Source organism: Spea bombifrons, chromosome 7 (genome assembly GCF_027358695.1).
Source record: "Spea bombifrons isolate aSpeBom1 chromosome 7, aSpeBom1.2.pri, whole genome shotgun sequence".
NCBI classification, from domain to species: Eukaryota; Metazoa; Chordata; class Amphibia; order Anura; family Pelobatidae; genus Spea; species Spea bombifrons.
Genome location: NC_071093.1, coordinates 19,101,327 through 19,245,505, shown reverse-complemented (window position 1 = coordinate 19,245,505; position 144,179 = coordinate 19,101,327). Strand labels below are relative to the sequence as shown.

Sequence of the window (144,179 nt, the reverse complement as noted above, 5' to 3'; positions counted from 1 at the left end):
TACCCTATGATTGCTGGCTTTTGTCAGCAAAGGGTTAACTTGAAAAAACGAAGCGGAACGTTCATTTCCAGCACCGTGGGGGGAAGATCTATACACTTCCGGTCCGTCCATACCGGAAGTGCCGCTGACGCCATCATTGAAGCTGGCGTCAGCGCCATTTTGAGTAGGCTCAAGCCTACCCTCACTAGTTAGACCGGATGGATAGTTCTCTGACCTTAGAGTCTCCTGATGGGAGACTGCTTGGAGACGATCCGCAGCACTGGACGGCGCGGAAGGGGGTGGGCCACCGCAGTAGCGGTACTGGCATGGGTAGCGGGATGGGAGGGGGCTGGGGAAAATGGGAAGAAGAAGTAGGACGAGAGGGACGATGATGCCAGTGGATCTCCTCGGAGGTCTAATTTTTCTCTTTTTCTTTTCCAGGTGAGCTCCTGTTCCAGGTTGATCGAGCAGGTAGAAGGCCTCGGCTTCAATTCTTCTCCACAGCGGGTCCATCAGCAGGGTCTGAAAAAACAAAGCAGAAAGGTGAGTAATAATCAAATGGCAAAGAGGGCCAGTTTAAGAGTTAGCCCAGCCTGCAGCCCTTTGTTCCCTGAAGGGAACTATTGCATGATGGGCTAACCTGGACACCATTTTAGGTGTACCTAGGGACAAAGCACCTTAATGGTGGTCGTTCCCAGGCAGTCCCTCGCTAGTTTCTAGGCTCTAATTTCAGAATAAACTATTTTTGTCATCACCAAAATGAATTTAATCCGTATTTCTAAACCTCCTCTGAGATCATTCATCAGCTATAGCATGAGAAAACCTAAGCAAGTAACAATTAGGGAAAAAATCAATAACGTGAAAACTGATCCATATTAACCCTTTGTGATATGCTACAGGTCTGCCTGGCATTTTAAGAGTTACCTTCTCCCCTTAATAAAGACTTCACTTGTGTTTACAGTGGGTGAAACATACCAGATTCAAACCTTTAGGCAAAAGAAAGTGTTTCATATACAAAACCATAGGCGTATTTACAGATAATTGAGATTGTCAAATGTTTCAGTATAATGACAAAGTACAGAGATCCCCCTAAATTCAACAGCCTTGCTGGTTTTTGTTTTTTCAATGTTTTGCCCCAAGGGCTTTTGTTCCAGGGATAGGACAAATTAGGATCTAGCTTCTCTAACATGGGAGGAACTCTGTGATTTTTATATTTTCATCATAGTCACACATATGGATTTTATTTTAGACCTCAGCCACACACACACAAACAATAGTAAAGGGCAAAATCCCTCCATTCTAGCATATGCATGATTTTTTTAATGTTGCTATAAAATACAGTAGTTTTCAAACTGTGTTCAAAAACACCTACAGTCTGAAGTCACAAAATCAGCACAGTGTTCCCTGTCAATATTTGTATTTAACAAATTTTTTGCACATTTAAATAGCTTACTTTCTTTTTCCCCATTATAGAAAAAAACATTGCATATTATGCAATTAGATATGGATTAGCTAATAACAACTGCATAAGAAGAACCTTGGCATACAGATATTTCTAACAGTAATTAAAAAAAGAAAAAACACACAAATAAATCTTTCAAACATTGGTGGTGATATATATGTTTTGCTCTGTTACCGCTAAAGTAAGTTTCTGCTCATTTTCAGTTAAAAGTCAATGGTTGTTTTATTTTTAGAATATTTTGTCTATGTTTGAAATGTCTTTTTTTTAAGAAATACATTTTGTTAATTTGCTGAGATTGAGAGCAGAACTAAATTTCTACTATGTAAACATTTATGAGCTTTTCGAAAGTTACATGAAAAACAATTATTATTCGTTACAATATTTGTGAAATACAAGTGGATATGATGTAAATAACTTTATTCGGAAAAGTTATTTAAAGATTTTTTCATATTCATCATTGAAATAGTTTCTCACCTTGTTTCACGTTTACTATTTTTGTTAATTAATGCAGATGTTTTCTTTTAAAAAAAATCACATTTCAATAATATATCTTAATTATCAATTATAACTCATAAAACTGTAATTTGGCATCAATGTCCTGTAATTATTGTTGACTTGTAAATGTATGTGTATAATTTTATATTTATATCACATATTCCATGGTTTTAAAAACTTCAAATTTTTCTAGAAGTTGACTTGATTATTCATTGTGTGTGTAATACCTTTATCCTTTAATACAAAACATTATAGGTACACATTTGTTCTTATTGTTATAGTAATAGATTTTTATTGTTTAACACTTAGTTTTCTTTAATATAATTATTATAGATTATTGAGTCTCCTGTTTTTGTCCTTGCTATTTGAGAAATTAAACTACTGTAGCTGAAACATCAATACATCTTTTTCGAGTTTCCTTACTTTGCTGATTTTATTTCCATATATGTTTCATTTATGTAAATAAATAAGCAGGTGGCATGACATATTACAAATATTAGCAAAATAATATTAGCTGATTTGCTATGCGGGTATATTCTACCTTAATCTATTAAGCACCAGGGGTCTGGGCACTTTTTTTTCTCAATTTTCATAGTTTTACTATAGTTACATTTAGGTGACAATCAAATCAACAGTTTACATTTTACCTCAAGAAACAGGAATGTTTTCTTTTATTCAGGACAAGTAAAGTTATTCATAGATACCTAGTTGAAGGCAAACCATACATCCAATTACATGATTTATTGGTAAAAATAAAACCTCCTCCCTCAATAAAACATAGTATTTCACCTATTGTTTCCTTATACATCCAAAGACTATTGTAAAAAAAAAAAGATTTTTTTGTGCAACTCATGTAGTTTAAAGGTACCAAATATCAGTTTATATTTGAGACACAAATATCTGTATGTCTGTATCTATGCCAAACTTTTTACACCCATGGTGCACCCAGCAATACATTAACCTTCTTTAACCCCTTCAATCCCAGGGGTTGTTGATGCCTCAAGTCCCGGAGCAATTTTGCCATTTTTGTGGAATGTCAGTTCAGCGACTATTGTCCTTTCCTGTGAATAGTGTACCCATGTAAACTACATATTGTTTTTTCAAGGAGAGATAGAACTTTCTTTTGATACCATAGTTAGGTGATTAGCTGAACATTTAGGATGACAAATTTAGTAAAAACTAGTGAAAATTTGAAAAAAAAACACCTCATTTTTTATAAATTTTCCCTCGGAATCCTCACAAAATTAGGTAAAGTGATGGAAAATCCCCTCCAAGTCAATCAATTCAGGTGTCTTGATTTCAGAAATACCTAATTTATATAGATTCTCCATACTTTCCAGCAATTATAGGGAACATACTATAAGGCATACATTATACGTAGAATTTTTATGCTTATGGCTTAACGGGTTTGGGGGTTTTGAATGGGGGCAGGAGGGTTATATTGTTTGAATGTTGTGTTAGGGCAATGGGATGTAAGGTGTTTTTTTTCTTTTTTATTATTTTTATATATATTTTTTTTAATTTTTTAATTTTATTTTTTGTATTTTTTTTTTATTTTATTTTATTTGATTTGATTTTTATATTTGTATTGTTTTTTTAAATGGTTAGAGGTCCTCTTAGGGACCTCTTGAACATCTTATTAATGTCAGTGATGTCACAATGACATCACTTAGCTCACTTTATTGTTTTTATTATTATTATTTATTGTATTATTTAGTGATTTATTTATTATTAGTTTTTTAAATCACTAATCATTTTTTTGTTTTGTGTTTCAGTATTTGAGGAGGGTGATAAACATGGTTTCTCACTCTTCTCCCTGCGATCCCCCTGCACCGATCACACTGTGATCTCTATGCAAGTTCCCACAGACTTGCATAGAGATCGCAGTGTCTGTGCCTCATCGGAGCGATCGGATAATCCTGCAGGGGATATCCTGTCCTCCATTGACCTTCTGGGTGACGTCAGCAGTGACGCGACCTGGAAGGGAATGCCCGATTGACATTTAAAAATGTAACAGTTTTCCGGCGTTCATGCCGGAAGCTGTTACATGAGATCGGACAGCAGAAAGCCAGCGATGCTGGCTTCTGCTGTCAGGGGGGAAGGATTCCTGGGATGCGTTTTCGGACGTACCGGTACTTCCATAGGGGACTGAAGGGGTTAATCCCTAGCTGCCCACTCTTCTTTGGAGCCTGGACTGCTGGCCCCTGGACCTGCCACTCTAGGCATAATCAGCCTAGGCCAGAGTATGTCACCCAGTTTTACACTTGTCATAGTTCTGGCTGTAAGCGATGGGAGTTGTAGTCCACAGAAGCTCTTTTGTCCATTTGTCATTGTTTATTTTTTAGAATTGAGAGGCACTAGTGGTATCATAATTACTGATCCCTTCATGGTAGCTGGAATTGGGGTTTTCTTACCAGCAGGCCAGAGAGATTAGCTGGCACTGAAAGGGTAAAGGGATTGTATTGTTTTCTTTTTTTCAGTTTTTTTTTGTTTTTTTTATAGTAGTCATTTGTATTAGCCTAATTTACTAGACAAACCCTTTTAGTCAATATTCTGCCTTTAAACTTTACCTTAATCTACACATATTGGTATAGAACACACACATATTACTTATAAGTAGCTGTCTGAAACTTTGTATTATGCAAAAACTAGAATTGTTTTTTAATGTTTTAATGGTTTTGAAAATGTATTTATGTGATACAAAAGAAGAAAAATAGATAGGAGGTAAAAGCCTTTAACAAGCCACTCTAGTCCAAGGATACTATTTGTTCACAAATTGTCTTTTTATATGGTAATTTCTGACAAAAGGGGGTATAGATAGACAACACCTAATGTGCTTGATGCCATGAAGGACACTGAATCTTAGGCTTATGTGATACTAGCAATAAAAAACAGTTCTCCTTTGACCTCCTAGCCTTGACACATTGTACAAGCATAACTTCATTAATATCTGCATAATAAATCAGCTCAATGTGATGTATATTCAAGGAAAGTCAGTCAAAATATCACATCACTGACAACAGTAGCCTCCAGGTCCTGCAGAAATGTATTGGAGCAAAATTAGTTTGTCAGTCCTACTGTGCATATATGTATAAAGCATTTTTTGCATTATTCCTTTGAGAACTACAGCTTGAATTAATGAATAATTATATCTCACTAAGCTATAAAGGTAAAATCTGCACATGAATAGAGGAGTTATTGAGAAATGTAGTTATTTAAATGTGAATTCAGCGTATTTGCAAATAAGCAAATTAAAAATACCCCCTCGTCTTATAATCGGACCTCAAATAGAGGTCTGACTATAAGAGTAAGATCCAGATCCCACACAGCGCTGCAGGGGATCTAGATCCTCCTCTCTGGCAACCTCGGTTGCTGTCCGGCACTACTGCCAAGGCTTCTATGACGGAGCGCCGGCGTGACATGACCTTCCCAGCAGAAGTACAGAGCAGCAGCGGAGGTTGTCTGCACGCATCTGCAGGAGACCTGGATCCAGTGGTGTCAGCAGGGGGGCCATACAGCATGGCGTGCCCCCCCGTGTGCCCATAATTGACACGGAGGAGAGAGAGAGGTGCCGAACGGTCGGTGAGGAATAAGTTTTCAGAAACCGTTTGGCGCCTCTCACTCTTCTCCGCGATCCCACCCCTGGACTTCAACAAAGTAAGTGAACTTCAAAGGGGGGAGAGGGTAGAAAGTGACGAGGGGGTAGATAGGGAGTGAGGAGAGGTAGATATGGAGTGAGAAGATGTAGACAGGGCAGAAGGGAGTGAGAAGGGGTAGATAGGGTAGATAGGGAGGGAGAGGGGTAGAGAGGGAGGGAGAGGGGGTAGAAAGGAAGGGAGACGGGGTAGAGAGGGAGGGAGATGGGTAGAGAGGGAGGAAGTTGGGTAGATAAGGTAGATAGGGAGGGAGAAGGGAGTGAGACGGGGTAGATAGGGAGAAGGGAGAGGGGGTATATAGGAAGAAGGGAGGGAGAGGGGGTAGATAGAGAGAAGGGAGAGGGGGTAGATAGGGGAGAAGGGAGGGAGAGGGAGTAGATAGGGAGAGGGGATAGAAAGAATATTAAAATAAAGAGTCAGAATGAGAGAGACAATGAATGGATTCATGTGTGGATGCATTAATGGATATCTGTAAATAATTTGTGTGAAAGAATAAATGATTGTGTGAATGAAAGTGAATTAGTGAGTGACTGTAAAAGTGTTTGTGTGAATCATAGGTGTATTACTGATTTGTCAAAAAAGCAAAGATGGTATAAGCAGGATGTTTAAGCACTGGGGACAAAGATGGCACAGGTTGCGTGTTTATGGGACAAAGATGGCGTACGCTCATCTGTTTGGGGACAAAGTTGACTCATGCTGGGCTGTTTGGCAACAAAGATGGCACGTCCTATGTGTGTGTAATTTGGGTGCTGGTCAGGTTCTATGGGCAATGTGGACGCCAGGGTTGGCTTTGGGGTGTGTGACCTGTGATCTATGCCTATAATTTAGGGGGTTTTATCTATACCTTTAATGCAGAGTTTATATGTAATTTCCAATTCATATATACCTGCAAGGCTGGGTTTTGTGTTATTCTGTGGATCTGTATATTTGCAGGTAAACATAAATAATGTTTCCATATGTTGTTTATGTTAACCTCCAAATATAGGATTTGATGTCTTATTCAGTTGATTAATAGCTGGAGTGCTGTTTCCATGTGTTGTTTATTTGATGTATACCTTCAGTGCTGAGTTTACATGTGATTTCCAGTTGATCTATACCTGCAATGCTGGGTTTGTGTGTTCTGTTGGTTTATACCTACAATGCTATGTTTCCATACATTATTTATGTATACCTGCAAGTACAAGAGTTTTTTTGTGTTATTCAGTTGCATGTGCTGTTTCCATGTGTTGTTTATTTGATCTATACCTGAACTAAAGGGTGTACGTAAAAGAGCGGTATGGTTTAGTGAATGAGGGGAAATAGGGACTCTGGGGATGATTACAATGTCACGGTGCAGTCAGAAGGAGGGAAGACTGCACTGACTCTCACTGTCTTCCCCTGATCTGCAGTCAGTGTGGCAAATTTTTTTTGGTGTGGTGGCGGAGGGAGTGATTGCCTGCAAGGGAGCGTTGAGCGGGTCCCAAGGAAATGCTCGGGTAGGGTCCAATTTTTTCACTATAAAATATATTGGCAACAGGGTCTAATATTTATATATATATTGACAGCAGGTGTAAATATTTATATATATATATATTGGCAGCAGGGGCAAATATTTATATATGTTTTGGCAGCAGGGGCTAATATTTATTTATATATTGGCAGCAGGGTTTAATATTTATATATATTGGCAGCAGGGTCTAATATTAATATATATTGGCTGCAGGGGCTAATATTAATATATATCCGAAGCAGGGACTAATAATATATATCGGCAGCAGGGACAAATATTAATATATGTCAGCAGCAGAGGCTAATATTAATATATATTTGCAGTAAGGGCTAATATTAATATATATTGGCTGCAGGGTCAAATATTAATATATATCGGCAGCAGGGTATAATTTTTATGTATATCGGCAGCAGGGTATAATATAAGTATATATCCAAAGCAGGGGCTAATATTAATATATATATATCCGCAGCAGGGGCTAATATTAATATATATCCGAGGCAGGGTATAATATTTCTATATATCGGCAGCAGGGTCTAATATTTATATATATATTGGCATCAGGGGCTAATATTAAAGAATGAAAAATAACAGTCAGTTCAGCTGTTGTTTTGAAATCATATTTCAATCACAGTCTTTACTTCAAAGAGATAAGTACATATTATGTAGTAAAAAATGCACGTCTAACGCATATATATATATATAAATATATAGTGTATGTGTACCGTTTTATAATTGGCCCCCCTACTTTGGTCCCTGGCGCCCCCTAAATATGAAAGCTGGAGACGCCACTGCCTGGATCCTCCTCTCTGGCATCCGGTGAATGTCTGCGCGATGCACACAGATAACATCTGCTGCTACCCGACACTACCCAAAGCCGGGGCTTCTATGATGGAGCACCCGTGTCACATGACCTTCCAGTGCTCAGTCATAGAAGCCCTCAGAAGGGCCGGGCAGCAGCAAACGTCGTCTATGCTCATTGCGCAGAGGTCCACCAGCTGCCCCCACTAGTAAAACTTTTTTTCCAATAGGGTAGTCTTATATTCAGGTTTTTTTTTTAGGGGGTCGTTTTATAATCTAGCAAATATGGTATACATACACTTAATAGTATGCTAACATCCTGAGAAATACTAACTGATCCAGATAATGTTTGTAGTAATATGTAAGCTATCCTTACTAATTACGTTTAAGTCTGTACGTATTATTATTATTATTATTCCTATTATTATTATTTTCTTAGTAATAACAACAATACCATCATTTTAAGCATTATTATTTTTATTATTATTACGAATGTGCAAATGGCCCTGTTTTTGAGGTCTGTGTGTTGGAAGGCTGTATAATGGAAGATATATTAAAATTAGTGAATAACCTAATGGTGGCATATGTTTTCAATATATCTATTCAATAATATTTTTTGACTGTTGAGATTATCAACTGGGAGACTGCATGACTAACCTCATCTAATATATTCTCCCAACCTCCAACAATATCTGATTTTGACAAATTTCCCAGCAAAGCCTAAAAGGTCACAGTTTAAAATTAATAAAATATAGAATAACAAACTAATTTTGTCATATAAAGGACCAACATAAAGATGTAACTTGAAAAAAAAGACCTGTGCCATTGTTATCATGATTTGTTGTTCTGTACAACAATGTTACACATAAAATGTCACATATTTAAACAGAGACAGTACGTATGGATTGTCCTGCCTACAAAAGCTAACAACCTTCTAAGTACCTCTAATTAATTTCTATGTAGCATTGCATATTGCAACTTTAATGTTGGTGGTTAAACATTTTTTTATTCTGTGGACTCATCTGAAAGCAGCCCTTTTAGGGACGATCACAGGGTATTTGATTGGCAACACTTACAGATGACTCTGGAATCAGACACAGGTAGTATTCATATTTATGAAGAGTGATGAATGGTGTTAGGAAATTGTAACCCAATTGGAACATTATATTTCTTTCCATTTTGGTACACAAGCCATACATACATGTATATATTTGAATGTGTGATAGAAGCGTTGTTCTTATCTCTTTAATAACTGACAACTGAAAGCCGTGACCAAGTAAAAAAAATAAAAGTTAAATATACTTCTGACTCTTGTTGATATATATTGGGGTGAATATAAAAATACACGATTGTTAAATGTATCTCAATATTTTCCAAGGCCAAGCAGCTGCACACAAGCTGAAGATCACTACGCACTATACACAACACCAAACGTCGTCTAGAGTGTGTAAAGCACACCGCTACTGGACTGTGGAACAGTGGAAAAGTGTTCTGTGGAGTGTCAAATTTTGCTTCACTATCTGGAAGTCTGATGGTTGAATGCGGGTTTGTTGGGTGCAAAAATAACATTCCCTGTTCAAATGCATAATGGCTACTGTAAAGTTTGGTGGAGTAGGTTCAGGTTTTTGACAAGCATACTTCTCCATGTAGCTTATCGCATATCAGATTTATTACATTACCTAGTTAAGCCTAAATTGTCACTAAGTGCATTCACCCACATGCACATTGTTATATTTGCATTATGTTTTCTTTGCTTTATGGAGGGTCTTTGGATGATTGAATTGTATGTGGATTCATTAAAGGTTACATCTTTGCCCTTTGTTTGTTTTTTCTTCTCCTTTTGGTTTGAATTACTCAATAATTATTTTGTGATTCAGTTCCTCATAGATAGGAAACAGGTTATATGCCCCCATTGCTGTATCACACCAACCTGACAACCTGATAACCTTACACTACACCAATCTGGGTCAAGGCCCCATATTGTGTGACCCTTTTTTTGTTTGAGGAACTCCTGAGGTAGATGCCAATGATGATAGTTCTAGAAAGTATCTTTGCTGGATCCATACCTTTAAATAAACAAGTCTTGATACATGCAAAACGGTGTTTGAAAAGGTCTTTACATTTTTAACTAACCTTAACTTGACCTTGACTTAAATTGTAAAAATGCATTTTTAACTACATAATATGGACTTTGTCTTGAAGTAAAGACTATGATTGAAATATGATGTCAAAATAACAGCTGAACTGGCAGTTTCTTTAACCCCTTAACGTCCATTTCCGGGTCAGGCACATCATGCAAAACGGTCACTTAACGACCTATGACGTGCCTGACACGTCATGAGACTTAAACAAGCTTAGAAAGTGATCAACGATGATGATCGATGTCGAGGAATTCAGCAACACCGAGATCGGCATCATGGGCCATGTCTGGCACCTCCCAAGGGCGTCAACATCCGCCATACATTGTATGGCGGCGGATGCCCGCTTTAAAAGCGTTTAGGAGGCGATCAACGATCACCTCCTAAACTTAAATGGTGTCGCTGGAATGCCTCGATCAGGAGGCATTCAGCGACACCAAATACTTACCCCAGGATGGGCTGTGACTGCTCCGGAGAGCGGTCACAGTCGCCACTCTCCAGACCCTCTAGAGAACTCTGGCTCCACTTGCAGGTTGAATACAGGTAGTGCATTCAACCATACAAGTCAATGGAGCCCAGCTTTCTAATCACTATGTAATTAGTAAAATATTTTAAAAAAAATACAAAAAAAGGGAAAAAAAAGCTTAAAAAAAACATGGTAACATTTAAAAATTATTATGCATCAGAGGAACTATCCAGTTCCAGCAAAATGTAAAAAAAAATTCCAAAAAGAATTAAATAAATAAAATAAAAAAATAAAGTTTATTATTATGAGCAAGTGCTAAAATTAGCGCTGTATCTTCCCAAAAATCCTGACATGGAAAAATTTAAATAAAAGCATTTCAAATACCCAAGGGGTGTCTAATTTAAAAAAATGAATGGTTTGATGGGGTAAATTGGAGTGGCCGGGCTCAAAGATAGGGCATAGGCTGACCGCAATGGAGGGGGGGGTTGCGCATTTCCAAAATGTGGCATTTTAACCCCAAACACCAGACAAACCCATACATGTGGGGTATGACTGTACTTGGGAGATGTTCCTGAACACACATTGGGGTGTTGTTTTATAGTGACTTATACCTGGAACTATAAATTTATACCCAAAATATAATTTGTGTGAAAAAATACCAAAAAAATACCACCACAAAGTGTGGCAAAGGCTGGTGGTAGAATCTGATGCATGGAAAGGGTTCAATACTACCATTTTAAGTACCTTGGGGTGTCTAGTTTTCAAAAATATATGGTTTGATGGGGTAAATTGTAGTGGCCGTGCTCAAAGATAGGGCATAGGCACAGACTGACCAAAATAGGGGGGGAGAAGCGCACTTCCCAAATGTGGCCTTTTAACCCCAAACAGCAGTCAAACCCATGCATGGGGGGTATGACTGTACATGAGAGATGTTGTTGAACACATATTAGGGTGTTTGATAGTGACGTATACCTGGAGCTATAAATTTATACCCAAAGTACAATTTGTGTAAAAAAAGCACCAAAAAAAATACTACCACAAAGTGTGGCAAAGGCTGGTGGTAGAATCTCATGCATGGAAAGGGTTAAAATACTAGCATTTGAAATACCTTGGGGTGTCTAGTTTTCAAAAATATATGGTATGATGGGGTAAATTGAATTAGCCGGCTTCAAAGATGGTCCTATTAGGACATGGGGGCAGAATGACCAGATGTAAAAGTTCCACGTTAAAAAATGCGCAATTCCTAAATGTGGCGTTTTACCTCCCAAACAACCCGACAAACCCATGCATGGGGGGTATGACTGTACTCGGGAGATGTTGCTGAACACATATTGGGGTGTTGTTTGAAAGTGTTGTATACCAGGAGCTGTAAATCCATACCTGAAGAGAAATTTTAGCGATAATAAACACAAAATAAATTACTACCACAAAGTTTGACAAAGACTGGTGGTAGAATTAGTGCATGGAAAGAGTTAAAATTCTAGCATTTGAAATACCTTGGTGTGTCTAGTTTTCAAAAATATATGATTTGATGGGGTAAATTGTGTTGGCCGGCTTCAAAGATACCCGAAATAGCACATGGGGGAAGAATTACCAGATTTGGAAAAAATGGTTTTGAAATAGCAAAAGGCTACTTGTACTTAATGCTCCATGACATGCAGAAAAAAGCAAAAGAACATGAAAACATTGGGTATTTCTAAACTCAGGACAAATAGTAGAATATATTTAGTAGGTTTTTTCATTAGCTTTTTTGGATAAGTAAAAGATTTTTGGGGTAAAAGTCAGAAAATTTGTTTTTTTTACATTTTTCATCATATTTTATTATTTTTTGTATGGGAAATTAGATAATATGATCAAAACAATGGTCTCTGAAGAAAGCCCTTCTTGTCCTGAAAAAAACAACATATAATTTGTGTGGGTTTACTAAATGAGTGAGGAGAAAATTGCTTCTAAACATGAGCAATGCAAAAGTGTTAAAACAGCCTCGGTCCCAATGGTACAAAAGGTAAAACACAGCCTGCTCCTTAAGGGGTTAATATAAGACCCTGCTGGCAATATATATATATATAAATATTAGATCCAGCTACCGATATATATAGATATAGATTTTATATATATATATATATATATATATACCCTGCTGCCAATTAATTTAATATTGAAAAAATTGGACCCTACACACCAAAAAACTAAGTGTAGATCAAATAAACAACACATACAACAGCACTTGCATGTATAGATCAGATGAATAAGACATACAAACCCTATATTTGCAGGTATACATAAGTAACGTATGGAAACATAGTAACACAAAGCCAGCTTTGCATGTATAGATCAATTGAAATTCACATGTGAACTGAAAAGGTAAACCAAAAATACGTAAATTGTGGGATACAGATCAAACAAACAGAATCAGACATACAAATCCTATATTTGCAGGTATACAATTATAATGTATGGAAACATAGCACTGCAGATATAGATCAAATATAGATCACATGTAAACTCAGCACTGAAGGAATAGATCAAATAAATATATGGAAGCAGCATTGCAGGTATACAAACCCTGTATTTGCAGGTATACATAAATAATGTATAGAAACATAGCATAGAATAAATGGCTCTACAGAATAATACACAAACCCAGCTTTGCAGGTATAGATCAATTATAATTCACATAAAACACGGCATTAAAGGTATAGATAAAAACCCCTAAACTACAGGCATTGGTCACAGGTTGCACACCCCAAAGCCAGCCCTGGTGTCCACACTGCCCACAAAGAACCTGATCAGCGCCCGAATTATAAACATAGGATTTGCCATATTTGTCCCCAAACAGCACAGCACAAGTCAACTTTGTCCCCAAATAGCCCAGCCTGTGCCATCTTTGTCCCATAAACACCCTGCCTATGCCATCTTGGTCCCAAGGCTCAAACTCCCTGATAGTTTCCACAATTATACATCTGATAAACACAAACACTTTTACAGTTACACATTTTCATTCACATAATTCATTCACATAATTAATTCCCAGAGTGGCATATAGGGTGTATAAGGCATATCTGGGGGCAGAGTGGCATATAGGGGGTTAAAAGGAATATCAGGGAGGCAGAGTGGCATATAGGGGTGTATAAGGCGTATCTGGGACAGAGTGTCATATAGGGGGTTAAAAGGAATATCAGGGAGGTAGTTTGTTTTATTAATAATAAAGAAATAAAGAAAAAATAACATAAGCCAGTTATTACCAGACTTTAAATTGCCATTAATTAATTACTAATAATAATACATTTATAAATACTATAATGGTAGTTAGCACTGCATAATGCATTGCTAACTACCATTATAGTATTCATAAATATATATATCATTTAAATAAGAAAGAAAGAGCACATAAGTTATTACCAGACTGCTGCTGCTCCACAGGCTCACTCGGGAGGGCGCTGCTGCACACTGTCTCTGCTGAAACCAACTGTAACCGTGCAGTGTGGGGGAAGCTGCGCACAATGTCAAAAGCCCGCGGAATGGCTGAAATCCCGCGTAAGCTGCAAATTTGAATATTAATTAAGAAACAGCCGAACCGTTTCCTAATTAATATTCAAGTTTGCAGTTTGCACGGGCTTTCAGCCGTTCCGCGGCTTTTCAACATTGTGCAAAGCTTTTTTCCCCACCGCAAATTTGAATATTAATTAGCGGTTCGGCGACCTGCGGATCTTTTAGGAAACGGTTCACGCGAGCCAGCGCAAACCTGCTGAATTCCACCACTGGGTAAAACCCAATTTTGCTGCCACCTTGGCACCACCGACCAAAAAATATGGGGCGCAGATACATATAGGGAAAAAAACAAAACAATATTATATAGTGTAGAGTGTAAGATCAATATTATGTGAAAGTGAAGTGTTTGCACTCACAAGTGGAACAGATGATCCAAGCCCATCAAAGTAAAATGCAGTTTAATGATCTTCATGTTGAATCTAAAAACATAAGCTGAAATAGTGCAATATCTAGGGTAAAAAATCAAATTTCACCGTTACAAATGCACTCACATGTAGTCCATGCACTCAGAGTGCATAACAGCGTGTGTGTAGAAAATCCACCAATTGTGGAATAGAAAACAGGAAGACTTGGCTTCCTCAGTAGAAGTGTAATCGATCCGGTAACCCACCTTGGGGCAGAGTCATGTGAGCACAACATACACATGACCCTCTCCTGATTCACAGCACCTAATTCTCCAGTCCTCCTCTAATACAAAATGAAGGAACTGGAGCAAGTATATATAAAAAGCAGCCGTCCAGTACACTAGCCGAGAGCTGCGTCCCTTGTTCTGGGTGCTCACTCATTCAAGACACAGCAGGGCCAGCCTTAGGTTTTCATGCCTGAGAGGCCTCACATTTCAGTGATTCTCTCGCTATGCTGCCAGTAATAAATGCAGAGTGATGGGCTATGACATCATATTCCGGTGCTCAGCAGTGAAGTCGGGTGTACCGCAGGTTAAAGGGAGATCCATAATCTCCTCAACCTGCCCTTCTCCTCCAGTGGCAGGCACTCCAGGCCAGAGAAGGTGCCCCAACTGATGTGAGTTCTAGACCCTGCCCTGCCTTTATGACCTGTATAATAAATATCAACTATAGAAATTTAATTTACATATGTATAAAAGAAAGATCTGGAGCAAGATTAAGATACACAAGGGATTGCATTGTACCGTATACTCTCAGTAACTGATACTTTAAAATTTAAAAAAAAAATTCTAAAAAAGTCTGGCCCAATTCACATTTTTCTGTTACTAGTTGGTAACAAGATGTGTGGTTTGTGATGCTTTGTGATACCAACAAATTCAGAGAATAAGATGTAAAGGGTTGCATGACTTCAGAAGTCCCTTCTTCTACTTTTCAACCTGAAAAGCCCATGTGAACTGTACACCTTTATAGGATGCTTGTGACTATATGCGAAGCCCAATAAGCACATGTTAAAATTTTGCTTCCTGTCCTGGTCAGCGTAGACTTTTAATTTAGACGTTTCCATAAACAATTTCAGTGATCAGGTTTGGTGATTCTTTTTTATAGTTTGTGTGTAATTAAATCCTGTTGTTTGTGTGGTTCATGGATGGAACAGCTATTTTATTAAAATTAGGGGCAATTTATTTACATTTCTGTGAACAGATGGTAATCAAATTTCTATTTAATGCTGAGTTTTGGGAAAATGTATATCCCAAGCATGCTTTGCATTAACACCATTGCTACCTTGCCTGATGTACACACAGTGAAGATGTTGCGTTATATCAGGTCACTGACCTTAGTAACTAGTAACATACAGATCAGCAGGTGGAAAGCTTTTTGCTGGTTGATAGAAGCACAAGACCTGCCACATTGCTGATGGACCACAAGATAAATGATGGTAGACACTCCACTACAAGTTCTATATATATGTCTACAAAATGGCCATGGTGCTAATAAGTTATACTGCAGCACAGAGCAATGGAAATGTTCAGTATTGTACAGTGTATTTTATTGCTGCAGCACCTGTGGCACCTGTGGACCTGTTGTCCCAAAACTCAGAAGTTACATAGTTACATAGTAAATATTTGAAAAAAGACCAAAAAAAATCCCTAATAAAGCTACTCCGAATTCTGTCGTCAGGGGGAAAATTCCTTCTTGACTCAAAAAGGCAATTGGATTTCTCCTTGGATAAAGAAGCTCTAAAATATTAATGCTATTGTATTTATAGCCATTGAAGGCATCTAATATACAGTTTTTGATAACATCACCTCCCTTGGCAGTGAATCCCATACCTTTATTGTCAGGTGTTGATTAGTTAAAATTAAACCAATCAGTAGCTTTAGGGACCACCAAGGGTGATGCAAAGGGTTAGTATGAAGATAAGTAGAACTGTACACACCTGTAGCATATCTGAAGCTCATAAACTTCCTCTCCTACCATGAAATCTAATCAAGCTCACATCCAACTTTTACTTGAAACAGCCTCAGTTTCTGAACATGTTTTACATTGGTTCAGCATATTGTCTTTCAAGCTGATCTTCAAACACATAACTTTTAGGGAAAAGAAACATTGACGGGTTAGTTAACATGACTCAAGAGATTTATAAATTCAGTAGCTCCGTGTCAGGGCTGACAAGTGGATCAGGGGCAATTGGCCCCTGGGCTGCTCTGATTTCAAGTGTTTTTGTGTGTGTGTGTTTTACTACACCTATACTCTTAGTATTGGTTTTATATACATTCACTTTTCTGTGCTTGTTGGGTATGTTTTGGGCTGCTCCATTATTGGGTCACTTGGTTAGACTTGGCCCCTGTCCTGAATGTTACTAGTATTCCCCTGATGCTGTCTTTCAGCTAAGTGAAAAGGGTATCAATAAAAAAACATGGCTTATGAGTCCAAAAGGCATCTGCCTACATTATGCTTTAAGTGTATGTATTCTCCCATAGCATCCTGGTGGCTGTTAAATCCAGCTGCATCTTGTCCCTGTCATTTACATTCCAGCCTGCAAGATATGCTAATGTTTGAATGCTTGGAATCCAGTCCAATCAGCACAGTAGAGTAATTCTCATAAAAAATCCCAGCAGGAAACAGGGAGGCTAAGGGAACTATTTTTTTTAAGACAGCAGTAATGTAATTGTGCACAAAAAATGCATAGCTGTTCTTTTAAGAGTCACCTTCTAAACTCTGTCCGGTTTGTCAGATCCCTGTCTGTCACCATTTAGTTTGACAGATGTCAAATGGGAACATCTCAAATAAGTAAGTTTTATGCATTCCGATTCTTAGCTGGGCCTGTACAACATTACAACATATTATCAGGGTGATAATATTATTTACAGAATAGTATGGGGTTATTGTGTACCACCATCAGTGTCTGGCTCAGCATACAGTGAATATGAATATAGCTTTGATTAGCAGGATAGACTAAGCGAGTGGACCTGTGTTTTTTTTTGTTTGTTTTATTATGAAAGAAAGCAATATTTTCTGTTATTTTTAATTCTAACCCCTTTAGTCCCAGGGGTTTTTGGTACCTCAAGTCCCGGAGCAATTTTGCCATTTTTGTGGTATGTCGGTTCAGCCGACATACCACAATTCCTGCGAATAGTGTACCCATGTAAACTATATTTTTTTTTCAAGGAGAGAGAGGGCTTTCTTTTGATACCATAATTAGATAATTAGCTGAAAATTTAGGATGAGAAATTTAGTAAAAACTAGAGAAAATATATTTTTATATATTTTCCCCTGTGAATCCTCAGAAAATTAGGTAAAGTGATGGAAACACCCCTCCAAATGTATCAATTCAGGTGTCCTGATTTCAGAAATACCTCATTAATATAGAAGTTCCATACTTTTCCAGCACTTATAAGGAACATACTATAAGGTGTACATCATTCTTTACAAAGCCGTAGATTTTTTACATTTGGGCACTCTTAATGCAGCTATTTGGCCACCAATCACTGTCAAAGGTGGCCGCAGAAATCATTTCCTGGTCCTTCTGTGTAGCTTAGATTTTTTTGCACAGGGTATGTGTTACAGCAGAGAAGCCCAGCCAAAATTGTTTAGCTGGATCTCCTGATTACGGAAATGCCCCACATCCTTAGTATTTTTGTTCTAGGGGGCCATATCCATCCCTTACATATAGTATCCTATAGGGTGGTAATAAGGTGCATATGCCCTACTAGGTACCCCTAAGCATGGTTCGCAATTTTTACCTGTTTTTTCTGTAAGTGGACCAAAAATAAGACTGAAACATAAGATGTGGCAAATGAAGTATTCTTTATTATTTACAGCAAATACAAACTGGGATATGGAGTCTCCCAACTAATGCTGCATTCCATTAGTTGGGGATAGCTGGTGAGTCACCATGCACTCAGTGTACAGTCAACACCCCCAGATCATCCTGCATCTTGCGTGGGTCAGAGGGGCAGGCTAGGAGCTCAACTAGCCATCCACCCCTCCCCAAAACAACAGATATCAGGCAGGGCCACCCCACTCAGCTGCTATCACTGAGGATCAACGGGGCATTATCACCATGGCCCTCCCCATCAGCACCCTGACGTGCCTCTGGCAAAAGCCCCATTTGCCCTGAAGACAAGCCTGACCACAAAGTCAGTGCTTGCCATTGACCACCTGACCACAAAAAATGTCTAACATGCACGGCAGGTCTTTCTGGGTCATTCCTCTTTTCTTGAGCCAATGAATATTCTTGTGTTCTGGTAGAATTCCCAGCTACTGCCCTTAAGGACTGACAAATTTCTTTGTACGGTCTTACCAATACTTTAAATTTCTTAACTGGAGGATATCGCAGCTAAGGCTACTAACGGCCCTGGCTCTTGTCTGTTACCAACACCCAAAGGTTTTTGGGAATGTTAACGCCCTTGCGGCATGCCCCTGGGGCAGCTTTGAAAAATGTGTTCATGTCACCCCTGGACAGAGCATCAGCAATGGTATTGTTTACTCCTGGCACATGCTTAGCCTGAAAACTAATATTGTACTTTATGCATAATAGTACCAGGTGCCTAATGAGCCTGATGACTGGAAGAGATGCAGATGACAGGCTATTAATAGCATGCACGACACTCAAATTATCTGTCCAGAACACCACAGACTTGTTGGCCAAGCTAGCCCACCAAATTTCGAGTGCTACAATAATGGGGAACCGCTCGATGAGTGTCACATTTTTTTGTGAGCCCCACCTGGTGCCATTTGGCTGGCCATATCTCGGCACACCATTCCTCGGATAGGAAAGCACCAAAATCCACTGGGCCCGCTGCATCGGTAAACAATTGCAATTCTGTTCTAGACACTTCCTTATCGACCCACAGTCTGACTCCATTAAAGTTAGGCAGGAACCCGTCCCAGACTGCCAGGTCTTGCTTTAGCTGCTTGGTTAGCCTTATCTTAAAAATGCTCTTTACCATTTATCGACTGGGAGTCCCATACGGCAGGTATTGCCTCCTGGAAAACTGGTTTTCCAAATCTGTGTCCAAAACAAGTTCTCCAGGCGTACTCCCGCAATTCTAAACTCTTGGTGTCTAGGGATTATGGTGAAATGTTCCTTAAAATCCTACATAAAGCGTATGTCACCCCCAAACTCCGGTTCTTAATGGGTTTATCAGATCATTCCCGATGTTTAAAATGCCGCTCACCTGAGGCAGATCTTCTTCACGGCTTATGGTCATGTAGCTCTATTGTCCCGTTCTGGAATGCCCTACAATTGTACATCACGGATACTCTGGGCATTCGTTTTGTAATTTCTGTTGAATGGGCGATTTTTGGTATATTCCCTGACCATGTTCCTCCCTCTGTAGCGAGAGCTAAATCTCTCTTGCTCACTATCTCGGCAGTGGCCAAACGGACAATATTGTCCCAATGGATTGCTCCTCAGCCACCTTTGTTGCCTCTGGTCCTGTCGCGATTACGCTTTTTGTTTCAGATGGACTGCCTTGAAGCCGTTCTCCATAACGAAAGCAAAGTTAAATTTCTGTTTAACCGTTGGTCCCCATTTATCGCGACGCTGGATAGTGATACCAGGTTGTCGTTATACCAAACATTTAATACCACAGAATGTTATTGCCTTCAGGTCCTGAGGGGTACTCGCCCCGTCCCAGGCTTTTGATCTTAATGATGGGCGGGATGGATGCATGTTGTGGCCTGAGGTTTTGCGTCTGCGGAGGTAATGACATCTTTGTGAAGGGAAAATTTTGTACCTTATGATTGATTCCATGATTGTCCTCCACTTAACCTTACTTTTGGTCTCCCAGATCATTGTTTGTACTGTATGTTATACTGGAACTGTACATCACTTGTCTCTGTATATGTCAAGTTTTGTCAACATGTCAACATGTCTGGATGCAAACTTATTCTTATGTTTTATGCTTTGTCTTCTCCGTGTAATAAAGAAGTTTTTTTTTTTTTTTTTTAAAATGCTCTTTGTCACCCTTGCCATGGATCTCTCCAATCTTCGGTTGAATATCCTTGCATGCAAAATTCAAAACGCCAAGCAACAACTGAAATTCGCAAAGTGAAATTTTGTTTTTACACAGCGCTTGGGTAACAAGCTGCCTGACCTTCTCTACCTTGTCTGCTGGTAACCTGCATTCTCTTTGCTCTGTGTCTATTTCAATTCCCAAGAAAGACAGTCTACTAGATGGAAACACCGTTTTCTCTGCTGCCACAGGCACACCTAACTCAGCAAATAAATCTAGTAGGGTAGATAACAGGAAGGCACAATCCTGCCCACCTGAAGGACCTATAACTAGGAAATCATCAAGGTAATGGGCTATTGATACTAAGCCTGACCTGTGTTGCAGTTCCCAATGCAAGAATGTGCTAAATGACTCAAAGAATGCACACAAAATGGCACAACTCATCAGCAGACATTTGTCGACATAAAACTTTCCTTGAAAATAACAACCCGTGTATTTAAAACTGTCTGGGTGAGTAACCTGAAAGCTGGCCATTAAGGCCCCCGAGCCTACGTTCCTGATGATCTCCAGGAAATTGTCAAATGACTGGTAATGCACTCTTTATCCAGAGCATCGTTCACTGAACTAAGTTCAGGGTAGGACAGGTGCTGAATGAGTCTGAACTGCCTCCTTCTTGGGTACTACCCCTAGCGGTGAAACACATAAATCTGGAATAGGAGGGTTATCAAAAGGACCTGCTATCCTGCCCAATACCAACTCTTTAGCCAGCTTGTCTTTGACTGTGCCCGGGTATTCATCAGATGACCTCATCCCTGACAGGAATTTTTAAACCAAACTTAAAACCATGCAACAAAAACTACCCCTCTAATAACTCACTGAGTCTGCCTATTATTATTGGTGTTGGCGTTTTTAACAGGTTGGGCCCAAAAGGAGTCATTAGCCTGGGTTTGTTTTTTAAAGCACTCAGCTGCTGGGTGACCCCCACCACACTCTCTGCACTTGTGTCTAAATTTACAATTACAACCCTTGCTATATTTTTTCTCATTAAAAACCCAACATGTTGGTTTTAAAGAACTATTCCCAGGGTTCTGCGTATTAACTGTCATGTTCTGGCTTTTCAGAAGGGACACTACCCTTGTCCAAACATCAATATCTTTTTGTCCAAAACTTAAGGTTTTTGATCTTTCTTTTTTTCCTCCTGAATTCTCTATTGTATTCGTGTCATATGGACCCCCGTAAGACATGTACAGCTCGACTATTATGTCGGCGTACTTTATGAGTTCCCGTACTCCTGCGGCTTGTGTTCAACATATACACTTGAATAAACATTAAAACCACCAATCCACTGAAAGATGTTATTAAGGTTTCTTTTTTCTTTGTCACCTTCGTTATCCTCCTCGGCCATTACTGCCTCCTTAGTCAGTTCAAACACATTAATATATTTGCCCGCCCTGATCTTTCTTCTCATGCTCTCCTTTATATGCATGTGCGTAGGCGTTATTGCACATGCATAAGTGTCAACTGCCCCTGTTATCTCAACTTTATCCGAGCTGCCTTTGCGCTTGCTTTTACCCTTCTTCCTACTAACTTGTTTAGCATGCTTTTTCAAAAATGTAAGCATTGTGTCATCTCTAGAGTCGCTGATTCTGATGTGCCAGAATTGTCAGAAGTCGAGTCGGAGCAGGGTAATTGTGTGATGTAATCAGACTTATCCAGGCTGCCTCTGAAGCCACGACATTGCTGTCTTTTTCCATGCAGTGCTGCAAAGTTTGATTTTGCGCCACGGTAGGGGTGTTTTGGCTTGTGCTGGGTGAGACGTCTGTGTTGATCCCACTTGGCTCTGCTGAGAGAGAGGGATAACATTTAGTGTGGTCTGGTTAGGCACCCCGGTGCTTTGGGAAGGGGCATGCACGACTATAAGGGGGTAATTGGCCGGGAAGGTATGGGATTTGGTGGCCTATGTTACCCTCCTTTTCTTGGGGTATTGGAAAGTCCACCCCATAGCGGGGTAGCTTGTAAAATTAAATGGCTGGGGAAGAAAAGGGTTAAAGTACATTGACTGAGGGATAAAAGATCCTGTGTAGCCTTGCAGGCTCACTGGTTTATCAGTGGGGTTAGGTAGGAGAGCGCTCCCGCCTAACCCGAGGTAATGGGGTTGGGCACCTTGGAAGGTTGTATGTATAGCAGGGGCAGTGGCGTAATTTATTGAGTCGATGGGGAGGTTATTGTTAGGCGTGGGGATGGTGGGGTTTATAAAGAAATTAGGGGAAACTGGTAAAAAGGGAGTTAAATTAGGATAGGGGGAACAAACATTACCCTGTGATTGCTGGCTATTGTCAGCAATCAAAGGGTTAACTTGAAAAAAAACCAGGGCCGTCTCACCTGCCGCCAGGGGACCCTGGGGGTATCTCCTCGGCAGGGCCGGCCTTAGGGCAACAGGGCAACAGGGGCGCCTGCCCAGGACTTAAATTAAAACATTGGGGGGGTAACTTTATTTAACATCCTCCATGTTAAATAAAGTTTTTTTAACTTTATTTAACATGGATGATGTTAAATAAAGTTAAAACAACAAAAAAAAAACAATGTTTTAATTTAAGTCCCAGGCAGGAGCGCCGAGCAGTCGCTCGTGAAGTTTTCAGCAACCGCTCGGTGCCCCTCGTCATATTACGGCGTTCAGCTGTGAAGCGTGCACCACGGCAGAGTGGGAAGACGGACGCCTCCCGCACCCACTGCAGGACTCAACAAGGTAAGTAAGGATAATGAGAAGTAGGGAGGGGGGGGAGGCAGTGAGTACGGGGCAGAGGGGGGGAAGGCAGTGAGAAGGGGCAGGGTGGTAGATAGTGAGAAGGGGCAGAGGTGGGAAAGGCAGTGAGAAGGGGCAGAGGTGGTAGATAGTGAGAAGGGGCAGATGGGGGAAGGCAGTGAGAAGGGGCAGAGGGGGGAAGCAGTGAGAAGAGGCAGAGGTGGTAGATAGTGATAAAGGGGGAGACGGGATAAAAGTGCGAAAGGGGAGTTTTGTGACAAGATTTTTTTTCCTTTCTTTTTTTGGGATGGAGGGGCGCCAGAACACAGGGCACCAGAACACCTAAGGCCGGCTCTGCTCCTCGGAGGTCTAACTTTTCTCTTTTACTTTTCCCGGTGAGCTCCTGTTCCAGCTTGATCGAGCAGGTAGAAGGCCTCGGCTTCCATTCTTCCCCATAGCGGGTCCAGCAGCAGGATCTGAAAAGAAAGCAGAAAAGTGAGTAATAATCAAATGGCCCAGAGGCCCAGTTTAAGTAGCAACTTAATTTGCCTAATCCCCTTTTCCCTTCCCTAAATTTTCCCGCCTTTGGAATTAGTTTAGCCTGCAGTTCCCTGAAGGAAACTATTGCATGATGGGCTAACCTGGACACCATTGTAGGTGCTTGTTCCTTAATGGTGCTCGTTCCCAGGTAGAGCCTCGCTAGTTTATTTTCATACTTATTGCTTAACGGGTTTGTGGGTTGTAACGGGGGTTATACCTTTTAGATGTTGTGTTAGGGAAATGGGATATAAAAGTTTATTCCTTTTTTTAATTATTCTTTTTTTGTAATTTTTTTATTTTATTTTTTGTATTTTTAAAAAAAAAAAACAGTGCAGTATGGTTAGAGGTCCTCTTAGGGACCTCTTGAACATGTTATTAATGCCAGTGATGTCACAATGACATCACTTAGCTTACTTTATTGTTTATTTTTTTTATTATTTATTGTTTTATTTTAGTGATTTTTTTTATTGTTAAAAAAAAATCACTAGCACTTTTTTGTCTTTTATTTTTTTGTTTCATTTTTCAGCATGTGATCCCCTGCTTCAATCACACTGTGTCTCCATAGACTTGCATAGAGATCACAGTGTCTGTGATCAGTGCCTCATCGGAGAGATCGCATATCCCAGCAGGGTCTAGACAGACCCTCCAGGGCATATCCTGTCCTTCGATGACCTTCAGGGTGACGTCAGTAGTGACACGACCCGGAAGGGAATGGCTGATCGTGTGATCGGGAATGTAAAACAGTAACAGTTGCAGTAGCAGCTGTTACACGAGATCGGAAAGCAGAAAGCCAGTTTTTGTACGTCCAACAACCTGATCTCCCGTGTAGCGGCAGGGATGTGTCCCTGCCTCTGCAAGAAGGTCAGGAGGTACCGGTACATCCATAGGGGTTTCTTAAGATGCATTTTATGGACGTACTGGTAGGTCCTTAGGGACTGAAGGGGTTAAAGTGTGTGGGTAGGTTGCCACATATAGGATCCACCCGGGGTGCCAAATACTCTAGCGTCCAACCTGCGGCCCTCCAGCTGCTTCCGGACTACATCTCCCATAATGCTAAGGGGCTGGCTGAGGAGGATGGGAGATGTAGTCCTGCAGGAGCTGGAGGGCCGCAGGTTGGACGCCCCTGCTCTAGGTAAACCCTGCTGTCCACCTCTGTGCAGAGCTATTTTTAAATGCGGTCCCCACCAAGCCAGAGAAGTCCAAACACTATTACACTGTTCCCGCAGCTTACTTTGTTTAAATGGTCCTGTTGCGGATAATTAAACATACTTTCCCAAGTCTCCCATACTCAGGGAAGTTGAAACTTCAATCCACATGTGTGTGCACTCTTATGTAGTTCCTGTAGGCCAAAACATTAGCTAAGTTTTAGGGTAAACATTTGTGTTTATAATAGCTGGTGTATGCCCGGTATGTTACACATTTATATATATGTGCATATTCACATAAGAGGGTGGTAGATAATTCTAGGTTTCTACAGTTCTAGATAGTACTTACAAACTATACTTACAAACTATATATATATACATATATATATATATATGTATATATATATATATATATATATATATATATATGTATATATATATAGTTTGTAAGTATAGTTTGTAAGTACTATCTAGAACTGTAGAAACCTAGAATTATCTACCACCCTCTTAGTGAATTAAAAATACAGACACAGCCCACATTAATGTACACAATTGTGTCCAGATTACCTTTTTTCACTTTTCAACGCTCAAAAGACACAAAAGAAGCTCAAAAGACGAACTAACAAGATTTATATATCTCAATGGCTGGTAAAATGAAGATATATTTATGCAAGTAAGCATCATACATTACATGGTGAAGGCCATATTGCTGTATGATAATGGGCCAAAACATTTGGCACCATTAAGAAATTGTATTTTGAAGATGATTCCCCTGGAATTTAATTTTAAAATAGCCAGAGTGAGGAACATTTAATCAATAGTGCATTAGAACTTTAGTTTGCAACTTCTTTATGTAGCAAGACAATGCAAATGAATGTTAAATATGTTTTGTTGCTTATTGTTGTATTAAACAGCTTTCTGTTGAGCCACAGCTCTACCAACATATTAGTATGTGAGGTATGTAAGCTACAAAAAAAGTAGTATGTGAGGTATGTCAGCTACAAAAAACAACACTTGTTTATTGCTGAATAAGAGAGTAAAAAATACATTTGGTTGTCTTCTTCAAATTCAGTAGGTAATGTTTCAATAGTTCATTAGGTAATATCATGGGATCATTTAACACAAAATTGAATATGTTGCAGATATTTACTGCATCTCACCTTGCAAGAGGTAAGTAGTGACTGAGAGATAGAAAGAGACTATGATTGTGTGTCTTCCTCCATTAATATATTCTGAACAGCCACATTTCCATTTGAAGTAAAAAGAAAATTTTATAGTATGCTGTTAACCCATCTTCACTAAAAACTCAATTTATGCATACCATATTCTCCTTTAAGTAACAGTAAAGCAAAGTTCACAGGGATAATAATTACCTATTCCAGTTTAACAACTCAGTTGTCAAGGTTTAGAAGCAGCTACTTTCAAGTCTTGTTACATTTGTTAGTCATTTAAGTGGCTGTGTGTGATTGTAATAAAAAACATGTAAGGTCTGATTCTGTTTGACTTTCTGAAGCTATGTCCATTGATTAGGCCCTGAGAGTTCATGGTAAATAAATGGTTTAATTCAAAGAGCTGTAAACATCCCAATTCCAACCACAGCCATTCAGTTAAGACATTTCTTATCTGGACACAATCAACTTAACGTGGAGGTCAAAATCAATCCATAAAAAGACATTATACCTTCATGAGGACTGTCAAAGTCACCAACAGAAATGTATCTGAAAATGACTCACATCTGGGGCTCTGATCATTTGCTACAAAATGGTATTTATATATAACACAAACTTACTGATTGAGACTTCACATGAGTGGAATGTCAGCATCCTACTGCAGTTTATACATGAATATATGTATATATTTGCAAATAAACAATTCATATACCTATAATTAATATGGTATATTTAAGGAACATTGCCATATATTGCAGGACGTTGTTTATTTCTTTTATCTGCATGTGCCATTGTGCGTGCGTATATATATATATATATATATATATATATATATATATATATATATATATATACATACATACATACATTCATACAAGTGGCATATTTTTATTATAGAAGAACGACAGGACTTTGGAATGCAAGAAAATTCAGCTATTTATTATTTTTTTTTATCTCTGGTGTTCTGCTTTGTAGTGTCTGCTTTGAACAGTTATACAGAATATTGATTTCGAAGAGGAAGTCAAAATATATTTTATAATACCGGATTGTTTTAGGGGGGAAAGTATCCATGCAACGAAACCTTTATGCAATATAAAAGAGTAAGAAAAGTTCCAAAAATTAGCATAAAACAATTAAAGAATGCCCAACAAACATTAATTGCATAGAAAGCAATGTTTTTCAGTCATTGTCGAATCTATTTCAATAATTGATTTTTACTCTAGCCTTAATATTGCAAAGTTATGTAATACAGGTGTTCAATGCAGCTTGATGTTTTCATGGAGATATATTTTGATCGAAAGATCTCAGAAAATAGAATTAGGTCAACAGCAAATTCGACTTAATCACACCTGCCTACACATTACTAGGAGAGGATGCTGGATCTTATATGTATGTGTTTTTCGTTTTACGACAGTTTGGAAAAAAACAGAGAATTCTTAAATAATGCTAATATAATTTATATAAATTTCAGCTTTGGTAAGATAGTGGCATACTTGTAGATTATTACAATTTTATGATTGTGATTATAAAAAATAATTCTTACTATACTTTTTTTAATTAATCAATTTACTCAATTGTTTAACTTTATTTTTATTTTAGTTAGCTCTTTAATGATGATATATATACATATCTTACGTGTATGTATGTATGTATGTATATATATATATATATATATATATATATATATATATATATATATATATATAACGTGATATTTAGAAACCAGTAATATTTCAGTTCTGTTTTATAACTGTCCGTGACTTTGTGGTGAAATTTACAGTTTTAAGTTATAAAGGTATACACATTGTGAAGCGCTGCGGAATATGATGGCGATTTATAAAACAGTCAATAATAATAATCATAATAAAAATGTGTTATTTTTTAAAAAAAAAAAAAAAAAAAATCTGTCCAAAATTGAAAATGCCACATCATCGTAAACTAAATAATATCAACAGTTTATATTTTACTAATTTCCTTTCCTGGGAGTTTGTGAAATTATCCGTTAAATCAAAATTCAGCAATAAAGCTTATATTAACATGAAATATCTCTTATATTTAATTATATTCGATATATATATATATATATATATATATGTGTGTGTGTGTGTGTGTGTGTGTGTGTGTGTGTGTTTGTGTGTGTGTGTGTGTCGATTATGTCTTCTAATTTCTCAAAAAAAATGGAAAGAGGTGTTTTGGTGTATGTTTTTTCTTTAAAGATAGATCTTACATCGGCATCACGGTAGCAATTTGCCAAATCGTATAAATCTGTTCCTAGAGCTAAGCAGTTTTTGTACGTACAGCGCCCAGTGCCTGCAGAATTAATCTGCTGCCCATATTCACATGCCCTATACAGTTCCTAAAACCTAGTGAGTCACCATATCACTACCACACATGTAGAACGTCGTCTACACAGCAGGCTCAAACGAAATGTAGCCTTTATCCTATCGAATCTTCATCGGCTAATTGGTGAAAGTAGCGAGGTAGTTTCTTAAGGAATGTTACAATTTAACACTTTATGTGTCAAATGGATGTATGTGGATTTGTTCTGCTTCCCAAACAGTATGGTATATTATGATTTTACCATAACAACATTATAATAACATTATTTGCTTCCAGTGCCTTCCAATATATTTAAATTTTGCCTATACTTATATCATACCTTTAAAAAAATTGGAGTGTCTAAAACTGTCTTTGTTCTTTTGGGGGAAACCTTCAATAAATACTTTATGTTTTAGCATATAATGATTTTTTTTGTACTATTGTGGTCCGAATTATTATGGGTGCCCCAGACTCTGAATCGTGACTATATACAGTCTCCTATTTACATAAATATTACATGAAATAATTCCTTATTTAATGTAAACATTTTTCCAATTTAAACTACTAAAAGGATCTGAACTTCTGCAGACACTTAACCTCTAATGGGTGTAGATACCTTTGCTACTTGTAAAGAAACAAAGTCCACGCCAGTGTGTGTGTGGGGGCCAGCACATCATATCACAAGGATAAAACGAAAAGCTAGACGAATTTAAGGATTTATTTACATTAATGCCATTACCAACCCTCTATAATCAATTGGTTCAATGTGGTCAATACCATAACCATTTCTTACCTTATTCTGTTATAACAGAAGGGATTTAGATTTTTTTTATATCTGTAAGAAATATATCAGATTCATTCCACCTCTTTTTAAAGTAAAATGGCTGATTGTGTGTTAATTGGAGAACTCGTGGACTGGCAGTCCTCAGATATTAATAAGACTATCATATTGATGTATATAGATTCAATTTCATGTTGCTCTGTTGTGCGGAAGACATTAAACCATTAGCGTTTTGGTGTGTTAACATGTATGTGGCTTTGGTGACTTATCATATAATATACCAATTAGGGAGCTAACGGACGCACACCAATAATCACAGAACACTTTAATTCTAAAATATCTACACTACTAAAAAGATCGCCTCTGTCTAAGTAGTCTAGGCTTTACTTAATCAGAAAGCCTGGTCTCAGAGATGTATTAATCAGTGGACCCTTATAATCCATTTCCAGAATGAACAGTCTCTTGTCGCGTTAGGTAGGACGGTTCTCATCGGATCCAAAAATCCGCACGTTAAAATCTTAATTTCCCTTTGATCAGTGCTACTACTCACGCATAACATGTTATATATCATATATACATGCTGAAGTATATAGGAGCGTTGTAACAAATATGGCGTTTAGACCCTCGGGCTGCAACAACATTAAATACATATGTATGGCAGAAGGGTGAATAAAACATTAATTGGTTATGTCTATTATCTTGAATTCTAATATACTTCTAATAAACGTTTTATGTTAACTAAATACGTATATGTCTGTGTCCACGGTAATTATTCCCCAAACGTCTATGCTGCCATTTCATAGAACTACCTATGTGGCCTCCACATGGAGTCGATCAGTATGGGTGCTCTGGAGTCCTCCGGCATTCGAAGTCTCCGCTACATTTTCGGTCGTTTCCCAGATTGCCAGCACCGAGGGCAGGTGTCGTGACAATAGCTTTGCCGCTGTCTGACCTTTCACTCGTCATGGTTATTAGTAATGTCTGTAAAATGGTAAATGTGACGGGAGTATGTATCTTCTTTAAACGATATAAAATGCAAAGGTCGTAAGAGGTTGGGAGTCCACATCTTATGGATGCATCATATGATTAAACGTTCGATAGATTTCACTTAATGACACGATTAACTTCCTCAAGACGTTGGAAGTACGCGGTTCCAAATCACTAAACTGTATTCCAACTGATTAAATGCACACAAATTCTTTGTTATATTCCACATAAAGGACCGTGGTAACCAAGACGCCATCCCAATGCATGGTTCTGATAGTATAAACTCACATCATTATTAGAAACTGATACTATTGTCAAATTTATTAGCGTTTAACCATTTTGACCCCTGTAGATGGAACCTTTGAGTGGTAAAAGATTGCATCAAAAATGATTGCAACCGTTTGTTAACATTCTGTAATATTTTTCAAACTTCACTCTCATTCCTTCCAATAGTCTATTGGAAATTTCTTTACAAAAACAAAGTGTCCGAAAAGTATATAAAAAAAGAAAAATGCAATAAATGATAACCTTTAGTTTTGTTATGTTTTCTCTATTTATTTCACATTGGACATGTGTCTAGTTCTGGAACAAGTCTATTTAAATCCATTTCATTTTTTCATCATAGTGATCACCCACAACTTTCACTCTTTCTGTGCCAGATGTTAAGAGCGTCAGTGTTTCTGTACTTTTAACCGTTTCTGTCATGCTTAACCCGTTGCTATCAGAAGCTACTGGGTAACACAAATATATGAAACAGTTCAATATATGAAGAAAACACTACTTGTTAATCATTTTCTGTTTCTCATTTTCAAATGATTTAACCCTGGGATTTCAGTGTGCTGTATTGCATACGGCCAGCAGGGAGCGATGTGTGAGGAAGACCGAAAGCATTGTTGTACTAAGCAAAACATACCTGGATATCTCAAATATCTGTTCTTAGTGTGCTTCTCAGCCAAAAGCTAACTTGTACTTTTCAAAACCGTTGTTTTGCTTTGTGGCATTGACCCCTTGTTTGAGGGATAAATGTGGAATATTACAGGCACAGTCCATCGGAACTCAAACGGTACAAATAACTAAATTCCAGCTCCACTTCTATTGCTAAAGGTATAGAAATGTACCGTGTTACCCATAGAAAGAGAGAAAACAAATTTGGTAAAGATGATATTTTATTGCTAACTGATTTATATTGGATTGCAAGCTTTCGGGACTACCAATGTCTCTTCTTCAAGCAATTATGTATCATTTTTACCAAATTTGCTTACATTCCTACTATCACAATGCTTTTTTTAAAAAAAATACAGCATGAAAAAAATCTTTCCCCTTTCATATTAGCGTGTGGTGATTTTGTATTAACTCGTATTTCATAAATTATAAACTTATATCATAAGTTGTATCATTAAAAATTGGTTTATGCCAGAGGTTCAACGCTGTAGAATTTTTACCTTGCCAAATTTCCCCTGAAGATTTCTAGTGTTAGGGGTGCTTAAGATAAGAGGCCCATTTTTTTTTCTATTAGAAAGTACATTTATAATGAAATAGTCTTTAAACATAGGGGTTGATTGGAGGGGTGGAGGATAGTCCAGAAAACACACAGGTAGGGACAATTACCCAAGACTATATACAACGCGGTCCGAATCTCATTCAGAAATTTGTTATTTTAACCCTGTCATTAATTTAAGCCTGAATTAATCGTATAACGTTTAGGTGTGTCTTTTCCAATAAATAAATCAAACAGTGTTTTATATATATATATATATATATATATATATATATATATAGATATATACATATATCTATATATATATATATATATATATATATAGATATATGTATATATCTATATATATATATATAGATAGATATACATACATATATCTATCTATATATATATATATATAGATAGATAGATATACATACATATATCTATATATATATATATATATATATATATATATATATCGTACACAAAGTAAATTTACATTCCATTTAAAGTACTCCCAACGCTTTCATTTACTTTTAGGCCGGCTTGGTGTTACCCCTTAGGAAGGGGTAAAGTATTATTTGAAAGCAGTGGAAGAGAGCAGTTCGTAGAGATTATACGTTAACCAGCTGTAATCTGTAGACAGCTATTTGTTTTGTGACAAACATTTTATTGCTGTCTACAAACAGGGAAATTAAACCGAGAACCAGCAAAATCCTGCCATATACCCTTGTGTATGTCTACTCAAACAGCCACAGAAACGAGGTACAAATTACAAATACATTTCTGTAAGCATGCCCTTAAATACAAAACTCCAACAACAAAGTTATTGAAATAACTTATTTTTTTAATTCAGCTGATGTCAAATTTAACAAACAGACCAAAAACTATGCCGTCCGTTTGTTATTTAATACATCCACAATAATATAAATATTCTTGGTATATTTAATGGTAAAAAGTATATACAATGATTAAAAATCAATAATCATCACATTGACATGTTGGTCTTAGAGAATCGAACGTTGAACAATATTATTCCCTGAATGTTAACAAAACTAATAATGAATTAAAAATCTAGTAACCTTAAGCATAAAGTGAAAGTAATTATTTACATTATTAATTATTTGTATTATTACTAATTTCCATTTCATTATATTAAACGAAATGCACATGCTTTTACTTTGAATCCTCTATAGAATAATATTTTAAAAAGTACTATATGTATTTCATCATGTAGTGCAAGACGTTTATATTCTTGTGCGCAGAATGACAATAATTTTATTAAACATACATTTATTAATAATATGTTTATTTCAACCTACACAAGCATGTTTTTAAAATTGTGGTTAGTTTTATTAAAACATCTTAAATATCTATATGAAAACTGTATATAAAAAATCACACGTATAGACATTACACCTTTTTATAAGTCTGTATGTCTCTGAGCCTGACTTAATTACCTAGTATCAATAGTTTCCCTTTAAAACGTTATAAAATATTTACACTTGATAAAATATTAAAAAAAATAATCAACGGCTATTCTTGGGGGGGGGGGGTGTTAAACAAAAAACTGCCAGCATCTGGTTAGTGAGATAAGCCTTCCTGGATTTTATAGAAATCCTGCCCAAAACTGGGTGGAAACACTTTAAATAGATAGCACAAAAAGTAATATTCTTTTGGAAAGCGTATAAATTAATAATCAGGAAAAACATTATGTTTATTATATCAGAGTACAAAAACTGGTCATATCCACAACGATGTCTACAGGTATAGGTAACCTGAGTGTCACGGTTGACTAAATAACATTTGACTAATATGTATGTATATATATATATATATATATATATATATATATATATATATATATATATATATATACATACATATATAAAATGTGTGTATACATTATAGAGGTGTCCATGTGTCTGTCTTCCTGTCTATCTATCCATCAATTGGTATATCATTACCTGTCTATCCAATCATCCTACAATAACTGTGACCAATCAGGTTGTAATGCAGGCTGAATACCTTGTAATTAATTATAGCTCATATGTGAATCTGGATTTTCTATTATTATTATTATTACCAATCCCTGAAACTCGCGCTGTCTATCCAGTGACGCTGACACACACACACACACACACACATATATATACATCCACGTGTGTGTTTCATATGGATTTACATGTCATGCACCGACGTAAGTATATTAATCTATTATAAAGTGTGCCCTGTATTACTGTGTACTAAAGTAATTCATATTTTACTGAAAGCCAATGCCCAGTTCAGCAGACTTAATATTGTATATCGTGTATTAATAACAGCTTTATTTAACACATAATTGTATTAAAACATTTTAGAATCGCATACCATATGCTCACAATAATTATGTTTAGTACAAATGTATGTAACCACTATAGATTTGTGGATTAAAATTCTACAACATTTTCTGCAAGAGTTTTGTGTACCAAATGCCTGTTTGTATTAATTCGGTAACTTGTCACAAAATGTTTATCTATTTATACATAATTCATATCCAGCGAATAGTACATATTATTAAATTGATTAAGACTAATCCATGAAATTCAGTAGTACTCATTAATGTTTACCCATATCTCAGCATGGACAGGGCACGGTGGAAATCCATCGCTCTAGTGCAGTGATGCCACCATGTCACATGGACCTCGGGCGCCACCATAAAAAAGCCTGCCTTGAGAGGCTCAACTGCTTCGGCAGGGGGGCCGGTGTCAGAGAACCTCTGTTGAAAGCTTATCTTGCCGACCGAGACATAAAAAGAGAACGTCTAAACAGGCTATGTCAGGCAGGAATGCGTTCCGTTAACGGGCGACTTGGAGTAACGAGAACCTTAAAGAAAGGCACTAACAGGGAAAACGTTAACGTCACAAAGGGGTATTTGGGATTGACCTCTGCAACTATTTATGAAAATACATGGATGTATATATATGGCTGCGCGTGTACATAATATAACATAGAATACATCAATATTGGAATATAAAAAATGCACGTGCATCTGCTATAAAGCAAAAATAATGCATTGGAGATCCCTTAAAGGTGTGTTTTTGCTTGTGTTATCCAAGTAACCCAAGTTTCAAGCCCTGAATATAGGGAACGTTGCTGCTGGTGCTCTGCTTGTGAAAGAAGTGAGACCCCCAGCTGGGAAGGAGGAAGTCCCGAGCTTTATATTGCCAAATTACCACAAACTGGACATACAGCCCTCCACACAAACTGCTGGCCTGTGACTAATGACACGATATCTTAATTACATAATTTTGGACCCGTTAACTTTTTAACCCAGAGAGAATACTTACGTGTAATTATTAAAGTATTGAAAAAATACTTGAATCTGAGGACAGTGGAGGAGAAAAGCGTGTTGATATCACATCGTGAAATTCACATACTAACAGGTATAGATCCGATGAAACATGAAACTCTTCTAAACTAACATTGCATTTTTTCATAACTGGTTTAACCAGGCAATGGCAAAGTGCAAACGAATAGCACACAGCTGCATTTATGTTGAATATTACCTTGTTTTACAGGAAGTTGAATTTAATCGAGTCCGTCATCTCATATTAAATACAAAATAATAATAAACGACTAGGTATTAGCATAGAGCCAGAAAGTGAGACTGACAATTCGGTAATAGAAAAAAAATAGACCTAGGATTTTACAGATGCATATCACCCAGACGATACAAAATATCCAACTCGTTGTTGTTGCCCTTGGAGAGTCCACGCCTGTTCATTTCCTCAGTCCCATAGAAAGCGGAAAAGCTCCCATTTAATTGATCATGCGCTTGTCTATTAGCCATAATAAATACCAAACCTCCGTACAGTGAGCAAGCTGTTTTGAGCGATCTTGTTGTCTGCGTGGACATAGCAATAACGTGAAGGATAGGGGCAAAGATTTTCATCCAGGCTTCCTGCTTAATTCTTTTCTCTGCACGTCAAGTTATCATTCTCTAGAAACCAAACGCACTGCCACTCGAATCTAAAGAAAAACAAAAAAAAAACCCCAGCAGCAAATCCAGAGCAGGTTTTCACGTCCTTCCTTTTTTCTATGCCTCCTCCTTTAGATTTATTTTTTCTTCCTGTGTACTGATCCTCCCCTCCCCATATCTGAATGAGATCCTCTCTCTCCCCCTTTCCTATTCTCTCCGGTTAATGGCAATATGCCTGTATGAGATCAGGTCTGCATGGGGGTGTGCGTAGACGAGAAAAAAAAATGAAATCAGGAAACCACGGACAGCCTCAAAAGGACTTGACTCTCGTCAACTAATAATCAGTACTGTCTGTGTGTGTCGTGTGCCAGTCACTTTGTGTTCCTGGCAGACTAAAAAAGAGATTGAGTCTGTCACATCTCCTTTGCCTGCAGCCGTCTTAAGGGGGTCAAACGTGAATTGTGGCGATTTGCAGATTGGGCAGAGTTTCATATTTATTTAAAGTGCGAAGACTCTCAGAGCCCGTTCTCTGCCTCTTGTATACAATTTACCAGAGAAACAGGAAGACTAAAGGGTTCCCAATAACCTCTCATCCCTGATCACATTTATCCTCTTGCAGAAGACGACACGAAAGGGGACACACCAAGCAAAATATAAACCGTAAAACAACTGGGCAGACAAAGAGGAGAGGAAGACTGAAATATAAGAATATTAAAGCAAAGAAACTTCTAATCCTGGAGTCTTTACTTATGATCCATGGGCAGAACTTCAGCCCATCCCAGGCAACATACAGACCATCATTAAGCAGTAAGTACATGACACGAAAACACATTTTAACAAAATTATATTTTTTTCTCTATGTATGAATTGGCAGTTAAAATGTCGTGTGCCCAGTAGTCAAGATATAACCCAGCATCTTGTAATGAAGGAACACTTTGCTTAGATTTACTATTGTATATTTAAATATCCAAAGTGTTTGCTTCTACCTACATCCACCAGGTATATAGAAGTTGGGTATCCATTTTGCTAAGAATGTAGAAGGAATATTTTATTTACTGTTTATGTATAGATATAGTTATAAAATTATATATTTGTCTAGAGATGAAGCAGGTAAAGCCAGTGTATCAATCCATGGGGCTTAGGGATGAATTTTATTACATTAAACAATTCTCCCACAAGTTTTAAAAAGGCACTTTGGAATTATTATTTTCAATCAACATGAATTCTCAAATATGCAAATTAACAATATATATATATATATTCATATATATACACACACATACATGTCTGTGTGTATTTGTCATATGGACATTAGAGGTTTTACATGCTTACTTAAAAGGCAAACATACTTTACCCATTTTGTCTACATTTAACCTTGTTTAATACCAAGTTGGCAAGTGAGGCCAGTGAACTCTTCCCTTACTTCTCTCCTGTCTTTGCTCAATTATTTATTTAGATCCTTACTATTGTGACCTGCCTGGGAGAGCATTTTCTCCAAATCAGAACAGCATGGAGATCAGAAGTGAGAGTCCCAGTCTAAGGGATAGTCCAGATCGACAGAGTAACAGCCCTGATGCTAAAAGTCCTCTTCCACTCAAGGTGGCCAGGTTGGAACAGAATGGGAGTCCTCCAGGAGCCAGGGGTCGACCAAACGGCTCACTCAACAAATCTGTGGGAGGTAATGAAGCAGTATTTTTGAAGCATACAAAATAAGTTGCCAATGGCAATATAATGGCTTTGGGTGTCAGGGTTCATGCTAACTACCGTATATTTTTTTATTCTCAGTATAGCATAACAGGAAGTCAGTTTGGTCTGTTACGGCCTTGTGTTCTTTGTTAAAAATTGAAGTGTGCGGTGACCCAGGAGTTGGCATGTTGTGGGCGTAGTGCCACTATGAGTTGAGTTGTTGGCAGCTCTGTATCACTGAGGAAGAGGCTCTAGCTATTCCTCGACAGCTTGCAGTTTTTTATCCGCTTACCTTGATTACACAAATTCTGCAAAATGGTCATTAAAAGGGATTTGGATACATATAGAATATCATTCTATCAAGCATGTGTTCAAAATATGTTGATTTGAACTGTGTCTGCATTAGACCCTGTGTTAATGTACACTGATCTCAAAATTATATTGTTATATATTAAGCATAGATAGTGTAGGTTCTATATATATATATATTTTTACAATTTCATTTAATTTTATTCTTAATAATAAACTCAAAAAAACATTCAGAAATAAGTTTGTTGTCTCACAATAGTAAAGCATGTTTCTTGTAGAGCTTACATTAAAACGAGTGCAAATTTTTATTCAATATAATTTTCTGCCTACAGAAATTAATATATATTTTTATATTATATATAATCAATCATACTTTTCGGTACACTTATTTTATGTGCTACACAGTGTGCTATTGACGTATATATTTTAATAATCACATGAAGACTAATCATAATTATAAAACACAAGTTTTCAACTATTTATGTTAGACATTTGCACAACACTATTCAAACATTTAGTTTTTCTAAGATTCCTAAATTTGCTGAAAATCAAAGCCTGCTTACACTAAAATATTTTTGCTACACATTTCTTTTGATAAAGTTGAATACTTTATTGTGGAATTCCCAAATATTTCATTGTTAACATTTTCTTATGTCTAATATGCAAAACACAAATTTTTGTGTTCTGGTTAATATTGCTTTTGACCGGACAAAGGAGTGTTGACAGTCTTGAAGGCTTGTCCTTAAAATAAAATGTATTATTTTATATTGCATTTAGGTTATATCTATATCTATATATATATATATCTATATCTATATATATATCTATATCTATATATAGATATATATATCTATATATAGATATAGATATATATATATATATATATAGATATATATATATATATCTATATATATATATATCTATATATATATATATATCTATATCTATATATATATATATAGATAGATATCCACACACACATCTATTCATATGTCTACATTTATGTAAATGTGTTCGAATGTAATATAAAAATAATAGATGATAGAGGCATATATAAGTAAAAAAAAGTAATTCTATTTATTTAAAAACTGTTAAAACTATTTTGAAATACATAATGTTCCCAAAATGCACCTATATTTGATGGGCTGTTTTTCAAACATACCCCTAGAAACTGACATTAAAAAGAAGAAGAAATGTGTAAATATGTCTGGTGCCAGGATACGTGATGTTTAGGCTAATACTGAAAGGAGTCAGTTCTGCCTGCCTTGCAGACGTCCTGGTGTGTGCCTTGTGGCTCTGCTAATACGAATGACCCCTTGTGCTTGCTCTGACCATTGCCCTTTAATCATTTGAAAATCATGTATTGATTCGTCTGGCCGATAGTGTTTAGTTTTCTAATTAACGTCACAAATCTGCAGACAGACCACACTTTGTGCTCCTGCGATTCTTCTGGGCTGTGCAGTGACTGGTGTCCTGCAGAGCTGACCGTATAAAGCACAGCTTGCCAAAAATATCAACACAGGACAAGTTAAGCCCGGGTGATTTTTAAAAAAAAACTTTTTAGGGCCAATAACAACGTTTACGACCCGGCTTACGAACGGGGTCCTCTTTACCTTTTTTGTTTTAGTCTGTCAAGTCCAGGTTGGCAAAAAACTGTTGGCACTATATGAATAAAAGATAATATATATATAAATCTTATTGTTCATATCCACCTTAACAGTATATATACATAGATAATGTGTGAGTGGTTGGCACTTTCACATTATGTCGCTCTGTCTATCAAGCTGTGGCTAGAAGTAGCAGGTGTTGAATACTTCTTATTGCGCTCATGGTTTCTTCTCTATTATATGTATGCATATGTGCACACATATGCATTGTGGTGCTTTTGAAATTAGTTAGGGACAGTTATGGAAATTTAGTTTATCATTCAGTATTTCACAAGAATATTACTGCAACACTTTGCTATCTGAACCTGGCTATATGCCAATAAACATTTGCACTGGTTGCAAGGTTACAATTAATTTATACTCCTTCAAAATTAAATTGAAGAATATGATGCTGTTCAAGATTTTCTTTGTCTTCAGCATAACTTTAAATCATTAACCAGCTTTTTACTAAATCCAGTTGAAGTATGTGTGCACCTGAATTTAAACCAGCACTAAAAGTTACTCAATTACTTAACTGCATATAGCTCCAAAGGTATCATATACAGTAGGAGATAATATTTTACTTATTTAAATGTAGGATGTTATAATGTAAGAATTATAACATGTTCAGTTGTTGCGGGTAAAAAAACAAACAATTATTTCTCCTTTTTTTGTTTGGAAATTTCTATTTTGATAAATCTGCATACAAAGAAGTACATGTATAATTACATGGAAGAATGATACTCTGATCTAAAGAGGTTAGGAATAGACATCTTTGACAATTTAATGTTGTTATTTGATAATTGATTTACTTGTTTGATTTCAGACCAAAAGCTTTTAGTGAAAGTAACTCAATGAATTTTAATCTAATTATCATTTGGTAACGATTATCAACAGCCACCTCCCTTTTGTGGAGTTCGATATATTTAATATTTTCTAGTTTAGCTGCAGACATTTTGTCATACATTACCCGTGCAATTTCTTTACAATTCTTAATTTAATGTATATAAGGATATTTAATCACATATTTAAAATTGCCAATTAATAATTGTGAAAAAATTCATTAACATACTACCCAGTCTGACCAAAGTTTGCAATATTTGGCTGTTAAAAATGTTTAAATTATTTTATTGAATGAAAATCCAATAGCTTTAGTCTTTAAAACATTAGTGATTATCAATAACGACAAAGTTATCCAAATATACTTTGCTCCAATCACTATAGCCTAAAAGGCAATTATTATTATTAGTCTAAAATTACGTGTTTCCATTAGTATTATATTTTAATTGCAGATTTTTTTATTATATTTTTTAATAAATTAAATGTATTGGTACTTTGTTAGATATGTTGTGCTGTATTGAACGCTTTTAAGCATCTATCACTATTCATTCTTAACAACGTAACTACTAAAACCCTGTGGAATATATATAAATATATGTATATATATATATATATATATATATATATATATATATATACAAATACTATTTTATATTGAATGTTCTAGGCATACATGAATTATGCAATGTACAATTTAATACAAAAAAATGCAACAACAATGCAAACCTCCTTAAAGGAGTATGATCTAGGACTGTTGGATTTGTCTCACCTTATACTCATGAGAAGGGACCTGTTAAATTTGGTGTGTAGCCTCTCATTTTTTTAATGACCTTAAGCAAACTGATTTGTGAAATTTCTCTCAAATTATTTATGTACATTTTTACCTAAACTAAATAATGGCATTTGTAGGTTCACATTTATTAAAAATATAACATTGGTATATAGATAAGGTTTAGACTCTAGGTTGTAAGCTTGTTTTAGCAGGGCCTTTCACATCTGTTATTTCTGTAGGTCACATTGTTGAGTTATATATTACTTGTTATGTCCTGGTTACCTATTGTGCAGCACTGTGAAATGTGATGAAGCTATATAAAACAGTAAATAATAATAATAGCCCAGTGCAGCTGCTTAACCTGTTGACTTGGTAGGACCACATCAAATAAACTCAAGGCTGCTTAGCATTATTCACCTTATGTAGGGGTCCCTAGTTAGAGACGCACTATGGTAACCCTAAATGTCGAAGGAAGGTCCAGACTACCAAAATGACAAGAAATATTTTTGAGAAAATATAACATATTAGGGATACTAGCACAATAATTATATTCTTGTGCTGTTTGTTATTCATCAGTTGAGTATTAATTTTAACTAAAAGCTTAAAAAATCAATTTGTTTAAACATTTACCATTTACATATGTAATATTTTTTTGGCTTCAGTGAGTTCTTATTTTATTCTCTGTGACATAATTTATGTAACAGCCATCCTTTTATTTCCAGGGACATGGCATTATGAGCCCAAGATTGAGGTCAAATTTGACAAATAAACTGTCAAATTGTGCTTGTTATGTTGATTTGAATAAAAAAGTAAATAGTATGATGTTTAATCTGTGGAGATCATCCTTTGATGAAGGTGATTGTTTTTATACATCCTACAGGGAAGGTGTTGCGGCAGATATGAAATTTCATCATTCTCGAAGCAGATATGCCATTAGTGGGTCAGCCTTTTCCCTGATTTCCAAAAATATGTAATGACTTTTTGCATATTACAAGAATATTTTTGGATGAAAATTAAATGTGCATTAATGGGGCCATCTGCTCAGTTTGGCATCATGCAATATTTTTGTAGTATAGTTAGGTGGGTTTTACTATTCAGGATTTACCGACTTTTTATATGGATATCACATGGGTCGTAGTTACGGGGAACAGTCTCCCAACATAAGTGATAGAAGGTAATACAGGAATAGAACTTAAACTTAAGGTAAATCTAAGACGAGAGCAAGGACTGATTACGGTCCAACTAGATGGGCCAAATGGTTATCTGCTGTCAACTTCTGTGTTTCTATGTCTCTATCTTGTCCAGTGTGATTATGTTAAACAACTAAACGCAAGCAGAGAACATAGAAATGGTGTCAGATTAGCATCTTAAACTGAAGTTTTTTCCGTAAATCCTTTTACAAATTAAATATAGATGCTCTTGAAAAAATTGCGTATATATATATATATATATATATATACGCAGTGGTTTTTATTTTTACTTCACTTGATTATATAATTCCTATTGGTAACTTTTTTTTTAAAGTTTTTGTAATCATATGGATTTCACATTTGTTAGCTTCTTTGAATTTTGTTTTAAATAAGTGTTTTCAAGTCCTGTATGTTGCTAATCAATAAGACAGAACTGTAATTAACCTTTAATGGTCGTTTGATTGCAAAACACCTATTAAGGTGTCAGCCTCCCAGTTTCTCTGCATTTTAATTTAACAAGGCAAAACAGACTCCAGTCTTGATGTAGCAAGTGTTATCTGAAGGTTTGAGTCTATTGAGACAATTTGGCAAGCCCCCTTGGACTATAGTTAAGGTTTACCACTTACAACCAAAAGCAGTAAGTGCAGTGCAAAAATATGTAGTATAATTTTTTGTAACTCCAATGAATACATTTATATTAAAACATCATATAGGTTTCTAAAAAAGAAACAGATTTCAACCCACTGTACAGAGCAGTGGAATAGGATGGTGTTATATAATTCATTTAATAATAATTTAAAGCATCCAGACTTAAGTATAAATGTGTACTAAGGGATCTAATGCATTTCTGTAATGGAAGCATAAATGCTATGTGTGTTTTTTATATCAGCGATTAGATGCTATATGCTATTTTTACTATAGTTACCACATTCTTCACCACGTTTGTACAAGGTTAAAGGTTCCCGAATAGAATTCTCTTTATTATACATAATGTGATTATTCTATGTAATTAATCTACAAAGTCCTGTCAAAAAGTTCATTTGCAAGGATCTGTCACCAAAAAGTATCTAGTTGGAATTAATTGATTACTTGCCAATGGATCCGACCATGTGGCAATTAGACAAATTTAAAATGTACAAATCGTAGAACTATTCAACAGGCCTTACTTCTGAAGTATTTGAAATAATATTTGGTGGTTGCAGATTGAATTTCTATACTCTACGAGCTGTTTGCCAATGTTACTTAAATATAAATAGTAAAAATGTACGGTGTTCAAATGTCGGAATGTGCAATATCAGTTAATGATGTCTATGTATACTGTTTTCATGTATGTCTATCATGTGTTATAGACAAAATATTTTTTTGTATCTGTCCCAGATAGTGTATTGTTAATTTGGATTTCATTCATAGCTGGAACATTTATTTTAAAGTAAAAATAACATTCTACAAAATGTCTTATTAAAAAGGATACTAAATATTAGCCATAGGAAAAATAACACATTAATAATAATAATAGTTTATTCACATATTATTCGTTTATTATTTTTCTTATTTCATGTAACTGATCAGCATATTTGAAGAGTACTGAAAGTGTTAAGTTGTCCTAATACCCAGGCAGTATTTAATAAAATCAAAAGTGCTTTGGTGTTGACAGTTTTATATCCCTACTGGGTAATATTCACTTACTCAAATTGGCAAGGTCTTTCAGTCAGTAATTTAGTCTGTAAGAATTCAGTATTAAGACAAATGATTGATGACATGGAAATGCTTATTTATGAAATTGTTGATAAGAATTTATAAATCCACAGAGAGTAATCGTTTTTTTTCTCAAAACGTATTGTAAATAATAATACAGTATTATGAGCTGCACTTGAGACAATACAAACTTTCTTTGTTAAAGACAGCTTAACCATGTGGCTGTCCAAATATTATGTTGTTTGCCATAAGAAAGAAAGAAAGAAAGAAAGAAAGAAAGAAAGAAAGAAAGGGCTGTTTATATACACTGCTGTTGATTGTTAATGTGTTAAGCAATTTGGGTTGTTAAAAGCATTTCATAGAAACATTTTGCAGATTCGACAAATGTTACCCTTTCATGTACAAAATATTGGGTACATTTAAACCATAACATTTCTAAAACAATTTCACCAACCTTTATATGGCATTTTACACTTTATCTTTTATTTTTACTAGTGTTCCAACATTCTTGATACAAGAAAAAATTGTTGAATTCTTAGTTTCAACAACACAAACATAACACTTAAACACTGCGTAGTAGTACAGTGCCTTTCCTCTATCAATCTAGTGAAAATGATTGTTCAAAAATATTTTGGTGCTCAATGATTTTCTTGTCCATACCTTAAAGTATAATACTAATTCAACATATAGAACCACTTAATATCATTATCACTACTTTAGAACACTATCAGTGAAAGAAATACATGCTGGCATTAGTGATTAACAAAGAATAATGAAATTATTTAGTCTATGAATTATAATTGTTCATGTTTTTTTTTTTTCACAAAACCAACCACTGTCAAATATACTAGACCAGATATATGATTTTAGTGAGTTAACATAATGTTTATCCAAAAATAACTTACAAACAGTTTTTAGCATCTAAATTGAAAATAGTACATTGTAATTTCAGTTAGCATGTCATGAAGATATATGGTAAATTGAGTCCCCTGAGAATACAAAGGGTTAAAGAACCAAATAAACCAAAAAAATAGTTCACCTCTGTTTAATGTATCCTTGTATATGTGTGTGGAAGAGGATCTTAAATGTATATGCGTGTGTGTAATTATATATATATATATATATATATATATATATATATATATATATATATATATATATATAGTGAATAAACTGTAATATATACTTATAGTCAACACTATTGGCACCCTTAAATATTTTGGGATAATGGGATTTCTAAAGATATTCAACAAAAAGAGGCAATTTTAACTCATGCAGGGATTTCACAGAAGAAAGAGAATATGACCTAGGTAGCATTGAAAACACCCTTCCTTAATATTTGGTTGCACAACCCTTGGGAATCATGGCAGCCTCTAAACATTTCTTGTAGCTGTCTGTACGTTTCTTGCACCTGTCTTCTGGCAGTTTCTTCTACTCTTTAATTGCAGTATTCCTTTTCTCAGTTTTTTTCAAGAAGTTTTCCAATGCCTTGAGATCAGTACTCGATGAACAGTCTAAAACAGTATTTTTTTCCTTCAACTGTTATTTTATGCTATTGGATGTTTTCTTTGGGTTATTGCTGGAAGACCTATGATCTTTGACCCATGGCTAGTTTTCTGACACGGGGTAGCACATTTCACTGTAAAATGCCTTGCTAATCCAATGATTTCACAATTCCTTTAATGCATTCAAGGCTTCCAATATCTGAGACAGCAAAGAAGCCCCACAACATAACAGATCCTCTATCATATTTAACTGTATGTATGGTGTTCTTTTTCTTATAAGTTTCATTTTGTTGCCTATAAACATATGGCTACTCTCCAGGTCAGCTTTAACTTACCTGGTGTTAGTTTACACCAACCTTCGAGGACATCTCTGATCAATTTCCTGGGGGGTTTTTAACAGTTCCATGAGCAGCAAATATCTTAATAACATTGTAAACTGTTTAAATAGGGATGTCAAGGTCCTTGGATATGGTATTGTACCCTTTAGAATGTTTACGTTTGGTTATGACATTTCTGATGCTCTCATATTGGTCCCTTGTCTTCACTTTTATGAAAAGGGAACAAGGAATAAAAGTGGACATTATAAGCATTAACTCCATCATTGATTGGTTAATTCAAGCCACTGGCATTTTATCACAGGTGATTCTAATTTCACAACAATGACATTCTATTTCATCGTTTCGAACTGATTTGAATTCTTCAAAAGGGTGCCAATAGTTGTGCCATGGCAATGTTGCCATTTTTTTTACTTTTTGCCTTACTTCACTTTTTAATTATTGTTTTATCATGTGCTGTTCTTTATCAACCATGAGTATATATGACCATAGATGGTTCACTACATTTTTCTTACAAATAAATTACATTATGTACAAAATATTTGTAATATGCCAATAATGATGACCAGTGACTGTAACTGTAACTCACATATTTTGGACCTGTGTTTAATCCAGAGCAGGCCAATATTCAAATAGGGGTGCACAACTGATACTGTTCTACCACATTAAGTTGGCAAGTATTCAGTTATTCACAGGCATTTTAAAGATACCCTTTCTCGCATTAACCTATAATTTAATAGTGATGTAATAGGCTGATTGAAGTCTGGTTCAGACATTTGGCAAACCTGTTATGTTCAATAAAGTTGAGTGAGAAATTGACATTGAAATAATTCTGATTACCTTTCAGAGGAATGTCATCTTCATATATCACAAAATTATCAAAATATAGACAATGTATTTTTTTATTGATAAAGTCATTTACATTAAGGTAATATATACATATTTTAGTCAGACTAACTAAATATAAAGTGAATATGCAAGATGATAAATACTTTCATTTTTGTACGTTTTGAATTTCAGTTATTGAATATTTGCGACTATTATTACATGTTTTAAAATCAGCTTTCTGTAACACTATTACATTAAGGAGAGAACACAAGTTTAATAACATTAAAATTAATATACAATAGTAAAATTAACATGGACAAGTGTAAGACATATTGTGTAGAAGGGATCCAATATGAACCAGCAAAAACTTACATTTAAGGATTGTTGTGTCAGGAAGAGACATTGTAGTGCACTGAAGTAAGATACACATGGACAAGATTGTTTAAGCATAATATAGCAAATCTTACGTTGGTAGGAATTGTACAGACTATATAAATATTATTTGCCACATTTGTGGTTGATAGAAAGTACATCATAGCTTGGAGGAAAGACCCTTTGGAGCATTGGTTTATTATAATATCCAGTTATTAGCCTAAAGATGTTACTTTTTAATTGGTGACCTGGAGGCAGAAGATAGGCTAAATGTAAGCCATACTTAGATGTAATGTCCACCTCTGTCCATACCCTTGGCAGTTTATGCCACTTTCTGCTCCTGACTAGCCCATTGTCTGCATGCATAACTGAGGTGTAAATCTGGGCCTGTATCCAAATATGAAGGGGGCAGTTAAGCATGTCATACAGCCTCATAAACAGCACTTTAACGCATAGTTACTATTAACGTGTAATTCATTGGTATTGAGGAAAATAGACTGGGTCAGCCAGGAGTAAAGACATTCTTAAATTCTACAGGAATTGTGTCTTAGGAAATTGGTAGAGAAGCCAACAAGGAAGGAGTCTGTGCTAGATTTAGTATCTAAAAATTAAGACTTAATTTTGGATGTTACTATAGCGGAGTGCTTGGGCTTCGGTGATCATTAATCAGTGTGATTTTTCTAAAATGGAAAGGTCAAGTTATCATTCAGTATTCAGTATAAAGTTAATAAACATTGCTAAAACCTTTTTTAGATGAATAAGTAAAAGAAGAAAATATAAACAAGAAACAATTAAACTTACTACAAATAAAGGGAGTTATGTAAATGAGTATAACAATCTAGCCAACTGCTTAAACAAATACTTAAAGTAAGGTAAAGATAAGGGACCCTGGTTAGCAAGTATAAATAGGGAAACATGTATCACCTACATAGCTGGCGCTCTAGGGTTTTAAAAAAGAAAAAACAGCACAATACTTTTGTTAACTTGTACTCTGACACTAGTAATAAAACACATTGTTGGAAGATCCCCTTTAAAATTCAACATGGACGTGAGGAATAGAGACAAAATTATATTTAGTTTACTAATTTTGTAGAAATAATTGTTATGAGATTATATGCAATTTTTACCATTAGAACTAGACTTTACGGTTTGGTTCATAAACATCAAACCATAAGTGATTGATGTTCTACATGTTATAGTTTAGAACACTCAACATACATATGAAGTTGCATATACAGATGAAAAAAAAACTTTAGAAAATCAGTGGGCAGGGGCGTACCTAGAGTATTTGGCACCCGGGGCGGATCCTGTAAGTGGCACCCCCCCCCCAAATGTAAGGACATCTACAAAATTATGTTGGCAAGAATATTTGTTGCACCAATTTGTAAACTGTATGTCAACTGTAAACAACAAGAAATCTGAAAAAATAAATTAATAACTTATAAGTAAAATAAACACGTTTAAATAACATTTACTGAACATATAATAGTGCTTTCTTTAATAACCCTCCAAAAAAAACAGCGTCCACATTGCCCACATAGAACCTGACCAGCACCCAAATTACACACACATAGGACGTCAGCATTGTTCCCTAACAGCCGAGTGTACGCCATCTTTGTCCCATAAACACGCTACCTGTGCCATCTTTGTCCCATAAACACCTTGCCTGTGCCATTTTTGTCCCATAAACACCCTGCTTATACCATCTTTGCCTTTTTGACAAATCAACTATACACCTATGATTAACACAAACACTTTTACAGTCACTCACTAATTCACTTTCATTCACACAATTCATTCACACAATCATTTATTCTTTCACACAAATTATTTACACATATTCATTGATGCATTCTCACAAATTCATTAATTCTCTCACTCATTCACACAATTCATCCACACATTAATCCATTCATTTTCTCTCATTCTGACTCTTTATTTCAATATTCTTGCTACCCTCCTTTCTCCCTATCTACCCATTCTCACCCCCTTCTGCCCTATCTAGCCCTTTTCACTCCCTTCTCCCTATCTACCCCCTATCCCCCCCGTCTCACTCCCTTCTCCCTATCTACCCCCCCCCCAACTATCTACCCTCTCCCCCCTTTGAAGTTCACTTACCTTTCAGGAGTCCTGCGGTGGGGGTGTAAGGCCTCTGTCTCCCAGCTCTGCCACTGTATGGAACAGCATGGTAAGTGTGGATTAGTAAGTGTGGATTGGTAAATGTGTGAGAGTGATGGGAGTTATGATGTACTTTAGAGCATAATTATATAATGAAAAAGACATTGGAAATGGTACAGCATAACACCCATCACTCTCACACATTTACCAATCCAAACTTACCATTCCAGATGCCACACATACCAATCCACACATACCAATCCACAGATTCCACACATACCAATCCACACTTACAATCCACATTTACCAATCCACACATTCCACACATACCAATCCACATTTACCAATCCACAGATTTCACATTTACCAATCCACACATACCAATCCACAGATTCCACACATACCAATCCACACTTACCAATCCACATTTACCAATCCACACATTCCAATCCACACATACCAATCCACATTTACCAATCCACAGATTTCACATTTACCAATCCACACATACCAATCCACACATACCAATCCAGATTCCACACATACCAATCCACATTTACCAATCCACAGATTTCACATTTACCAATCCACATTTACCAATCCACACATACCAATCCACACATACCAATCCACAGATTCCACACATACCAATCCACACTTACCAATCCACAGATTCCACACATACCAATCCACATTTACCAATCCACAGATTTCACACATACCAATCCACTCTCACTGTCACTCTAACTGAATGATTTCCTACCTTTCCTCTTTTCTTCTTACAGCAGTCAGCTCCTTTTCTTTCTCTTCGCTCCTCTTCTTCTGTCTTCTTCCTGGTTCAGAGGGCACGGACGGCGGTGGGCGCGGCTTCAGTGTTGCCGCGCAGCAGCAGTTGCCGCGCAGATCGCGAGGGAGCGGTATCGGAGGTCTTTAACAGACCTCCGGCTCCCTTGAGTGATTTTAAGCCGGTTCCACCGGCTTAAAATCACTCAAGGGAGTCGGAGGTCTGTTAAAGACCTCCGATACCGCTCCCTTGCGAGCCTGCTCCTCCAGCGGCGGACATTACTGTCCGTCTCTGGAGGGGTGCCGGCAAGTTGGCACCCCCCTGATGAGCGGCACCCGGTGCGGACCGCCCCCCCCGCCCCCCGCTAGGTACGCTACTGTCAGTGGGTACCCTGAATCGTCACTACCAGTTCTTATAATTGCATATTATTTATGTAGGGTTATTCCTTCTCTTTTTATAAGCTATTTGATTATGAGTTGTGTTAGCCTTCGCAGGATAGTAATGAATTTTTGACTTATATATACTTCACTGAGATAAGTTGGTACAAGCCATAGTTGGTTTAAATAAATGAAGCTAATCATTCTAAAAACTGTAGGCGGCAGTTTGGGTTTTAAAAAAACATTTTAATATTATCATTAAAAATTGCCTTTGTTAATTATTTTTACCATCTCCTTTTGTAGCAGCGCTAAAGAATCTGCTGGTGCTGTATAAGTTAAACAAATGTAATGTAAACTGGAAGGCCATACTAACTGTTTCTAGCACCACTAAGTACATAAAGTAGATTGTTTTTCCTCTGCATTAAAACATTTGCAATGTCTCCATTGCAATAGGCCTGAAATGTACTACAATGTACGTCATTAGCTATTTGTACAAATGTGTGATAATATGAAGTGTTATTTTTTAAAATTGAATGCATGCACTTACTTGTCATTTACTACCAGTAAACGCTTTAATAATGAATAAAATAAAATGAGAAAAAAAACATTTTGATACAAAGAAAGGTATTCTTTATTAACCCTTTCGCTGCTAATGACGTAGTGTTTACATCCTCACAAGTGGGCTTCAGGTGCTAAGGACGTAACCACTACGTCCTCAGCAGTGACTTACCTCAGTGGAGGTCACAGGCATCGCCAGGGCTTTGTCCTCCAGCAATGACATCATTGCGCAAAGACGTGATGACGTCATCTAGCAACTTTATTAACAACTGACAATTGTCAGTTAAAGAGGTATGGGGGGATGCTGCCTCTATCTCAGGCATCTAAGCAGCTACAGACCCCCAACATATACCGTTGGAAGGGTAATTGCCTCACCTTTCCAACGGTATAAGGCTTGTAAAATAAAAATAAAAATATTAAGTTAAAATTGTAAAAATGTTACCACAGTGATCATATAGCTATAAAAAGTCACATTCCCTTTTTAAATTTTAATCCCATGATCCCTTTGGTCATGGGGGTTACATTTAGCCAATGGTAGAGGGAGGCAATTTTTGAAACACAGGTTTTGATATTATAGTTTAGAAAAATAAAATTAAAAAAACTAGTTTTTATTGAGTTGGAAGTGAAAAAATACACCTTTTTTCCTCATTTTTGGCTTTATTTTGCAAACCTTATGAGACATATACCTATAAAAATGGTATATTTGGAATCTTCTGGGTGTGCTGAAAAAAACAATATATGGTTTGTATAGTTTATTCCCATGAAATTTACTTCTAAACGCGTTTAAACCTGAGCTGCAGCAAAATGCTAAAAATTGCCTTAGCACCAGGGTGGAAAATGGCTTAGCAGCGAAGGGGTTAAACAAGTAAATTTAAGGGAAAAAAGCTTATTCAAAGAGAAATTCAACTTGCTGATTTCACTTTCCGTTATGCCATTCATTCTACAGTGAGGTTTTTATTTATTCATTTTTTGTTAAAAGAACATAGAATTGCATATACAAATCTATTTTATTAGTAAGTAAAAAATAATTCAGTATTGTGTGTTTATGAATTGTATAGCTACATGAAGAGTATAGAGATAGACAGAGGAGAAATACATTAAAAGATACCTTTGTGGACTAAGGCGAGAAAAAGACCTTTTGGTGTACTGTGCAAAAGTTTTAGGCTGGTATGAAAAACTATGTAAAGTATGAATGCTTTCAAAAATAGACATAGGAACTCGGCAGGTAGGTTGTTCGAAACATCTTGTAAAACTTGGTAGCCTGTTATTATACTGTTAAGCTCATGGCTCTATAGGGGCCAATCCATCGCTTTAATGACTAACTTTTTCTTTATGCTGACGATAGCTCTTAAATACTTTTAGCTAAATGCTTGGGGTCTGTGTTATGCTGCAAAATAAATTTGGGACCAGCCAGATGCCTCCTTGATGGCATTGCATGATTATTGAGAAGACCTACAATCCTGACCAAATCCCCTATGCCATCTGCAGAAATGCAGCCCCAAACTTGCAAGGAACCTCCACTATGCTTAACTGCAAACACCTTTTCTTGTCCCACTCTCTGGCAAACAAACTGCCTTCTGCTACAGCCAAATATTTAAAATTTTGACTCACCAGTCCAGAGCACCTGCTGACATTTTTCTGCACCCCAGTTCCTGTGTTTTCATGAGTAGTTGATTTGCTTGATTTGCTTCCATGTTAGAGGTATGGCTTCCATGAAGAACACTTCTGACCACACTTATCTGGACAGTAGATGGGTGTACCAGGCCCCACCGTTTTGTGCAATGTTAAGCTGATGGCACTAGTGAACATTTTCCCCTTTGCAAAAGGAAGTAAGCATGGTGTGTCTTTCATCTTCTGCAAGTTTCCACTGTGTCTACGGTCCTCAATATTGCCAATTCTTTGTGCTTCTTCAAAAGAACATGGACAGAACAACTGAAAACCCCTGTCTGCATTAATTTTGACATTAAAAAGTCTTCAACAACCTCAACTTGTTAGTGAGCTTGGCTGTTCCTCACCCAGTTTTATGCCTTCTATAAAGCTGTTTCTCTTTCAGTTAATTATTGTGTTTCAATAATTAAACACAAATTCAAATTAAATTGATGATCATTAGCGCCTGACCTATAACTATATGCCTACAAAATCCATGACTTTGTGCAAATGTGATGAATTGATGCTGTTTTAAAAACGAGTGGTCACACACACACCAAATATTGATTTGATTTAAAGTTTTATTGTGTTCACTCACTTTGCATGTTGTTAAATGATAAAAATAATCTTGTAACATGTCTATTTTTGAAAACATTCTTACTTTATTTTTTCACACTTTCCTAAAACTTCTGCACAGTACTATGCATAGAGATATGTATATATACTGTATTTGGTTGAAAATGTTCTGAAAAATACCCCTTACATTCCAGGAAGTCTTATAATCAGACCTCAAATAGCACTGCAGGGGACCTGGATCCTCCTCTATGGCAGCCGGTGAACGTCTGCGAGATGTGCGCAGACAACCTCCGCTGCTGCCGGCACTTCCTCTGAGGCTTCTATGACGGGGCGCTGGCATGACATGACGTTCTGGTGCACCATCATAGATGCCCCTGCGGAAGTGCTGGCAGTAGCGGAGGTTGTCTGCCCCAATCCCGCAGACGTTCACCAGCTGCCAGAGAGGAGGATCCCCTGCAGCGTTGCAGGGGACCTGGATCCTCCTCTCTGGCATGTAGATAATGCATGCGGAATGCACACAGACAACCTCAGCTGCTGTTAGCACTTTCACCGGGGCTTCTATGACAGAGCACCGACGTCACATGACCTTCCGGTGCTCAGTTATAAAGCCCCCGGCGGAAGTACCAGCCAGCAGCAGTGGAGGTTGTCTGCTGGCTGCCCCACTAGACACCAGGTAATCTGAAGCACAGAGGACAAGTCTAGGGATGCACTGGTAAGTCGGGAGGGGCGGGGAGTGGCATATGGGGGGGTATAAGGGATTTCTGGAGGCAGAGTGGCTTATAGGGGGGTTAAAGGCATATCAGGGAGGCTGAGTGGCATATAGGGGGGTATAAGGCATTTCTGGGGGGCAGATGTGCATAACTGCGGGCAACTAAAAGGAAATAGAAACAAAAAATGATAGTTTTTATTAAATATGAAAAAAATAGTTTACGTGTGAATTGATATTTATTAGTAAAGGCTTTTTCTTTTTTCCTAAATATATATTCAAATTTTAGAGGGTTGTCTTATAATCAGGGTCGTCTTATAACTAAGCAAATACAGTGTGTATATATATATATATATATATATATATATATATATATATATACATATATATATATATAAAGCACTAGTAACCAGCAGTTTCCATACAAAGCTAAAAGAACAAAAGATGGTCAGCACTCCAGGTCTTTAAATTAACAATTTCTCTTTTTTCAAAGTCAAGTCGACATGTATGTCCTGAGGAAAGTCAGCAATGACTGAAACGTCGACTTGACTTTGAATAAAGAGAAATTGTTAATTTAAAGACCTGGAGTGCTGACCATCTTTTGAAAGTGCTTTGTATGGAAACTGCTGGTTACTAGCACCAGGCTTGGGAAATGTGGAATGGTGTGCAATGGACTTTGTGAGTAAATATATATATATATATATATATATATATATATATATATATATATATATATATATATATATATATAAAACTGCTGTTTTAGTTTTTTATTGCTTTCACACACTATGATATAAATAAGAGGATACATTGCCAAGAATGTCACAATTGAACTGACCCTCCTACCATATACCGTATATAATGTTTTTGCTTTATCTCTTAACGGTAATCAATTAAACATGTATTCCTCTAAATGCTACCAAGTGAGTTAAAATTGACCTGCTCTGGAGCACAAATGCTTTGTATTTCTTTTTGCTGCATTGCAGTTTCATTCATACCTAAATAATAATGAGATAGATAATTCAATGTGCATCTTGTTTAAGTTACTAAAGATATATATTATATTTAAAAAAAAAACACAAATCCCTGCCCAATGTAATTTATCTCTTATTTCTTTGTGATAGGCTGCCGTAATCTGTTAAACCTCTCATAGTATAGTATATTCCATATTGCTACCATCATTTGTGCATTTTTTCCATAGCAGATATATATTTCTTCTCAAAGAATATGGTTACTTTTAAATTAATCTAAACATTTCAATCTATTCAATTTAATTTTGTTATAGTTTTAAGGCTCCTATGGCTAGTTTGTCAAACAAGTGCATTTCTTGTTGAAATAAAAACAAAATACAACAAGCCTAATCATATACACATATAAGGGATGTGCCATAATCTAATTTATAAAAATTTGGTATTAGCCTAACTATTATTCCTAACAACAAGCTACATTGATTTGCCATTTCATTCTATGAAACTCTGGATTTGCAAATCTGTAGCAGTAAATTCAACATTGTTTTTGTTTACTCGTTTTACCCCTTTGTAGCTCTGAGTGTGTCTTTTCTATTGAAGCTATCACCCTACAGTACAATTAGTATGTATATGTATAATTTTATTTTTTTTTTATTATTATTTTCTTGCTCGATTATAAGACGACCCTCTAGGAAAAAAGTTTTACTAGTAAATGTTAATTCTTGTAAACTATGTAAACTTTTTTTAAAATAAAAGCTATGATTGAGAATTATTTTTTTTTGTTTTTATTTCCTTTTATTTTCCAACCTGCCCCCAAGTTATGCTTGCCGCTCTGCCCCAGAAATGCCTTATACCCCCTATATGCCACTGTGCCCCATGATATGCCTTTTAACGCTCTAAATGCCACTGTGCCCCATTATATGCCTTTTAACCCTCTGTATGCCACTGTGCCCCATGATATGCTTTTTGACCCCCTATGTGCCACTCTGCCTCCAGAAATGCCTTATAACTCTAGATGCCACTCTGGCATTTAGGGGATTAAAAGGCACACAGCGGTGTGGGGAACTCTCTTACAGCCGGGGAAGGTCTGCGCGATGGACATAGACAACCCCCACTGCTAACCACACCTCCTTCTGGCTGCAGCGGAAGTTGCCTACGCGAATCACTTAGACGTCTACCCGCTGCCCCGACTACACACCAGGGAGCAGAGGTTACCAGACAGGAGGATCCAGGTCCCCAGCAGCGCTGCGGGTGATCTGGATCTTAGTCTCATAGTCAGACCTCTATTTGAGGTCTGATTATAAGACGAGGCCTTGTCTTATAATAGAGCAAATAGGGTATTTAGTGCCAATTGAAGTACTTTACAGTTTATGTTACAAAAGTGAGAGGTTTAGTGCAGTTTTGACTGGGGTACAATAGGTACAGTAGATACATTAGGAAAGTAGGAAAGTAGGTCAATGCCAAACAGAATGTATTCGCTAAGTAAAGTCTAAGCTTACAAACATTTGCAATAACTGTGTTAAAGCCGTATTGTACTCTGAGCCTTATTTTTATAGAAAGGTCTAGATAGTTGGCACTACTACATTTTGCCAGTAAAAAGAGATGAACCAATGTGCTGGGCACAAAATAATAGTAAACATCTGTGGCTAAAGATGGAGACCACACACTGCTGCACAGAATAGTCATTGTTTAGAATCCCTTTCTTGTTAATAAGCCCATGGAATGTTGCTGGCAGTTCCCCAAGGTTATTTTTCAAAGACAGATAAAGAGGACATATATTGTTGCTTATTGTTTGGTACACATATATGTATTCTGTCATATCATAGCTACATAATACTTCAGTAAAAGTATCAACTTTACCAAATTTGCTTTCTCTTTTTACGGCTAACAAGGTACAACTCATTCATGGTAATTATTTACCGATAAATGGAATTTTAGATCTTTACATAGCTTCCTGCTGTCGCCTTAGAGGTGCATCATACATGTTAGATCATTACAGTTCAGGGGTTATATTAAAGAAAATTATTTAATGTTAAACTGATGGACAGGAAAGAAATAGGTTCATTGCGAATGAAGTACACGTTTATGTGAGAGTTAAGGTAATGTCCACATGAACACAGGTGAAGCCAATCAGATAGTTGTAGTAATATGTATCAGTCATTGGTCAAACTCTTTATAAGTAATTATAATAGCATTGTGGATCTTTTGACCAAATACCTTGGTCATCATGTATGTCAAATATAAATAATGTCCAATAGACATTTATTGTTGATAAACTAATTAGTGCAATAATAAATTATACATTAAAACAAACTGCATCAAGTAGTTAACTTAGCCATCAAAGGAGCCAGCTACAAACTGCAATTCACTTTGGCAGAATAGTTGTTCTTCTTTTCAGTTAATGATTTTCCTAGTGATGAACTTCTAATGTCTGGATACAAAGATGATTTATTTCTTAAAGTCTGAGACATACAGGAGACACATTAATAAGATCCAGACACCCTAACGCAAAATCCTCCGGTTCTTTACTATGTTTTAAAAAAAGATTGTGTAGCTTACATGAAAAAATAATGAGAGGCTGTTCCACTTATCTACCACATCTAAGCCCCTACAGTATAGCTTGACAAAATTTACCCAAATCATGGAGTGCACTTAGTTCACCTGTAAAACGTTGTTGGTTTGAAACCTAATGATAGAAAACTGTTGAAAATGTTCTGGACTCCCAGGAGGGAAAGGGTTAAAGGGAACGTCCCATTGAAAATACAATGTAATGTAAATTAGCTTTGACAATAGCATTTTTTAAATCCAAATGTGCTTCAATAAATGTCCTTTTTTCACCACAAGATAATGCAGCATGCATGCATGCAAATAACTAATACACAACCACAAAAAAATCAACACAATACTTTTGAAAATGTATTGTTAATCTGGTCATAAAAAAATAGCGGAAGCTCCTCTTTAAACCACTCAGACTTTTCTCTGTTGGCACGTATATTATTACAGGAGTCTCAATACTCTTGCTTGAAACTAGGTTTATCTTTCTTAAGTACTTGATTAGTTACTGTTAGCTACAGGAATGTAAAAAGTAGGTGACACTTTCTTAGGATATAACACTGAAGGGGATAGTGTGTAGCAAGTTCTGTGTAGACTTTTAAGAGTTTCAGAACCCTGTTAAACCTACCAGTTTCTCACTTAGCTGTCTTACACTGGTCATACCTGGAATATACTTCAGCCCCAGAGTCCCCTTTCTAGGCTACAAACTAAAACATTCTGAACTTCATCCCATTAAAACCACAATTCTTTTGTGTTGCAATCATATTCTTGGTGGGCTTTTTTATAAGGTGTATAACTTTCAAAGAAGTTTGATTGATTTTTTTTAAACATACTTTAATGAACCTGTCATTGAAAAATTACAAGATGTAATTTTGTAGAGGGTAGCCAATTGTCTAGCACACGTATGGGTGAAAGATTATGCTTAATCTTAAATCATCCGTAACCTTCCATGCTTCTTTGTGAGGTTATTTCATCAAGCAGACATAATAGTTGATAATTTTCAACATTTCTGGTTTTATACAATTTTCTTAGTTTTTTTACCTCTCGTTTTATTTTAAAATGGATTTAGGGTTGATGCTCCCTGTCTTTTGCGTGGTGGAACAGATGGACAGTCGGGAAGAACATGCAGAGTTTGTGCTGGTTCGGAGGGATGTTCTGTTTAATCAGTTGGTTGAGACAGCACTTCTGGCTTTGGGATATTCTCACTCTTCTGCTGCACAGTCACAAGGTAAGAATATGCAGATTTTCTTTGTTTCTAAAATGCAGAGATATTTATAAAGATAGTAAATTATAGTAATCTGGTGATTTGAGCATTAAAAAAATTGCATTCAGACTTTACAGACTTGTTCACATGTAGGAACAAAAGCATTTTCACTAAGGCTTTCTCCAGCAACAACAGTACTTACCCAAACTATATATTTTCGGTTTTTTTCAGGAGAAGAATGAACTTTTCCTATATATATTATATTTGTTTCTGTATTTTTACTATATACTGTATATATGTACTGTGTATATATATAGATATATACATTTAATACACATTTCAATTTGCCCGGATGCTATTATATATAGTATTTAAAAAATAAAAAAGTTGACAAAAAACAGAAAAGAACACAGCTAATATAAATGTCTCATACATCTGGAGTTTGCATCTATGTTTTTCCAAATTCACTATATAGTTATGTTAGACAGAAATAAATATATTTCCTATTTTGAAATTAAAATGTGTAAATACATTATTTTTTCTAGCTGTCATACACACTTACATAAATATCAGAATGTCACAAAGCCACATTAAAATTCTTGGTAAAGCTTCCCCCCGTAGCCACACCTTGTCACAAGGTAGAATATATGCGTTCCAAACATATGAAATGCAGAAGCAAATTTTCAAGTTCTACTACATTATTGTTTTTCTTTATTTTTCTTGTTTGGCTACATTACTGGAATGTAAAGCTAATATATATATATATATATATATATATATATATATATATATATATATATATATATATATATTAGCCCTCATGCAAGTTGTATATTGACTTTTTCACATAATAAATCATGTCCTCAATTTCTTCTATTTGCAAGTGACACAAAGTTTATGCCTTTGTACATTTGGGAGCAGCCTTCATTTGGTTGCAGAACTTTTTCCCCATTGCATAGAAAAAATGCCTCTCAACCACGATTAAACAACATGTCCGATCAATGTGAATAATGGTTTTTCAGATGTCCCTCTGGGTCGTACTTTTTACCTCTTAAAGTGATTCTTCCAAAGCCTTTGACCTGTAGATGAAACGTACCAATTTGAAATGACTTAAACCTTAGGGCTAGGTTTTTACTAAGTCGGTTAATTTTTGTGTAAGGTAATATTTTCCTTTGCATTGTGTCATATGAATATGATTAGCAGCTCTGAATAAGCGTGAGTCACGCATCGTTCTTCCAATGGGGCCTTTGTCCTCTTCAATTACACATGGAAGTTAATCTAATTGTATTTATAGTTCATCTTCTCATTGCTTTGCTGCTTAATCTAATATAGGAATAACATCTTTATGTTGCAATGCTTGGAGGCAGAGTTTTATGGTGGCTTGGTACTGAATGAGAGAAAATATGCAATGAAAAAGCAAATGTATTCAGTCATCATGTCTTTGTAAGGAAACCCTTCATTGAAATGAGCAAAGTGTGACAAGTTGAGAGGAATGAAGTGCACTTAAGCACATTGAAATTTTATCAGTTGCTTTATCCCAAATTAGGATAAAAGCTTATGGCTCATCTGGATACAAGGAAGACTATATCAACAACAGCCCTGTTTAGGCATCAGCACTAAAACTCTGTACTTGTGGCACCAATATGGCTTCTGACACAGTACGTAACATACTATAGTCATAGTGGAAGTGTCTGCAATCAAAAGAAACAGAAAAAGGGAAACTCCAGCAGGAAAAAAATCTTTGCACATTAGATATTTTGTTGTGTACTAAACTGCAGGTTTGAGAAAAAACATGGTTGGTAATTTATTTAATTGTATTTCATAGAGCATATTTGTGTGGCATACTTGGCTAGCACTGTCTGCTTGTAAACCACACTGTGCTGATTTGTTCACAGTGTATGCATTTAGCTTAGTCTTTTTTTATCATAAACATCCTTTAGGTAAATAGTGGCAGTAATGGAAAAAAAAATGCAGGCACTCTACTGTTAATCAAGAGAGCTCTATAAAATGTAATTAATATTTCCACTGATTTTATATATATATATATATATATATTTTTATTTATTTTTTTTTATTTTTTTTATAGTAATGCCTTTGAACTTTAGTGACTTGATTATATGGGAAAATGACTTGGTTATAAGGGAAAATATATTAGTACTTCCAGAGAAAATGCTAACAGGGTCTAGGCCTTTGCATGGTATTAGCAGAGACCCCTCTTGTGATGATTACATTTTTTGTCATCTGGGAATCCTATCACTTTTTATGCTATTTGTGTGTGATATTTTGCATGCTCTTGCCAAAGGTTTTAATAAAAGGCTCTTTAATGTTGAGCACCCTACTGTAGTACAGTATGGTATAGTATATAGAGATGACATCTTGCTTGATTTGGTAGTTAAATGCTTTCTTTGTCCACGTACTAAAAGTATGTGGACATCCCTTCTAAGTATTGAGTTTAGGTGTTTTAGTCATACCCATAGCTAACAGTTATTAAATCAAGCACATACAGTTCCTTGCAAAAGTATTTACCCCCTTTCTTGGCTTTTTACCTATTTTGTTGCATTACAATCTGGAATTAAAATTGATTTTTATTAAGATTTCTTGTAGTAGACATACACAAAATAGTCCAAACTGGTGAAGTGAAATAAAGAAAATAACTTTTTTAAAACAAATTCTAAGAGATAAAAATAAGGAAAAGTGGTGCGTGGGTATGTATTCACCCGCTTTGCTATGGAGCCACTGTCCAAGATACGGTGCAACCAGTTACCTTCAGAAGTCACATAGTTACAGTGGCGGAACTACCGGGGTCGCAGGGGTCGCGACTGCGACCGGGCCCCGGTGGCAGGGGGGCCCAAGCCAAGGGGCCGCCCGAAATCGGGCAGGGGCGTCCAACATGCGGCCCGCGGGCCAAATGCGGCCCGGGAGACCTCGAGGTGCGGCCCGCATAAGATCGGCAGCCAGGGCAACCGATCTTACGCGAGCCGCACCTCAAGCCCTGCTACTTACTTGTGGGAGGGTCTTCTGGACTGCACAGAGGAAGCGGAGTTCACGTGACATCCTACTTCCTCTGTGCTTTAGCAGAGAAGGCAGAGGGAGGCCACACCCCCTGCTGAAGTCTGTGAGCGGCATCAAGGAGCTGCAGTGCAGGTAAGGGGGTGGGGAGGGTGTTTGAATGAGTGTGTGTGATTGAGGGAATGAATCTGTGAATGAATGATTATATGAATAAATGAGTGTGTGTGTGATAGCATGAATGTGTAAGTGCTGGAACCTAGGCATGATGGGACTGTGATTGCTGTTAGCAATCACACTCCTATCATGCCAAGTCAGCCAGTACATGCTGAAACCTGGCTAGCTGCCCCCCTTGTGTAGTGATGCTGCCAGCAGTATGGGGTCTGCACTTACAGCCACCCTGTACCAGCATGTACTGGCTGACTTGGCATGAAAGGAGTGTGATTGCTAACAGCAATCTCAGTCCCATAATGCCTAGGTTCCAGCATTTACTGGATGGATGTGTAAGTGCTGGAACCTAGGCATGATGGGACTGTGATTGCTGTTAGCAATCACACTCCTATCATGCCAAGTCAGCCAGTACATGCTGAAACCTGGCTAGCTGCCCCCCTTGTGTATTGAGGCTGCCAGCAGTATGGGGTCTGCACATCACTTACAGCCACCCTGTACCAGCGTGTATTGGCTGACTTGGCATGATAGGAGTGTGATTGCTAACAGCAATCACAGTCCCATCATGCCTAGGTTCCAGCATTTACTGGATGGATGTGTAAGTGCTGGAACCTAGGCATGATGGGACTGTGACTACTGTTAGCAATCACACTCCTATCATGCCAAGTCAGCCAGTACATGCTGAAACCTAGCTAGCTGCCCCCCTTGTGTAGTGATGCTGCCAGCAGTATGGGGTCTGCACATCACTTACAGCCACCCTGTACCAGCATGTACTGGCTGACTTGGCATGATAGGAGTGTGATTGCTAACAGCGAGCACAGTCCCATCATGCCTAGGTACCAGCATTTACTGGTTGCCTGGGTATGATAGGAGTGTGATTGCTGTTAGCAATCACACTCCTATCATGCCAAGTCATATTGCTAATTTTGTCCAATTGTGTGTTACCTACTTTTATTAAAAATGTGAGTTTTTATTATTATTTTTAAAGGTGGGGGTCATTTTCGGTTTTGGCTAAGTGAACCCTGAATGTTTTGGTCCAGAATTTTCATTTTAGTTCATCCCTAGAATAAATCTAGGGAATCCTGAATTTGTAGTCGCAAAACTTTCTAGGCCCAGAAATCAGTGAGAGGAAGAGTAAAGGTTTTGTGTCATTTTACTTTATTTTAATCTGCATATTTTATTAAAGGCCATATTTTTTGTCACAGTGAAAAATGAGTGCGGCCCGCGCACGTATACAATTCTGATGAAGTGGCCCACTGCAGAAAAAACTTGGACACCCCTGGATTATGCCCTTTGTACATGCGCCCCTTTTTCTTTGATTTTTTTACAGATATTGTTGAATTTGTTGAAAAAAAATTGTTGGGTAAAAATCATGGTTTTTTTTGGGGGGGGGGTGAGGGGGGGGGCCCTTAACAGATTCTCGCACCCGGGCCCTGAGGCGTCTAGTTACGCCCCTGCATAGTTAGTTAAATAAAGTCCACCCTTGGACAATAACCCTAAGCATACTGCTAGCATACCCTAGCATACTGTTAAAGCAACACTTGACTGGTTTAAGGGGAAACATTTAAATGTCTTGGAATGGCCTAGTCAAAGCCCAGTGGCTAGATGTGCCAAATTTATAGGGAGGTACCCCAAGAGACTTGCAGCTTTAATTGCTGCTAAAAGTGGCTCTACAAAGTATTGACTTGGGGTGAATAGTTATGCATGCTCGGGTTTTTTTGGGTTTCTTTGTCTTATTTTTTGTTTGTTTAACAATAAAAATATTTAGCATCTTCAAAGTAGTAGGCATGTTGTGTAAATCAAATGATAGAAACCCCCATTTTCATTCTGGGTGAAAAATAGGAAACATACCAAGGGGGTGAATACTTTGGCAAGGCACTGTAGACATGCCATCTACATAGACAAACATTGGCGGTAGAATGGTTTGCACTAAAGAGTTCAGTGACATTAAACTTGGCACTGCCGTAGGATGCCAGTCAGTTTGTGAAATATTTGTCCTGCTGGATCTGCGCTGGTCCACTGTAAGTGCTAATATTGTGAAGTGGAAGCATCTAGGAGTAACATCTCAGCCCAAAGTAGTAGACCATGCGCACTCACATAGTGCTTTTTCATGGTTTGTCCTATGCCCCTTTTAACCAGCAAAGGGTAGTGTTAATGCTACAGCATACAAAGACATTTTAGGCAACTATATGCTTCCAACTTTGTAGCACCAGTTTTGGGAAGGCACTATTTTAGCAAGACTGTGACCCTGTGCACAAAACGTGGTCCATAAAGACATGGTTTCATGAATTTGGTCTAATTGGGCTAAATTGCAAACCAAGCCTTCTTGTCCAAAATCAGTACATGAGCTTTCAAACACTCTTGTGGCTGAACGGGCCACAGACATACTCATGCCCAACAAGCTCATATAGGTGTAAAGGTCAGATGGTCACATACTTTTGGTAATATAGTGTTATTGTCATATTTTTGATAACTGTCAAAACAAGAAGACAAAGCAAAATTAAGGTTAATGCTGCAAGGACAGCAAAATATTAATGTTAAATTGGTGTTCATCCAATATGATTGCCTTTAGAGCTGATGAAATACTTCCATGCCTGAGTTCTGGGGTTTTCAGTGGTGAACCTATAAGAGTGAATACAATTACAAACAATGTAATATAGTATTTATTATTTATGAATTGTTGCCCACCTCTGTCTTGATACAAATGTTCAGAATCACATAAAAATCTTCAGTGTCCTCAGAGATGTCACTTGTAAATAAACAATACCAGTGTGCACAGGAATTTACAGAGGAAACAGAAGCTATCATCTCCATGTGATGTGTTTCTCCTTTAAATTTGGCGCTCTTCTTCAGGTTTAAAGACAAGAACCCTTAATACTACAAGACTCCTAAGAAATGCGTACTGTCAAGACTTCATTTGTCTAGAATGGTTAGAATAGTTGTGTAGCTAGATATGCAGGCCTGTAAATGTTTATTAGTCAATTATATCACCCTGCTTATCCTAATCCCATTTAACCAAGCTATTTTATAAATAGGTTTTATCCACGTGCTGCTCTTTCATATCAGAGCATGAGGACATTATCATCAAAATGACTTATTTTCTTGCAAAACTAATTTAACAGGAATATTTTAATTTGCTTCCCTGCTTTGTGGTCTGTCACTGTACATTATACATCACATGAGGGGATTTAAGATAGATTTATCCATTGCTTCAGGATAATGGGAAAAGAACATAAAATGTATCCTGTTTCTTGAATGCGTATTAAGAGACATATTTTGTCTGTATTTCTCTTATGGTGCACATTTAATTGATAGTTTGCCGAATATTGCACACATTGCACTGGAAATGACTTTTTGTAACCCCAAGCACTTCCAACTGAAAAGATACTGGGCAGGAAATACTTTAAAGGTTAATCTTATACAAGGTACAAAGGAGAACCTAGAGACATAGAACTTGGAAACAAAGTGGCTGTTTGCACAGGCATGATATATAGACCCATGGAGAAGTAGATGATCTTGATTATCAGCTAGTTGAAGAAGTAACTAAGATGCCTGTTAAATGTGAAGTTAATATTATGAAGTCCCCAGAGCCGTACACTAGGTGAGGTCTGACCAGTGATCTGAAAAGTGTTATAACCATCTGCCTCTTTCTGCTGCTAATACCTTTATCTGTACAACCCTGTTTGCTTCTTCTGACATTTTGTTGCATTGCCTGCTTACCTTCATAATTACTTCCAAGTTTCTGTGATCTGTTGTCACTGACCGCACAGCACCCTCAATTCTTATGTCTAAGAAGCATTATTGTAACATTTATCAATAACTACAACCTGAATGATCTTCCTGAAGTAAAACCTTGCTATCTCTGATCTTGCAAACCATTTGCACCCAGAAATGTTTTCTATTTAGATACTTTCCATTCATTTCATGACAAAAAAAACTTTTTGTTGAAGTGATACTACAATTGCTAACTTCCAGTCTTCTGGAGCTACTCCTGTCACTAGGGACCACTTGTTCTTCTCTACTCGTGCCGTTTCAAAATTGCTCAGAAAGGGCCCTTCCAACCTGCACTGGGCCAGTGTGAGATAGAGTGTGTGTAAGCATGAGTAGTGTGAGAGGGAGTGTGTGTTAGAATGATTGTGTACATGTGTGTTAGTGAGTATGAGTAAGTGTGACACTCACAAGCTGTTTGCAGACAAACGAGGTACTCACAAGGTGTTTGGGGCAAAGGTGGTACTGTGGGACATGTTGCTTGGTGAATTTGAGAGGCCCTGGGGCAATCTTCGCCCTGGGGCCCTGTGGTTTCTAGTTACTTGCCTGGCTCCTTTAATACCTTGGGTGCATAACATTGGGTCCCATAGATATATCTGTTTTTACTTTGGATATGTCAAGTAGAACGTATTCCTCTGTAAACACATGTTTTACATGTCTCACTATTTCTGTTTTCTAACTGAGTTCCCTTTCCGTTCGTCTACCTCTGTAAGGTATCTCACCTTGTTTTGACATCTCTGTCATTTCCACAACTAGCAGATAATCAAAGTCCTTTTCTTGTCTAGAGGGTCAATGTATCTATAGGAATAACCATTTCTTTCCAAATTTTAAAGTTACCCAAGCTGTTTCTCATCCTTACCTTGTACCACCGGGCTGACTTTTTATGGCAGTGCTTAAAAAGACCTGCTCCATTGACATTCGTTAGTCAGAGTGTCAGTGATTATAACTGAACTATTTTATTTTTTACTACAAGGTATGATAAGGAGTCAGGGTGTTTGTCTAGTAGATTGGAAAAAGTAGATTGGAGCTAGAATAAAAACACAAATACAAAATGCAGCTGTCTGAAAACATTATATTATGTAGTTTATTTTTGAAATTGCATTTTAAATTTGTTACTAGTAATTATTTGGTGGGATAGTACCATATTCATTATCTTTTTCTACACAGCAGGTGTGAGCCTAGAGTCCCTGGCACCTTTTTGGTGCCCCCTCATAGGTGTGTTTGGCTATATACGCCAAGAGCCAAAATTGTCGCACATCAACTGTTCTTTGATTTGGTTTGGCATATCGGCCAACACATACATGTAACTGGCAGTAAATATGTAGCCTAGGATTTGCAACTTAATAAATTAATTAATGACATAGGGAAAAAATATAATATCAAATTATATAAAATATAGGATTAATGTATTTCTAAAATAAACGTTCTATGGAGGCATTGCAGAAGTCTTCATATCTTGTTCTTAATATAAAGTTATTTGGAGCTAAATGTGGTGCAGTTTTTATAGAACAAGGGGGACAATAATTGATTAAAATAGCATATACAATGAATAAATAATGTTTTTTTAATAGCTAGGATCAGCACAGCTTTAAATAAACATTAAGTACATTGCATTGCATGTACCTGTTTAACAAGTGGAATATTATACAACATATTTGTCCAAATAAAATTAATTGTTGAACACATCATATTTAATAAAAATGATGTCAAGTTCATTACATAAGCAGATTAATTGGGGGGGTATTTTCAATATACCTCATATACATTCCCTTTACTTTGTTAATTGTAGTAAGAACTCAGTTTGTATTGTAATAACTTTTTCAAATAATTTTTGCTGGAATAAAGCTCTTGGTGTGCCTTAGTTTCAGGATCTACACACTACAGAGTAGGCTATTAATCCAAAACCAAAGGCAACCTAGAATTTCTAGAATAGTCTAGAACTACAAGCAGTGTCCAGCGGGACTAAAACTGCAGCAATTTGTATGTGCTAAGAAAATCCTTGGCATTTTAAACTCTATGTGCTCCCATTCATTTGTGTGTATATATATATATATATATATATATATATATATATATATATATAATTATTTGTTGTTTTAAGTTTACCCTCTACTATGTTCTCCCTAGATACCCTAATGTTTGGTGTTTTCTCTAGTTCATTTACTGTGTTCTGTTTTATTTATTTAGAAAAAAATCCTTCACCATTTCTGGTTTTGTACCTTAAAATGTTTTAATTATACCTTCTCTTTAAAATGGTTCACATATGCACCTTGAATATATATATATATATACACAATGTAAAAAAACAGCGTATTTCAGAGAATGCGGTGATACCTTTTTTATTGGACTAACATAATATTTAAATATGTTAGTCCAATAAAAAAGGTATCACTGCATTCTCTGAAATACTCTGTTTTTTGACATTGTATATATATATATATATATATATATATATATATATATATATACATATATATATATATATATATATATATATATATTAAAGGTACATATGTGAACCATTTTAAAGAGAAGGTATAATTAAAACATTTTAAGGTACAAAACCAGAAATGGTGAAGGATTTTTTTCTAAATAAATAAAACACAGAACACAGTGAATTAACTAGAGAAAACACCAAACATTAGGGTATCTAGGGAGATACCTGTTTTTTGACATCGTGTCTACTGGACTAATACGGCTTCACCCATTTACATATATATATATACACACACAGATGAATGTTAATGCACTTTAATAAATTTTAGCAGAAAATTGCACAGTTGCATAAACCTGTGGGAAATCTGTTAAATACAGTCCTAGCTTGCTCTTTAAAAAATGAACACTGCTTTTGTTTGTTTCAGAAGCAGTACTTTTAGATTGAATAATATGTTCTTTAAATATTTTTTTGTGTGGTTTTGACCAAAATTATAGAGACTTTCTATGTTCAGATGAATCAGATCTGGAGCTTTTCTTCTCTTTTGTATCTTTCTTTAAACTGTCCTGTAAATATCACTGGGGCCTTTAATTAAAGAGATTCCCGTATAATCCTCAGGTCTTCAAGTTCCATTTAAACGGTACCACTTTAGTGTGAGGTCTTTCTGAAATTTGTAATATAGGCTTAATAATTAATAAGCCACAGTAATTGTACCAGACTTCAGTAGTAATAATAGACTGCAAAGCTGACCACAAGTATGCTTTTTTTGAAAGCTGTATTTAATAAATGGAGTCACTTAACCAAACAGCACATATTCTGCTATTTTTCAGTCTGTAGTAACTTGTTTAAACTTAGAAATTCAAGCCAACACCCCTACCGTAGTTATAGTATAGACAATCCATGATTTAGTTAGCATTTGATGCAGTGATACCAACCAGGAATACCAGACATCAAAGGCTTCATTTTGGCTTTTCTGTTATACATTATTTAGAAACGTCCAGTTTTCTAATATATAAAAGTCAAGAAGGACAATGAGCCTTAAACATTAAAGGGGACACAAATAAAACTTGAATTTACAGAGCAGGTTGCTGTGTTGTATTACCTTTTGTTACCAGCAATTGAAAATGTGTACCTGCTTATACAGTAGGCATCTGCTTTCATCTGACTGCATGTACCCGATTTATAAACCTTGTTTGAGAATTTCTTAATGTACTGTGTCTTTACTATTTACTATTCTCTGATAATTTCCTCCTACAGGAATCATTAAGATTGGTCGCTGGAACCCACTTCCCCTCAGTTATGTGACAGATGCTCCAGATGTTACTGTCGCTGATATGTTACAAGATGTCTACCATGTGGTAACCCTAAAAATACAGTTACAGAGGTGGGCCAATTTCTTAATTGATCCAGATACCCTTTCGAATACACTGTTATAGAAAAATACAACAGGTTTAATTACAATAAATAAACGACTAAATGTATTATTGGATGCGTTTAACTTAAATCCACACATTGACATTGTTGTATTAATACTTACTGTCAGAAGATAGGTTATATAGATGTTTATGATGTCTTCTAAAGAGCCATCACATTTACTGAACAAGTTGTAAAATTGTATAAACTTTAAAAACCTCAGACATTTCTCCTGCAAATGAAGCTTGGAAGCATATGTTACTATATACCGTCTATAAATAAGTTATCACAAATGTCTAACAACTGTTTGCAACTTTGGGTCATTTTTTAACGAAATAGCCTGTGATGCCAAGAATATTTCAATGTGTATTTCATTGAAATATTCTGGTGTAAAAAATGAATGGGTGTTATTTTTATCTTATGTACATTTTTGATAGGTTTGTCTACTTCTTTAAGATTAACAAACCTCAGATCTTGCTTTCTTCAAACCATTCATAGAAGTCAAATGGTAGGGATGATTTAGATCTAGACATTAATAGGTCAGCTAACTACATTACCTAGACAGTGATACAAACGTATACCCTTTTCTTGGACCCCTTTACAACATTGCAAAAAATAATGTAGGTGATTTCTGACTAAAGAGCCTAGATCTACAGGAAAGCAGTATTTTTATTAGTAATGTACCCACAGCTTGGTAAAAAGATAACAACAACATTGGCTATTGCTACCAGCACTTTCAAACTCAGTACAGAATACTTAAGCCTTTTTTTCCACATTGTATGAATATCTAAAACATCTTACTGACCTACTTTGCAAAGCTATATGTGATAATGAATAAAAATTGTTCAAGAAATAAACAAAAAACGCACCAACAGTTAAACATATTCTAATAATAATAATAATAGGATACCCTTCCCAAGTCTCCCTTTTTTAGGTGTGACAAACTCTCTTGAGATTCAGATTTCAGCTTATACACCTGATGTACCTCTTGTTGGTGTTCAAACTTTTGAGATTTACAAGGCACTATAATGGATGTAGAAGCTTTGAAAATGTAGTTATAAATGAAATTCTCCAAAAAAGTGGTCTTGTACATGACTTACTTAAATAACTACTAATAGATAACTAAGTTGCATAAAAACTATTGATAAAACTCTGCCCTCACCCACAATCCCCAAAACGTTTAAAATGTTGGGAGGTATGTAAGTTAATAGGGAAACATATTTACTTGTGGCAGTGCTCTAAGTAACATGGTCCTTGTCTACAGTTGCTCGAAGCTTGAGGATCTGCCAGCAGAGCAATGGAATCATGCCACAGTCCGGAATGCATTACGGATGCTTCTTAAGGAAATGAATCAGAGTACCCTTGCTAAAGAATGCCCTCTCTCACAGGTTAGTGCCATATACAACCATAGTCATGCATTGACTTCAGAGGCACTTGCAACGATGAAAATTATGGCCATACCTCAACACACACACAAATATTTTATTGTTTGTTATCATACTCGTGATCAAAGTACACTGTGAATGACAGGTGGCATTGATATCAGGAAAAAAAGTAATTGTACCAAAGTAGTATTTAATGTATTTGTATGAAAACAATATTTTGAACGTGGCCACTATTTCAATGGAAGCTTTATGAGGATGTCTGCATAATATGACCTTTTGGTTTCTTTTTATATTAGCAGCTTCTGCATGGGTCTCATCGAGCAATTTTATTTGCACATTTGCTTACAAAAAGAAATACACAGCCATGTGTGTCAAACGTTATATGTCCCAATAGGTTAATATGTTATTGTCAACTGCAGATTGGAATGTTGCCTCACAGGAGTAAAGGCTGTGGGGGAAGATACTGTTGATTAACACCTCCTGCTGCTGGGGTCTACTGCAGATTATGGCAAAACAATGTTAGCAAGACAACTGATTGAGAACGGTTAATAGGCTTTTTGAACAAATGTTGAGCTCTTAAAATTGTTGCTTTAAAGAAAATGTATTGTAGCCTTTTTGTCTTGTCCAGTTTAATAGAGGAGGCACATAGCAGCCCCTCAACATGCACAGAAACAAACCAGTCATTGTGTAACTGCTGCCAAAAGTCTTTGACATGTGCCCAGTGGTTACATGTGGTAGTTAGGTAAAATTAAAAGAAACTTTCAGTGGTGATTCAAAATTATTGGATCAGAAATTTCCATCCCATAGCATTTTCCCTCTTTCACAGAGACTTTTCTTAATATTTAATCTCACACTCTTACTATATTCAGTAACAATGGTTGCTTTAATTCCCAAAACAAAATCTAGAAACATAGAATGTAATGGCACATAAGAACCATTCAGCCAATCTAGTCTGCCCTAGTCTGTAAAGACTAGATTCTTTGTAGTTTTGTACCTATCCCATTCATGTTTAAATTCCCCATTAGCCATTATTAGCCTCTACCACTTCTGATAGTTTTATCTACCACTCTCTCATTAAAGCAAAAGTTCTGTACATTATATCTATACTTCTGACCTTCTAGTTTTAGGTTATGCCTTCTTGTTATAACATTTTTCCTCCTTAAATTGTTTTAATATGTATTTTAGTTTGAGTTATTTGTTTAAATTCAGCTTTCCTTCATGAATTGTGTACCACCTGCCGGAACTCATTAATAAACTAACCTTATTAGTATCTACCTATACTTTGGCACTGAAGAAGTCAATGTGACTACAGGTTAAATTTGAGTGCCACAAATAATTATTGGTCATATTTCCAGCAGCTCTAAAGCTGACATCAAGTCATAGACTCTTTAAAGGTGACCTCTAAATAGGCAATTTATCATCTCCCTTGAGACTTCTGCTGAAGGCATCTGCTACGTTCAGCCTGTAGTTCTGATAATGAACTCTGCTTAACAGAAGCAAAGAACACAAAGAAGCAGCTCATAACACAGTAACATGGGATTCTTTTCACACATGCACAGAGTGCAGAGCCAAGCCATAAACAGGCAGTGTATCATCTTCACATTGTTTCAAATTACAGAGCGTACGTAACCTTATACAGCTCATGAAATTGTGTTGTTTTCCCCACCAGTGTCTGGGGCAAATTCCATATATTTGTTGTAAATGTTTGCTAGATCTTGTGGTTTTAGAGATTGTAGGAATGAAGGAAAACACCTGTATTGTCTTAACTATTCTTTGCTATTAGCTGTGTTGTATCAGTTATTCTTAAGGCACTTTTCACTCCTTTTGCATTCAACGGTTTAAACATCCACCCTAACCAATCATTTGGTCCTATATCAGGCCAGATGATAGACTGATGCAGCATTAAATGGGGGGGGGTATATGCCTTTGGGAGCAGAAAAAATGTGGTGTCATTTCAATTAATATTAAGAACGGTTATTATTGCTATGTATTGTTTTACATAGTGCTATTATATTCATCAGCACTGTACAAGGGGTAAACTGGACATGACAAGTAGTATATAACATAACATTAGACAGAAACAATAGAAGAGGAGGGCCCTGCTCAAAGGAGCTTACAAAGGAGATTACTAGCTCATGATGGATTTAGAGGGGCGAGACAGATGTGAGGGAGACCAGCTAAAACAGGGTTACAATAGTCAAGGCGGGAGATAATGAGGGCATGGACCTTAATGCCTTAGTGTCCTTGTGTTAGGAAGGGACAAATGTGGGCAATGTTTTTAAGATGGAGACAGCAGATTTTTGAGACAGATTGGATTTGGGGGGTGAATAAGAGTTAAGGGTGACACAAAGGTAGCCCGCGTGAGGGAACGGGTAGATGATTGCACGATTGATATTAAGAGAAACTGTTGAGGTTAGCATGGGAAGGAGGGACGATGAGAAGTTCGGTTTTGGAGATATTGAGCTTTAGGAAACATGCAGATATCCAGTTAGAGACAGAGGAAGGGAAGTAGTTACAGAATCTAAGAGGGAGCGCTATCAGGAGGGCATAGGTTTGCTAAGGGAGGTAGGATAAAGTGAGAACAGAAGGGGTCTTGCAACTGAGCCTTGGGGTACAACTGAGAGAGAAAGGGGATACACTAAAGGTACAATCATAAAGGTATGATGTGAACCAGGAGAGAGCAGTGACATGGAGACCAACATTGCAAAGAGTTTGAGGATGGTCCAAATCAGATTTAGCATAGAGTAGTGACCCTTGGATTTAGCAGTGGGTAGGTCATTAATAACTTCAGTGACAAGATGAAAAAAAGTTCAGTGTATGGGTACTGAGTCAGAGGGAGGGCAAGGGCAAGAAGGGGACTGACCAGATTGAAGCATGTGGCAAAGTCAGAAGTAGTAAGATTAGTGGAAGGGGTAGTTATGATAGGGAGGGAGTGAGATAAGGGGTTGAAGTAGGTTTACTTAACAAAGATAAGAGTGGGTAATAGGAATGTAGCATGAATTTATAGTGGAAACATAGAATGAGACTTCCGCCAACTACATTTAGCAGTGCATGAACAACATCAAAATCCTGGTTAAGGAACGAAATAAAGGTAGCATATTCTCTAAAGGTAATTTTCCACATATTTGCCAATGGATGAATAACTTGTATGGTGAAAGAAGACGTACACATGCTTAGTCTACTACATTAATAACAAAAGGAGAATCAGTATTAAAATCACACCTCCAAAATAACATACATGAATTGATATATATAAATATAAACATTGCAGCCTCATTTAAAGATCGAAAGATATGGTGAATGGAGATACATTAGCCAAGTGTTTTGGGGCTAGATTGCGCGTGCTAAAGATAGCTCCTCTTGTCATCTTTGGCCAGAGCTTACTAGGTCTCTAGCTAAGGCAAACCTCCTGGTCTGAATGGTACCAGTCCTGCTCTGTCATATTTACAGGTAGTATTTAGGACATTTTTAGATGTTGTTAGCAGTGTTTCATTGAGTACAGCCAGTTTTCAGTTTACCTGTCTGAATGGGTGACCTTTTTCCTGGTGAACTAATCTAGTGTGGGGGATCTTCAGTTGTAAGGTTGCAAGGTTGAGTTTAGATCCCAATGTTGTTGAATAGATTAGGGAGTGGCAATGCGTAGTCAATGGCATATATTCAGAGCAAGGTCTTGATACCAGTGGGATACCTCAGGGATCTATACTTGGACCCATTTGCTTTAATATTTTTATTAGTGATATTGCAGAAAGGCTTGATGGTAAGGTATGTCTTTTTGCTGACGACAAAAATTTGCAACAGGGTTGATTTTCCTGGAGGGACAAGCCAAATGGCAAATGATTTAGGTAAACTGGAAGAATGGTCAGAGCGGCAACTGGCATTTAATATGGATAAATGCAAAGTAATGCATCTAGGGCATAAAAACCCAAGGACAGAGTATAGAATATTTGAAACTGTCCTAACCTTAACGTGCGAGGAAAGGGATTTAGAGGTAATTATTTCTGAGGATTTAAAGGTAGGTAGACAATGCAGTAGAGCAGCAGGATGCTTGGTTGTATAGTGAGAGATATTACCAGTAGAAAGAGAGGAGTGCTCATGCCGTTGTACTGATCACTGGTGAGACCTCACTTGGAGGATATAGATATGTTGGAGAAAGTTCAGAGAAGGGCTACTAAAATGGTTAATGGATTACAGGATAAAATGTACCAGGAGGGTTTAAGGATCTTAACATATATAGCCTGGAAGAAAGACGTGACGGGGATATAATTATTTAAATACTTAAAGGGAATCAACATGATAAAGGAAGAGAGTTTATTTAAAATGAGAAATACTACCAAAACAAGAGTCATAAGCTAGAGGGGCAAAGGTTTAAAGGTAACATCAGTAAATATTACTTTACAGAAAGGGTAGTGGATGCATGGAATAGCCTTCCAGCAGAAGTGGTAGATCATGATACAGTAAAGACATTTATGCAAGCATTGGATAGGCATAAAGCCAAGCTAGATATAGGATAAGGCCAGGTACTAAGGAAAGTACTCAGAGGGTGGGCAGACTGGATGGGCCTAATGGTTCTTATCTGCTGTCACTTTCTAATTTTCTATGACAGGGAACTGGTGAGTGGCTGTACTATATATTAGAGTTCCTCAGTTTTTCCAGCAGTGAAGGAGTTAACCCTAGACTGGTCTATATAATTTATGGTCTCCTTTCCTCATTCTGGAACTAAAAACCATTTTGAATATGTCGATTTTATTTTAACTTTCCCAGCTGTATTTATTGCACGTTATAAAGATTAAATGATAAAAAAAATAGAATCAGTAGGAGCGTTTAAATTTCCTTGTGGCCAGCAGATGGCTTTAGGAATGGAACAAGTTAAAAAGCCTTCTCCGTTGCACGGATTTCAGCACAGGTGCTAATGACATGTTCCTATAAGTGATATTAATTTTCCTTATTAGTTAAAGCGTTGTACTTGGGGTAGTGGCACGTACGTTCCCAGGCTCTTGGCTGTGTGGTCTTGTTGCAGTTGGAAACAGAACTGAAACATCTGAAAGGAATTAATAAGATTATTCATGCTGAGACATCTAATGTTACCTTTTATATTTTGCTTCCCAAATTACTATTGTTGTCTTCCATTGTCTTTAATGTGTATTTACTAGTATATGTCTAGGTTCCTTTACAACAATCATCCACAAAGCCCTAGGTCCTCAATTTATAGCTCTGGAAAGGGGCCATTTCCCCCAGAAAAAGCCAGCTTAAAAAAAACCTCAGTAAAATATTTTTTGGTCTAATTATGTATGTTTAATGCTTCCAGTGCCAACCTAATATGTGATACATGGTTGCCAGGGCAGACCACAGGAGCCCACCGAATATCTGATACACGGTGGCAACTTTCTGTTGCATAGTGGAGGCTGCTGAGCCTCTCTCCTGAATCACTCTTGGACAAAACCCAATATGGCTGCTTGTTGCCATGGTAATTGATGCAGGAGGAGGTTAGAGTAGTCCTAAACTGTGTTATATTGTATACTGGCCATATGTGAAAAAGTAATTGGCCCCTTAATTAATTAAATCAACCAATCAACCAATTAATCAGATGTAATTGATAATTGGATTCAATTTCACCAGACACACCCAGGCATGATTAGTGCCAGCCCTGTTGTATCTACACATCAATTAAATAGAATCTGTCTACGTGACGTAGACTAAAATGTCTTAAAAAGCAGCACAGGCTAAAGAAATTCAACACTGGAAAGGGTTACAAAGACATTTCTAAGACTTCAGTGAACCACGGTGAGGGTCATTATCTACAAATGGAAAAAACTGAAACAGTAGTGAACCATCCCAGGAGTGGACAGTCTACCAAAGGTCCTAAAATATTGCATTATTAACATCACATCCAGGAGGTTGCAAAATAACCCAGACTAACATGTATAGAACTGTGGGTTGCCTCAGTTGCCACAGTTAAGGTCATTGTTTACATTTCCACAATAAGAAAGAGACTGTGCAAAATGGCTGCCATGGGAGAGTTACAAGTCAAAAATTTACATTGGGGTACTATTATGTGGCCTGATAAGCAGAACTTATTACATCTTACAGCTTTCCTCAATAAGAACCTCATACGAACAGTAAAACACTTTGGTGATAGTATGATGGTCTGGGCCTGCTTTGCTGCTTCAGTACCTGGGGGACTTGCCATAATTTATGGAACTATGAACCACAAATGTCCGGCCGTGAGTTCATGAACTAAAGCTCAAGCACAGTTGGGTTATGCAGCAGGATAATGATACAAGCAAGTCTGAATAGCTCAAAAGAAACGAAATAAAGGTTTCAGAGTTGCCTAGCCAAAGCCTTGCGTTGAATCTGATAGAGATGCTGTGGCAATTCATGCTTGAAAACCCTCCAATGTGGCTGATTTAAAACAAGAAGGGTAGGCCATAATTCCTCCAGAGCAAGACTTGTTGATTGTTAGTGCAAATATTTGATTGCAATTGTTGCCATCAAGGGTGGCACAAACAGTTATTAGGTTTAGGGGCAATTAGAGAAAATATGAAACATTTAAACATGACAAATAAGCAAAAATCCAAGAACTATGGAAGGGTGTAAATACTTTTTCACGGCACTGTGATTAGATGCATAGTTTCCCCCAAACAAGTTTAATAGCTTAATTTGTCAGGAAATATATATACATATATTTCCCTAGGTGAAGTGACACCTAAGTCTTACTATACCAAAACTACAAAAATTGCCCCTTTCAAAGAGGAAAAATATGCTTTGACCCGTAGCACTTAACATGGCTTACTTTGTCCATGTTTCGGGATATTTGTTAAAGGGACACCCTGAGCCATTGTATGCATACATAGCTGTGGGATCCCTTAAATTGACTTCTGCAGAATCCCCTATATGCATTTGATGTACAGAAGACCTCTGGACAAGTGATACGGGGAGCTGCAGTTTCTCCCTTAGGTAAGTTCTATTTTTGTAACCTTTTAAAGAATACATATTAAAGTACTCGAAGTATGTTAATATGCAATCTACTTTGTGAGATAATCAGGGACATTGAATTGCTCATTTGAAACAAAGCTGAAGCAATACTGTTTTAGCTTATTTACGATAGAGCTACAGGGACCATGCAGCTATCAAATGCATTAAGGAGCATGCAAATATTCCATTCCAATACATTGGTTGCTGCTGATATTCTGTTTTTTTCTAGCAAACAAAAAAAATTTTATGAAAAAAAATTGTACTGAGTATTATTACAGGAACACTGCAAACATTATTTTACCACATTTCTTTCTACGCAGCATGTGCATCCCTATATATATTTAGATCATAGATCTGTCAGGATACACAATGGGAATACACTGGCTCTACATTACTAAGGTTTTGAGTAGAGACCTAAATGTTTCTGTTATTGCATATATGAAACATATTAAAATGAATGATCACAGAATTTTTTCCATAACAATAATACTTCTCCATTTGCCAGATACAACCTTCATGCCTCTCCTTTGCCTCTTCTGTTCTCTTTTCCAGAGCATGATATCCTCCATTGTAAATAGCACATACTATGCCAATGTGTCAGCTACCAAATGCCAGGAGTTTGGAAGATGGTATAAAAAGTACAAGAAAATGAAAGGTAATATTCACTGTTTTATAGGATGGTATATAACATTTTAAAACAAGGCTTCATCCTTGATAACTTGTATCAGTGATGAAAAGTGGAGATAAGCAGCAGTGATGTAACATGAAATTCTGGGGGCCCCTACAAGCTGTACTTAGGTGCCCCTCCCCATGTGTGTGTTTTGGATCTAAATAAATCTAATTATAGCAGAGCAAGTAAATGCAGTTTTACTCAAAATATGAGCCAGTGGCATGCAAACAAACAAACAAAACAATTTGCAGGGCTCACTTATGCACCAAGAAGAGGGTTGCAGAGACCTGTGTTATACTCAGTACAGTAGTTACTGTATGTAACATGAGATAAAAGCACCAGATGAAGTTTTAATGAAAATGAAGCATTAGTTAACTGCTGGGTCCTTGTTGGGTGAGGTAAGGGCTTGAAGCCCCAAGTGTTTCAGTTGGTAGTGCCAAATGGGGACCTAAACACCAGGTATGACCAGTTCAACACTGCTAAGTGAGTCACTCATATGTTCTACAGAGTTCTGTTCTAGTTTGTAGCCTACATGTAAACTGATACAGAAAAAAAAAGAAAATGGCACTACTCTTTCAGATTACTGTAGTTTACAGTAACCATTTTTTTTAAAAAAAAGATAAACTTAGTTTCAGGCAAGAGTATGAAGACCATTTTGTATTGCTAGTACAAGATAAAAAATAACAGTTCAAAAGTATTTTTGTTTTAAAATTCAGCTATAGTTTTTGCGTGTTTTCAAAATGCTTTATATTAGTTATTTACACGTGTTCCAGCTGTGTTATCTTGGCCTAGTATACAAGACAAACACCTTAACTCCTTTTGCTACCTTGTGAAAGAAAATAAAGTAGTCATAGTCACCCAGCATGACACACTGATTAATGAACCTATGAATCCTATACCTAGGATGCCAGTGCAGATGAAAAAAAGATTTATATAGTTAAGTATTTGTCTTGATTTCAGAAACCTCTCATTATGCCATGTTATATCACGTTTTGTGTATGTAGTGGGGTTAAAATTGGATCATATACATACATACTTTTTAAAATTGTTTTTAGTTTATTTTTACCCTAAAGCTGTGGATCTGCACAAGAAACTCCCCTCTAACCCTCCCTACACCTTAAGTGTATACAAATCAGCCATTAAGGTTTACAAAACAGGTAGATGTACAAAGGCTGCTGATTAAGCAGTGATCGAGCAGCTAAAAATACAAAATACAAATGTATTAAAAAAATCACAGCACTGTTCCATGCCCTTCTCTGCCTCTGTTTACAGACATTACCATTGGCAACATGCATGTGATTGGCTCCTTGAGGCATCAAATGCATAGATGTACCTCATATTGGTTTTTCCCTGGGTCTCTGGTCAGCCAAAAGCAGCAGCAGTCCTGCCACCAATTACAACTTCAATTACCATCAGTTTTGTTGGAACATAATATTATGGGCTTAATCCTTAAGGGGTTAATAGAAATGTTTGCCACCGATACACACTGCTGAACTCTTTAGTTCAACCCATTTTAGTTTGATGGCAAGTTGGACTATTTTACAGGCTAATATTCAATCGGTTTGCATATATTTTTTATTCCAGAAGAAATGTATTTGAGGTATCTTAGTGGGACTCATCAGAATTAGGTTGGATAGTGACTTATTGCCGGCATATTAGAGCAATACGTGTAGCATACAACATAAGTTGTGGTGGGGTAAAGGTAATGGAAAAGATCTCCACTTAACGTTAGGGGGCTAGCAGAGGCTTTATTAAACACAGCCCTGCAAACACCAGACAAGCTCAGTGGCTTGCTGTTCCCATAGAAATCATGTGATGCTGCCACCACTTCAAGGGATTCTGGGTAGGTGTGTGCAAATAAGGTTAGCAATGATCAGCTTTTTGCCTCTATAGCAACTTTATACAACTTTAAATAAATTGTTCAAACTTTCAATACAAGAACAATAGAACAATATTTCTTTGGAAAATGGAGGTTTACAGAAAGAATTAGTCATATTGCAAAAGCAGACCACAAAAAATACAAATACAAAAACATCAAGACCAATATTGCTAGTGCTAAAATTATTCTTCAAGCACACTCTGCTAAATGCAATTCTGTACCTTCCATGATGCTCTATAAAGTATTGGGAAAACTGGGCGATCCCATTAGAGAAGAACTATGATTGACAGCCTTGTTACAAAACATCCTCACTGATCAGTACCTTGTGTATTGGTATGGATATTCCCCAAGTACTGTCTGAGATACGAAAGACCCAGAAAAACTCAATTACATACTGTACCATCCAGGGGAAGAAAAGTATTCACATATGCTGGAATTTAGGAACTCATGGGAAGTAGCTAGGTCACAAAGTAACCCCATCCTTGCTGTTTGCTGTCAGTGTAGTCTGTGCCCCTTTTGCATTATGAGTCCACCCAGGGGTACTATAAGATTAACAAATGGTCACTGTTGTCCACAGCCTGTTTGATCAAATAAACAATACGCTGTAAAATTTACATTTTCCTAAAATTTCCTTCATCAAGGTTGAAGGTTTTTTTCTATTGTATTTGCCACAAAACTCCTGGTTTATAACCAAACCAGAGCTACCGTTACCCTTGTTAGAAATAAAAGACTCTCGAAAAAAGAGAGTTTTGTGGATGATCATTTTCAAATCAACCAACAATTAACCAAACATCCCTTTGCATATAGCTCTGACCAACACACATGCTGAAATATGTGGAATGCATTCCCTAGTATACCTGTCTGGGTTTTATGGTATTCTCGTTTGGCTCGTAATAATGCCAAAAAATTTACCATATATACGGTATCATGCTATTATTTTTTTGCTACTTATGTAGATGTGCCCTGCTAAAAGTGGAATTTTGGTTTAAGACACAAAAAACTGGATCAGTGGCATTTTGTATTTGGATTCTGTCACTTTAAGTTTATTTCTTACATCAGTTGCCTATACCGCTTTAAAGCTTGTGGGGACACCTATAGTTATTTAGGTTATTTTAGTTATTTTCACTAGGGGAAGGTGATCCCACATCAGCACCTTAACAGCATTCTCTATGTTCAAGTTGTACAAATTGAAAATGTTGAAACCAACTAATCGGAGAAGGGAAGTATGGAGACTTTGAGAAGAACGTGAGTGAGAATGAATGAGAGAGCGTGAGTAACAATACATTTTTCATGGAAAAAAATCCTCTGAATTTAATGCAACTTGAAAGGGCAGGAATCAAAATAAATTTTTCGAAAACAACTGGATCGAAAATGAAATAAAAAATGAGTCCAAATCATTTTTGGTCCATTTGCACAATCCCAGATTTCAGTTAGTGGGCTGATTAGAAATAGTTCCGAAGCATGTTGCAAAATGCTGTGTTTGCAGACCAAAAGCCCTATGTGTTGTGTTTTTTTTTTTTATAAAAATGATGTCTAGGTAATAAAACATTTAATTTACAGTGCATAAGTGCTTCCTATATACAGAAAAAAAAAACATTTTTGATCTTTTTTTTTCCTATTGTTTAAATGGTAGAGATCTCACACTCTACTATAACAAATGTGTTTCTAATTTAAAACATTGCTGTTTCCCCTTACAATACTTTATTGAACAGGGATGTCTATTGTTTGCATGGATGCTGGTATGCCACTGCAGCCACATATAAGATTCTACCTAAAGTGTGTATTTTATCTTATTTTAAAATATGGTGAGAGGCTGGCAAAATACCTTGCTGTTGATGTACTGACAAAGGTCAGATGGCCAGGGACATCTTTAATGAGGGGCAAAAGGGGGAAGCTTTGACGTATTCCTGGGGGGCCCAAAGAACCTTGAGCCCAGGGGTTGGCAAACAGGCATGAACTGGCCAGGGTGGCAATGGAGCTTTGTAAACAACTTTGGACTGGGCCAGGGAGACAGGGACACAGCAGTGTTCTTTACAAAGTGCCAGTCTGACCTGGAGCTTTTGTAAACAACTTTGAGACTGACTGCCCAGGCTTTAACCAATATTAAAGACGGCCCTGCCCATGGCATGCAGTTTTGATAAGTTTAAGTAAGTCCTAAGTAAAAAGCTGCAATTCCCATTAGGCAAGAATATATTGTTTCATGTCTGTGACTGCAAGTGTCCTTATCTGTACAGATATACTTTCTGCCAATATTTTATGCTGGTGTTTGCTTGGTGTTCAGTGATAAAACACTGTGCCCTTACTAATATCATTTTATTTGCTGTGTTAGTTTACTCATGAGTTTTCAAGAAAGTTTCCTTTTCAACTCTCACACTTGTGCATGATTCGGAATTAAGTTGGTGAGGTAACTTTAAAAAATCTCGCTAATTTACCTATGTGTTATACAGGGCAGTTTTAACAGTTCTTGCATGAGATGTTGACAGATATAAAGGAGTTGAAACTCCAACTAATTGGCAAATTCATCTTTAAATTCCAACTTTATTTAATAAATGTCACCGTATTAAACAAAATTCAAGAGAGCCAGTTAGGCAATATGTCTTTTTACACTTTTTGCACAGTCACAAGACCTCACATGATACCACTGCCTCATAGTTGCTTTTGAGGAGGAAATCCTGATAAAATCACCCAGTTCTACAGTTACAGTGTTTCTTGGCAATTGTAACCGTTATTAAATTGCAAATGCCCCAGTGCTTAATCTTCTTCAGATTTTTGGTACTGATTTTGTAACCTACATGTTCATACTTTATTCAGGTGAAGGCAAATAAGACTATAACTGCAAAGTGAGAATGGAGAATTCAATGCATTACTTGTACACCCATCCTGCACATAAAGGGTTGTTTGTCAGCAGCTTGTATTTGTATTTGCTATATGGCATGACACCATGACAACATCTGTACAGCAAAACCTTGGATTAAAGGAGGTCAAGGATCCCAAGCAGAGTGCTTCCCCCCTGACTTATTGTACACAAACAATTTAAAAAGCAACTCTTATTGGCTTTCTTTTATTGCACTTCCTGAGCCCGCTCATGTGCATAAGTGAGCCAAGAGGACTAAGGTGATGTGCTAGGTAAACATAATCTGCTTTAATGGGTTGAAGAGGTTTTGAATTGCACAGCAATGTTTGGAAGCTTGTAGAAATAGCATCTGTGGCTTAGACTATTTTTTCAAGGTAACATCACAATAGTGTTAGGAATACACATTTCTTTGATCCTATTTGACTAGACAAAAAGGCTTGTAGACACCATCCCATCTGATAAGCTTTATTGAACTGTTATTGGTAATGGGGACCAGACATTGCTACTTATCTACTAGGGTAAAAAGTATTTGATTCATTTACAAGCTAATTTTTGAGCTTGGCTGAAGATCTTTGTTCATTATTTATACCATATAAAATTGAACATTTATTTTTTAGCAAACCATGATTTACCCAAAATTAGGTAAATCAATATGATTATATATGTGACAGACAAAAACGAGGAGGATCATATACATATAAATATCCTCATAATGTGGTAACATCATTGTTGTAGGACACATGGCAGTGTTAAGCTTGTATACACAACTATATTTGAAATGATTTAGTTTGGATCTGTACAACCTGCATTGTACAATTCAATACACTAAATAATAAAGCCCAAACCCAGATTCATCCATCGGGCTTCCAGATAGTGAAGAGTGATTAATCACTCCAGATGATTCTAGAGTCCTACTACTGGGTCCAGTGGAGGAGTGCTTTACACCACTCCAGTCAACAATTGGCATTGAGCATAATCATCTTTGCTTGTGTCAGATCCTTATGCTTGCCCATTTTCTTGTTTCTAACACACCTGTCAGTGGTCAGAATGTTAAGGCTGATCGGTGTATATACAAAACCACATATTGTTCTTGATAGGTTAATGCAACATTTGCAAGGATGCGTAGAGGAACAAAAAAAGGGACACTTCAGTGTCCCATGCAGCCTTACCAATGCAGAATGCATATCGCTCTAATATGCATTACTCAACCTTCTTGATAATGGTTATGTTATGTGTATTAATTGTCAAAAAATGAGTGTATTTGTTGGACCTCAGGAACCAGATCTTTTGGAAGTGTATAACCAGGGCTGAGAGTTTGTTACATTATTGTTTGTTTTTATGTTGTTACATAAGAAATTGTTCATTTGTATTGTCATTTTAGTGTGCTGCTAAAATGGTTATCCTAATAAAATATTTTTCTTCATCCTTAGTTGAACGGGATAATGTAATAGACTACTGTGTGCTAGGTCAGAGACCAGCACACTTACCAAATATAAACCAGTTGTCAAGCCTAGGAAAAACAAGCGAGCAGTCACCGCACAGCCAGCTTCACCACAGCCCCCCAGTCCGAAGCCAGGTCCCAGCTTTGCAGCCCATAATGAGCCCCGGACTCATGTCTCCTCAATTAAGTCCTCAGCTGGTACGACAGCAAATAGCAATGGCACACCTGATAAACCAACAAATAGCTGTTAGCAGACTTTTGGCTCACCAACACCCTCAGGCTATCAACCAACAGTTTCTAAATCACCCTCCCATTCCGAGACCTGTGAAACCAGTAGAATCAACCAACTCTTCAGTGGAGGTCTCTCCTGACATCTACCAGCAAGTGCGAGATGAGTTGAAGAGAGCGAGTGTATCCCAGGCTGTCTTTGCAAGAGTAGCATTTAACCGTACACAGGTATGTGCCGTTTATTGTATGTTCTGTTCTATAATTGCTAAGTTTACTAAATCTACTACTAGTTATTAAATCTGTAGAATTCAACAGTGAAGGTTAATAGTTCTGGAACTGTTCGTTGTATTGCAACTGTCTCTGTAAAACCGTACAAAAGTGTGCTTTAAATTGTGTTATTATAAATCATAACTTTAATACCAAACCTATATATATGTAAATCATAAATGATTGTATACTAGAAACATTGGATTATTCAATTAAAGCTCTGACTTTTTTCAATGTAGATGTCAAGTACCATAAAAATGGATGCCCTCTTTTTAAAATATAATGTGTAAAATATTTATATCTCCTTCACCTTCATAAGAAAATCCAGTGAATTTACAACACTTCGGAAAACATTTAAATGCCTCTGTCTGACAAGCATTACATTCATGAGTCTTTCTCTCCTGAATGATCTCATTAATAGCTTTGTGTGGATTAGGCATAAGGCAAAGAGATTGCTATTTTACAAGAAATTATGATCAATTTAATAAATATAATGAATGTTCATATTGCATCTCTATATGGTTTTGGATTACTGTATGTAATAGAGCTTGGAGAGGGACCATTGGCTAGAACTTTTGATTCACGTCCAATGATCTGCATTAGAAAACAATAGAAAGTCACTGTCTTCTCATGAGTTCTCCTTAGGGTACATCTACCTTTGTAAAAGTTGAGATTCAGGATATTCTTAATGTTCTGGGATGTGTCCACCACAAGTGACAAATATTATCTTCCCTACTAAAATGGCAATAGTCATTGGTCACATACTTGTACTGGGTAAGGCAAAACTATGGTTTAGACAATTGCCAAATTGCTGTGAGACTTCTAATACCAGTTTTATTGCTATATACTATATGAAATAAAAATATATGCTGTTGGGGAAATCCATCTTGGTGCTTAATCTACTAATGACAGTCCAAGAGAGCTTCGGTTAGAGTTATTAGACCCCATCTTTAAAGTAACAGTCTATTTTTCATAAATATGTCATATATTTACTTGAGGCCCTACCTTTACTTTCCGTTAAATACAGTAAGGTCTCTCCTTAGTGACCTTGGCACCATAGTTTATTATTTATTCTTTTACATAGTGCCATCAAATTCTGCAACACTGTGCAATGGCAAAATGCATCAGAGGTAGTTGCTCGAATGGTGTGCACAAATGGATTATTTTTCACTTTTTTTACTGAACCAGTAAAAATGCTGCTCCCAGATAAGCAACAGTATCACCATGGCACATTTTGGCCATGGTGGCATATAAAGCCCAATATTCCCCCAGCACCTTGCCCACCCTCCTATTAAGTAATATACACTCTAGCACACACTTACACACACAGTTATACATCTACTTACTCACTCAATCAAACAACTTACTTCCACACCTCACACAATCAAACATTCACACTTACACACCTCCACACCTCATGTAAGCAGCAATGCTATTATATTACATCATCTGAACATCACTGTATGTAATCCCCGTCACAAGTAGGCTGGTCCAACTCAGAATCACCCTTTTTGAAGAACAGCCTCCAAATCATCTTCTGCAATACAAAAGTGTTCCCCTTTGACCTAAATTTTTGGGAATATACTTCAAAATTACAGTATTGTCTAAATTATACTTAAAACATATACTTGTTAGATGAAAGCAAAAGAAGCTTTCCTGTACTGTGCCTTCAGGTTAGGGAAAACTAACAAAAACATATTAGTCAACAGTCTAGCAAGAATAATAGGTCATAATTTATTTAGATAATGCAATTAAATCTGTATACTAATCTACAAGAAGTAAATTCACACCATTGGACAAAACTCCATGTTGAAAAAAGCAACAGATTCATGAACCTGCAAGCTGCTTTTAAGTTTAAGTTTCTACCACCCTTTTCTTCATCCCATGAGGTGTGTTGTACGGTGTTATATAATCCATATACCCCATCAACTCTCATCCTCTGTTCGTCCTCTGCTAAGGACGATGGGGGGGGGATTAACAAATATGCCACATCCTGTGCTTCCCCAGTACCCACCAGTGGGATAAAAATAAATTAAAACCCCTTTGGAGAATCACAGACTGAATGTTGTGCCTCTCTTCTTTAAGGATCAAATACAAAATGTTTTTAAAAATAATGAAAGAAAATTAAAAAAAAAAAAACATTTTACTCCCTGTACAAAGTCTCCTGGTAGGGTTGTTGAGGTCCACCCATAGCATCCTTTTGATGCCAGGATGATAGACATGTGATAATTACTAGCACTCAAAGCATTCTGCAAACCAAACTTCATTTGTTTAAAATGCACAAAACTAATTTGACTGTTATATCAATATTTTTATTGTTAATATTGTACTATACGTATTTCTTTACATAAACTAAGATTCAGGTTATAACTTTTATTAGTGAAGATCTGGAAAACAGTGTTTATACCAACAAATATCACACAAATAGAAAGATATCTAAAATTGGATTTGTGATCAGATATAATATAAAATGGGGTTAATTGCATCCCATTTAGGACCCACTGCACAAAGTCTATTGGACAACAACAATATTTCATTGAACATGTAGCCCATATGTCATAATTAAGGCTCATGTCAAACTTTGCTAATTCAACTAAACAGCACTGGGAAGACTTTCCGGGACAATGCCTTGTTTATAGCTGCCTTGTTAGAATTACAAGACTTTGTGTGGGTTCTGTGTTTGGTTATCATTATAGCAGGAGTTTAGACAATCACATGAACGTAAATTAGCCTTTGTAGAATATGCTGAAGTCTTCAGTTCTGACAGATTTGATTTATGGTCAGATTACACATGGGGGGCTAGAGTTAATTCTTTTCCCTTCTTAATTTCCAGCTAACTAAATGAGAAGTCAGTGTAGTTAGTAGCCACACTAACTGATCAGTCAACACTTGAGGGCAGCATCATTTATACCTTCTATGCACTGCAGAAATTTATAAAACACAGACTGGGACAAGTGTGTCTCTTCTAGCAGTTTCAGTAGAACATTACTAATGGACAGATTATTCCTCTGCAAACTGTTTTACCGAGAGTAGTGAACAAAAGTGTTACAGTACATACTGAGATTTTAGATGTTTTTTCTGTTTTTTTTTGTATAGGTCAGTGGGGCACATCTTGGCAGTTGGATGTCCCCTGGAGAAATGTGAATGTGAAGGATAATTTACTAAATTCTTGGCTGCTTTATTCAGTAATAAAATTTGTGTGCATTCATGTTCAGCTTGGTGATTTCTGCTCTGATTTACGGATTGACTAACACATTTGAGCACACTTGATTTATCCTGCGTTGAGATCTGTAATGCTGAAATCTGCAATTTGGCAGCTACCTCTCTATCTAAAGTATGCAGTGATCCTCACAGTAGTATGCAAGTTCCCAGATATGGTTTTGGTGAACACAGATATGGTTACGTGTTTGGCAAGGCTTGTTTATAGTTACCACTCCTTAAGTCTACTTGATCCAGCTTGTCAACTAGGCACAGCCATCTACTAGCAGTAAAATTTTAGGAGCTGTAGCTGTTTATATTTAATGGCACTGGGTGAGGGGGGCAAAGGGGAATTTATTTAATGATGCCTGAAAGAAATGCATGCCTGACTCTTTTATTTCTCATGATTCATTTTTGTCCCCAAACTACCAATTTTTCCCTGAATCTTCACCACTTAAAATGACAGCAAAGATTCATTACTTTTGTCCAAAAAAATTATGTAGGATGATGTAAGAAGCCACTCTTGTAATGTTTGTTAACGATCTACACAAAATTGTCTTCCTGTCTTTTGTGTCCTATATTGATGTATAACACTGTCAAAGAAATTGTCACCTATGGTGTTATTTGCCCAAACCCAGGTGAGATATTCTTCATACCTGGTCGTTAAGGTTTATATGAGGACAGAGCCAATGACGAAAATGCTGTAGATTGCTTTCCTTGAGTACAAAATGAAAACATCATGTATAGAATCAGCTCTCGGCCGTCTCACAACACGCAGTATTTGCTTTTTCCCCCACCTGGTCTCTATCACTTTCTAAAAATAAATTATGCCTAATTTACTTACAATTAAACAGAATTATGATCATTTGTTTTTCTTCAATGATGTTGCTTTGCATATTGAGTGACTAATTATTTGCAGGTGACAAAAAGGTTTGATAATCTCTGTGTAATAGGAAGTTACACAGATTTGTAGCATTTGTAGAAATGCAGATAAAGAAACATATTATTTAATGGAATTATGGATAGGTTTGAAAAGGATGAAAACTTAAATGACAACCACTGTCCCTGGAGATGCTTGTTCCTAAAATGTTGGCTTTAAAATGTTAACTAGAGACAAGTCAGTTTATATACAGATTCATACATCATTGGGTAGTAACTGCTTTCTGAAAACATGGGATTGTGGGATTAGTCTATATTTATGTTAACATTGGCCAAAAAGCTATAAAGGAAACTGTAATATCCTTAATCCGTATATCTATATACGTCATATTCATCAAACTTTTTCCTTTTTTTCTAAATTAATTATATATATAATCCTATTTTTTGCTTAACCTTCAGATATTTGTGATGCAGCAACTGCAGAAAAAAGGGGTAATGTTTATATTATTACTCTAGAAAAAAAAGAAAAGAAAGGATCACAAACAATGATGTGTAGTCAGATAAACCAGGCATATATAGTCCAAGACAATAGGTGTGCTACAACTTCCAACTTGGAGTGACAGGATTCCAGTGCAGCCTTCACTTCATGTCCTGGGTGTAAATAAATATTTTTTTTTACTTGTTAAAGGGATATCCCAGCCATCAAATGCACTTTATTGCATATCATAGTTGAACCAATACTGGCTCAGCAAACGTTCTAATGAGTACTTAGAGTACTTTCATATGCATTCATTGTTCAGGGGCTCTCTGGGACACTAGTCAATTTAAGGATAAGCATATCTACCATCATTCTACGTTTCCTCTGTGAGAGAACAAAGCAGTGGATGGGTTGTGCAAGTTAAGCATTACCTGTCCAAAATAAGATACCTTTAAGCTTAACTGCTAGAGTATTTGGCACACGGGGTGGATCCTCTATGTGGCACCCCCCCACACACACAAAAAAATTATGTTGGCCAGAATAATTATTTTACAAATTTGTAAACTGTATGTCAACTGGAAAAATACTAGAAATCTGGAAAAAAAAATATTACCGGTAACTTGCCTGGCTGTGTCACCCTGCCCCTTTAGCAGCCTGCCTGTACTACCTCTGCCCGTTTAGCAGCATGCCTGTGCCACCGCTGCTCCTTTAGCAGCTTGCCTGTGCCACCTGTCCCCCCTTTACAGCCTGCCTGTGCCAACTCCGCCTTTTTAGTAACCTGCCTGTGCCGCCACTGCTCGCCCTGAATTGCCTTTCTGTCAAACTTCTGCCCCAAACACTCACTCATTCATTCACTCTCCTGCACCCCCTTACCTCACTTGCATATTTCACTGGTCTGGGGGTCGGCTGAGCAGTACTGGGGCAGTGCAGACGTCTATGCAGCCCTAGTGGCCACCTAACCTGGGCCCACAGCTTACCTGTGTGAGGAAACTCTCTTAGCTGCTTCGTCTGGGCGGGAAAAGAATGTGCGAGCTCCACTGCTGGCCCATGTTAGGCGGCCGTCGGGCCCAAAAGACATCTTCACAGCTGGTCCCCGGTCAACTGATCACCCCCTGATGAGTGGCACCTATTAAGAGGACTGCTCTTTCTTAAGACTTACTTTTTGGCAGGATATATGGTGCATCAGGTCTGACAATGGCTTAAAATGGCAAAATTGCTTGGCATAAGCCTTACCGTAAATTCAGAATATACGTATCCTTATCCCATGAATTCGTAAAGTTATTACATTGACCTCTACCACCTCTGTTGGAAGGCTATTCCACATATTAACCTCTATCTCTTTAACATGTGTTAACATTATGTTTTTCTATATGAAACATAAAATATAATACACAAATAATAACGAAACAGCTCTATGTTATGTGTGTAAACAATGCTAAATTAAAATATAAAGCTCACATTTAGGTTTTTTGTACCAGGGTTTATTGTCAGAAATACTTCGTAAAGAAGAAGACCCCAGAACAGCATCACAGTCTCTTCTTGTAAATCTGAGGGCCATGCAAAATTTTCTAAACCTACCAGAGACAGAGAGAGATAGGATCTATCAAGACGAAAGAGAGAGGAGCATGAACCCTAATGTTAATCTGTTGTCTTCATCATCCAGTCCTGGCTCCTCCCGAGTTCCACAGGTATGTGCAAACCATTTGGTGTTTTTTTCTGTTAATCTGATGTTTATTAAATACAGTTTGAATTTTTTTTTTTAAATCTAAATTAAGAATGTTAAATTTAAAGGGTTAAATAATAGAACAGCTTTTGTTATGTGCAAAAAAACAAAGTGATGCGCTAGTATAAAAGAAACCAATAATAAACACAAATGTGCAGGTGCTGCATGTTATAAAACCAGACCTCACCGCCGATTTAGTGACAAAGAAAATGAAAAGAAACAATAAACAACCGCGCACTCTGTGTGGTTGCTAATCCACATGTGTGAGCAGGGCCGGATTAATGTAGGGGCTGATGGAGCTGCAGCTTCAGGCTCCTACCTGAAAATAGGCCCAGTCAGGGTGGGACTGGCCCAACAGGAAACCAAGAGACTTCCTGGTGGGTTGGCTGGCCCATGATTTAATGCGGGGGATTCGGCCCCAGGACAACCTGCAACGGCCACCTAAAGTTAAAGGGCCTGGCTTGTAGACGCCATGCCGCCTAATCCCTCAGTGAGGCTCTTCATCCCGCCCCCTTAGAGATGCGACGTGACGCTCGAGGGGGCGGGCTCACACGGAGTTCAACAGAATTCCTCGGGTGACAGTCGGTCCCTTGGAGGAGAGCAAAGAGCAGGCGGCAAAGTCTGGAAAAAAATAATTTAACCAAAAAAATTATGTTGATGATGACTTGATACTAAAGGGGGGCATAAGTATACAAGGTAGTAGGGGCAACAATACACAAGAAGGGTCTGGCTGGGGCATCACATAAGTCAATACTAGGGGGGGGTTGCTGGGGGTATAAATACACATTGTGGGGCTGGCTGGAGGGCACAAATATACGTAGGGGCTGGTAGCATCAATAATCAATACACAAGGGGGACAGCTGAGGCCATCTCATCTCATAAATCAATACTGAATGGAGGGGCATAAATACACATAGTGCTGGCTGTGTTAAAAATATATATATTTTTTTATTGTTGTAGCTTAGCCTGTTTGGATGTGGGTGGCAGAGCCTGTTCTGGTGTGTGTGTTTGAGTGTCGGTGTAGCAGAGCCTGTCCTGGTTTGTGTATTTAGTCATCTATTTCCTGGCACTTTACTTTCTGTAGGAATAAATAGTATAAAACGCCCTCCTAGATTTGTAGTCACTTCTGAGGACAAAACTTTCTAAGCCCAGAAATCAGTGTGAGTAAAAGTGAAGGTTTTGTGTTATTTATTCTATTTCAATCCGCATATTTTATTGAAAAGGATTAGTTGCACTAAATTGTGTCTTTAGTCGTCCCGTGTATGATGTTTTTTAATGTACTCCCAATCCCATCACGTAAGATTCTATTCTATATTACCTGCCTCGCACTGATGTTATCTTTATCCATTACACATCGATGCCGAGGTGTCTAATTTATTTATTTTCATAAAAAGGCCCTCCCAAAACCTCACCAGGCCCATGATGCTCTTAATCCGGCCCTGTATGTGAGTGAATAATAAAAAATACATACACAACAAATCTTTGAAGTGCTGGAAAAAACTCAAATGGATTCAAATATATATATGTATCTATCTATCTATATTTATATATATGTGTGTGTGTGTCACGGATCTGGCTTCCCAGTCACTAGCCGAGACTCAGTGTAGGGTATAACCAAAACGAAGACTGATTTATTTCTCACACACAGCGCTGGATATATCCAGCAAACACACATTAACATAAAACAAGATATTGGGATACAAACCGTGCCCTTAATCTGCCTCCCAGAGACAACAGGGACAGTAAAAGGGATTAACAATACAATAGGGTCCCAACCTTCACTATCTATTACTGGCCCAAATCAGTTCCAGTGATGGCCGGGGTAAATGTCTGTAGTGGTGGAACTGGGGGGAAGGGGGGCATAATAATGCACCATGGGGTGGAGAGGTCTGATATTAACCCCTTCCGGACCGGGACGTACCTGGTACTTCCTGGTCACATGTCACCGTCAGACCGGGACATACCAGGTACATCATCCCCAAAAAGTGCCCCCACATCGCCACAATCGTGGTGATCGCGGGGGCGCTGCTGCTGCTGTCTGCCCAGGTGTCTGGGAAGACCAGCACAGCCACTCCGAGCCCGCCCCTGAGCCTGTGATCACTCCCACGGAATGATTTTGTAGGCTGAAAATGCGATTGCAGGAAAACCAGCAATCACGTTTTCAGTTGCCACAGGCAGCTTCAGAAGAGGGGGTTGAGTGTTGATTGGGTCCCCTGACACAGCATCCTCCTGCTGCCTGATCGCTCCATGAGAGCGAAAATGCAGCGCTAACCGCTTCAATGTCGCGATCGCTGCATTTTAGGGGGTTAATTCCCGTTTTGTACTAGGGTCTGCTGCTGGTGGTCTGCCTAGAAGCTCAGACGAGCCCCCACAAGCCCTTTGATGACTCCTGTAGGCATGGAAGCTTACAGGGGTCATCAAAGAGACTCCTCCCTGCAATAGCTGGTCTATAGACCAGCAATTGTGTCCCGTCCGAGGGTTCTTCGATCTCCACATGAGTGTGCAGCGTTAACTCCTTAAATGCCGCGACGTGTATGACACAATCATGGGCATTGCATGGGTTAACACAAGCTTGGGGACTAAATATCAGTCAATGCTGTGCTCCAATGGAGCATCAGCACTGAAAGAGTTAAAAAAAATTACAGCACTGACCTGAAAGTCCAGGGTACTTCCAGGTCAAATGCTGTGAGTTTAGTAAGTCGGCTGATGATGATCAGATCGCTCCTGGCCAATAGGAGTGATCTGATCATTATGGCAGCCCCTGGATGACCTTGCCTTAGAAAAAGAGAGGGGTCATCTAGGGTAATTGTGGAAAAAAATATTAACAATCACTGATCACTTGTCGGTGACATTTTAAGTCACTGATTATTGATCGGTCTCCCTGATCAATGTCAGTGGCCTAAACTTGTCACTAACAAGCCAGAAAAGTGTCAAAATTACCCTAGTTGAACACCTTGACTTGTCTACTGTTCATAAACATATACTTTCATGGGGTAATTTAAATTGGGGGGCTTCCAAAATGTCCCAAGTGGGATATGGGCCCAGCAAACCCATTTCTAAAAATGTGTGCATGTTCCAGTTTTGGCCTCATAGCTTCGCCAAAAAATGCATGAACCATGCATGTGAGGCCTTGTTGGAATCAGGGGATGTCAAAATTACCCTAGTTGAAGACCTTGACTTGTCTGCTATTCATAAACATATACTCTTATGGGGTAATTTACAGTGGGGGGCTTCCAAAATGTCCCAAATGGGATATGGGCCCAGTAAACCAATTTCTGAAAATTCCAAATTTGAAAACTAAAATGCGCATGTTCCAGTTTTACCCTCATAGCTACCTCAAAAAATGCATGAACCATGCATGTGAGACCTTGTTGGAACCGGGGGATGTGGGTGAATACAATTTGGTGAAATCTAAAGCAACATTGCAATATATTAAAAAACTCACAAAAATATAAAAATACCTCAAAATTTAGTAGCAATTGGTGATAAAATACCTGTTTGAAAAGTGTCAAAATTACCCTAGTTGTACACCTTGACTTATCTACTGTTCATAAACATATAATTTTGGGGGGATAATCAGTATCTGTGACAACTATTGCAGTTATTAGCCTACCATGCTAAATTGGAAAAAAATTACATTTTAAAAACATGATGCATGCCTTGCAATATTTGCCCTATACTGGTCAAAATAGAGGAAAATCCTGGCCATATTGGGTGGTTTCCAAATCAGCACAAGTTAATGAATATATTTGGGATAATTTTTCCCATTGGTTCAATGTGTGTACAATTTGTATGTATACAAAACTGTTAAAAAATAGTTGTTTTTCATTTTTTCCCCACCTTTTCACGTTTATTTCAAACAAAACATTGTACTACCCAGTTTAATATGGTTTCAAATGATAGTCCTACTTGTGCTGTAAAAAAACAATATATGATTTGTGTGGGTGCATTAATTGAGAAGAGAGAAATTACAGTTGAAGAAAGACATAGCAAAAATACAAAAACGGCTCCGGTCTTAGCACAACCTTAGTAACAAAAACCCGGTCCCGAAGGGGTTAAACTAAAACAATGGCGGTCACTCCATGCTTGCAGATCCTGGCTGTCTGCTGGAGATAATCCCCTCAGCAAGTGATGGGATGATATACTGCTGGAGTAGCCACAGAAGTCTTTACAAAGCCAGGGCCCATAGTCAATAGGGAGGAAGCTGGCAGTCAGGCCTCTCCAGTGGCCCAAGTGATGGAGGGTTCCGTCACAATATATATAAGAACATAAACACTATATAGTGTAGTAAGTAGATAAATGTGGAGGATATAAATAAAAAGACAGTCCCTTACATGATATAGGGTATAGAATAGCCCTTTAAAAAGGATCTGTGTTCTTCTTGGATATGGGCTCCCTCTGCTATATGGATTAGTTATACGGTCGCAGTGAAAAAATTTAGGATCTCCAATGTAAGATAAAAAAAAAAAAATATTTTTCTACTTACATTCCGGCTTTCTGTTTACTACTTATACTGCCTTGAGGGAGTCCATATCCAAGAAGAACACAGATCCTTTTTAACCCCTTAATGACAAAGCCCGTACATGTATACAATACATGCATTGTTTTCAATGGGTTTAGGGACCGCCCATTGTCCTTAAGGGGTTAAAGGGCTATTCTATGCTCTATATCATGTAAGGGGATGTCTTTGTATTTATATCCTCCTCACTTATCTACTTACTACACTATATAGTGTTTATGTTCGTTTTTTTATATATTTGGATCCATTTGAGTTTCGTCCAGCACTTCAAAGATTTGTTGTGTATGTTTCTATGAGGTTTACTTACTAATAGCTATTTTGTTAAGGTTAACTTGCTGCACACTGGCAAAAATATGTTGTTAATAGTAGTTCATCATGCAGTCACCACATGCAGAGTAACTCTCAGATTCAAGAAGTTGTAGTGATTTTCCTTGCCCCTGATTTTAGTGGGGATCTTTGGCAGTGGAACAGTGTATGTCCATGGTCGCTCCTCACTTACATTCTGCCTACTCCACTTCAATTATCTCATGCTTCCCACACAGTTTGCTCCAAACGCTGTTCATTCCTACACATAACTATCCACATGAAGCCCTTTCCCAGAGGAGAAGTTCATAGGTTGGAAAACATGGCATCCATAGTTGCCATGAGTTTGCATAAGCAAGGGACACATTCTGAACGTCCAGGAAGAGTATCTTCAGGTTAGGAAAAAGGACAAAGTTGTTTGAGCTTCTAATGAAAAAAGTGTACATGGTTGCTATTTTTATTTAATAATCTTTATTAAACCAAAATACCATCTCCAAAGAACAACACAGCAGAGAGTATGTGCAGATTGTTCGCTTAAGACAGAACTTTTAATTTGTAAACTACATGACAGAGCTACAAAAGTTGTTTGGATGAATTTAAAGAATCGCTATATACACCTGATTTCTTTGGTCATGCTCTACCTGATTTTGAGCTTAGCATCCTATCACAGTGAATAATTATTCTGTTTTAGAAGAAGCTTGTTTTACTTGTGAAAAAATAACTGATGAGGCAATTGTGGCATTCAGTAAGAATCATTATTTTCCTTTGCCCTTCATTTGTCAGTGCAGTAGAATATAGAAAATAATAATAGTTTAAGAAAATTAAATAAACAAATCAGAGACAACCTAGGGACTAGAATGCAAAAATGAAATTCCTATTTTCATATCTGTTCATTTCCTAGGTGAAATTGGGTGCCCAACTTGTTAGCATAATGAGAATAATCATAGTTGGAACTATGTGCTCAGATGACATACGTATTTGTTTAATAAAGGATGAGCGGGGCATGAGGGAATTCCGTAAATTGAGTTGTAATTTATTATTTAGAGATCTGTACCCATTTTCTAATTTTTTATGGGAGACTTGGTTCCTACACTGAGGACCTCATCAAACAACAGAAAGGAAAAAATAGATCACACTAGCACTTGTCTATTCTTGAATTGTTTTATATGTGGTAGGGTTGTGCAGAAAATTTAAGAAGATGGTGCAGTGATGATGAGAGGGTAGTACAGGAAATTGTAAAAGGGTACTGCAGAGAGAGAGTGAGAGAGGATAATAATTAAAAAATATAAATAAAGGGCAGGCACTGAATTGGTCATAGAAATAGCTAAGAAGGTAAGGTTGAGAGGGTAAATCGAGTGGAATCGAAAGTTTGACAGGGTAGTACAGAATGTTTAAAAGATCAGTATGAAAACATTTACAGAGATTTTATTCTGTTATCAGGCCTAATTATCACTCAATAGTCAAGCACATCAAACACATTCCTTTCATTATATTGAAACCTGTAAAATAAACTTAAGTTTCCTAGTAATAATTACCATACCATATACCATACCACAATTAACCCCTATTTAATTAACACACAGTGTGTCCCACCATAGCTAATGCACCATTGAATCATTTGACAATATATCCACAGATGGTTTGCTCGAAAGATGTTTCTCACTTTTTTTTCCTTTTCTTGGTCTCTGACAGATGAAAAACACCAACACTCCAACATCTGACGTTCAAGTGAAAATGGAAGGGGAAAGTTCCAACGTTACCATCACAGCTGCTATTTACGATGAGATTCAGCAGGAGATGAAACGGGCAAAGGTGTCACAAGCTCTCTTTGCCAAAGTAGCTGCTAATAAAAGTCAGGTGAGTGCATTTGAAGAGGTAGAATGCTACGTTCCCTCTCTGATGTTCATATCCCCCATATGTCTTATAAAAATACAGCTGCATCAGCTTTATGTTAGATCCATAATATATCACTGGCTCCACAGGCAAATATAATACCTGATAATACCTAGTATTATTAATACCTAATAATTAAGAAGTTAAAACTGTGTAATTTATTTTTATGCAAGATATCAAACATGTTGGCCCCCAGTGAAATCTCGGTTTGATTAAAATCATTGTGGTTTTATGTTTACAGGACACTCATATCTGACTAGTCCATGAGGCCTCACAGCATTGTCAATTTGCAGCCATGTATCTTTAAAGAATCATGCCTTGCAAAAAAAAAAAGAAAACAACCCCTGTTTTCATACCTGAGGGGTAAAAGAAAGCTACAACACAATTATCATTTTTATATGTCCAATGTGGTACATTGATTTAACAATGCGGAAAATAACATCTGGTTAATGTTTTTGAAGAAGAAAAGGGTGTGGGGGTGTATGTGTTGTTTATTAGTATAAGGAGTTACATAATGAAAGCTGCCCCTCTGCTTAAATCAGGGTCTGCAGTGTGCCATACAGATTTTTGTTTTGTTTTTAGAAAATTTCCCCTCTGCATTATGACATACTTAGATTCATTGTACATAGGCTACACGGATGACACTCTATAAGGTAATACAGAAAATATTTTATTGTATCCAAAGACATAAAAATAAATCTCCAACAACCAATTAGTCCAATGTATTATAGGCCTACGATTAAATGTGTTGCACAAGAAACATGCCAATGATGACTAACTTTATTATTTTGTAAATTGTTATTCAAATAAACTGTTTGCAAGAGATTGGCCATCTCATCCCTTTGAGATGTCCCTTACTTTTTGTCCATGTATAAATCAAGAAATTGTGAAATGTAGGTGTTTCATTGAAATATAGAGACACTTATTTCAGTTGGTATGAGTTGGTATTATAAAGACAACATTTATAGGTTATACTTTCCCACCGACAATTACTAAGTACAGATTATGATTTCCTTAACCCCTTAAGGACCGGGATGTTTTTTCTTTTTGTACCCTTTGTGACCAAGGCTGTTTTAACACTTTTGTGGTGCTCTTGTGTAGCTATTTTCTTCTCTCTCCTTTAGTGTACCCACACAAGTTCTATATTCAAACATTTAAACATTTTTGTAGATCATATCTAATTTCCTATAATATATATATATAGCTGTCCATGAGTGGTGATATGGCTATTGCACCTTTTCCCGAGTTTTGTCTAAAGGCTGCTTTTTACAGCGGGCAATTACTTTCAAGGGATCCATGTATAAAGTGGATATAGAGGCAAAGGTGATAATTGTTAACCTTATTTGCATGCGCCTACCCAGAAACCCTTGTGTTCGTGGCAGCACCATGAGACTTCTGAGGGAAAAACAAGCCTTCTGGCTTGCCTGGTGTCTGTAGATGAGTGTTTAATAATACTACTACCCCTTAAAATAAATGGAAGGGTTTCTATCACCTTTTACCCATCATAACTTATGTATATCTATATATATAGACAAAGGAATACACACACACAGTATCTCACAAAAGTGAGAGAGAGTGTTAGAGCACCAAATTTATCACACCTGTTCCCCATTCACACCTGAGACCTTGTAACACTAACAAGTCACATGACACCGGGGAGGGAAAATGGCTAATTGGGCCTAATTTAGACATTTCCACTTAGGGATGTACTCACTTTTGTTGCCAAGGTTTAGACATTAATGGCTGTGTGTTGAGTTATTTTGAGGGGACAGCAAAATTACACTGTTACTCAGGCTGTACACTCACTACTCTACATTGTAGCAGAGTGTCATTTCTTCAGTGTTGTCACATGAAAAGATATAATAAAATATTTACAAAAATGTGAGGGGTGTACTCACTTTTGTGAGATACACAAGAAAATGTAAGTGCCCCGTACGACTGCTCCTAGGAGTAATCTTACTCACCATATTGAAAGGCTATATGCCTTTTAAATATGGTGGTGCCCAGCAGCTAAGAAAAATTATCGCCTCCTAAGTTCGCCCAGTATTGCTCAATATAGAGGCATTCAGCAACATGGGCTCAGTTTGATTGCTCCTAGGAGTGGTTCAAAACCCCTAGAGGGTCTTTACCAACAGGTAATGCAGCCAACCATGCAGGTCAATGGAGCCCAGCTCACTAATTACTAAAATAAAAAAAATATGTATAAAAAAAATATTTAAATATAGTTAAAAAAATCAATAAATACAAATGTGATAACATTTAAAAAATACAAAAGACCCCGCGACATGTCACTATGTTATCATAAAGGGAATCATCCAGTTTAAAGAAAATATGTCCAAAAAATGTAAAAAATAAATAAAAAATTAATGTATAATTAAGTCCTAAAACTGGCGCTGTAACCTCCCAAAAAGTCTGGCATGGAAAGAGTTAAAATACAAGCATTGAAACTACCCTAGGGTGTCTAGTTTTCAAAAATATATGGTTTCATTGGGTAAATTGAATTGGCTGTGTTCTAAGATGTCCCAAATCGGGCATGGACACAGAATGACCAAATGTCAAAGTCCAACACTGAAAAATGCACACCTCCCAAATGTGGCCCATTAGCACCCAAACAACCAGGAAAGCCTATGTATTGGTGTTGTTTGGCAGTGATGTATACCAGAAGCTGTAAAATCATACCTAAATTAGAATTTGTATGAAAAACACACACACAAAAAAGTACTACTTCAAACCTTGACAAAGGCTGGTGGTAAAATTAGTGCATGAAATTGGTTAAAATACCTTGGGGTGTCTAGTTTTTATAAATGTATGGTTTAATTGGGTAAGTTGAATTGGCCGGGTTCAAAGATGTCCCAAATATGACATGGGCAGAATGACCACATGGGTTGTCTAGTTTTCAAAATTATACCATTTGGTTGGGTAAAATGAACTGACCGGCTTCAAAGATCTTCCGCATAGGACATGGGGGCAGAAATGCTACCTTCTTGAAATCATCATTCTAGCTGTTTGCATACACTGTCACTTTATGCAATCCCGCTGACTTACTTGCTCCGTGATTGGGCCAGGCCAAGTCAGACCAGCTCTTTTTTAAGAATTTTGGCCAGCCTGCCCCTGCACAGAACACTAATCTTTAAGTAATATGGTCTACATTTCCGCAGGACCATAACTTCCACGGGATATTTAATGTTCTAGTTGATGTCAAAATGGGAGAACTGTCTCTCCATGAGAATTCTGTGATGATGTGAAACTTATACCTGATTGGTCATGGCATATGCTACCATAAGTAAAGACTCTGCCTGTTTTAAATTTTCACAGATATTTCCAAGGCTTTGTAATAAGGAAACGTTTCACAGACGTTACCAAAAAGACCTAACATCCCATAAGGGACATATAAGTCATCCAGACTTTTCATGGATTTTGCAGTTAATGACCAAAATTCTGGGTGAGGTTACCACCATTGTGCAAGTTTAATAAGAGAAAATAAAACTCACTTAAAGGAATCTTCTAAATAAGGTATTGAACACACGGATGCTGTTTATGGGGCTTAAGATGAATTATGTTGGTGGTATCAGAGCCAAGTGGTTTGATAATGAGAGCCAGACAACAAAGATACATTTATGCAGCCAGCCAAGCTGGAGACTTTGTGTGAATTTATATTTTTACTTGCGTGCGCTATGTATAATATATATATATATATATATATATATATATATATATATATAGAAGTCAGAGCACATCTAATTATCTTGCCATGGTGCCCTGGACTGGTAACGTACCACGGATACAGAAATAAGTGGCAAATAAACTGCCATTCTACGGTCTTTGAGAAAATAGAGTTAATACTTAATGTGTTCAGTATTAGTGCCACTGCCTAAATCTCTCCCTATCACTTGTGGTCTCACTGTGTAGATATAATATCGCATTCGTGAGAAAGAATACACTTGTAAATAAATAATTCAGCTACTAGTTCTCCAAAAATCCAGTTTATAAAGAACTAAACGTCACCAGTTATGCCACTTATTTTGTTGCCTTGCCCAAACGTAGGCAAATGCCTACTACTTTACACCTAGCTATGAACATAGCCATGGGATGGAATTGAATGAGCTTGAGCATTCCACCTACATACAGCATATAGCTATCACTAGTAAGGGATAAGACCCATGCAGGTACACAAATCATTATAGGATTAACAATATATCTTTATATAGAATATAGTTTTCCCTTTCTAAATATTTCAATTTGCCTGTGAAAATACATTACCGCCTCATTGTTAATGAAAGGGTTAAAGTGCTTTTCTTCATTAGTACTGCAACAGTGGCAAATATGGCTTATTCAGACTGTTTTGTTTGATTGATAAACCAATATATTAAAAGCACAGCATGTTAGGGTTGTTCATACACAGTCCCCTTAAGTATCCTGCCTTTCCATGAAATGCATTGTAGCGAAAACCACTAGAATCCTTCTTAAACTGCTAAATGAGTACATACAGAAACCCCCCTATGTACCACATGGCAAAAAATAATGAGGGTTGGAACTGTTAAATGACTGAAGCTGCTAAATACATAATGCTACTTGGCAAAACTACTGTGCATTTAACGGTTTTCCACTCTGTAATAAATGACATATGTGGAAAACGTGCAGTAAATGTAAAAAAGGCACAATTGGATTTGCAAACGTGCCCTTTCTCTCTCTCTCTCTCTCTCTCTCTCTCTCTTTCTCTCTTTTTTTCTTCCTCCTCGTGTAAATATCAAAGTTGAGCAGGCTATAACGGATGGTTTTATGAGAGGCTTTAGCAAGAGCTGTGTGTCCCGCATGTAATAGATCTAACAATACCAGTGTCAAGCATAAGGCTGTCAGCTAGGACTTCTGGCGAAGGCTATAGCCCTCTGCATGGTTAATAGTTTGGCAAATTCTCACTGAACATGACTTTGGAAGGATCCAACAAGCTGGTCCATTCTTATACCTGCTTAAAAACTTCACTTACTCTAGGTCATTGTTTATATTCAGGTAACTTTATGTATGTATGGTTCATTGTTTTCATTAACTCAGTATATTGACATAACAACTTCCCTCTCTTTTAATTAGGTATATTGGTTATTAAAAGTGCGATTTGCCTATGTGGATCAAAAGGCATTGTTCAAACTGACTATTCTGAGTAAAGTTGTAGAATACAAATTTTGATAGCAAGCTATGGAAGACCTTTTTTAACTCGCATATTATGTATATTGTTTAATAGTATCACGCTTTTTTTCTACCTCCCCTTATAACATGATTTACCACAGAGCAACCAAAGTACTTAATAAATCGGGATTTTAGACTACAAACCATACTGTACCAGGGAGATGAAATAATTTCTGTCAACTGTCTATAATGCTGGATAGCATTACTGCCATATATCATCAATTCTTGGTTTGGTCCCATGACGTCTTCACATATTTTGGACCATTACACCAACAGGGACTTCTATGACATCACATTCTAAATAGACAGACATTAATATGTAGTTGGACCCCCTTTGCAGCTATAACAGTTTCCACATTGTCTAAAATGTCTTGGTATGCTGAAGGGAACATACCAAAACATTTGGACAGTGCTATGCTTCCAATTTTGTGGGAGCAGTTTGAGAAAGAAACTATTCTGGCATGAATGTGCCTCAGTGCACAACGCAAGGTCAATAAAGACATGGTTGGAAGAGTTTGGTGTCTTGACGGCCAGCACAGACCCCTGACCTCAACCCCATCGAACAGCTTTGAGATGAACTCGAACGGAGATTGCAAGCCAGACCTTCTCGATCAACATCAGTGTCCAACCCCCCAAGTACTCTTCTGGACGAGTGGGCAAAATTCCCAGCGAAACACTCCAACACTTTGTGGAAAGCATTGTGGTAGCATAATCACATATTCTGCCTGGGAAAATGGTGTGACCCTTTAATGTTGTTACAGATAGCTTCTGTTTGACTCATTTTGCTAAGGCTATTTATCTGCAAATACCACATATTGTATGAATAAGTCCCCTATGAACCCATATAACTCAGCTTACCAGAAGCAAAAATATAAAATTATGATTACAGTAGGAAGAATGCCGATAAATGCTAAATGACCAAAAGTATGTGGATAACCCCCTTATTATTTAGTTTAGTTATTTTAGCCACACCCATTGCTAAGTTAAAAATCCCCACAAGTCAGTTTATGAAATGTCTGCCCTACGAGATCTGTTCTGGTCCACTGTAATTGCTATTATTCTGAACTGGAATTACCTAGGAGTAACTACGTTGTGGTGGATAATGCTCATAGAGCAGGGAAGCTAAAGCACAAAGTGTGTAAAAATTGCCTGTCTGCTGTAGCATCACTCACTAACAGTTTTCCAAACTGCCTCTGGAAGCAACATCAGCGCAAGCACTGACCGTCAAAAGCATCATGAAATGGGTTTCCATTGTATCAGGCAGCTGCACACAAGCTGAAGATCACTATGTGCAATGCCAAGATAGAGTGGTGTAAAGCACACCTCTACTGGACAAGTGCTCTGGAGTGATGAATCAACCTTCACTTTCTGGAAGTACTGTTTTCTGAACAGTAATGTTAAGGCTACATCATGCAAAGACATTTTAGACAATTGCATGCTTCCAACGTTGTAGAACTGGTGTGGGGATGGCCCTTTCCTGTTCCAGCATGACTGTGTCACTGTGAACAAAGCAAGGTCCGTAAGGATATAGTTTGAAGAGTTTGGTGTGAAGGAACAAGAGTGACCTGACCATAACCCCATTGAACGCCATAGGGATGAATTGGAACGCCAATCGCGACCCATGTCTTCTTGTCCAACATCAGTGAAAGGGCCTCACATACACTGTTTTGGCTGAATTGGCACAAATTCCCACAGACACACAAATTCCCACGGACCCAGAAGTGGAGGCTGTTAGAAGGTGGAGTCAGCTTCATATTATTGTCCAAGTGTCCACATTCTTTTGGTTATATAGTGTAGGTCATTGGATTAATTAGCTGGTAAATTCTTCTTCTTCTTATTATTATTATTATTATTATTATTATTATTATTATCATATATCCATGCTACAAACAATTTCATTCCGTGAGGACTGTTATCTTGTCAGGTGTGGAAAGTCAGAATAATATTCTTTGACCTTGATCTCTAAATACTTTATTCCTAAAAGGTGAATGTACTACAGCCTTCAGACAAAGCTCAGGAAAGAGGTGCAGTAGCCAGACCACCACTCATGGACAGCTGTTTTTTCTTTAATGGAACTCGTCAGCATGAGGTTGTGATACTGGTTTAATACTTTAGTCTTTAACTTGACATATTTAATGTTTCTTTCACTAGCTAGGGTCTATGCAATATAATACAAGGTGATTATGGGTTTCTGCATAGCTCTCAAACTACTGATACTGCTACTGAGACCTATGATACTTAGGCAGGTGAAACCATTGTAGTATATGAAGGTAATGTGTACGTTAAGAAGGTACTGATGTTGATGATCACTTGAGCTTTTCCAAGTCACAGGGATATTAAGTTATTGGGTCCAAGTTCTGATGTAAGAGGACTACTGTAAAGAATCAGATGTGTGTAAATGTGTCATTTTGATTCTCTCATTTTAAGGAGAAATTGCAGCTGTATTTCACGATTGAGAATCTGTGAACAGTTATTCTCCCAGAACTGCACTGGGCACCATAAACACTGAGTTTGGTGGCCTTCATTATACATACTTACTATGCATGTAAATCTGTGCCAGATTTGTGTAATAAATATATTCTAATTCTGAGAGCATTACAGGTATTTTGTTTAAAGCATTGTCTTTTTAAATATATTATTTTTGGATCTCAAGCAATTCAAGCAATTTAGTTTGTGTGCTTTTCACCTAGAGATTTAGCTTCACATTAATGTTACTGGATGTCTGTGTCTGTTTTGTAATGTGAATCTCACTACCCATCTGTATGGCAGATATATAACTCCCAATTACTGTGCAAATGATTGCTAATATTAGCTCATAATATTTCTGTTGTGCATGTTGGTTATTATTTATAAAAGTCACAAAACCAGCTGATACATTCGTAAGCTAATTATTTTGGCAGCTGTGTACACACTGAGCATTGTGATTGAAGCTGTTGCATATTTTTGTGCTGTAGTGGGTTCATTAGAATATTAGTGGTAGAGGTGACTTTACAAAACCCAGCAAAACAAATCAAACTCATTCTTGGTAAAATACAAAAGCTTATTCTCCCAGAATTACATTGCAGTCTGTGCAAATGACATTGACATGGGCTAAAAGTACGCATACAACCACTTATTACATATAACCACTTACTACTTATTAGCCTTCCACAAGGCTTGTGTCAGATCAGTGCCCCATAAATTAATTGATCTTATTACCAATGAAACCATCCACTATGTTTCTTGTATGTAATTACCATATTGAAGATTCAAAGTCTTAAACCTTCACTGCCAGGAAGCTCCATGTACATGTACCTAATTATATAACAACACTTTAACATTGAGATTCTTAATTTCCACTATGTCTTGTGATAAGCAATGATAATATGTTTGTGATTTGGGCATACCATTCTGTGTGTTGTGGTTTGGTATATCACTCTACTTGTTCCACTTTGTCCTGTGAAGGTTTGGTCCTTGTTGGCTCCTTCTTTGCACCAGTCAAAATTGTGTACTGGTTTGGTGTGTGATATTTTTTTCCTTGGTTTGGTTTGCTAATCAGTATTCTGTCTGTGTCGTAGACATTTATTTCATGTATTTTTGTGAAATGGACCTGTTTCTGTTAGGGATCCTTAAATATGTGATTCTACTAAAGAATGGAGTTATATCCCAACATATGTACCCAAAAGTTTTATACCCCAAAATTTCTACAAAAAAGAAGCAATATCTAGTTATTTAACCGTTACTTTACAGAGCAGTGCTGTTTCACTGATTCCTACTTCCAGGTCTGTGCAAAAGTGGCCTTTCTCTTGTAAAAACAAGGCAGTCTTGTGTTACAGATTACCCAATAAATCCCTAGTGCCTTCACAGTTCAGTGCCTACAGCTGCTACAGATGGGCTGGAGCCCTCTCTTTTTGCTCTGTGCTTTGCAGCCAGCATGCGTAAGAGAAAAAGGAATGATCAGACTATTAACATCAAGGCTGCTAGGAAGACAAGCCACAATAAGAACAGCTGGTGTTTCTGCCTTAGCCAACACAGTGAAGATAATCAAATCTTGCCCCCCCCCTTATTTATTTTTTGTTTAGGGGTAGGATTGTAATAGAGTTACTAGGGGCATTAAAGTTGAAGTGTTAGTAGTCCAATCTGTATAACACAAACTCGCTTTGCTGCACTTAACAAATACATTTAGGTAAAGGTTAGATATGCAACATATTGAGTGTATGCAGTTGTATGTCAGGAACTAAGTTTATGTAGGGTTCCATGATTATTTTCAAAGACATTCCTATCGTTATAATAGATAATAAATTCTATTGAAATAGAATAAATTCTAGTGAAAAAGCCATTGTATAACATTAAAATTTTATACAGTTCTACCAATTTATGCAGTGCCATATTCAGGGCTGGTGCAAGGATTTTTGCCACCCTAGGCAAAACATAATTTTGCTGCCCCCTGGCTCCACCCCGACAAGCCCCCCTCAACTGGCTGACTCGCTCCCACGCGTCCCCATAGTGATCGCGAGCCACGGCCTTGCTTCCTGAATGACCGCGGCCAGTGTCAAGCAGCTGCAGCCTGCACTGCCTGCACGGCTGCCTGCCTCCCATCAAGTGACCGGGGCCGGCGCCCTAGGCTCCGGCCCTGGCTTTATTCAATCACAAGATATGACAGATGTAAACATTAGGTAAAAGGGGGCGATGTCTATCAACTTACAATCAGTTCTATAGCAGTTTCTAACCTAAACTGCACAAGTCATTTTAATTTGTTTACCACATGATAGATAAAAGCTCACCTCAGTGTGTTATTTTCTTTTTCATTCTCTGTGGCTTTAGATATTATATAGCTTAGACATAAATGTGAAAGTGAGGTCAATGACTAGGGTAATAACAGAACATATGGTACATGTTCAGAATGGTAAAATGTTAGTTGCAAAGTGCTTTCTTCAACTAGTGTTCAAAAAGAACACGTTGGAAGGGAAATAAAACTGTTCTACACTATTTTTTAAACAACCGTATTGGCTCGGATATAGGCCGCCCCAGTATATAGGCAGCACCCTAAAAGTTTGGTGCTTTTTTAATGAAAAAGTTTTTTTCTTTAAAAAAGCACCAAAAAACATGCTGCCACTCTGTCTCCCCCCCCGAGATATGCTGCCACTGTCCTCCCCCCCGAGATATGCTGCCACTGTCCTCCCCCCCAAGATATGCTGCCACTGTCCTCCTCCCCCCCCCGAGATATGCTGCCACTGTCCCCCCCCCCGAGATATGCTGCCACTCTGCCCCCCAAGACACCCGGGAGTCTGCTCTGGTAAGTCTTGGGGGCAGAGGTAAAACGCATCGTGCGGACGGTCACCGGCTGCGGCGATGCGGGTAAACAACCTCCGCTGCCGGCACATCTGCACGATGTGCTTTAACAATCTCCCTTGCCGGGACTCCCCCCGTGGGAATTCGCGGCAAGGGAGATTGTTAAAGTACATCGTGCAGACGTGCCGGCAACTTAGACAACCTCTTGCTTAGACAACCTCCCGTGCCGGCAACCCCCCCCCCGTGGAAAGTGCTGGCAGGGGAGGCTGTCTGAGCGTATCGGAGAGTAGGATACAGGTCCCCTGCACCCCTGTATCCTAACCTCGCTGCCTGCCCGGCGCCCGGGACTGCATGTCCCGGGCGTCGGGCGCTAGACCCTGAATATAGGCCGCACCCCCACTTTAAAGACTTAAAGTGGGGGAAAAAAGTGCGGCCTATATTCGAGCCAATACAGTATTTATTGTAAGGAAGTGATTATGTTAATTAATAATTAATACTATCACATTTACTTCCACCAGCAATAATACACTGTTGTCTGTGGCTGTAGCTGCCTACTGCATACACCCCAAAACAATATCTGCTGAGAATTACATAAGTTATGAAGCTAACTATGAAGCATTTTGTAGCATGATTCATTCTCCTATAGCTATACATATAAAATCCATGTCAGTGTGGGTCGTCACACTGGGCAGGACATCTAGGATCAATCACGGTGCACTTTAAACCCTGTCAAAATCGGTGTTTCAATCACAACTGTTAACAGCATACAGGGCTCATGCTGTAGGATACCCATTCTTCAGCAAACGAGCTTTGAACAGGTATGTAATGTGAAGAGCTGAGAACACTCTGGGATTGGTCAGCAGTATTGCCACAAAGTGTACGTAAACGTAAAAGATTAGCGCATTCTCCAACGTGGGCATTGGTTTTGGGTAAGGGCCAGAAAATTTTATGACAGGACAAGAGATATAATATATCTTTATATCTTTAGCATGGATGTGTAAGTGTTTGGGGGGGCAAACAGGGCACAGGCAGGGTGGTGGCAAAGATGGAACAGGCAATGTGTTTGGTGGCAAAGATGACGCAATCTGGGGGCACTGCCAATATGCTTGGTTGCAAAGTGAGGACAGGCAGGCTGTTTGGTGGCAAAGATGATGCAGACAATTTGTTTTGGGGCACTAGCAAGCTGTTTGGGGACACTGATAAGGTATTTGGGGGCACTGGCAAGCTGTTTGGTTGCAAAGATGGTACAGGCAGGCTGTTGGCAAGATTACAGAGGCAGGCTATTTTAGGTACTGACAAGCCGTTTGGTAACAAAGATGGCACAGGCATGCTCTTTTCAAACACTGAAAACCTGTTTGGTGGCAAAGATGGAAATTACATGGTTGTTTGGGATCAAGAATGGCACAGACAGGCTGTTTTGGGGCAAAAGTGGCAATTACAAATGTCGACTACTTGCCACTGATTGGCTGTTTGAAGCTCATGCACATGGAGATCTGAACAGACTGACTGGAGGTGAAGATATCACATGTACTGAGATGTGTTTAGTCATCTCCCGCACAGCATTTAGCTAGGGGACGAGAAAAGATTTTGCAGAATCACCTAATGCATTTGCAAAATGCAAACCATGTAAATTAAAATGCATATGGTGGCTGGAGTGTCTCTTTAATGTAAAGCTATTACCAGTAATTTCATCATTAACCTCTGTGACATCTATTCCATTGTTGAAATTATATCACTTCCTCTTTCTTCTGCAGGGATGGCTCTGTGAACTTCTTCGCTGGAAGGAAAACCCCAGTCCTGAAAACCGTACACTGTGGGATAACCTGTGCACCATTCGACGCTTCCTGGGGCTCCCCCAGCAAGAGCGAGATGCTGTTTATGAAGAAGAATCGCGTCATCACCACAGTGAGCGGCTTCAGCATGTGGTGCAGCTCACCCCAGAGCCAGTGCAGGTAAGGTGCTAAATGAGTACAGGCATTAGCCAGAAGGAAGTATTTTCATAGCCGAGAAACTGAACTTCAGATCTCCATAAAAAATGATGGATTACCAAATAAGCATATTTAATTCCCTGAAGGAAGTGACACCACTGATAAGTAGCTGAACATTAGATATCTGTTTTTGTTATTTTTTCACAACTCCCAACTGTGGTGACTATTGGCCTTGCAGCCTTATAACATATTGTGTTATTTCCAGTCCATTTTGTCAAAAACCTTGTATGACTTGTTTAAAAAGTTGATTCTAGGTCCATGTATTATGTAAAATAATAAATGAACGTTTTTTTCTATCTTAATTAACACTTTCAGTTTCAAATGTGATCCACGTCATTTTAAGTCAGGGAAAACGTCATGTTATAAAACATCATGTTATATCAGTGTCACTCCCTAAAAGTGGCAAAAAGTAACATTCATATTGCGGTAATAGTCAAGAGGTACTGTATCCAGCATATTTATATTCTGTCGGCTAACAATTTTCCTGAAGTGTGTGCATTATGATAAAAAATAATTAAGAACTGGGTAATTAAGGAAAATAGGAGTTATTTGTATGTTCCATGGCATCCCTGGAAATGTGTAAATGTCAAAATAATCTTTACAAAATATATTGTTTTAGGACTTTTATGTTCTTGTCTATATGCAAGTCTATATGCAAGTCACAGTTACTGTGCTTTCCAAGCTGCAATTATTCAGCTCAGAAAGAGTTAATTCGCTACAATTTTGAAAGTGTTTATCAGAATGTAATACTAGCCCAGGAACTTATACTTATTTGAGAGATAACTCATACACTGCACCTTAGAGATCTTCTCTCCAATTGCTTCTGAGGCCTTGTCTGGCCTCCTGTCTCATAAACTTTACATTGGGGACCTCCTGCCAGTCTTCCCTCTGTAGTTTAAATACTGCCCCTGGCTTACACTAGAAGAGATCTTATTGCTTGTGTAGATGTGTTTCTGATAAAGCGCACAAAAGAAACATATAATAACTGAGATAGCATTAATATATAGCAATAAGAGGGATTTACCCAGCTCAATGCATAAATATCGTATGCAGTAGTATTCTGTTCTATTACGAAATCAAGTAAACGCTCCCTACCTTGAATTAACTAGCGTATTTGCTCAATGACATATACATGTTTAGCCCTCTCTTCCCTACTTTATTCCTCCCCTTTCCTTTAACCTTAAGCTCCATCCAGCATGACCTACAATTCCCACACTGACAAGACAATCATATGAATATCTAGGACAACATTGGACCATACATTTTTCCTCAGTTCTTTGTGTTAAGAGATGCACTAATCACATGAATTATACAGTTCTTGATAGTATGTTAGACCTGGTACAATGAGCAAAATGAATGGGATGTTATCATACCAGGATACATGTTATACAGAAAGGATAGAGAAGACAGAAAAGAACAGGAAGAAGAGATGCACCAAAATGAAAATTCTGGACCGAAACCAAAAATTCAGCATTCACTTGTCCGAAACTGAAAATGACCCCCCAGGCATACCCAGATTCCATCGTGTGCTGGCTGCCTGGGCATGATAGGAGTGTGATTGCTGTTAACAATTATATATATATATATATATATTAATATTGTTATTGAATGTTTCTGTTCAATTTTGGTGTGTTACTTACTTTTAATAAAAGTGTCGTTAACACACCAAAACTGGACAAAAAAAGCAATAACAATGTTATAATATATATATATATATATATATATATATATATACAGTATCTCACAAAAGTGAGTACACCCCTCACATTTTGTAAATATTTTATTATATATTTTCATGTGACAACATTGAAGAAATGACACTCTGCTACAATGTAGTGAGTGTACAGCCTGTATTAAAGTGTAAATTTGCTTTCCCCTCAAAATAACTCAACACACAGCCATTAATGTCTAAACCTTGGCAACGAAAGTGAGTACACACCTAAGCAGAAATGTCCAAATTGGGCCCAAAGTGTCAATATTAACTGTAGCTCCCCAGCGCCGGCAGCACTCATGCAGGCCCAGACCATGACACTCCCACCACCATGCTTGACTGTAGGCAAGACACACTTGTCTTTGTACTCCTCACCTGCTTTCCTCCACACGCTTGATACCATCTGAACCAAATTAGTTTATCTTGCTCTCATTGGACCACAGGACATGGTTCCAGTAATCCATGTCCTTAGTCTGCTTGTCTTCCGCAAACTGTTGTGCATCATCTTTAGAAGAGGCTTCCTTCCGGGATGACAGCCATGCAGACCAATTTGATGCAGTGTGCGGTGTATTGTCTGAGCACTGACAGGCTGACCCCCAACCCCTCCAACCAGCACTCATATATCCGAAAGACAACCTCTGGATATGACGCTGAACACATGCACTAAACTTCTTTGGTTGACCATGGCGATTCTGAGTGGAACCTGTCCTGTGAAACCACTGTATGGTCTTGCCCACCATGCTGCAGCTCAGTTTCAGGGTCTTGGCAATCTTCTTATAGCCTAGGCCATCTGTTGCCATGAGGTGCCATGCTGAACTTCCAGTGACCAGCATGAGAGAGTGCGAGAGCGATAACACCAAATTTAACACACCTGCTCCCCATTCACACCTGAAACCTTGTAACACTAACGAGCCACATGACACCAGGGAGGGAAAATGGCTAATTGGGGCCAATTCGGACATTTCCACTTAGGGGTGTACTCACTTTTGTTGCTAAGGTTTAGACATTAATGGCTGTGTGTTGAGTTATTTTGAGGGGACAACAAATTTACACTGTTATCCAGGCTGTACACTCACTACTAATTGTAGCAGAGTGTAATTTCTTCAGTGTTGTCACATGAAAAGATATATAATAAAATATTTACAAAAATGTGAGGGGTGTACTCAATTTTGTGAGATACTGTGTGTATATATATATATATATATATATATATATATATATATATATATATATAACTGTTAACAGCAATCACACTCCTATCATGCCCAGGCAGCCAGTACATGCTGGAATCTGAGCAAGGAGTGTGATTACAGCCTCCCTATGCCATGCTATTCCCCCCACTTATACATCCATGCTATCACACACTCATTCATATACTCATTCATTCACAGACACTCATTCATTCCCTCAGTCACAGATACTAATCATTCACAGATACTCATTAATTCCCTCAATCACGCATACTTGTTCATACACCTTCCCTCACCCCCTTACCTGAACTGCAGATCTCTCGCAGACTTCCCCCGGGGCCCTGCTGCTCTCCTCTGTGGTGCATGCACTCTGTGCGAACAACGGAGCAGGGTCATGTGTCGTAATGTGCATTCACGTGACTCCGCTGGGCCCCTGCGGATGATTAGATTTGGTCGTTTTTTTTTATTTCTGCATTTTGCCGATAATGCCCTTTTTGGCAGATATATTTTGGCCACCAGTATAGCTTAAAGGTTAAACTGATAAAACACAATGGTGAACATACATACATGAAAAGAACTGAAAGCCTGCTGTGGTATTACTTGTAGAAACAAAATGGTTAAGAAACGGTTAACAAATCTGAATACATGAAGCATAGTGATATTTGTGTATTGCCTGCCACATGAGTATTTACCTTGACATGCAAAGGGATACATAATAGTGTTGCAAGCCTAGATTTCTGAAACACCTGCTGAACAAGTGCCAAAGCTGACTGACAATGAGTTTACCACATGGGCGCAGGCAGCAGGACATGTGTTTGTACACATTTACTGTTAGCCAAAGATGGATGCATCGGGACAGATTTTGCAAAATCCCCTTATACATTTGTAACGGCACCAAACAGAAATTTAAAGGGGACACTCTTCTATCATATGCATTAACGAGCATATCATATCTGCAGTCTTAACTGTTATGGCTCATTTTCCTGTTAAGAAAATTAGTGTGCCACCTTACATGGTGGGAAAATGTCTCTGTTTAAAGGAAAGTCACAAATCCATGCAAACAATGATTACTGTGAAAATAAAAGCTGGGCATTGCTGTCGTTTAAATTTCTGAGAATGTGAAAAGTGTAAATGATTGGTAAATGTTAGCAAAACCAGATCAGAATTGTCAGTAAATCCATCCATGGAAAGTTTGTTTTTCCTTGATAGATCAACATATGGAAACTGTTAACAACTGTATATGTAAGTAAGATAAAGGTTTATATTACACACAAATCAGTTTTTATTTTTATTTTGTAGCAGATAGAAAAATAGTTGGTTCAACTAGAGATTAGGTCTTACTTTAGGTATAGCTGTCTTCTGCATAACAGTTCGGATGAAGGTTCAAAAACAGCAATATATTGTGTTGTTATGAGTGAATATTCTCTTATTTTTTTTCTATGGCATGCAACTAATTAATATTTTACCTTCCTTACATGCATCAATGGTGCTTAGAGGGTTAAACTGTTCTAATAACAGGAATTTTTGAAATGCGTTATACCCTCATTATGCAGGCCAAATTCAAAGATTATTAGAATCAGTCTTCCAAGCCTCAATTCTTTTCAGGATTTTAGTATTTCTTTCATTAACACGTAGAGAAACCCATATATATATATATATATATATATATATATATATATATATATATATATATATATATATATATATTACAGTTGTGTGAAAAAGAAAGTGCCCTCCCTTTAAATTCTGTGGTTTTGCATATCCGGACATAATAACGTATGTTTATTAGCAGGTCTAGATACAGCCTTAGATGAACAACAAAATATGTCATGATTTATTCAACAAAAATGAAGCTAAATGCATAAGCCATGTGTGAACAACTGAGTACACTCTTACTTCTTCCATAGGACTTAAGATGCTACGTAGCAGACAGGTGCTGCTAATCAAATCCCCTTGATCAATTGATCACCAGCAAGTGTGACCCCCTTTATAAAACCCAAAGGTTTAGCAGTTTCAGATGTGTGTTAACACAATGCCAAGCAGGAAAGACATCAGCAATGATGTTAGAGAAGCAATTGCTGCTGCCCATTAATATGGAAATGGTTATAAGGCTCAACAATTTAAAATCCATCATTGTACAGTGACAAAGATTTTTCAAAAGTCGAAGCCATTTAAGAAAGTTGCCAATCTTCCCAAGAGTGGCCAACCCATCAAATTCACCCAAAGGTCAGACCATGCAATGCTCAGAGAAATTTCAAAAAGCCCAAGAGTTACATCTCAGTTAGCATGTTAAATGTTAAAGTTCATGCCAGTACAATTAGAAAAACACTGAAAAAGGCAGCAAGGCTTAGGTTTGCAATGTTGCATCTGAACAAACCACAAGACTTCTCTACTCCAATGTGGAGATGTTTGGGGCCATAATGCACAGCGCCACAAATTTGCAATAAAACAAACACAGCATTTCAGCACAAACAACTCATACCAACTGTTAAGCACAGTGGTGGAGGGGTTATGATTTGAGCTTGTTTTGCAACCACAGGACCTGGGATCCTTGCAGTCATTGAGTCGACCATGGACCATAGTATTCTAGAGTCAAATGTGAGGCCATGTGCCCGACAGCAGAAGCTTAGCCAAAATTAGGTCATGCAACAGGACAAAGATCCCAAGCACACCAGCAAATTTACAACAGAATGCCTGAAAAAGAAAAGAATCAAGCTGTTGCAATGGCCTAGTCAAAGTCCAGACCTCAACCCGATTGAAATGCTGTGGCAAGACCTTAAGATAGCTGCGCTTAAACAAATTCCTGCAAACCTCAAAGAACTGAAGCAACATTGTAAAGAAGAGCGCGCCCAAATTCCTGAACAATAATGTGAGAGACTGATAAAGTCATAAAGAAAAAGATTACTTCAAGTTATTGCTGCTAAAGATGGTTCTACAAGCTATTGAATCATAAGGTGTACTTAGTTTTTCACACAATGTTTCTTCATTTTGGCTTTATTTTTCTTTAATAAATCATGACGCAGTGTAATATGTTGTTGTTCATCTGATGTTGTTTTTACTTTTTTTAGACCTCCTAAGGAACAGAGGATTGTTGTTAAGTCCCGATATGCAAAACCATAGATTTCAAAAAGGGGGGACTATCCTTTTCACACATTTGTATTAAAATATCACTTTTATTTTACTGAGAGGATGGGAGATAAGTGGAACAGTACCCAGCAGAAATGGTAGCGGCTAATACAGGGAGGGAATGTGGATAGGCATAGCACTATCCTGAATCTAAGAGACCAATGGCTGATTAAAATTTTAATATTTACATCAGGAAATGTGGGCAGATTAGATGGGATGAATGATTCTTATCTGCTGTCAATTTTTATATTTATGTCAAACATATTGACAGTTTGGTAAGATAAGTTATTAACACAGTATGTTAGTGTTATGCTCCCAAATGGGTACATTGAAACATGAATCATTACTAACCTATCTGCTGAAGTTGCATATGTACATTATTTCACATATTCAAAATTAGATTTGGTTGGTTGTGAAATTTACACCAATAATCCATAGTCTGGCAGAATAATGTAGCATAGTTTGTTAGACTTACAAGTGGTCTTATGTGGTAGTTTATATGGTAGGTTAACTCACTGCTTTGTTTGACAGTTAAACATAGTAAATAACCGCTAATCCAAATGTTATCACAAATCAGTATGATAGTAAATAAGGGGAAAAGCTGCTACAATTATGCACATTTTAAAAATTATACCCTCAAATTTTATTCTATGTGTCTCATAAAATGTAATAGTAAAATATTACATTTAGGCAGGAAAAAGTCTGTATGATTACAAAAAAAAACAACTCAAATAATTATCTGATGGTGTTCAAAATCCATGTCTAAGCACATGCCTTTTTTAAAACTTTAGATATTAAGTGAGTTTCTTATATGTGATACAATGTACAGCAGGTGCAATGTACATTTTTGTGACAGCTATCAGTACAGAAGAGTATAGAACAAGTGTATCAAAGAGTATCATTATAATCGACATTCATTACATCTTTTAATACAAATATTACCTTTTGTCTCAAGCTTTACACTTAAGGCATGGGTTAACAAATTTAGTCTGGATCTAGGAGCCAGGAAAAAAATGTAGGAGCCAGTTTTTCCCTCAATCATGTTTTTATTTTCATTTATTTTTACCATGAACTGCTATATGTGGGGAACAAACAGTGATTTATTTATAAAACAAATATTATGTCTTTGCTGTAAAAATATAATATCCATCAGGAATTAACACCAATTTGTCATACATTTATATTCTAAACTCCTTGTACTGTTAAATATTGCATGTGTGATTACATTCATTCTAAATTAATAATGCCACATCAGGTATTCTCCCCTAAGTATATTGTTAAAAGTATTAATGAAAAAAGTAAGGATTAACCCCTCCAGTGCCTGGCATTTAAATAATGAACGAGTAGACATTTTCAAATATCAAGGTTTCGCAGCAAATTTCATCCCATAAAAATGACAGTAGCTTGAATAAAAATCTCCAAAATGAGCCACACATACGATAAGTACCAGAAAGTAACCTCAGATCACACAGAAATGAGTCTTCCATAGTGCTATGGTGCCAATAAAATCATATTTAATCAACACCGAGCGGGTTTAGCAACTGCCAGACTGAATCCCTTCAAAGTTAAATCTGATATGCCCTTGTGTAATCGCTGGGGTAGGGGCATTCCCGGGAACTCTCTGGGTTTGGCCCGGAGAACTCCAGGAGAATCACTACTTCTCTGGCCATCATCCGAATCCTCTGGGTTTTCCCCGATGTCAGCGGGAACACCCCCAATGTCAGCGGGACAGTCCACTGACATCATTGGGCAATCCTGTCTCGCAAGGGTATGGGTAGGAGTCTGGAGCAGGTTACATGCCTTGCAAGCAAGTCTGAGGAAGTAATGGGAGGGTTAGTGTATGCAACAATTTTCTCTGTGTCCCTGTTGCATCTGCTGATATGTTCCACTTCATGTTCTAAGTAAAGTTATACAATTTTGAGACCTGCTGGGGAGCCTGAAAGCTGGAAGAACACAGCCAGGCATACCTCCCAAGCTAGGTAGTTGTTTTAAGTCGCCATGGTGACCTGGCACTCGGGATTTGGTACGTTTACCATCTCTCAACATATTTACCTCTTAGCTCCCCTAGCTGTTTAGTGGCAATGTATACTAAACTACCAATACCTTTTTGCACATTTGTGGATGGGAACATGCATCAAAATGTCCCCATCTACAAATGAAATGGTGACAGCTTTCAGCAAGATTCAAATGTGTAGATTAAATATTTATTGTGGCTGTGGGGCTCAGAGTGGGTAGCTGAATCTGAGATACCAGCTTTCTCTAGAGAACCATCCTGTTATAAAGGCACAACAAAACTTGGTGGCAGTTTTGTTGTGCAGGTTCACTAACTTTATTTAGATATATATTCCTGTTTTCCTGTATGAATGTTTTTTTTCTGTAGTTTTATGATTCTATTCCTGAAACTGTAAATGCTTATTTATGATAAATACAGCTCTTGAGACCCCAATGTCTATGTGTTGCCATCAATGGTTAAGGTGTTTGTTCGTGTGTCACTTGATTACATTTGGTGTAAAATCTGAATCTTGTATTTATTTCCTTCATAATATAATTACAAAAACATGATTAGCATATTCACACTTAAAATATGGAAACAGGGACCCTCAACCCAGCGATTTTTGTTATGCCTCTAGCACTCTTGTGACATTTGCAAAGACACTACTGGTTAGCTATCAAAATTTATTATCTCAAAGAATAGTGCACATGGAACTCTATCTCAGGGTTTGTTTTGTCATTTGGTAACATGCTTAAACAAACAAGGAAAGCACTGAGTTGTGATTTATTAATTTGTAATATTTAATACACATCTATTGTCAAATGAAGTTATTGAAAGTAGTTTTGGTCCCTGTGAAACCTGACCTACGTTAATGTGTATATCATTTAATAGTTTTTGTAAATCTGAAACAAAGACCAATAGCAAAAGTCATACCAAATAAGCACATAGATATGCTATACAGAAGTGTGTTTGATGGGAGTCTTCTGTGTATAGTGATGTGAGTAGAGGACTTATAGGTTTCATTTATTGTATAATAAGCTCTCCTGATTTGTCTTTTTTGTCTCAGAAAACAATATTTAGGTATATTTTCTGTTGTGTTGGTATTAGAGTTAATAAAGACTCCAGAGCTATTCCCTGTGTTTAGCCTAATCAAGGGTCAATTACATACCATAAATATGTAATTTACAGAGTATTCAGTTTTACAGTGATCATACATATATTGGCAAATATATGCAATGCTGCAGAGATCTTAATACCAAAGATTAAGACTACATTCAGACTGTATGTCAGATATATGACTTAAATAAACAGCACTTTAAAAGTAAAATACCATATGAGGGGTAGAGCACCCTATTTATTATGAATTTTAAGTTTTCAAAAGTGGCATCTTATGCTTTTTGAGAAGTTTTGCAAAGTATTTATCATCTCTTTCCTTAATTATTCAAGTTAGTGGCTGAGCCAAAATATTCTATTTGCTGCAGCTAAACTTAATTTCTAAAGAAATCAATATCTCTATTACACTGATAACAATAACAATAATTAAAATAAATACATTAATTAATTTAAAAAGCCCTGACATCCCATTACCATGTAAGATCTACATGTGGCCATCTTAAATATATAAAACTCAGGAGATGTTGCCAAACATCATTGTTTATCAGTGGCACCTACTTAACAACCAGTGACGTGCTAGGCACATCATGCAAAAATAGTTAATATCATGGCAGTAAAGAAGCTTAGAAAGCGATCTAAGATATCAGATTGCTTTCTTCTCTTAAACTGTGTTGCTGTAATGCCTTGAGGTTGAGGCATTCAGCAACATCGAGTTCGGCAGCAGGGTGCACCAGATGTCAACGTCCGACATTATTGAACGGAAACGGAAGCCTGATTTGAAAGCGCTTAAACTGTGTTGCTGAAATGCCTCAATATCGAAGCATTCAGGGACACTTGATAACCCACCCAGCTCTCCAGAGCGGTCACAAGCGTCACTGCAAAAATTTTTACCAGCTTCCTTCTCCTGGATCTCTCTGCAGGTTGAAACAGGTGCTGCATTCAACCATGCAAGTCCATTGACCCCAGCTTTCTAATCACAATATGATTAGTAAAAATATATTTAGGTATTTAATTATATAGTTTATTTTTATGAGCAAGTGCTAAAATTAGCTATGTATCTTCCCAAAAAACCCTGACATGGAAAGGAAAAATGGAAAAATACTAGCATTTCAAATACCCAAAGGGTGTCTTCTTAAAAAAATGTACCTTGGGGTGTCTAGTTTTCAAAAACATATGGTTTGATGGGGTAAATAGAATTAGCAGGCTTCAAAGATGTGCCATATAGTACATGCAGTCAGTAGGACCAGGATTCAGCCCCAGCCCTGCAAACTGCCAGGCGTGGCCACCCCTTTAAGAGGTCTGCCTGGAGTTGATCTCCTCTCCACAGCTTGCTGTTTTGTTTACTTGTGTGTCTGTACCTTTGCCCTATTTCCCTTATTCATCTGAAGATCTCGGTTCCTCTCGCCTCTCCCCATGTCCTGTTTGAGATATCCTATCCTTGCTTAAAGGAGAAGCATCTGAGGATCTCAGATCGTCACTCCATCCCGTGTTTCTTGCCTTGTTTCCTGTCCTTTGTGGTGTCCTGTACCATGTATGTCTTGTCTAGTTATGTTTAGAATCTGTGTATTTATGTTCAGCTCTGTTGGTTATGCTATATCCAGGCCTCCCTCACCTGAAGCCTATATCATTACCACACCTGACCTAACCAACAGGCTTTATTATCCTGCCTCCCTCACCTGAAGCTTATTTCATTAACAAGATTTTATAGGAATTTAAAAAATTACTAAGTATTGGAGGGGCATTTAATTTACAAACTCTAGCCCCAAAAGGATTTAATATTGCATTTGACCTATTCAGTTTCTTATAATAGGAAGTTTAATACATTTTTATGCTATTGGTATTGCCTCTTTATAATATATATATTTTTTATCTATTTTAATATACATATATATTATAATCATGACATTTTATAAATATGTATGTATTTATTTTTTAGGTATTAATGTGATGTTTATTTTAATATTTTTTCATATATGTCTTACGGATAAACAGATATAACTTTTGTTGTAAATGGATGAAGAATAATATATCTATAAATATATATATATACTATATATATATACTATCTATTTTTAAATAAATTAATAAATAAGTATTTTTAATTGTATTTTTATATATACATATTCTTATATTTTTTATAATTAATTATACATGTATATATTTTTTATAATTGATTATATATATATAATATAATATCCCTACTAAATAAATACACAATAATTTATTATATATATTTCAATAATTTATTATATATTTCAATATATTCTTCATCCATGTGAATTGATACCAATGGGTTAAGTTTAACAAAACATGTGGATATAGTTAATCACATCATTATATGATATATAAGACGGACATTGAATTGCAACCAGAATCCACCTGATGAATCCGAGGAATTTGGCGAAACGCGTAGTGCTAAACTCTAGATTGGATACCTTGAGACCCCGTTTGGGGGAATACGCCACGAACGTGAATCCGGAAATTGAATGCCGTCTTCCCAGGAGGAAAGTAACGCCGACCGAAGCAACCACCTGTACCGATAGCCTTGGATGTTTGCTGTTTTTTTTTGAGAGGAGAGACGTACGAACTCAGGAAAGGTTCTTATATCGGCGTCTCTGTGAAGCTTTTCCAACACGCATATTTGTTAACCCCTTAACGACAAAGCCCGTACATGTACGGGCTTGCAGTGCAATGTGATAAACACCGCGATCGGCGGCTTTGCAGCATCAACGGAAGCCTCACAAGTGAGGCTGACTGTGGATCCGGGGAGGAAAGCCCTCCCCACAAGAAAAATGGCCGCCACACATCGATCATCAAAGATCGCTGCGGCGGCAGGCTAAAACAGCTTAGGAAGCGATCGTTTGTACCTCCCAAACAACCCCCTGCATGGCATGGGAGATGCTGCTGAACACATATTGGGCTGTTGTTTGGCAGTGGCATATACCAGGAACTGTAAATTCATACCTGAATTACAATTTGTGTTAAAAAAAATACAACAAAAATTACCAGCACAAACTTTGGCAAATGCTAGTGGTAGAGTTCGTGATGGGAAAGAGATTGCATTTGAAATACCTTGGGGTGTCTAGTTTTAAAAAAGGTATGGTTTGGTGGAGTAACTTTAAAAATACATTTTCCGCGAAATTTTGGCAGACATCAATGAAGAAATGGCTGCCTGAATACTGTCAAAATTACCCTAGTTGAACACCTTGTCTTTTCTGCTGTTCATAAATATATACTTTTATGGGCTAATTTACAGTGGGGGCTTCCAAAATGTCCCAAATAGGATATGGGCCCAGTAAACCAATTTCTGAAAATTCCAAATTTGAAAATGAAAATGCGCATGTTCCAGTCTTGCCCTTATAGCTTCCTCAAAAAATGCATGAACCATGCATGTGAGGCCTTGTTGGAATCATGGGATGTTGGTGAACAAAATGTGCCATTTTCTTCCACTGTTGCACTTATGGTGTGCAAGAAATTCAATGCAACATTGAAATTTATGCGTTAATAAAATAATAAAATAATTTCCCTGTGAACTTTGGCAGACATCAGTGAAGAAATGGCTGGCTGAAAACTGTCAAAACTACCCTAGTTGAACACCTTGACTTGTCTACTGTTCATAAATATATACTTTTATGGGGTAATTTACAGTGGGGGGGGGCTTCCAAAATGTCCCAAATGGGATATGGGCCCAGTAAACGAATTACTGAAAACTTGCGCATGTTCCAGTTATGGCCTCATGGCTTCTTCAAAAAATGCATTAACCATGCATGTGAGGCCTTGTTGGAACCAGGGGATATTGGTGAATAAAATGTGGTGTTTTCTTCCACTGTTGCACATATGCTGTGCAAGAAATAAATTGCAACATGAAATGTATGCGTTAAAAACGCAATAAAATAAATTTTCCGTGAACTTTGGCAGACATCAATGAAGAAATGGTTGCCTGAAAACTGTCAAAACTACCCTAGTTGAACACCTTGACTTGTCTGCTGTTCATAAATATATACTTTTATGGGGCAATTTACAGTGGGGGGCTTCCAAAATGTCCCAAATGGGATATGGGCCCAGTAAACCAATTTCTGAAAATTCCAAATTTGAAAACTAAAATGTGCATGTTCCAGTTTTGCTCTCATAGCTTCCTCAAAAAATGCATGAACCATGCATGTGAGGCCTTGTTGGAACCAGGGGATGTTGGTGAACACAATTTGGTGTTTTTTTCTGCAGTTGCACATATTCTATACAAAATATAATATGAAATCTAAAGCAACATTGCAACATATGCAAAAAAAAAACAAAAAAAATATAAAAATACCTCAAAAATTGACATACGCCGATATTGCGGATTTTTCAAATTGTTCTCCTGAGGAAGCCCGACAAAGGGAGAAACGCGTTGAGACAGTAATCACACAGAGGAGGATCGGTATTTCCTGACCAGAGACACGTATCCACGTGAGGACTACCTTTTCTTCTTCTGATTTTCAGACTTTTTATAAGTTGAACACGCCATTTGAATCCAACCATTCTGTAAGTGCATTCACATTTGATTACTGCATCATGTGAAGTTACTGCACCATGTGGTTGTTTTCATTTCTATACCTATAGATTTTAAAGAATAAAGAATCGATTTTTACCTTTGATGAGCCTCTTTGACTAGCTACGCTTGTGAGTGCATATACTTATTATACATATTGATTTTACATACGTTATCACACTATCAGATATATTTTTTCTTTTTCCTATATACACATGCGCCCCGAAAACAATGTACTACCCAGCTTAATATGGTTTCAAATTAAAGCCCTACTTGTGCTGAAAAAATACAATATATATGATTTGTGTGGGTGCACTAATTGATAAGAGAGAAATTACAGTTGAAGAAAGACATAGCAAAAACACAAAAACAGCTCCGGTCCTTTAGCAACACCTTAGTATCAAAATCCTGAAGAGGTTAATTGGCCAGCTTCAAAGATATCCCAGTTAGGACATGGGGGCAGAAGGACCAGATGTCAAAATTCTTAGTTGAAAACCATTTAGCGCCCAAATAATGTGACAAACCCATAACATTACATTACATTACATGTATTTATTAAGCTCTGGCAGATTCTGCAGCACTGTTACAGTCAGTAGAACCATTTAGAAACACATACGATAACAAACTGGTGCAAAGGAGAAGAGGGCCCTGCTCTTGCGAGCTTACAATCTAGTTGGTGGTTGAGGGGGCAGTGAGACAATAGGAGAGGACTGCTTGGATGGGGAAGAGTTGATCTGGTTCCGATGATGTGTTGAAGCTGTTGATTGTTCCGATGGCTTGATTATGATGATTGTTGGGAGTACTGGGAAGGAATGTTGTACCCTTCACTGAACAGGTGAGTTTTCAGAGAGTTGTTGAAAGTTGCGTACGAGGCAGAAAGTCTGACGAAACGGGGAAGGGAATTCCACAGGAGGGGTGAGGTGCGGCGCGGGTGAAATCCTGAATACAGGAGTGGGAAGAGGTAACAACAGTAGAAGATAGCCGCTGGTCATGAGCGGAGCGAAATGGGCGGGTAGGGGTGTATTTGGATAGGAGGATAGAGATGTAAGGGGGTGCAGAGTTGTTGAGGACTCTATAGGTCAGGGTCAGAAGTTTATGCATGGGTGGTATCACTGTAAAACAGCCTTGGTCACGAAGGGTACAAAAAATAAAAAAACAGCCTGGTCCTTCGGGGGGGCTATAGAAGAAATTCTAAGCAATATTGCAAAACATTTTTTTTTTTAATTTTAGTATAGTTTCTTTAAATACTAGCATGTGTATCACACAAAAGAGGGATATTGATTAAACCAATATATGGTTAAAAGTGTTCAGTACATAGGGTATTACAAAACCTTGGTACAGAGAGGGTTTAACAATAGATGTGTTTTATTAGATGAAGACATTCTGTAAATATGTACAATTAACAAATATATATAAATTAACAGTATACCTGAGGTCCTATGGTGTTTTAGAATGTTTTCATCAAAGAAATAGCCAGGTTGAGCTGATATTGGCCTAGTAACCTTCTACAAAACCCTCAGGCACGCCCGCCCACAATTGGATCATAAATCCTATTCACTGATACAGATGCACAGTCTTCTACACTTCTGCATGTTTTTTTTTGTTTTTTTTTACTACAAACAGGCCAGCAAGGGACAAAAACCAGAAACCAAATACATAGTATCTTTAAACGCTGATACTTAAAAGTTCAGGTGTGACTTGCTGTAATGCATGGTCTGGCTTATGATAGATGCAAGTGCTAACACACATAACTAACTGCTGATTTGGGCATTCCCTTCTGGTGTAAATGTGTAATTTCCAGGTGCTCTGGGTCTAGTGCTGAGAATTATAGATCACAACATACTTTTTAATATTGCCTCAATAATTGTTGCATTTGGAACACGGTAGGAATGGGATCTAATGATGAACACTTCTACAGAATACTACAGTAGTAAAAAGAGAAGGCTATTTATGAAAATTGCAATAAATACATCATGTAACCCATCAAATGCAAAAATATTGTGCCTACTGGTATTTTCTATGAGTGACTTTAAAATATCGACTCAAACCATGAGAGACCCTAACTTGGCTTAATAGCCACTTTATTTAGCTCTGTTTACTTATAAAGTTTTATTAAAATCCGTATATGCCCAATAAATGTTTGCATTTGAAACATCTTTAAACATTAAACAAGTTTTGATTGGCAAATAAAATTTCGTTTTTAATATGGATGAAAGTAAGTTTAATACATTTGGTTAAACTAGTTACTATTCACTAACTACTAAAGTTATTAGATGTTTGCGGTGGCTCTTGGTGGACAATCATAAAACTTTTACATGCCTTAGAGGTATTGTTTAACCCTAAATGCATTCTAACACAACAACTATGTAATCTTGAATCAGCTATATGCTGCCAAACGATGTTACTGTATATATGGTAAAGAAATGCATTGATGCAGCAATCCTTCATTTTCTCAGGTGTTGTTTCAAATGCACCTTACCGTTATTCATTAGTTAATTTTAAACCTTGTCAAGTAAAATACTTATGAGTTAAAAAAGTTATACCTACTTGAAATGACTGTATTTCAGACAACAATGAGTTAGGGATACAGTTACATAAATTAATAAATTATTGGACACAGGCATGGTACATGCAATTCTCCTGTAGACTCCCACAAACTCCAGATTAGTAAATGCACCTGTCATGGTTGCGGGTACTGGATATGTATAGAACAGATGGACTTACGACTCTCCTTCCAGGCAGCTGCCCACCACAATCTTAGTTCTGGTGCCATCTGCCTACAAGGTTAAAAACCATTGGTAGAAAAGGGTTGGTAGAAAGAGTAACCTGGAAGCAGGACAGGCAGATGTCAGGAGCCACTGGCAGCTTTAGTCTCTCCATTTTGGGATTCCAAAGAAACATATTTATATATATAAATACAATATAACTGGTAAAACTGTTGCCTTCATGATTAAAATTGCCCCAATAATATATTTTACAATTTCATTTTTCTAAAACAGTATCCCTAGATTTCTCCATTTTATTTGCATATTCAAAAGACACTCCCAGAATTGTAATACAATCGCATTTGATCAGGACAGCAGGAATATGTTACTATAAATCCCAGTCACCAACAGTAAAATAGTTGCATTTATTAAGATTCATCTTAAACACAGAAGCACATGTAAGATATTAGGTTTTTCTCATAGCTCCTATTTGGGGTTGTACAGTATATACTGATGTCATCCATACACACTAGAGCTTTTACCTTTAATCAGTGACCCCCTGAAAATACTTGTGCTTCTGTAAAAGGTCTAAAAGGGGCTAAATGGCACAAACAAAAAAGAGAGATTACTGCAGACGACACTATTTTGCCTCTAAATTAGAAAGCCATTGTTTATATGTACATTTGTTTCCAAAGATTTAAACAAAGTATACACTGAATGAACTTATCTGGTAATTAAGTGAAATGGAGCAAATATGAACCACCTCCAATGTGTCAATATCCTTTTAGAGATGGGGTTTCCAGATCTGTACGCAATACTCTAGGTGAGGCCTGACCAGAGATCTGTAAAGTGGCAGAATCGCCTCCCTCTTCCAGCTACTAATGCCTCTCCCTAAGTGATGCTTCTTCCAAGTGACCAATGGCTACAGGTGCCCAGGCTCTACATAAAAAAATAGACAATGTTGCAGATCTTGTCCAACCCTTGTTATTTTAAACTTTATTACATGTTGCTGTATTCTGCAAGTAAAAAATGATGAATTTATGTGACAAAAAGGTGACACAAAATAAATTCCACGGAGCTTCCAAATAATTTTATTTATCACAACACTTTATTTGTGAACTTTGTCTCAAGAAGAGTTAATAAACCCACGTTTTAGGATTAATGGATACCACGTGCCAAGAGAATGTGGTTTGTTTTTAGCATCTATAATTTCTTCATTTAGTTTCTCTAATTTCAGCACTGTGTACAAAGATCACTTCTAGATAAGTTACAAAGGCATTCAGGAAGCGATGGGGGCAGGTTGTGGTACAGTCTAACTCAGAAACAGCTGTTTTCAGGGTAAAGGTAAAACAGAGAGTGAATAGGGTAGTAAACCTTTAGTCTGCGGTCAGAATTGGATTCTGTTTTTTGTTGGTGGGTCATATTTCAAGCACATTACAATCTAGAGTATTTTTCGCAAAAGACCTCAACAAATGAGTCAAACATTAGATTGCAAACTTAGTAAATGCTATGTAGTTAAATTGGCTATTATATCAAACAGGCCAAACACATTTATTTCATCAATGTTGTAAGAATATCTTTTTAAAATGTCCAATAATACAATCTAAAGATTGTGGCAAATATATTGTTCCTGTGGTTTTCCTGCATCTTTTTGGGGACACCATCTTGCCATTATTGACTTCATTTCTGCGTTTATTATAAAAGCCAAGATCAAAAGATCAACATAGTCAGCCAGAATTAGCATTGTGGCACCACAAACACCAGGTCATTTTTATTTTCACTCTGATCGTTACATGCAGATTTAAATTTAGTTTAATAAGAAGCATACCTTAAAATTGACAGGAATATGCTTTTTCATGCTATGTATTAATGATGATGAGAGATTTCATTCAACTACGTTTAAATGTAATCAAAATAATACGGATTGTATGTAAGATTTTTTTTTTTTTTTAAAAAACATTGAATATTAGAGCATACTTTTAATTGACATCAATTATTTAATTATTTGGGGTATTTTGCGTAATTGTTGCAGCCTTACCATGAGAGCCATGGTAGTTTATAAATAATCCTCTGTTATCCTGAAAAAAATGTTTAAAACTTAGCATGAGTTTATATTATACCTGAAGTTTTGTGGTAATTCTATCAGTTATCTTCACTTAGACACAGATGAGAGTTGCAGCAGGATTAGAATATTTTATTTGTCTTTACAGTCAGGGTAGGCACTAGCTTATTACCAGATTAAGCATCTGCTCCTTGTAGTTTGATTGAAAGACAATTATAGAAAAATATCAAATTCCTTAAAAATAATATCTCTGTTATGTATTGTTCTTACAAATGTGTGATATTACATATTGAGGTCCTTAGTGGATGTCCAATTATTTCCTATATGGGTCACAGATAAATCTTTTGTTTTAATGCTTGCCCCTGTTTTACACAATGTGTTCCCCACAATGGCTTCTTATGACTTTTAAAAAACATAAAAGCATTGAATAAAATGCAATTAACATATTTGATTATTTTAGTTATTTTCAATAATGTAATTTTCCTCTCTCGCTTAACTAATTGTGGCATCCTGGATGGCAAACCACAACCTGAAGCTGAACATCTCAAAGACTAAGCACCTTGTCTCCTGTCGTTACCTTAACACTACACCTGATTTTACTTACTCCTTCATCCTCACATCCATTCACTTACCAAACCCTGTGCCATTTAGCTGTGAAATGTCTCTCAAACTTGCTCTTTCCTCATACAAGACATAACTAAAATACTAATTACTTCGCTGTAAATACAGTGTAATATAACATTGGTACTTGGCCCTGTGTTGTGTTAATGGTAGCATTAAGTCTGTTTCAAGAACCATATGGTATTAATTTCTTCTAGAACGCCACTCCATCTTTCAACCAGTAAAATGAGTAAAAGTACTTTCTAAAATTACATCTAAGCCTTTATTCCTCTAACGTTCTGCTATGACTTCTTGTCCCTCCACTTCTCTTCCATTGACACATACGCTATATGGACAGAAGTATTTGGACTCCTGACCATTACACCAACAGTTATGTCCTCTTCAGCATACCAAGACATTTGGACAATGCTTCCAACATTGTGGGTCCCTTTTCTATTCCAGCATGCCTGTGCCCCAGTGCACACAGCAAAGCCCATAAAGACATGGTTGGATGAGTTTGGTCTGGAAGAACTTGACGCACAGAGCCCTAACCTCAACCCTATCGAACATATATGAACTGGAACAGAGATTGCGAGCCAGGCCTTCTCGTCCACCATCAGTCCCTGACCCCACAAATGCTCTACTGGATGAATGGGCAAATATTTCAACAGAAACACTACAAAATCTTGTGAAAAACCTTCCCAGAAGAATAGAAGCTGCTATAGCTGCAAAAGGGGGACCAATTAAATATCAATGTATATTTATTTAAAATGTGATGTCATAAAAGTCCCTGTTGGTGTAATGGTCATGTGTCCATATAGTGTATATACTGAACTTTGTCAAACCCATTTTGTGTTACTATTATATCACCAATGTCATCTATCTCTTGTCTTTCCCTTAAGCTATACATGTTCAGTATATGTATTTAGCCTTTCATAGGCATTGCCAGAGGGTCCCACAGTGTACAGCTAGCTTAGGGTTTGTAAACATCAATGCACAAATAATCGACTCAAATAAAGTACAGAACCTTCTTAGACCTAACACCATTTCATGTAATTATTGTGTAAGTTATCAACCTATGCTACATAAAAACAATATATGTGGCCAGATCTGCCATGAGCAACTTCTCTATTATTAAAGAAAACTTGGTCCAGGCTGGATGAAATCGAACACATATTTCCATGTCTGACTTGCATGCTACTATTGATTTTCCTTGATGCACTCTTTTTATATTGGAGAACACAGATTTTATTTACTGAGAAAAGAAATTTTGAAAAAAAAAGTAATATTAATCCTGCCTGAAGTAAAAAAGTAATGTAACATCTGTACTCTAAAATTTCACTTTGTAAATATATATATTTACTTATATTTAATAAAACTGAGATTCTCTTGAGAGTTTCACTATATTTCAGTCTGCAAAGCACCAATATTAACCAATGTCTTGCATGGATTTTTTCCATTTTCTACAGAACAAAGCAGTTGAAACAAAGTATATAATATGATTGGTCATTGTTTTGATTCATTCTTTACTGTTACAACATATTAACTACATATAACTGTTAGGTTATTTTCAATGTTAGTGACATCTTTATGGAGAATTTTTAGATGGGGAAATGTTTTCACTATATTTATATGCAATAGAATTATGAATTTTCAGAATTGTTATAAAGGATATTAAGCAACATGATAAGGAACAGATACCAACATTGACTGCCTTATCTGTAGTGTGTAACGTCTACCTAATAGCAACCAATTGAATGGTTTAATCAGGAGAAATATTTATTTGGTTGTTATAAACTAAATTAAAAGGTCTTGAACACCTGGCACATTTTCAGGTATATTTCTGATATTGATTTCCAGTCCTAAATCTCAAAGATGACACTGTCAGACATGTTCCTGCTGATGCTATAGAACATTTGGATAAAACCATAGCTACTGTCTAGTCTGTCACTGTACACCATAAATCCTAAATGGTCTTCAAGAAAATGCATGAATCTCTATAGCTTTCCACAATCATTCAACCAATACCTTCCTTGCAGACTGGGTTGACAGTTTAGAGACCTTACCATCTATATAGAAGAAAAGTTTTGTGTTCTTCAGTATCCCACAAAGCCCACAAAAGAAGAATGCATATTAAAATACTTTATAAGTACTTTAAATGCATTTTTAACCATAAAATGTATTACTGTTAGTAGAAGCTGCAGTTCCAAACTTGCAGTACACCACCACCTTCATTACCCAATTTTTACAACACTGATTGGCTGCTTCAAAAAGCCAATCATTGGCAGAAAAGTGTTCTCTTATTGAAAACAGTGTGAAAGCTTCCTGCAAATGAGCACAAGAGGGTTTATTAGACCCCACACAGAGCCCTTGCTGAGCCAGTACTGGAACAACTGGCAGTAAGCAAACCAGGTGAGTGCAGGCAGCAGCAGATACGTTTGGCCAAACACATCTCCTGCAAGGCTAGGAGCCAAGAGCAGGCAAAGAGGAAAATTAATATGGGGGATTCTGCAGTATCCATCATGGATTAGGAAGAAGTACCACACAAAAAGGAGACATTCAGCTATCATACGCATTTAGTGCATATGATGGGTGGATTAACCGATTAAAGACTACACCCTGTTCAAAGCTGTTGGAAACTTAAAGTAAACTAAATATGCACATTCTGGTTGATTAGAAATGGCTCAACATGCTTGATTCCTTTTTGTAGGGAAGCCTTTTTCAGAACAACACAACCACCATAACACGTGTCATTAAAAATAAATCTTAAAAACCCACAAAAAAACAATGAACTTATGCCTTGCCAAAACCAATTGCCTACAGGTGTTGTTGCAATTCACTTCTGGACATGCATATCCTTGGTCATCTAAAGTCTTCTCTGCCATCTGAAACAATGATAAGACAGCTGCTCGCATAGTAACACATATACTTTTCTGATTTGTTCCTAGTCCAATAGCAAAATAGCACTAACTGGTGCTTATTATGTGTAATCCAGATCACCGACCAATGATACAGTATATTATATACTTTCCTACACTCATTTATTCAAAATCTCACTTCCTTCCCTCCGGGCCATTATATTTTACACATGCATTCCAGCTGGTTTCCATTCCCCGCTTCACAAAATATTTCAGCACACCGAGATTGAAGGCACTGTATCTGCTATAGTCAACTACATGTGAGGCTTTCCTACTCATATGATTTATCAATAGCTTTTGGACATATTATAGAACAAAAAAATTGGTAACCCTCTATAGAAAAACTTCAGGTTCTAGTCGCCCAGTAAAAACAGTAGCTCAGAAGCAGAGGTATATACTTCGGATGGTCTTACACAAGATTTTGGAAAGTATACTAAAGACAACTAGTGGTTCTTCATCGTCTTGCACCATTGCAGATCCTGTGAGCTATATTTGTACTGCATCCAGAGGCCCACAAGTTGGCCATCCCTGGTTTAGGGAGTACATTTTAAAAAGCTAGCAGTGATTTCCAAACATAGAAATGTGTCACGGAAACAGTTTTGGACAGCTTCTCTGTTTCATTTTGAAAAAATTATTTGATGATGTGAAATAAGATGTACATGCTATTTTTACTAGAAGTAGGTACTTACACATTGTAATTAAAAATAAACTCTGTTTCATTTTAATAGGTTCTTCTTGGGCAACAATCTCAGCCAGCCAAAGAGACCTCACCACCAAGAGATGAAGCACCTGTTGCCCCACTTCCACCTGATGACAGCTGCACCAAAAAACCCAGATCCCGCACCAAAATTTCACTGGAGGCTCTAGGAATCCTTCAGAGCTTCATCCATGATGTAGGTCTCTATCCTGACCAAGAAGCCATCCATACTTTGTCTGCCCAGCTTGATCTCCCAAAGCATACCATCATAAAGTTCTTCCAGAATCAGCGCTACCATGTAAAGCACCACGGCATATTTAAGGAACACCTGGGCATAGCAGTGGATGTGGCAGAATATAAAGATGAAGAGCTTTTGACAGAATCAGAAGAAAATGATAGTGAGGAGGGCATGGAGGAGATGTACTCAGCTGAACAAGGGGAGGAAAACAGTTGCAAAACCAAGGCTAGTCAGTCAGAGGAGGACCAGAGATAACACAAAAGAACACCCAGGAACAACAAAAACATACAAACAATGCAAGTGCACAAAAAATCACCATTACTACTTGTAGAACTCTCCACAACGTGCAGAGGGTGTGATATTGCTGTCATGAAAATTTGCCTTGCCACTTGAGCATACAAATTATATATATGACTAGAAGCAAACGTGCAAAACTTTTATCCCCACTCATCTCGCACTTATAAAGATGATTTAATCAAATTTCAGGTCCTCAAGACTGATGATATCAACAAAGGAAGTATTTATATATCTAAACTATGTATGTGCGTGCATTTGTATGTGTACATATATATATATATATATATATATATATATATATATGTATGTATGTGTGTGTGCGTGTGTGTATGTGTACCTTTGCATGCTTACACTTCCAAACACACACACACATGCACACACACATATATATATATATATATATATATATATATATATACACACAGACATATAAATTGCATGGGAAGCAAACATTTCATTATTGATGTATAGACTGTGAAATGAGTTCCAAACTGGGTTATATATTAAAAACCACTTTGAAGTGTGATGATCTGGGATTTCTCTTTAACAAACTGCCCAATCTCATTGAGATTCAGGGTGATTTTTTAACTGTGTTTTTCTTTGGAATTTTGTTTTCATTGTTGACTTTTTTGCGTTGTCTCTGGCTTTGGTTCTGGTCGCATAGTGAGTGTATTTTGTTTAACAATACGTGTTGGAAAAGTAAAAAAGGCAATAAACTTGTATAATATAAGGATTCATGGAAAATACATTGTATCTGTAAAAAACTGATTTGGTGATAAACACATAATTCCTTTCATGGGGCAGTAGAGCAGTCCAGATGTGGCTGGCTTCTTAGTACGTGCACACGTTTAACTTGTATATTTAGCAATCATTTACGTTTTCTAAATGAGTTTGATTCATTTATCTTGCTGTGTAGTCATTAATTGATACTTTCCACTTCCATGTATATATCCTAATGAACCTGTCATGGATTATGTAGTATGTAGTAGGCTTGTGCATTTGTTTTCGTACAAACTTTGTTTTTAACCAAAATCGCCTGTTTTGTGTATTCGTACAAATCAATGAAAACAAGGGTGATTTCTGACAAAATTGATGTAACTGCAAAAGTGCTGAAAATTCTTCATGATTTGTGTGTGTTACAAGCCTTTTTGTCGCTTGTTGATGAGGGAATGTGTATAGGAGGATACATATCAATGACTGATAAGGTGGAGTAGCCAGGGCCGGCCCTATAATGGGGCAGACTGGGGCAATTGCCCCAGGCGGCACTTTAGAAGGGGCGGCACTTTGCCGCCCCAAGCGCTTTTTTTTTTTTTTTTTGAAGCGGAGGAGAGAGGGGCACCGAGTGGTTTTCGCTTACCCGCTCGGCGCCCCTCTCTCTCTCTCCTCTGCGGCGAGTCTCCCTGTTCGGTCCCGGTGCCGGCTTGTAATGCAGAGCGCCGGAAGTGACGTCAATTTCCGGCGCTCAGCATTACAAGCCGGCACCGTGGCAGAGCAGGGAGACTCGCCGCAGGACTGTTTAAAGGTAAGTACCGGGGGGGGGGATCGTAGATTATGGGTCGGCGAAGTTTAAAATGCCCCCCCCCGACGTCGGCGGGGGGGGGGCGGCGTTTTAAACTTCGCCCCAGGCGGCGTTAAGTCTTCGGCCGGCTCTGGGAGTAGCCAAAATAATATGGGCGGTCTCATTGATTGCAAAGGCTTTTCCTTACTTTTTTCACTCTGGCCAATCAGCATTTACAAGGGGAAGGGATAAGCGTTAGTTATATAAGTGTGTAGCAGACTGATGAAAGTTGGAGTGAGATTGATGCTCATTTCTCACCTACCATACTGCAAGTTAATAGGTTATTATAGTGCAACAAATGTACAGTTGTAGGATGGCTTGGAGAAGCTGTAGTGACTACTGTAATGGGTTACACGGACTGCAGCAGATATTTTCTCCCTGTTCCTGAGTGGTGTTAAGTTGATAAAGACAGTTGCCCTAGCCAAACCTAGATGCTACTAGCCAAACCTGTAATTTGTGGACAAGTTGATTTTGTTAATAATCTTTCTATCATATCATATATTATTCTTTATTGATAAATATTGGTGACAAGAAATATTGGTGATAAACTGATATATATAATATTGGGGAAAGTCAGAACTACTCCATGGGGTTGCATGCACCTATCATCTGCCAGTGTCTGCCTGCCCAGGCCCAGTGCTCTACTACTGCTGCTGCTTCTGCATCTCTTTGACTGTCCCCTTGGGAACCTTTTTTTTTCAGCCAGGAAAAAAAATTAGTTGCCCGAAAACTTACCCCGTGCACAAAAAAAAAACACTGTGCACAAGTCTAGTAGTATGCAGAAAAGAGGTAAGACGTGTTAACAAACCAATAAAATAAGGAAAACCATTTTTTTTAAGATTACCTTCATTTTAGCTTGGCAAGTCACTATGGGCTCTTTCCTTGGCTTATCGTACATTGAGTGCGAGGCAAAAATGAGCCAAGTTCCGTCACGGTAGTAACCTCTAAAACTTCCTTACATTACATCTAAGCCTCTGATCCACTAGTTTTAGACAATCTTATCGTAACATTCCTCCTTACTAAAATGACAGCTCTCTTAAGGTACACTGAAGAGTACAATTAATGATTTCCATCATTACCTCATCAAGCCTGTGATGATTGCAGTCTTTTAAGGGATTTCAGATATCTGATCATTCTTGGCCTTGGTAATTACAGTCACAGAAGCATATGTTAGGTTCCTTTAGAAATTTGCATACTTGCACAACAAGCAAAAATGATTTGGACAAAAGTTTTGTTTCTTTACAGGCAACAAATTTAATTTTCTTTTCGTTCAATTCAGATGAAATTCAGAGGGTTTTTTATTTGGAAAATGAATTTATTAGGGGATTTTTATTAGGAGGAAGCCCCTGACACTTTCTAGACTCACCTTTATAGCAGCTGCATCTCAAGGTTTAGGGGATGCCCCCTCTCAACACACGTGATTCAATGATGTTGCATATTTCTCATGATTGTCAACCAGAACGGCACATGGACATGGCATCGAGGTGGTGTAGCAGTAACACACCAAAGATTTCAAAAGGGAAACATGGAATAAGTTTGAGATGCGCATGCTAGGAGGGAGGTCAAGGGCATAGGCTACAGGGTTAACCCTTGAAGGACACACAAAAGTCCAATGTAATGGAGTGCCAGTTTTAGGACCCGTAGGTTGCGCTAAGACAGCCAGACCCTCTCACTGACCTGATAGGTAGGTGCTAGTAGGCGTTATATCACAGGGGACATCCAGCCCCATGCTACAGGACTTAGTTTCTCCCAAAAATTAGAAATGTAAGCAATAGGTGTGTCTGAAACCCCTAAATGATAATTAGGAGGGTTGTCCCAAAACTTGTGTCCACAGTGTGTATGTATAACATTACAATAGTTCTGCAGAACTTAATAGCCTAATTGCCACTGATGAACAATGAGTTATGATACGTGATAGGTGTCATTAAGTGAGATGTTTTGTGTGATGGGATTGATGTGTGATAGGTGTGAAGGAGTGAGGTACCGTGTTTCCCCGAAAGTAAGACAGTGTCTTACTTTCTTTTTATCCCTAAAAGCCCCACTATGTCTTACTTTCGGGGTATGTCTTATATTGGGAAAAAATTGAGAGTGATGGGAGTTATGATGTACTTTTAGAGCATAATTAGATCATGAAAAAGACATTGGAAATGGTACAGCATAACACCCATCACTCTCACACACTTACCAATCAACACACCTACCAATCCACACGTATACCAATCCACACACATATACACAAATCCACACACGTATACACAAATCCACACACATATACACTAATCCACACACATATACCAATCCACACACACATACACCAATCCACACACATATACACCAATCCACACACACATACACCAATCCACACACATATACACCAATCCACACACACATATACACCAATCCACTCTCACTTAATTCTTTCCTACCTTTCCTTTCTTCTTTCAGCTTCTTTTCCTCCTCTTCGCTCCTCTTCTTCAGTTCTGTCTTCTTCCTGGTTCAGAGGGCACGGACAGCGGTGGGCGCGGCTTCAGTGTTGTGCGCCGGGATCTGACAAGAAACCCCGGCGCACAACAGCTGTTGCCGCGCAGATCACAAGGGAGCGGTATCGGAGGTCATTAACAGACCTCCGGCTCCCTTGAGTGATTTTAAGCCGGGTTGAACCCGGCTTAAAATCACTCAAGGGAGCCGGAGGTCTGTTAAAGACCTCCGATACCGCTCCCTTGCGAGCCTGCTCCTCCAGCGGCGGACATTACTGTCCGTCTCTGGAGGGGTGCCGGGTGCCGCAGGTTGGCACCCCCTGGAGTGTGGCGCCCTGTGCGGTCGCACACCCCAAAGGTCGGCCCTGCTCTAAGGGGCCGGCCTTAGGGGTCTGCGGCCGCACAGGGTTTAAATAAAAACATCGGGGGTTTTTTTCAACTTTATTTAACATCCTCCATGTTAAATAAAGTTAAAAAAACTTTATTTAACATGGAGGATGTTAAATAAAGTTAAAAAAAAACCCCGATGTTTTAATTTAAATCCTGTGCGGCCGCAGACACGTAAGGCCGGCCTTGGTGGGGACTTCCCGGCCCCTTAGAGTGGCGGACCCGGCAAATCCCCCGTGTTTCCCCGAAAGTAAGACATATGTCTTACTTTCGGGGTACGGCTTATATTAGCCGACCCCTCTGAAACCCCCGATACGTCTTACTATCGGGGGTGTCTTACTATCGGGGAAACACGGTAGTTTGTGTGATTGGTGTGATGGAAGCCATGTATGATTGGTGTGAGGTGTTTTGTGTGATTAGAGTGATGTGTGATAATTGTGAGGTCACAGAGTACTCACAGAGTACTTTAATATGCATTATTCTATAATATGAACTAAACTATTCCTTTAAGGTGACCGCTAGCCCTATTTAAGTGTGATTGCCAGTATCTTAATTGCATATTTAGTAGGCTACACAGATGGCTAGTTTTTCTGCGATGTCCTCTAGTGAAGGTAATTGGTAGTGCTCTTTCATTGTCACTGTATTCAGATCACACGGGCCAATACATATTCTGACTGCCTCTTTTTTTTCTTTTCTACCACCACCATACAGTAGACTCAGATTGTACAGTATCCATTTTGAATATCCATTCTTTCCACTTCCTTCTTCTTTTCTAGACCTTTAGAAATGTGTTACATGTTTTGTCATCAAGAGTCATTACAATCTTCACAAATCCAATCTCCTACCCTGACACTTAGCACTGCAGCCCTGACACCTTCTGGAATCACTTCCCCTTAGAGCAGCAGAATTTCAATGTGTAGGAAGAGATTCAGAGTCAGATTTGCATGGAGGGCTATCACCAGCAGCAATACACCAATGGATACATGCATTCAGCTGCATGCTATAGGGCTGAACTTCTCAAATTGGACCATTTTGATGAGTTGATACCTCAGAGTAAAGAAGGGGATAAGGCAGCGGCAGTAGTAGTAGGGTACCAGGTAGACAGTGGCAGATACACATATGCAGTCCCACGGTAGAGGACATTGAATTTACATTTTTTTTTAAAGAATTGATCCCTCAGAGTAAGGAAGGCGTTTGAGTTGCAGCAGAGGCAGGGTAGGCACGGGCACTCAGACATATGCAAAAATATGGTACAAGACTGAATCCACCCCTTCCACCAATATTAGAAAAAAAGAACAAGAATTGATCCCTCAGAGTAAGGCAGGGCATTGTACAACAGTAACAAAAGCAGGGTACATGGCAGGCACTGTAAGACAGAAAAATTCAGATTGTAAAGGACTATGTTTCCCTCAATATTAGAAGAAAAAAACTGATTCCCCAGTAAGGAGACTGAGTCACAGCAGAGGCAGGGCACAGGATACAGGTTAAAAAATATGAAATATTAAAAGAAGGAATTGACCCCACAAAGAAAGGAAGGAGACTGAGCTGGTGCACCAGAGGCAGGGAAGTACATAGGGGAAGGACCAGCAGACATTCACATCCAGTCACACGACTCAACCTCTCCAGTATTAGAAAAAAGAACAAGAACACATCAAGTTATATAGTACAGGACTGAATTCCCTCCCGCAGTATTAGAAAAATGGACAACAATTGATCAACCAAAGTAAGGAAGAAGACTGAGCCGCAGAGCATCCAGCCATATGGTACAATACTGAATCCCTCAATATTAGAAAAAGAAACATGCATTGACCACCACAAAGTGAAGAAGGAGATAGAGGAACAATAGCAGCAGTAGTAGTAAGGCATGTGGCTTAAGCAGGCACATACCACCACCACCACTTCGCGCAGGGCTAAGTTTCCTCCAATAAAAAAATAAATAAAAGGACCACCTCAGTGTAAGGCAAAACAAGGATGCGCAGCAGTAAAGAATGAGGCCTGGGTAGGCAGTGGCACATGAAACCCATTGGTACAGGAATGAATTCCCCAAATACATAAAAGTGATCCTCTAGAGTAAGGAAGCAGACAGAGGAGCAACAGCAGTATGGCGCTGGGCCTGGGCAGGCACTGGCAGACAGACATCTCCAGTCACTTGGAACAGGACTGAATTTTTCAGTATTTGAGTTGATCACCCAGAGTGAGTAAAGAGACAGAGTAACCGCAGCAGCAACAACAATAGAGCATGGGGCATGGGCAGGCATTGGTAAACAAACACAATCCAGCTACTTGGTACAGGGCTGAGTTTGAATAATATTTAAAAAAAATGAAAATACTAATCCCCCCAGAATAAGAAAGTAGACAGAGGAACCACAGCAGTATAGCACTGAACCTAGGCAGTCACTAGCAGACAGACATACCCAGCCACTTGGTACATGACTGAATTTCCCCAATATCCAATTACTTTAAAGAGCAGATCCCCAGAGTAAGGAGCAGCTGCACTAGACCCTCACTGGATTGGACCTGAACGCAAGAAGGTCCAATGTTCATGGGGAAATGACAGCTAGATGGCTAGAAAGGAGATTTTAAACTAGGAATGAGGGAGGGGTGAATAATAAATACTGGGCTAGACAGTATATAAAAGAAAGGTTCCTAGGTGGCTGGATCTGGTTTTTACTGATAGTAGCATATATGTTGCCCCCCAAAAACTGACAGAAGGTGTCTGTAGCATGCGTGTTAAATGACAAGCTAAAGGTCATGTCTACAAATGCTCGCAGTTTAGGGAATAAGATCCATGAACTTGTAACAGTAGTGACAACTGAGAATGTTGATTTAGTGGCTGTTACTGAGACACGGTACAGCGAGAACATTTACAGGGACATAGCAATACCAGGATACACTTTATATATAGAAAAGACAGGCAGGGAAGAAAGAGGGAGGGCCTTATATGTTGATTAAATCTAACTCAACACAAGTTAGTGGGGAGAACATAGAGTCAGTTTGGGTTACATTATGAATTAGTAAAAGTAAAGTAACAGGTGTAGATGTGATTTATAGGACAAGTAGAAGAAGTAGATAATCTACTAATTGTGGAAATAGCTAAAATGACATTGAAGGGGGAAGTTATACCGCATTTGCTCGATTATAAGACAAGGTTTTTTTCAGCGCAAATGCTGAAAAATACCCCTCATCTTATATTCGAGGTTGTCTTATAATCTGACCTCAAATAGGTCTGACTACAAGACTAAGATCCAGATCCGCCGCAGCGCTGCAGGGGACCTGGATTCTCCTCCCTGACAGCCAGTGAACGTCCTCCGCTGCTACCCGATCCTTTCGTGACGTGACCTTCCTGTGCTCGGTCATAGAAGCCCCGGCTGAAGTCTGCCCCCACTTGACACCGGGGAGTCTGGAGCATGGAGAGCAAGTCTGGGGATGCATTGGTAAGTCGGGGGGGGGCATATCGGGGGGAAAGATTGGTAAATAGGGGGGAATAAGGCATATCTGAGGGCCAGAGTGGTATATAGGGGGTGTAAGACATATCAGGGGGCAGAGCGGCATATGGGGGGTATAAGGCATATCTGGGGTGCAGAGTAGCAGGCTGTGGGGCAGATGTGCATAACTGGGGCGCAGGTTGGCAAATAAAAGTAAATAAAAACAAAAAATGCATTTTTCTCCATCATAATTTTTATTATATATGAAAAAATAGTTTACATGTGAATTAATATTTAGTAATAAAACTTTTTTCTTATAGGGTAGTCTTATATTCAGGGTTTTTTTCTAAACTAATATTCAAATTTTGTGGGGTTATCTTACAATCAGGGTCATCTAATAATCAAGCAAATACGGTAATCATGGAAAACCTCAATCTGTCACATTACACAAAAACAAAAGTTTTAGATTTTTTAAAAAGCTTTTCTAAAATGATTATTAATGTAGCCATTTAAATGGAGTCCAGTAGAAAATGGGTTATTTAAAAGTAAAATTGTTGAAAGCAATGGAAAATTATATTAGGCTTGTCAGTTTCTAAAAAAATTAAGAAACCATTGTGCTCCGCAGAAGTAAGCAGAATAGTAAAAGACAATAGAGTTTGCAGGAATCTATTATCTGCAAACTTTCTTTGTCCTAGGAATGAGCATAACCACCTAGCAAAGCTAGTGGGTATGCGGCAGCCTCCCAGAGTTACATTTGCCAAGCTGAAAATGTTTGAGCTACGCTCGGGCACAGCAACAGCATTTCAGCCAATCAGGTGATCAGGACAGCCATGCTGAGTGCAGGAGCCCTGATCATCTCAGGTTTTAAAATAGGAAACTGCAGATGGTAAACTCATCCAGTAGAACACTCTATATATTGCAGGATAGAAGATAAAGCCCCAAGGGGAACTGAACATATAAAGTTCCATGTAAATTAAGAATAAACACACCATGCCGATGAATCTGGAAAAGCATTTAATAACATATTCCATAATAAAGGCAAACACAGGCAATTCAATATGCTAACAGCCCTGGATCAGTAATAGAAGAAAACAATGTAACAGAAGCCAAGTCCTGAAAACTGACAAATAGTAACACGTTAAACGTAATAAAACTATCCATGAAAAGTAATTGAAAAATGGAAATAGTCCTTGTGAGAAGTATCAAGCCTCCCACCAAAGGAGGATCTGCCAGTGCCTTAACTTTAGGATGGTCCTTGATCTGCTGGTCCTGTCTGGAAGGACGGTTGTAATCTAAGAAGACAAAAAATGGACAATTAGAAGAACGCACACCGATCACTATAGTATCCTAAAATGCCCTACAATGATAAACCACACCACCAGGCACCAACACAAGCCAGGGAGGGAAGGGTGGACGCTGTTGCTAGATGGTTATGCTCATGCCTAGGACAGAGAAAGTTAGCAGATCAAAGATTCCTGCAAACTCGATTTTGTCCCTCCGGGAGGCATAACCACCTAGCAAAGCTAGTGGGTAGAATAGCACGCGCCAGCTGGTGGTTCTAAGGAACTGTAAATGATCAACTTCAGATGGTCTCCAGTAAAACTTAACAAAAGTCTTACAGGAGGGCCATCTTGCAGCTTTCCAAATAATTGGAAGAGGGAGACCTCTTGTAGCTGCTTTCAAAGCTGAGGCTCCCCTGATCGATGCCCGCAGCAGACACAGCAGACAGAATCCAAAATGTTTCCTAGACAAATGTGTAAACTCTTGTTTGAGTGGTGCTGAAAGATTCAAATAGGAGTCTAGAAATTTAAGTAAACATAGACCAGGCGCTGACAAATCTCGGACTAAATCCAATTCTACAAGGTCTGGGGAAATATGGGAAGTCTTTTGCCTCCCTTTGAGGATGACGTGAAATCCTCCTGGAGTCCATGACATCCATGGATCGAGTATATGAATTTGGATTAATCCTGCACCTCTAGTTGCCAGTGCCAATCAAATCAAATGAACTAGGCCTTGGAGAGCTAATCTCATTGCTCTCAATTCCAACACATTTATGTGCAGGGTTCTCTCTTGAACAGACCCTCTCTGACCCTTTTGGGTAAAAAAAAAACCCTTTGACTCCCAGAGGCCATCCTGCCTTAGTTATTCTCCTAGAAGTAACTGGCTCCGTCTGCATAATGGGGGAGGGGGAGTTGTCGTAGCCTGGTGTTAATGCTATCAGTATCGAGAGAGGACTGAAGCTAAATAAATAGGCCAGATTTGTTTTCCATTTGTCTTGGGGAACTCCCAGGGACATGGTCTTGGTGTCTAAGATAAACCCTAGAAATATGATGTTCTGGATGCAAACAAGGCTAGATTTTAGTAGAATCACTACAAAACCCAGATCTTTTAAAAGGGAAATGAAATAATTTATTTGTTGAGCTATAACATCTACCTCTGGGTATAACAGTAAGATATCGTCCAAATAGTAAAAACATTTGAACCCTTTGTGTCGGACATGGGCTATAATAGCCTTCGTTATCCTGGAGAAGGTGTAAGGTGCGTTGGATAGGCCAAACACCATCACAGTCAAGTGATAAATCTGTTCCTTCCAGCAGAACCTGATTAACCACCTGTGTTTTTTGCCAATGGGAACTCAATAGAAGGCATCTTTGAGGTATAACTTGATGCAGAAGAAATTTCTCTGCAATACGCCTGGAATGTCTGATAAACCTTCCATTCTGAATATTTTCCATTTTATGAAGGTATTCAGAGCTTTGACATTCAGTACCAGTCTCCAAAAACTGAAAAAAATCTGATTTTGAGATGGGAAACAAAGGGCTGATCCAGCCTGAAATAGCCACGTCTGCCTATTCTATTTTCCCTTGAGCTAAGGCTAGGGAAAGTTGATCTAGAACTGGATTCACCTCTCTGCCGACAGACTGCCACTGGAAAGGGAAAAGTGAAAATTTGAAGTACCCATTTGTCTGAAGTTATATTTAACCTATTTAGATGAGTGTGAGGTAAAACTCTAACTTGAGTGTATGAGTCTCCTTTTCCC

At 37.6% G+C, this 144,179-nt stretch overlaps 1 protein-coding gene across 1 annotated transcript; it reads left to right on the top strand.

Annotated features, from left to right (window-relative positions):
- The first annotated feature begins 35,643 nt into the window (after window positions 1-35,643).
- SATB2 (SATB homeobox 2) lies at window positions 35,644-133,589 on the top strand. The gene is made up of 11 exons (XM_053472264.1): window positions 35,644-36,334; window positions 36,984-37,205; window positions 58,062-58,220; window positions 68,830-68,956; window positions 70,250-70,373; window positions 77,895-77,997; window positions 84,176-84,642; window positions 90,715-90,924; window positions 97,474-97,638; window positions 109,881-110,078; window positions 132,789-133,589. Exons 1-11 carry the CDS (start codon window positions 36,277-36,279, stop codon window positions 133,248-133,250), a joined length of 2,295 nt encoding a protein of 764 aa, XP_053328239.1. The 5' UTR covers window positions 35,644-36,276; the 3' UTR covers window positions 133,251-133,589.
- The last annotated feature ends 10,590 nt before the right edge of the window (window positions 133,590-144,179 follow it).

What these genes read in the sequence shown, in the direction of transcription:
- SATB2 (XM_053472264.1), top strand. Translation starts at nt 36,277, where the DNA reads ATGATCCATGGGCAGAACTTCAGCCCATCCCAGGCAACATACAGACCA. An exon ending in GCTCCTCCCGAGTTCCACAG is followed by an intron (nt 90,925 to 97,473) that starts GTATGTGCAAAC and finishes GGTCTCTGACAG; the next exon opens with ATGAAAAACACCAACACTCC. An exon ending in TAGCTGCTAATAAAAGTCAG is followed by an intron (nt 97,639 to 109,880) that starts GTGAGTGCATTT and finishes TTTCTTCTGCAG; the next exon opens with GGATGGCTCTGTGAACTTCT.